Source organism: Lepisma saccharinum, chromosome 26 (genome assembly GCF_977018435.1).
Source record: "Lepisma saccharinum chromosome 26, izLepSacc3.1, whole genome shotgun sequence".
Taxonomy (NCBI): domain Eukaryota; kingdom Metazoa; phylum Arthropoda; class Insecta; order Zygentoma; family Lepismatidae; genus Lepisma; species Lepisma saccharinum.
In genome coordinates, this window is record NC_139254.1 from 13,335,590 (window position 1) to 13,469,307 (window position 133,718).

Genomic DNA, 133,718 nt, shown 5'->3' on the forward strand with positions numbered 1-133,718 from the left:
GCACAGTGCGAACCCTTTTGCACCGTACCTACCCACAGCGCTGGATCGGCAGAGAAGGCCCCATCCCCTGGCCCGCCCGTTCGCCTGACCTCACACCAATGGATTTATTTTTGTGGGGCCATGTGAAAACACTCGTCTACGAGACCCCGGTGCCTGACAAGGAAACATTGGTAGCGCGGATTCTTGCAGCATCGGCCGAGGTGTGTACCATGCCATGGATTTTTGATAGGGTTCGCCAGAATTTCCTGCGACGCTGCAATGCCTGCATTGAATGTGGTGGTCGTCAATTTGAGCAACTTTTGTAACAACGTCAGTCCGGGGTACGACTACGTACTACGTACTATTCCTATCTGTAAGTGCACCTTTGCGTGGCAATAAACCTCCTGTGCCCGCAGTTGCTGTGTTTGTCCTGCTGGCTCACGACCTCTGTGTGACATCCCCTCGGTGCTGCTACGGGGAATACCTCGTCCCGCATTTGTTGTCTAATTGACAGGTACCATTCCCCGTCCGGTCCTCTTTCTCTTTTGTTGCACCGTGCTTTGTTCTTGCTGCGGTGTCTCCCCACTGTGTTTGGGGACTCCCCACGCGCTGCATGTGTTTGTTTCCCGCTGTGCAAGTGTTACTTCATGCTTCATTGCTTCTTTTGTCCCTACCGTTGTCGATCGCTACCCTTTCCCTTCACTTGTCTTGCGGGACACTCCTATTTCCTTTGTGGAACCCCATGCGCATGCGTTGCGCAGCTGCCGCCTAGTGTTTTTTGGATGGGCGACTTTGGTGTTCCTTTTGACTTCGTTTGTTCCGCCTTTCTATCTTCACTGGTACTGGCTGTACAGAGGTGTGAAGTTCATTTTCACACGTTTTCGGCGTTGTCTAGCTCCTCACGGAGGCATCTCTCGGCAAAGTGGAAGGGGAACTTTCGTCTCTATTTCATGGGAGGTATATGTGTTTTCGTTTGTACTATACCTTTAGAATCACCCTGTATTTTATCCCTGTTTATTACCAATATTTACAAAATTCAAAAGAGCCGCACACACACACATACATGTGTAAAATGTTTATATTGTGTCACCAGTTTATCAGCATGTTATTTAACAAGTTTTTATTCTTCAAGTTTGTTCACTCACCCACATAAGGAATTGTGTCACTGTCATATCCATTTTCTGCTGCAACCACTGAATTAAAATGTTTCACTATTTTTTCCACAAGCATGTTCTCGCAAAAAACAAACACTTCTTTGGAAAGTCTTTTTCCGTCGATGTTTTGTATAGACAAAGGCTCAGGTTTTGTACATCCATGTAGATGGGAAAGCACAAACTTCTCCTTATTAAATGCATGGACAGGGGAAATATCTGTGCAACCGAAACATTGTTCGCGAAGGTCGAGAATGCAAGATTCCAGACAGTTTCCAAAATATGATTTCAGATACGGCGACACTGTTTCACACATAACTTTCGCATGCTCGATGCACACAAATATCTTCATAAAGTTCCGCCACGAACTTTCTGCGATGAACACTATCTCCAGGGAACCGTAAGCTGGTTTCTTCCTTATAATGATCTGACGGCGATTGTACAGTGTGGTTATCAGCAATTCATGTTGCTCACTTAGTGGGTAGGAAACACGAGGCTGCTCACCTGGAATAGCGATGTAATTGTCGATTACTGGAAACTATTCCTGAAGAGCGTGCCACTCCTGCAACTGTAGTTCAACACCGGCCGCCCCGTTTCTGTGTAGCCTGACCACAGGTTGGAAATCCAGATGAGAGGAAAGTCCGATTGAGATAACCTTTGTTTTCGAAGCATTCAAATAGTAGACGTGATCAAATAATATCGACTGGCGTATAAGACTAGTTACTTGTTTTTGTTCTTCAGGTAAATGCTGATCGCTCTCTTTCTGAAGAACCCCCTTGAAATTAGTGTACGGTTGAAATCTTTTTTTCAGCGGCATCGAAATAGAGGATTCCGTGACTAAGAACTGCGAGATACTGCATGTCGCAGCGTGCAGGTATACATTTGAAGAAATGCGTGGGTGTGTTTTTGAGACGCATGCGCGCGTAGCAAACCAAGCATGTGCTGGACAAAAAAGGTGGAGGGGGCGGGGCTTTACAAAGATCAATGGTGAGAGAAAAATCAGCAGAATATCAGAAACGTCATATTGAGGAAATATTGGATAACAAATATTAATTCATTTAATTAAAGCACCAACCGCATTGTCGATGTGAAATTAGGTTTATAGACAGGGGGCAAAATGGAAAATATCGACGATGTTCTAGTATTGGATTGTTTCTGTATTTCCATCGGTATAATCCTCCACCACATTTGAAGCATACTGTTTTATCCTCTTTTTGAATGTAAAATAATCCTGCTTCGGACAGAGCTTCTACAAACGGGAATTCTTTTGATTGCCAGTTTCTGAAAGAGGACAATCTAGCATTGAAAGATCCCATCTCTGGATATTGCGTCATTGTTCTGTAAAGACACAAAACAAGATAAATATTATAAGTAAGCTGTTGTAAACTGTAACGCTACAAAATTATTAATATACTATTAGGACTATATGTAACTTGTATAAAATTTCAAACAGTATTTACTGTCAATATTTTCTAGTATACGTACCGAGTATTATAAATTTAATTTACGAGTCAGCAAATAAGTTGTTATAATATTGTCGTTTTTTATCGGTACTGGGAATAAAATTTGAAATTTATGCATGGGTTTACCAGAGGCTCTGTGGAATAAATACAGAAAACAGTAATGCCCACAGTACACAGACCCGTAACTTTGTACCTGATGAGTGTTGTACGTATAGAATTTAGAGTTACTTTCCAAAAATCGCAAATGGTTATGCACATGTGGAGGTTTTCCGTAACTATCAAAAAATTCCCCCCGGGAGTTACTGTCTATGTAAATTGCTACCCAGTGCTTCCCGGGGCTATCTTTGGGATCTGTATTTACAATCAACGCTGCTGGTAGTTCCACATGTACAGGTAATTCATTAGCTGCGAAAACCCCAACATGATGATTGTCAAAGGCTCTATTTGATATTAACCCGTGAAGCAAATTTAAAGTCGACAGCATTGCTGGACACTAAATAGTAATATTGTGCAACTCACCTTTTTATACTTCAAAGTAGACGGTACACGTCACAGTAGATTCCAGAACCAATTTGATCTGGACCACCAAGCTGTTTATCGTTGTTGAAACAATGGAGAGCTATCTAACACAACGCTGATGCTCGGAATATGTAGGCGGGTTTTACAAACGCGCATGCGTACAGTGTTAATGCTACCTGGCATTTGTTGTGCTGTTGTAAAGTGAATTTTGTACTAAAAGAAAATTGTCTGTATGTGTCTGTGTGTGTGTGTGTGTGTGTATACAGACACACACACATATTTATTTATTGATGAAGTATAAATATATATATATATATATATATATATATATATATATAGTACAATACAATATAATATATATATATATATGTAATTTGAAGATACAACATATCAGTAAAATCTAACAACTAGAAAAATATTCATAACATTCGACTTTTATATTATATGTAATTTAAAACATTCTTCACAGTTTGAGAAATGGAGTGCTTGTGGAAACACCCGTTCTCTGCAATATTGGCTGGTTTATCAGGATGCGGAAAGACATATTTTGTGAAGCATTTTCTCCAGTGTTTACCCCAAATGGTAAATGTAAAATTCAACAATATTTTGGTGTGCTACGGGGAATGGGAATCTGCATAAAATGATTTCCCTGGTTGTGTACAATTTCGGGAAGGAATGCCTAATATTGACCAATTTGTGCCAAATTCTGGACCTCATCTTATTATTATCGATGATCAGATGAGGGAATGCGATCAAAGAGTCACAGATTTATTCACAAAAGGGTGTCATCATCGTGATATTAGTCTTTTCTTTATCACTCAAAATCTATTCCATCAGGGAAAAGGGAATAGGGATATATCTTTAAATAGTCATTATATTGTATGCTTCAAAAATCCAAGAGACAGAGCCCAAATTAATTATTTATCTAGACAAGTATAGCCGGAGAATCCAAATTTTATAAAAGATGCATATTACAATGCCACCACTGAACCCCATGGATATTTGCTGTTTGATCTGAAGCAGAACACTCCAGAAGAAGTACGTTTTCGGTCGCGGATATTTCCCGACGATGATATCAATTATGTATATATTCCTACAAAAAAAGCAAGCATAATCACTAGTCGGTTATTCTCTCATCATGGCTCCAAGAGTGAAACACGCTAAAGTGCTCCAAGTTTTGTCGGATGCTAAACCAGCTCTTCGCACAGCGATATTACAAGCTGCTGATTCTTCCTTAGTTAATTCAATCTGTGAGTGTTGTTACAATGTTCTAAAAGGGAATGTTCCTCTTTCAACACCTCAGAGAACAAGATTGAGCCGGTACAAGAAGGTGATACGTAATCTCTCTGCCAAAGGACACTCTACAAAGCAGAAGAAACAGATACTAGTGCAACACGGAGGATTTCTACCTGCGTTATTAGCCCCTTTAATAGGAGGTGTGTTATCAAGTTCATTTAAGTGAAAAAAAATCTGAACATGGAGCATGCCAAAAAAATGGTTATAATACCTCAAGAATTTATGGATAACATGAGACATCCTGTTATGTCTGCACCGTCTACATCCTTATCGCAATTGGATCAGGATATGCAAGTAATTTTGAATCTCAAAGGTCTTTCGGATGATGAAAAATGGAATTGTTACAGCATTGTGCTCCAAAAATTTCTGTCTATTACTCGAAAACAAAGAGAACCTGTGTCGCTACCGATTACAGAATCTACTGAGAAGTTGACTGATATGAAAGAAGAAATTCTAGCTGCTACACCTAGCATGTATCGTAGAAAAGCCGAACTGTTGTATGAACGTCTTTTACATAATAGTAATATTGATTGGGATAAATATGGGGCAGTTTTTATTAACAATAATAAAATTGAAGGCTCAAATATTGTCGATCTAGTATCGGATATAATTCGACAACGAAAAACAAGCAATCCTGTTGGGTGGCAACTGTTCAATAGAGCTCTGGCGTTATCTAATATTCCTCAAGAATATATTGGAAACCCCCGGAGACAGGAGTTTATTCAACAGATTGTTTTGGCAACCCCGGACGCCATGTTCCGCTGTCCGGAGCTAACCAAGAAGAGGCACAAGAATTAACAGAAGAAGAAGAAGAAGAAAAGGAACCAATTTCTTTTGTATCATCATTTCCAGGGCACAAACGTAAACGTACTGTTCCAGTTTGGTCAAGATACAAACCATGAGCGAAAAAATATTAGAGAATATCTGGTACAATCCATCTCATCCAGCATCCTTTTCTACAGCTTCAACACTATGGAAAGCTGTAAAAAAATCCATACCATTGTCAACAATTAAACATTGGTTGACAAAGCAAACTGCATACACTTTGCATAGACCTGTAAAGCGTCGATTTCCGAGAAACTTTTATTTTAGGCATAATATGACTTGAATAACATGCAGAGTTTGCGGAATCACAACAAAGGGTACAGATATATACTCACAGTTATCGATATTTTTAGCAGGCATGCTTGGGCTGTCCCTGTAAAAAAGAAAACTGGTGTATGTATAAAAAAGGCTATCCAGCAAATTTTCAAACAAAGCAAAAGAAAACCTTTGAAATTACAAACCGACAAAGGGCGTGAGTTTACCAACAGTATTGTGCAGGAATATCTCAAAAAACAAAATGTAATTTATTTTACAACAAAGAATCCTGATATTAAAGCTAGTATTGTTGAAAGATTCAACAGAACTTTAAAGGAACGCATGTGGAAGTATTTTACTAAGCAAAAAACCAGCTGTTATGTTAATGTACTCCCAAAGCTTTTGAAAGCTTATAATCATAAAATTCACTCGAGTATTAAAATGGCACCAGCAAATGTTACTCCTGAGAAGGTTTTGAAAGTATGGCACAATATGTATGACAATAAACTCAAATCTGATTCATCTCCACTATTGTCATTGAAGATGCCATTCAAAATAGGAGATACAGTGAGAATAACAAAAACCAAAAAACGCTTTGACAAAGGTTACATGGAAAATTGGACAAGAGAAATATTTGTGGTGGAACGTATTTTGAAAAGAAATCCTCAAGTGTATGAATTAAAAGATCTACAAGGACATAAAATCGATGGAACATTTTATACGGAAGAGTTGCAACTGGTCCGCTTACCGGATATGCATGAAATTGATAAAATCCTTGCGACCAAAGGTAAATGAGCCAGTAAAAAAAGTTGTTAGTTCATTGGAAAGGTTACTCCAGATTATTTGACAGTTGGATTAGCGCATCGTTTTTGGAGTCAAAAAAGAGAGAGAGAGAGGCATAAATTTTTGTAGGTATTCTCATCAGTGGTACAAATAACCTTCATAACACATCATGAGAAAAGCAAACGTTTTCTACCTTACTTTGCCTAGCAACAGTTCCATGAAATATTTCCCAAGTAATACTCTAACTAATTACACCACAAAGCTTCAGAACCGTGTGGAGTTGGACACCAACAAATGGGAGATGGCATTGGTAGAAGTGCATTATCCTTACTCAATACTAAACATTACAAAATTTAACAACTATATTCAATATAAATCTATGGATGATGTCAAATGGAACGAACTTCGAATATCCGAAGGCTATTACGCATCTATAAATAGCATTGTTGCAGAAATCAATAAATATTCTGAAACATTAAATTTTAGTCTCCGAAATCATCCTGCGTACAAACATGTGACTGTTGATATATCTACCAAGCAGAGAAACATAAATGTACGATTGTCACCTCAACTGGCACGGATATTAGGTTTTAAACCGACCGATGATCTATCAGATGTAAAAATTGGACGCTCGCCTCCAAATGTTGTGAGAGAGATTCCTTCCCAGATGTATATTTACACAGATATTGTGGAATCACATATGGTGGGAGATGCTATCGCCCCTCTATTACGTATTATAAACATTAATCCTATGGAACATACTTTTGGAAGTGATGGTGTGCAAATTTTCGATTCACCACGTTACATCCCAGTGCAGAAACATAATTTCGAACAAATAAAAATTGACTTAAGGGACAGCACTGGTGCACACATCCCATTCTCCTTCGGACTAGGGTGTTTGAAACTTCATTTTAGATGTTGTGGTGAAAAGCTCTGATTATGAATAACCCATATTTTCAATACTACCATCAACAAGATGGATCTGGTGTGGGTAACATATATTACGGTGCTGCCTATCAAAAAGGACATGGCATTGGAAGTTTTCTTGGAGGACTTTTTCGGTCAGCTTTGCCTCTTATCAAGAAAGGAGCGAAAGCTGTAGGGAAAGAAATGTTAAAAAACAGGGGTAAATGTGTTAGGTGATGTTGTAGACAAAACACCCCTAAAATAGTCACTACAATCCAGAATTTCGGATGCCAGATCAAATCTTAAAAGAAAAGCTGAGACAAAGCTAAAAGAAATGATTGGTTCAGGTTATCAGGGGCATAAACATTTCAAAAGGAATCACTCTGCTTCGGGACAGCGAACTGGAAGGACCGCTCAGAGAAAGAAGAGAGCCAGTGCCAATACAAACACCAAGAAAACAAGCAAACGCAACCGTAAGAAAATTCAAAAAACATCAGATATTTTTGATTAGATATGGTGCTAATTAGGGAGAAATCATGTGAGTGTTTTAAAAGTGAATTGGATATTTTCTCGGTAAAACCTACTCAGACAAGCATCTTAGAACACCACACCATCGGATACAAACCTGTTAGTTCTCTGGCAGATAATGCCCCCACCGAGTTTGTAATACCTGGACATGGTGATGATTATATGGATTTAGCACACACAATGTTGAATATAGATGCCAGAATTGTAAAAGCGAATGGTCACTTATTGCTACCCACAGATAAAACAATTGGGCCTGTCAATGATTTTCTCAATGCAATGTTCAGCGAAGTACAAATCTACTTAAATAACAAACTCATCTCGTTTCCATCTCACATGCACCCATACAGGTCTTATTTTGAAAAACCACTGAACTATGACATATCTGCAAAATCATCTCATCTCCAAAGTGCATTGTGGTACAAGGATACAGCAGGCGCTTTTGATAATGTTTCGGAAGACAACAAAGGCTTTACAAAACGTAACCAACTAACAAAACAGAGTAAAACATTTGATATGTTTGGTTACTTGCATTCTGATATTTTCAAGAGAAATTTTTGATCAATGGAGTGGAAATGCGAATAAAACTGATTCCTTCGAAAAACACTTTCTGCTTGATGGGATTAGATGACAGTGAAGGCAAAGTTGAAATTCTGGATGTTACACTATATGTGAGAAAAGTATCGGTCAGTTCATCCATCAAACTTAGTCACAATCGCATATTGCAAAAACATACAGCAAAATACCCTCTAACAAGAGTACAACTTAAAGCTGTAACTATTCCAAAAGATACTGTTTCAAAAACAATTGACAATGTGATACTTGGACGTCTTCCGAAACGATTAGTTGTGGGGTTTGTTACCAACGATGCATTCAACGGCACTCTGTCTACAAACCCATTCAATTTTCAACATTTCAATTACACCTTCTTTACTTTATATATTGATGGAGCCCAAATTCCCGGCAAACCACTTCAACCTGACTTTGAAAACAACAAGTACATAACAGCATATCACACATTATTCTCTGGAACAGGGATACACTATATGGATGAAGGAAACAATATATCGCGTGAGGAATACCCCCAGGGATACGCATTACTTGTTTTCGATATAACACCAGACGCAGCTGCAAGTGCCATATCCCACTGCAGTCTTCAACGGCAAGGGGCTGTTAGCTTGGAAATCCACTTCAAATCGGCTTTGGAATCTACTGTGACTTGTGTTATCTACTCTGAATTTGACGCTCTCATGGAAATTAATAATCAAAGAGATATTCATCTGGATTAATTGTATAACAAGGTGAGTTGCACAATATTACTATTTAGTGTCCAGCAATGCTGTCGACTTTAAATTTGCTTCACGGGTTAATATCAAATAGAGCCTTTGACAATCATCATGTTGGGGTTTTCGCAGCTAATGAATTACCTGTACATGTGGAACTACCAGCAGCGTTGATTGTAAATACAGATCCCAAAGATAGCCCCGGGAAGCACTGGGTAGCAATTTACATAGACAGTAACTCCCGGGGGGAATTTTTTGATAGTTACGGAAAACCTCCACATGTGCATAACCATTTGCGATTTTTGGAAAGTAACTCTAAATTCTATACGTACAACACTCATCAGGTACAAAGTTACGGGTCTGTGTACTGTGGGCATTACTGTTTTCTGTATTTATTCCACAGAGCCTCTGGTAAACCCATGCATAAATTTCAAATTTTATTCCCAGTACCGATAAAAAACGACAATATTATAACAACTTATTTGCTGACTCGTAAATTAAATTTATAATACTCGGTACGTATACTAGAAAATATTGACAGTAAATACTGTTTGAAATTTTATACAAGTTACATATAGTCCTAATAGTATATTAATAATTTTGTAGCGTTACAGTTTACAACAGCTTACTTATAATATTTATCTTGTTTTGTGTCTTTACAGAACAATGACGCAATATCCAGAGATGGGATCTTTCAATGCTAGATTGTCCTCTTTCAGAAACTGGCAATCAAAAGAATTCCCGTTTGTAGAAGCTCTGTCCGAAGCAGGATTATTTTACATTCAAAAAGAGGATAAAACAGTATGCTTCAAATGTGGTGGAGGATTATACCGATGGAAATACAGAAACAATCCAATACTAGAACATCGTCGATATTTTCCATTTTGCCCCCTGTCTATAAACCTAATTTCACATCGACAATGCGGTTGGTGCTTTAATTAAATGAATTAATATTTGTTATCCAATATTTCCTCAATATGACGTTTCTGATATTCTGCTGATTTTTCTCTCACCATTGATCTTTGTAAAGCCCCGCCCCCTCCACCTTTTTTGTCCAGCACATGCTTGGTTTGCTACGCGCGCATGCGTCTCAAAAACAAACCCACGCATTTCTTCAAATGTATACCTGCACGCTGCGACATGCAGTATCTCGCAGTTCTTAGTCATGGAATCCTCTATTTCGATGCCGCTGAAAAAAAGATTTCAACCGTACACTAATTTCAAGGGGGTTCTTCAGAAAGAGAGCGATCAGCATTTACCTGAAGAACAAAAACAAGTAACTAGTCTTATACGCCAGTCGATATTATTTGATCACGTCTACTATTTGAATGCTTCGAAAACAAAGGTTATCTCAATCGGACTTTCCTCTCATCTGGATTTCCAACCTGTGGTCAGGCTACACAGAAACGGGGCGGCCGGTGTTGAACTACAGTTGCAGGAGTGGCACGCTCTTCAGGAATAGTTTCCAGTAATCGACAATTACATCGCTATTCCAGGTGAGCAGCCTCGTGTTTCCTACCCACTAAGTGAGCAACATGAATTGCTGATAACCACACTGTACAATCGCCGTCAGATCATTATAAGGAAGAAACCTGCTTACGGTTCCCTGGAGATAGTGTTCATCGCAGAAAGTTCGTGGCGGAACTTTATGAAGATATTTGTGTGCATCGAGCATGCGAAAGTTATGTGTGAAACAGTGTCGCCGTATCTGAAATCATATTTTGGAAACTGTGTGGAATCTTGCATTCTCGACCTTCGCGAACAATGTTTCGGTTGCACAGATATTTCCCCTGTCCATGCATGTAATAAGGAGAAGTTTGTGCTTTCCCATCTACATCGATGTACAAAACCTGAGCCTTTGTCTATACAAAACATCGACGGAAAAAGACTTTCCAAAGAAGTGTTTGTTTTTTGCGAGAACATGCTTGTGGAAAAAATAGTGAAACATTTTAATTCAGTGGTTGCAGCAGAAAATGGATATGACAGTGACACAATTCCTTATGTGGGTGAGTGAACAAACTTGAAGAATAAAAACTTGTTAAATAACATGCTGATAAACTGGTGACACAATATAAACATTTTACATATGTATGTGTATGTGTGCGGCTCTTTTGAATTTTGTAAATATTGGTAATAAACAGGGATAAAATATATGTCTTGGCTTTTTTTTCACCTATCACCCCTTTAAAAATCCTCATGGTTTATATTTTTACTGGTAACAATCGTTAACAACAACATTAATAATTAACTATATAATGAAAAAGTGTGTATTGTGAACTTGTCGAAGATAAAGCATGAGAGCTTTTCTTCACACTGGTAAAAATCGGTGTTAATAACAACATTAATAATTAACTATATAATGAAAAAGTTTGTATTGTGGACTTGTCGGAGATAAAGCATGAGAGCTTTTCTTCACACTGGTAAGAATCTGTGTTAATAACAACATTAATAATTAACTATACAATAAAAAAAAATTGTGTATTGTGGACTTGTCGGAGATAAAGCATGAGAGCTTTTCTGCACAGCGCTGGACACGCAAAGGCAAGTATCTTTATTTTTATTCTATTTCTAACAGTGATTCGCTATTTTTTCTTGTCACTATAAAAAAAACTAATTCAATTTTTTTTATCACATCTGTCGCCATTTTGCTTGTTTTTTGTTTAATTCTTTTTTATGCATTGAGGTTAATCGAAACATAACTTTAGACTTTTACATGGAATTGAAACATAGAATGTTGCCTCCTTTGATTGAATCGAACCTGTGACTCCTCTTTGATCACAAAACAATAGTGACGGCCATTTTGCCAGGCCCGTAGCTAGGCAGGGGCCAGGGGGGGCTGAGCCCCCCCTGGCATTGTCGTCAGCCCCCCCTGGCGTTGTCGTCAGCCCCCTGGTATTAGGTAAAACTATTGCATAATTTGTTTGCCGTGACAAGTGAAAATGTAGAGTGTGGATATTATTTGCTCATAACTTGATAGAATGATAAATTCACAGTACATGAAGAGCAGCTATCACATTTGTTCATCTTGTTTATAAACCGAAGTTTAAGTAACGGGAAGTATTTAGAAGGTTCTCCAAATTTCTTCCACAGGGGATCTATGCACCTTCGCTCCCCCTCTTTCGGCTTTCCCTTGTAGCAGGTCCTTTCCATCTGCATCAAAGGTCATCGGCTCCCAAGTTTTGCGAAGGGAAGTTTTATTGCCCGGTCGGGGGTGGAATATAAGGGCTTGCCCATGCCCTGTCGGGGAAAAACATTGCCAAAGACACTTTGTAGAGTTCTTCATTCGTGTAAAGAAGGTTTCGCGTTTGCGCGGGTGTTATTGTGTTTCGTATCTTCGTAAAACTGATTCGTGTGATAGTGAGTGTTTTTAGTGACGAATAATATAACCATGTTTTGTCCTTGGTGTGTAGTGTTGTGATATTTTAACGATTCCCCAGCACCATGGATAAATTTATAATTCGTAAAAAACATCTGAATCTTTGACCACGGCGACCACCGTACCTACTCTCTCCCATCTACGGCTGCCTCCAATCAAGAGGATTTCTTGCCTACAGAAGTAAAGGACATTTCCAAACCAGGTGAGGAAATTAAACAGCTAAAACTCAAACATTACCCCCGAAATGCTGATGGACGGTGTTTTCAAAGTGACTGGTTTAAAAGGTTCAAATGGTTAGAGTATTCACAATTTCTAGATGCAGCATTCTGCTATGCTTGTAGACAATATCGGCCTTTCGGATGCAAAGAAGTGGCCTTTACATCTAAAGGTTTTAAGAACTGGAAGGCAGCTCTCGATAAAACCAAAGCAGGGCTAGTGAAACATGATGCGACACTTACACACATAGAAGCAATGTCAAGGTGGGCAGAAAAGCAAAACCGTTCGTTGGTGGGAAAATCTATTTCTACACTAGTCAATCAGAATGTTCTTGAAAAGAATCAATATTATATCAAGAGCATTTCTGAAGTTATTCAGTTCCTTCCAATAAACGAATTGCCTCTTAGGGGAACGTACCACTTAGAAGAACATGAGGAACAAAGCCTGTTTCGAAATCTTTTCGAGTTCACGCTTCGAAAAGATGAGAAACTGGCAGACTGTTTTAAGCAGGTGCCTAAAAACGCATCTTACTTGTCCCCTGAAATTCAAAATGACATTATTGAAATAATGGCTGACATCGTACGTGAAAACATTGTTAGTGACATTAACAGTGCAGATGTTCCTTTGTATACTTTGCTTGAAGACGGTACACGAGATAAAAACAACACAGAAAACGTAGCCATAGGAATCCGCTATGTAAAGAATGGGACAGTCATGGAATCAATTCTGTGCATAGAAACACTGTCAGCTTTTGATGCAGAGTCTTTTGCAGATCTAACACTAAATATTTTTCAGAAATATGGTTTGGATAGTGCGAAATTGCTCAGCCGGTGTTTTAACGGGGCTTCAGTTATGAGTGGGAAGAAAGGGGGTGTGCAAGCTTTAATCCAGCAACGGCTTGGGCGTCTAATTCCTTACGTTCATGGTTTTAACCATCGGTTACATCTGGTAATTGTTAAATGTGTGGATGAAATTTCTCCAATTAAACACTTTTTCGAACAGAGTTCCATGTTGCACAATTTTCTAAAAAAGGGAAAAGTTGCCATGTTATACGAGGGGAGAAGTCTTTCGCGACTTTTAGAACAACGTTGGTCAGGACATTTAAAAATGACGAGAACAATATTTGAAAACTACAGAGATATAATTCATGTTTTGCAGTTGGTGAAAAATGGAAATTTTAACGGGGATGACGTAGCAGCAAGTGTTGGTTTGCTTGTAGTCATTAGCAAACCTCAGTTTCGGTTTTGCTTAGTGTTCATGAAAAAGATCCTTGAAATATTAAGCCCAGTTGATAAAATGCTTCAAGCACGTAATGTTCATTTGGATGCTGGTAGAAAGATGATTGAAGCTGCCACAGAAACATTAAGGGGCATGCGTCAGGAAGATGTGTACGAAGGCATTCTGCAAGAAAGTAATGTACTGCTAGAAGAGGATGGAATTCATGACGAGATTGTTGAGCACCCCACAAGAAAGAGAAAACGAAATACACAGTTGCAAGACTTCGTTATCACTGACGTCCTAGGAGAGGAAAAGCTCACATCTCTCACACAAATATTCTACGAATGTTTAGATCTTGTGCTAACAGAAATAAATAGACGTTTTACCAATAACGACGACTTATTGGAGGCTATATCATCGGCTGAGTCCCTTCAATTTAGCAACATTGAATATTTATCAGCCTTTGGAATCACCATTCCGTCAAAAGAGGAACTAACTGTTGCCAATGCATATCTCAAGAAACTGGATTCCCCTGATACTTTTAAAGAACTGTACAAAACTAGAATGGCCTACGAAGACACTTATGCTCTACTTGCTGGCATAAGAACTTTTGCATGCAGTACAGCGTTGTGTGAATCCACTTTCTCTGTGTTAACCCGCATCAATAGCCCTCAGAGACTGTCAATGTGCAGCAAGCGCCTGGCAAATCTTGTTTTTCTGGCATTTGAGAAGAAACGAGCATCGAACATAGATATGTCGAGACTGCTTCACAGGTTCAACAACATGAAGAATCGCCGACTCCAACTTTTTTAAGGCAGAGGTATGTACTGTAGTCACTATTATTGAATATTGTGCATTTTTCATATGCTAACTAACTAACTAACTAACTCTCTAGCCTTCTTAAACCCGAAGGTTCATGGCTGTAGCAACACAGGCCTTCCATCTTTCCCTATCTTGAGCAAGTTCTACAGTATATACTCTTTTCCATCCCTACCCATTTCCTTTAAATCCATCTCAACGTTGTTCCTCCATCTTCGTCTTGGCCTTCCTACAGGTCTCTTACCATCAGGTTTCCCAACAAGAATCCTGTAAACTCCTCTTTCCTCTCCCATTCGTGCCACATGGCCTGCCCACCTAAGTCTTCTTGATTTAATTATTCTAATAATATCTGGACATGAATACAAATTATGTAGTTCTAAATTATGTAACCTTCTCCACTCACCTGTCTCCTCATCCCATTTAGGTCCAAAGATTTTCCTAAGGATCTTATTTTCAAATACTCTCAATTTATGTTCCTCTTTCAATGTAAGGGACCAAGTTTCACATCCATATAATACTACAGGCAAAATTACTGTTTTGTATATTTTAACTTTTAGTTTCTTAGATATTAAACGAGAAGACAAAAGTTTATGAAGAGAGAAGTAACATGCTTTTTTCATATGGGATACAAATATTTGTGTAATCAAAAGTGTATGAAGTGTTTTTAGTAAGGAATGAGGTCAGTAGCATTCAATTAACACTTCGAGAGATGACCGTGTTTTAGAAGATATTGAAGAAGAGGGTATTATTTGTATTATATTTCTATTTCTTTAATGCTTTATATTAACTTAATGACCCCCTGAACACACACAAAATAGCTTACCTTTATTTAATGTGAAACGTTTTTTTTAAAAAAAGTCACCTGATAAACCATGAGCCCCCCTGATAAACCCTGAGCCCCCCCTAGAGATCAATTCTAGCTACGGGCCTGCATCTTGCTCATTTTACCTACTCTTTATGCATTTAAGCTAATCGGTACTGGGGGCCCCACACGGCAAAACAACAGATTCTAATTTATGTTTATACATTAGCGGTAAAGTCTTTGCGTTGTAATCAAAAGGCATTTTGTTTTGATTTTTAATATCTGTTCCTGCATAAATACTAATGGGGACTCAACACACTTATTTTTCTTATTTTAAAAACAACATCATTATCAGCCAATTTGACATTGTGAATCGAACCCGGGGACCTTTTCATTACAGCATAAACATCCTATTTCCAATTAGTTCATTTTCTCTTTGTGCACAAAAAGCTAATCGGAACTTTTAAACAAATACAATTGAATATCCAATTTTCACCAACATTGGGAATCGAACCCTCAACCACTTGGTTAAAACATCTCGCGGCATAAAAAAACACACCCCGCGCCGCCCCGCGCCGCCGCCGCTAAACACAAAACGCGGCCGCCATATTGATTTTATTCAAATACTATTTATGCACAGATGGACTAATCGGGACCTATAATGGCGGGACAAAACAATTGGCCTCATTTAACTACCTAGAAAATCGAACCCGGCACCTCTTCATTACCAGGCGACAACATTAACCACTAACCCAAGGCCGCCATATTGATTTTATTCAAATACTATTTATGCACAGATGGACTAATCGGGACCTATAATGGCGGGACTAAACAATTGGCCTAATTTAACTACCTAGAGAATCGAACCCGCGACCTCTTCATTGCCAGGTGACAACATTAACCACTAACCCAACTCGATTTTCGAACTCAACCATTTTGTTGCCTTTATTTACACACAGGCTAATCGAGACCATTCAACATTGACATCGTCGCCTTGTAATCAAGGGGTCCCAGGTTCGATACTCGGTGGAGGCACATAGGGGTCCGAATCACCACTTTTCAACTGTAGCTCCAATCCTGATTAGTTTTGCCGTGCATAAAACGGACTTAAAAAACTAACTCAATCTATCAATCAATCAATATTGACTCTACCACGAATCGAACCCTCGACGCCTCTTATTTTACAGAGCAATAACCTTAGCCGCTAAGCTTTCGGGGTACAGCACCTTCGGCGCCATCTTTAAATCATTTCTTCATGTCTTTGCATCATACGCAATGGTTGCGCGCGCATTTCCTCCACACACACACACAAACATACGCACGTGTTAGGTTAGCATACATCAAGAAACAACGTGACAAATCCATTGACCCCCTCCCCCACCGCTTCCGATGTCTTCAACGTGATCAGACATGTTCTGCTGACTCAACAATAAAACAGCTCGTACCCCGCTACACCGGATGTAACATAACACCAGTCGCATGGAATTTTTGCTGACGCGTAGGAACGAAGTGCTGTCATTCTACTGATGCTATAATTGTAATTGTCTCTGGCAATGCACCATAATGTGCAAAAGTAAACTTGAATAGCACAGGAGTTTTTTTCACTTCACGAATTGAAGCCGCTTCATTTTCTGGAAGAGCATCGATCACCTCACTGATTTTTTGAAGGTTGTTAGCATAATATATAGCTGCTGATATCCAGGTTCCCCATCTTGTCAAGACTGGTTGCGAAGGAAAACTAAGCTCAGGCGTAACTTCCTGAAATTTTCGGGTTCGAGGAAGAGATTTCAGAAATATCTTCTTTGTGTTCGAAATCAACCTCTCCACTTCAGCAGTCAATCATGCACAAGGAAATGTTAACCGAAAGGCAATATCCTAACTCAGCATGAAATACTTTTTTCTCACACTTTTCTCCTTCAGCAATGTTGAAACATACGTGAGTTCAAAATTACTTAAATAAGGCGAAAATTATTCACGTAATAAACGGAAGAAAAATAAATGCCAACATTTTTTTTAAAAAAATGGACAAATTTCATTGAAAAAGGCAGAAAAAGGCATTATAATTAAAAATAGGCAGTGGGGTCCCAAATAGGCAAAATAGGCAAAATGAAAAGGCTTCTAAAACATTCGAAACAACATAAAAAACATATATCCGGAAAAATTTTATCAATATATGCAGTAAATAAAAGGAGGCATTTTGCCAAACTTCCGGGCTGTATTCATGAAATATCTTCTGTGATTTAGTCACTGACGGTGATTTTTTCTGATAAACGCAGATATGCGCGCGCATTCCACATTTCGAATCTAGTTTCCATTTGCTTCAGCATGAAGCTTTCCGAATTTCACCGAAATTGATGTCATTTTTGGTGTACCAGTCTGATGCACGCTGGTGAAATCTGGAAAGCGCGGTCAGTGTCAATTAATCCGTGCTTTACGGGCCTCACTTATCAGACAACATTTGATCAACCTTATGTACTGACGTCATGCTGACGTCACGGGATAAAGCTTTTTTTAATTTTAGGCTAAATGCCTACGTTGTTAGCTTAGGCAGGCTAGCTACGTATGCTCAAGGTAGCAAAACTGTTGTGCGACAAGACAGACCCGTGCTTTACTGTAGAAAGCAGTGGCGGAAAAAGGGGGCTATTACCCCAACTTTTCTCCCTGCAGTAGAGGTGTGTAGGATCCCAAAAAATCGGAACAGGGATCGGGAAAAAGAAATCCCGTCCCGATCCCGACTTCAGGAAATTACATCCCGATTTTTTGGGATCCCAAGCAGTCGGGAAATACCGAATGGTCATTTTTTTAAAAAAATCAATTCTCGACGTTCTGTGCATTGTAAATGTCTGGAACTTATCGGAAATTGTTAGTTTTTGTACCACAAGTGCAAAAACAACAATTAAGATGGAAATTACGTGTAGAATTCGAGATTTCAAGAGCTTTGGGAAATTTCCCGACTTGTCGGAAAATTGAGAATTTTCCCCGTCCCTAATGTCGGGATTTAAAGAATTTCCTGTCCCGACCCAAAAAATTCTGTCCCGCACAGTAGTTATTCACCCCCGTTCAGGTCGATAAATCAATTGATTGGAAAATATCGATCAAAGATCAATTGATGACCAAGCAGTGTGGGCAAGCAAGGGTGGGGTTTTTGAGTGATGACGTCATGAAATGGGTGTTGTTTATTTTGTGAGGTTGGATTTGATTGGTGTGACGTCATAAAATGGGTTGTGTTTATTTTGTGAGGAGTGTTTTGATTGGTTGTTGGGGGGAGGAGGAAAAGTCGGTGGCGGTTGGGGAATTGATAAGACGGTTTCCTGTTGTTAATGATGAGGTGACGGTTTTCTGGGAATGTTGATATGGGTTGGGGTTTCCTGTTGTTAATGAGGAAGTGACTACGGTTGGTTTTCTGGGAATGATGATATGGGTTTCCGTTTCGGTTGGAAAAAAGGGGCGTAAATGACTGTTGAAGTTGATAAGCGTCGACGGTTGAGAAGATAAAGGAGTTGGAAAGGAAATGTGTTGGGATGTTGAAGTGATATGGAGAGATTGTGGAACACGTGTTGGGACATGTCGGGTGTTTCTTGGAATGGGCGTGTAGAAGTTCGTGGGAACGTTGATAAGGTATGACTGTGTGCAGGATACGTTAGTAGGCGGCGGAATGGAGAGCGGGCAAAAAGGAAAAAAAGTTTCCGAGAGGCAGCATGTGAATAGAATAAAAAAAGTAGTGTTCTCGGAAGAGGTGGAGTTTCATAGTATACCGGGAAAAGAGGAGGACCGACGAGGCACGTGGGCGTTGGATGCCTTGCGCGAGAGAATGCGCAGAGAAAATCAAGGAATTTGAGGAGGGGTAGGTAGGTATATGAGAAGTTTTGCCGTGTTTCACTTACACAGTTCGGCAGACTGTAAGCTATCAGGTAGTAATCATCTGCGATTTTGCTGACACTTGTTCCTGGACGCCCTTGCTGACACTTGTTTCTGGACGAGCTAGGTATAAAATCAGTATTCCGAGGTGAGTACTAGGGGTTTCGTATCCTGGATGCTGTCATTTGTGGGTAGGATGATTGGAAAGTCATCCCCACCTGAACCGGTGACTGATGGTAGTCCGCTACCTACTTCTCAATGTTCACCAGAGCCGCCGATACGTCCAGGTGTGAGTACGGAAGAGAATACGGATGTGCCGAGCTGGATCAGTGAAGAAGAATTTCGTAAATCGTGGGAAGAAAGGAATGCGGCACATCATACATACGAGAAAGTAAAAAAACAGCGTAAGCGAAACTGTATCGACGGTGCTGGTGAACCTTTGAGAAAAAGGAAGCAGTCTGTGTTCAAGAATCTAACGTGCAATCCCTTATATGGACGTCCTCCAGGTGAGACGATGTGTCTGGCATATCCTGTTACGGTTTCTGGTCGAGGAAAAGTGAAGTCTGTAAATAACGGTTCAAAATTATTAATTTTCGATGCTCCTGTGAGGTACAGGGAGGCTCTATTGGTTACTTTTTATAATAAAGATTTACCATCGGAAACATATATGGAAATGGAAAGTGACGGTTTTCCGATCAACATGTATTTTTGCAAGAACCGTAGACATGGATTATGCGAGACACATTTTATTTATGAAAGAGCGCCGGTATATTGCCACCTACCATACGGTGTGTGGTCAAACCGTGTGGTAGATGAGATAGCTGCTCACGGGTACAATGCAGGACCTTTCGCCGTTTTGTCAGGAATTTCGTCATTTGACTGTATATGCCAAGAGAACGAATCGGAATTAAATTCGGAACATGTAAATATAGATTATCTACATGTTCCTCCAAAATGTGAGGTAAAAAAATATCTGATGATGGCGGATGAGAGACTGAATCGTGTTGTTTCAGGAATCGAATTGGTTCGATATGAGAATTTGGAAGAATTGTTAAATGACGAAATTCCGCGTCTCTATCGGGTAGGATGGCACAGCCTGTACATGATGGTAGATTATTGCGATGTTTCGACGTTGATGCAGATGTTTCGAAAACATTATCGAGAGTCTGTGTTAACGTTGAACGAAATTTTTAAATGGTTCAAGAGTGGCATACGTTTGGAAGACCCGACAGGCGTAGTGATGGGGGTGAAAGGTCGTGTTCTGGACCCTGAGGAGCTATCAGAGTACAGTGTTAATCCTGTAAGAAGGAGTGACCTAAGCAGAAAATATGATTTTCTTTCTAGCATCTTCAAGGTTGAAGATCAATTCAGTCGAAGTTTGAGTCCTCCGACACGTCGATTTCCGACCATCATAGAGGAGACGGATACTTCCGAAGCCGAAGAAAACTAGAGTGGTCTAAGGTAAGAAGAAAAAATATTACCTGTATTCTCTACATGTTATTTGCTTTATTCAGGAGAACGAGGGCGTCAAAAATCTTCGTCGTCGTCATCCTCCACCAAATCCACCACAGATGGAGAAGAAGACGGTGAATCCTCCTCCTCCTCCTGCTGAGGGATTTGTGGAGGAGACGGAACAGGCACTACCTTTTCGCCAGGAGGCGCAGGGTCAGCAACGTCGTCGTGCGGAGCGGCTCCAGGGATAGGAACGCCTGCCCCAGCAGCTACGATGATTTCGTGCTGGAAAAGTTGCCTAGGCAGGTCGCCGATTAGACGAGCACCGGCATCAAGAGTTGCTTGGTGAACTCTGAAAAATAATAATAACAGCGATTAGAAAAATGAAATATTATGAATTGAGATGTTTCTTGAACGACGAAGTCTGGAAAAATAGTCTGTTAAAAAATTATGAAATGGAAAAATATGAAAATAGATACCTGTTCCAATGCTCGTCGATCTGCTCGGCAGTTCTTCTCCTATCCTGGAGCATATCCGCACGGAATAGCTCGCCCTGCTGAAAGAGTTCGCGAAAAAGGTCCGCGAGCGCTTCAGCAGCAGCGACTATTCTGGTGCTCTGCTGAGTAGCAAACTCGTGCTGACGCCTGCTAATTGCCTCCTGGTTTTCGAGGTGTCGCAGCATGGTGGCACGTATGTCTGCGACGGCCTGTTCCATTTCGGTTCTTGTGACATGTCTCAGATAATTTCTTATGAAATTCATCCATTGTTGCTGAAAATAAAGATATTTCGATGTAAATTGTATAATACTGACGTGTGCATAAATAACAGTTTCTCTTTTATTTTCAGATGGCATTGTTACCTTTTGATTTCGACCTTTTGTATGCTGACCTTAAGAACGAGAATCAGAAGGGAGAAAGAAGAAGCCTATGGAATAAGAACCAGGCTAAGCAAGCGGAGAAACATATTGCGTGTTACGTCGACTTTTGCGATGAAAACAACTTAGCGGAAGATCTGTTAAAAAATCTGGAAGAAGTGTGCAAAGATATGGAAGTAAGAATCGAAAATCTGATAAAAATGTTTTCATGTATAATCGGGAAAAAAGAAAAATCTGCGGTATTCGGGGATTTCGTCGAAAATATAAAACGTGGGCAGTATGTACCTTCCCATCTATCTCTTCGAGTGTGCTTTGAATTGATGGAGTTATTTAAAGGTGTCAGACAGCAGAAAGAAGAGGAGAAAATTGGGGACGAGGAGAAAGGAATGAAGAAGAGAATGGTGGAGCTTTTGAAAAAGAGAAAATTGAACAGCTAGAACTAACATTACTAATACACTAACACACTGTTCAATTTTCTGCGGTTGCATTCGTAGAGATAGATGGGAAGTTTATTGATTTGTTGCAATACAATCATTCACCTGTAGAGTTTCATTATGTGTAAGAATTTCTGTGTATATATTTTGTAAACTGATGATCGGCACTATTGATTTGTTGCAACACTGATATTATATAATTACTCACCTGTAGAGTTTCATTATGTGTAAGAATTTCTGTGTATATATTTTGTAAACTGATGATCGACACCAATAAAGGTTGCGATGTATAAATATGAACTTATTATTTGACAAAATGAAATTAAAATAAGATACTTACATCGTCCCCGTTCTCCATTCTGGTCCTTCGTTAACAATTTCCAAGTGTGAAATGATCGTAAAGAAACATATGCAGCTGCCGCAAACACAGATTCCAGTATCATATCGCCTTTCAAGATAGTAAGTTAATTGCTGAATCTGGCTAATTGGTATATCTGGTAAACTTTGATTGCAGTATCATATCAAATTGGTGTCAACACTTGCGAGATGAACTCACTGCTGGCTAATCGGCATATCCGGTAAATTTGGATCGCAGTATCATATCAAGTTGGTGTCAACAGTTGCGAGATATCTAATAGCTGCATGTGGTTGATTGCTTGGCAGACTCTGATAGAAAAATAATAAGGGTCTAATTAAATATACAGCTCTCTGACAGCCCGGTCGAGAAGTGTTGAGATAAACTGTTCTAATATAAAGTTCCTTCTTTCTGTTTCCCAAAGTAATGTTATGAACCGATTGGCAGGAAAACTACAAATATGGATGTTATTAACTGAGGCAGGTGTCTCACATAATAAAGATGTATTTTATAATATTGGTTATATATGTTTTATAAAGGGTTATTGATTTGGTGTTATAAGTCCACTTTATGCACCGTAAGGCTAAACGGGATCGAACCTACAGTTTTAAAGTGGGATCCGAACTTCTATAAGCTTTCACAGGGAAATGCACAGCAAGGCTAATTGGGATCGGACCTACAGTTTTAAAGTTCCTTCTTTCTGTTTCCGAATGTAATGTTATGAACCAGTGTTGTAATATCGGTAGGAAAATTCTACAAATATGGATGTTATTAGTTGAGGCAGGTGTCTCCCATAATGAAGATGTATTTTATAATATCGGATATATATGTTTTATAATGGGGTTATTGATTTACTCTTATAAGTCCACTTTATGCACAGTAAGGCTAATCGGGATCGGACCTATAGTTTTAAAGGGGATCCGAACTTCTATAAGCTTTCACAGAGAATATATAAGTATAACATACATATATATAACTTAACCTTTGACCTTGACCTTTGACCTTGTCATTTGACCTTGACCTTTTACCTTGACCTTTGAAATTTGACCTTGACCTTTGAGCTTTGAGTTTGACCATCAAATATCTCGGCTCCTAATTGAGCTAGGAGGATGATTGATAGCTTGTTGGACTCGGAGTGAAGTCCTCTTTCCGGTGAACCAGGTTTCATTGTTCTAGGTCCAGCGGTTTCCTACTTTCTTTATTTTCAATCGTAGACCCCCTTCCGACCACTCTACTGAAAGGTCTCGACGTGCAGATTACGAATATATAATCAGATTCGCTCTTCGTCGATTAGGAGAGGAGCTAGAGCGATTTGAAAATTTCGATTTTTTTTTTTTTTGAAAACTTAAAATCACTGTATCTCGACTCCTAATTGAGCTAGGAGGATGGTTCAAACGTTATTTTTCTCAGAGAAACATGCTCTTTCAGATGAACCAGGTTTCATCCCCCTAGGTCTAGCGGTTTCCTAGTTTCTTTATTTCCGGTCGGAGACCTTTGATGTTACATTCACATGAAAGGTCTTGTCGTGCAGATTCGGAATCTGTAATCACTTTTTCTCTAGTTCAATTAGGAGCCGAGCTATTTCCTTATCTACGTACTTCTTCCTTTGTCGATAGATAAACATTTCAGACGTTCCTTCGTTAAGCATTTATCTACATCCTGTATCCCGCGTTTTCAGATAAACACAAAAACCGTTACATAGTGATATCAAAGAGGAAAACATGTGGTGAAGCCTGTTAACCATTTCCGGGATAATTACATAGGGTCAGTAGAACCGTTAGGATCGGAGATAACTGTTGCGTCATGCTTGCATATATAAAGAACGGCGTTCTCTCCACAAGACAGTCTTCGTGAAATAATCATTGTACGATCATGGACGTAAAGTTATCCGCTGACGATCTGTTAGTGCTATATCGTGTCGGATATTACACAACATCTGCACAATTACGGGAAGTGTTGGCGATCATTGCGCAGAAAATCATCGCGGGAGAAAGTATCTCTTTGGTCGAGGAGTATGACCACTTACTACGGACAGTGACAACATCCGCACCCGATCTTTCAGGAGGAGGATGGACAGGTATTCCCGAAGAGTCCCCAGCCCCCCGTCGACACCTGATTCTGTATCCCGAGTCACCAAGGAGACGCAGGCATCCGACACAGGAACTTCTACAAACGCTGCATCCAGATCACACACGGAGCCTTTGCCAGGACCGTCATGGAGACCGGACCCGCCAGCAGAACAGCCATCAAATGGGAAAGGTAAGAAAAGGAAACGTGCTTCAGTGTCTCGTGAACAGATAGGGAATATAACATTACATAACATTCAAGAACGTGAATATCCTAAATTCCGTTCCAAGGGACGACGTGTTGAATTCAGTTTCTCACACACACCAGAAAATGTCGATCCTCACACTTGGATTCGCGAAGGTGTTGAAAATCTTCTCACCTACGTTAAAAAAGACAGCAAGGATGAAGACAAAATAGGTTTAACTTTGTCTAACATATCTGACCCAACTGTGAAAGATATTTACATCGGGTGGCATAGATGTGATCAGTTGCATAGTGATATGGTGTGGAACATTATGTACAAAATACTACAAAGTGCGAAAACCTTCACTGCTACAGATCGCTTAATTTTACGAGCAGACCATGTCAATATACCTGTTGGAGGTGGGGGTAATCGAACATATTGTTTACCTAATTATATGTTAAGCACTCAAAAAAGAAGTATCGTCGGTGTGCCGAATAGAAAAAAACCACTCTGTTTAGCTGAAGCGCTGGTCATAGGGAAAGCCTATGCTGATAACGATCCTTCCTATACTCAATACAGAAGAAACAGAAATCTTCTCAAACCTGTTTTTGAAATTATGCGGAAAGCAGATGTAGATCTGACAGACAATACGTGTGCCGGAAGTGGAATTCCCGAACTGAGAAAATTTCAGCAAGTTCTCCCAGAATATAAAATTATTGTATACAACAATCTTCGTGACGTTAAAGATGTTTTGTTTGAAGGACTGGTTGAAAACGCTTCCAAATTTATATATCTTCTCTACGATAACCTGAGACAGCATTATGATGTGATAGTGAACCGTGTTGGAGCATTTGCGGCAAAACAAGAATGTCGCGGGTGTAACGAACTCATATTTCAGAAAGCTCATAACCATCTGTGTAAACAGTTATGTTCTATGTGCCGTTCAACTCCACGTGTGTGCCTGAACAGGGTGTTCGTAGAATATGTCAAACATGTAACAGAATTTACAAAAATGAGAACTGCTTCACAAATCATGTTTGCCCGACCCTGTGGCCGAGTGGTTAGCACATCGCGCTGCGACGCCAAGGGTCCCGGGTTCGAATCCCGGTCGGGCTTGGTTGTTTGTGAATGTCCATTCATCAATTTCATCATTTCATCACTCATCCCCATCTTCGCAAATTAGCCAAGAGGCACAAAACGCGAAGTAAAATAAACTAAATCAAATCAAAATCAAATCAAAACAAATCATGTTTCTACACCGTTCCGAAACGGTACTGTCTGCAGCGAAATCCAACAGTGTCCCCGATGTTTCAGAATTATTCTCACGAACAATAGATATGAGAAAGTACATAGATGCAACATGAAATATTGTACGGTATGTAATTGTGTGAAACCTGTAAATCATTTCTGTTACATGTCTATACCGAAACCTAAACAGAACTCAAAATTTCTATTTGTGTTTTACGACTTTGAATGCTACACTGACATTCCTTATCTTGAGAAAGAAAAAACTTTTCTTCACGTTCCGAATCTTATTGTGGTACAGACGGCCTGTCACGCATGTTTCAAAAAAGAGGATTTAACAGTTCCGTGTTCTGTTTGTTAAACAAGAGAGTTTATATTCTGGGATGACCATGTAGACACATTCCTGTCCTATTTGGAATTGCAGCATAAGTTTTCCGACATAACCATCTGTGCACATAATGCACGAGGTTACGATTGTACATTTTTATTACGGAGAATGTTGGAGAGAGAAATCAAATCTCGTGTCATCTTAGATGGTACCAAAATCATCAGCATGACATACCAAAATCTTCATTTTGTGGACAGCCTCAACTACGTTCAGACAAATCTTGCAGGCTTTTCGAAACTTTTCGGTTTGCCTGTTCAGAAAGGATATTATCCGCATTTGTGGAACACCTACAAGAACAGAAATTACATTGGACCGATGCCTCCTCCTTCTGCATACGGTTATGAATTCATGAAAACAGTTGAAGATCAACACCGTTTCATGTTTTGGTATGACGCCGAATGCATGCGAAACATACCTTTCAACAACAGAAACCAACTTCTCCAATACTGCATCAAGGATGTTACCCTGTTGAGACAAGGATGTCTGAAGCTGAGACAGAATTTCCTAGACATATGCAAAATAGACATTTTCAAGGACTGCCTCGCAATAGCATCTGCCTGTTCACTAATTTACAGACAGAAATTTATGCCTGCTAACACTATAGGAATAATTCCTAAAGGAGGTTACCATCATGCAGATCAGATGTCGAAGTTTGCATTGAAATGGCTAACCTACGTTGAAGAACAGAATGATGTAATACTTCTTCACGGCGGACGTACTCGTGAAAAATATGTCATAGGAGGACGTTACAGAGTGGACGGTTATCACGAGGAGACGAGGACAGTGTATGAGGCACTGGCCTGTTACTGGCACGGTTGTCAACGTTGCATAGCCGTTAACAGAGATATGTATCCGAAAGATGACGATGAAACCGATCAGGATAGTAACAGTCAGAAACACAGTGACATGTTGAACACTGCAGCCTTCAGATACGAGACAAGATGTCGTAAACTTGCGGCTTTACGTTCTGAAGGATACAATGTCGTCACTATGTGGGAATGCGATTTCAACAAAATATTGAAAGCAGATCCTGAATTGAATAGATATCTATCGACACATCCTATTGTCTGCTGCATTCCTTTAAATCCACGAGACGCCTTATATGGAGGAAGAGTTGAAACAGTCAGGACTTATTACAAGATCAAGGAAAACGAGAAATTGCAGTACAACGATTTTACAAGTTTGTACCCTTATGTGAACAAATACTGTGCCTATCCTGTCTGACATCCTACAATATTTCTAGGAAATTCTATTCCTCCGGTAAATGAGGTTTTGAACATGGAGGGACTCATCAAATGTACTATTCTGCCACCGAAAACCCTTTTACATCCTGTTTTACCTACAAAAATGCACGGAAAACTGATGTTTGTATTGTCCAAGGAATGTGCTTTTAGATTAAAATGTGAAGGTACAGTGGGATCTATGAGTATTACCGTGCAAATTGTCCATCAGCATGTTCGTGCACTTTATTTCACCCAATAAGAGCTTCAAGAAGTAAAAGAAGATTCAAAACAAGCTGTTGACAACTTCTGCACCAGCATACATAAAAATCCATCGCTTAAAAGCACATAGGATGCAAGAGAAAAATTAATGAAAATAGTCATGGGCATTTTGTACGATAATACTCATGGATCCCACTGTACATGCAGCCATTCCGATGATCAACGTGTACTTTCAGGAACTTGGGTCATAGCCGAGGTGCGTAAAGCTTGCAGTTTAGGCTACAAAGTGCTGTCAGTGTCGGAAGTGTGGAAGTATGAAACATCGATGTACGACCCTGTCACAAAGACTGGAGGACTTTTTTCTGGTTATGTCAACACCTTCTTGAAAATAAAACAGGAAGCGAGCGGGTGGCCTTCATGGTGTCAGAACGACGAGGATAAGCAGAAATACATACAGGAATATTTCGATAAGGAGGGTATTCTGTTGGAAGAAAACAGTATCGAAGTCAATCCCGGGAAACGTACTCTGGCTAAACTCTGCCTTAATTCTTTATGGGGCAAGTTCTACGACCCCGATGCCCTGCCAACGGGACAATCTTTCCCAGACAACCATCATCAAGGAATCGAAGGATTTCCTCGATAAAATGACTGACCCAAATATCATAATCGGAGGAGTCGTATTCATCAATCAGGACACCGTTTTAGTGAACTGGAAATATGTTGAAGAGGCAGTCAGTCAGAACAGGAAAGTAAACGTTCCTATCGCTGCCTTCACAACATGTCATGCTCGTCTGAAACTTTATGAACTTCTAGAAAAAATGGGTGACAGGGTATGTTATTGTGATACAGATTCAGTAATTTACATAGATAGTCCTGAAATGGAATACCATCCCCAGACAGGTGACGCACTAGGAGAACTCACCGATGAATTGGCAGATTTCGGCACCGATGCGGTTTGTGAACAGTTTGTTTCAACGGGACCGAAAAGTTACAGCATGAAAATAACAAAACCGTTCTCCGAAGCACAGCATATCTGTAAAGTGAAAGGGATTACATTGAATACCTCCACATCAGAATTGATTAATTTCGATACCATGTGCGACATGATAAACAATGAGAAACCTGAAGTTATGGTCGAAAATATTTTCAGAATCAGAAGAACAAAACAGTTCCAAGTCATCAGTACAAATGAAAAAAAGCTGTTTCAGCCAGTATTGTTGAAACGACAATTCGACCATGAACATTTATCGTTTCATTCGGATACTGTGCAGACTAAAATATGTCTGTAACGGTCCAGAGTTCGAACCCTTCGGGGCTGATATAAAACGTGTTTGCAGACTGACAGACCTTCATTTTTCTTCAGAATATGTAAGACGTTTCTTCAGCATGATTCCTAAACTTTCTCATCCTTTCACCATGATGGTTTGCGGAGCATCAGGAAGCGGAAAAACTACTTTTGTGACAAATATGGTCGATTCCATTGTTCATCTTGTAGAAGGATCCGTCAAGAAAATCATATGGTGTTACGATCAGGAGAACAGTATTCCACAAAGTCTTCGAGATGTGCAATATCATAAAGGTATCGTCGATTGGCAGTCGTGGAACGGAAAAACTCGTACACTCATAATCCTGGATGATCTTATGATGGTTGCACAAGGGGAAAAAGTCGCCGACCTTTTCACAAAAGGTAGCCATCACAAAAACATTTCGGTGGTGTTCATAACACAGAATCTTTTCCACCAAGGAAAAAATTGCAGGGACATTTCGTTGAACGTGAAGCACTTTGTTATTTTTAAAAATCCTCGAGATATGAACCAATTCACTGTTTTTGCACGACAACTTCATCCTCATCGCATGAAGGAACTCGAAAAAGTATATATAGATGCTACCACGCAACCTTACAGTTATTTGTATATCGATCTCTCACAGTCAACACCGGATCCTTTACGTTATCAAACAGACGTTTTCAACCAGAATTACTCAACTGTATATCTTCCTCAGGAATGTTTAAAACATCGAGATGAGGAAAACGAGGAAGACACGTACCAACTCACGTTCTAACAGGAATAGACATTCAACTTCTTTCAAGAAACATTCACCTTTCTTGCACGTGTTGAAAAATTCGCCGCCCAAAATCCGTAAATCATTATTGAAAAGTGCTCCGAAAAAAACGATACGTTTCATCAGCGAATGCTGCCTGAACGTTTTAAAAGGAAACGTGAAAATTAAACCGTCCGCAAAACGTTGTCTGACACCTTACAAGTCGGTCATACGCAATCTAGTGAAACCGAAAGTGAACATCGAGAAACGCAGAAAGCTTCTTGTTCAGAAAGGAGGATTTCTACCTTTACTTCTAGGCTCCTTGTTATCAGGTCTTCTCGGTACTCTCATTCCTCATTGAGAAATGACATCTTCTTACAAAAAAATGATCGTCCTTTCACCGGAACAGTTAGCACGTATTCGTGGTTCCGAATTGTCTGTGACTCAAAAATTATCCGTTCTAGATAAGAAGATGAATGATATTCTAAAAATGAAAAATATATCAGACGATCAAAAATGGCGTCTTTACAGAAAGGAACTGCACGAGTATTTATGGCTGAGTCGAAAATCCAAAGAACCATTACAGATTCCTATTGTTCAAGATAACGACGGTTCTTCTACTATTTCACCAGAATCGACGTATTTTCCTCAGAGTCTGGCAGGGACATTACCCCGTAATACACGTCATCAGTTACAGAATATCATCGATGAGTACCAATCCACGGCACAACATTTGATAGACGAACGTCAGGAAAAAACACTTCCGGATCCGAAAACATTGAACTTCTCATCGTCGCCAACGGAAAGCCCTGGACCGTCTCATCGACAGAAGAAGAAGAAGAAGAAAGTGACCGTCCGTGTTTCCAGGAAAACTACACCTTTTCTGAGAACACCTGACGCTTACAAACTGGTTCATCTGAGAAAAAGCCGTAGACAGAGAGATCGGTCATGGGAGTCTCTAAGTTGAAACACAATAAAATTCTCACCAAAATATATTACGATCCCCGACACCATGCTTCATTCTCATCTGTAGATCGTCTGTGGAAAGCGGTACGGGATAAAAATATATCCCGCGATACGGTGAAAAAATGGTTGATGCATCAGGAAACCTACACTCTCCACAAACCTGCGAGAAAAAGGTTTCCTCGAAATCATTACAATGTATGGAACATAGACATGCTTTGGGAAGCTGATCTCAACGACATGACATCGATACAAAAACATAACGACGGATACAAATATCTTCTGACAGTGATCGACGTATTTTCAAAATATGCCTTTGTATTACCGCTAAAAAATAAAACAAGCAATTCGGTAACCGAAGCTTTCAAAACTATTTTCGAAGAAAACAGACGGAAACCTGTTACACTACAGACCGACCAAGGAACGGAATTTACAAATTCTACATTCCAGAAATTTTAAAAAAATGAACATGTACAATTCTCGACAGCAACAAATTATCCTGTGAAAGCGAGTGTAGTGGAACGTTTCAACACAACATTAAAAGAACGGATGTGGAAATATTTCACCTCAAAACAGACAAGACGTTATGTAGATATTTTACCGCAACTTCTCGAAGGTTACAATACAGCAATCCACAGTTCCATAGGAATGGCCCCTCGAGATGTCAACGAAACAAACGTTTACATTGTGTGGAAACGTCTTAACAAACCTGACAAACATGTTTCACAACCGTCTTCAGATCTTAATGTAGGTGATATTCTACGAATTTCTGTCGTCAAAGGACATTTTGAGAAAGGATACGAACAAACGTGGTCACGAGAACTTTTCAAAATCCATTCCTTTGTTCAGCGAACACCTGTACCTGTATACATATTAGACGACTTAAATGAAGAACCTGTAAAAGGTACATTTTACAAACATGAACTGTAGAAAGTTTATTCGGATCCTGACGAAGAGTATAAAATTGATAAAATTTTGAACACCCGGGGAAAAGGAAAAAATTTGGAATACCTGGTTCGTTGGCTCGGATATCCGCCTAGTTTCGATTCATGGATCAAGGCATCTTCCGTAAAACAGTTATCGGGAAAATAATTTCCAAAACATATTTATATCAAAATATAACGGTACTGCGATCCAGTGAGTCTTCTGTGTTCGGCGAGAATGGATGATAATTTCTACGTTTACCTCCTATCATCTGCATCGGAGGAATATTTTCCAGACAACACACACCCATTTCACCGTAAAACTTGCTAGACGGATCGATCTGTCTCCAGAATTGTGGGAAGTCGGATTGGCAGAACTACATTATTCAACTCTATACGACAATGTTTTGGAAACTAATTCTGGAATGTTAACTCTTCCTGTTCGGACATATGCAAGTGCTGAGGACCTAGTCTCTACCATCATCGAATCTCTCCCCGACGACCTGGAAATAAGGAGATCCGTTCTCGAGAAATTCTGGCATTTTTTGACGGAACCGCAATGGGGAACATTTGGATCTACTACCTGTACGGATAACACACTCTATATTAACGAACAACCATTTTATTTTCCTGCAACAACATATACGATAGAGGATCTGATTTATTTCCTGAAAACAGACCCTGCTAATGTAGCTGTTCCTACTCATCTCAGGTTTTTCTTCAAACAGGCCGTGTACAAACATCTATCCGTGATAGGGGTTCCGAAGCCTGAACCTGACGATGCTCCAACAAATACCGTTACACCCATAGACGAAACTGATGACTATGCTAAATTTCGATATGACATATTGAAATCTATTTATTCTACGCACGCAATGTCCAATAGTGTTGTGGATAAAAACCCATATATATTTATTTACTCTGATGTGGTGAAACAACAATTGGTCGGGGGAGAAATGGTACGTCTCTTGCGTCTTACCCGAAAACAGTGTTCGGACACAAATACGTCTTGCACAGTACCCGTAGTCCATCAAACATTCGAGCCGATTCATTACGTTCCTCTGGATAAAGCCTCTTTCGAAACAATAGAAATTGCTTTGTACGATAGAAAAGGAAATTTCTTACCTTTGAGAACTGGGTCCGTACCCACAATCGCTGTTTTACATTTTCGTAGAAAAGCAAAGTCCTTTTAAAAAACAGTAGACAGCTATTTCTCTCAGTCTTTGTCGAAAAGCGAATGAATCACCATGAATTCGCAGACCGAATATTATAGTAACCAAATCCATGGAGGAATTGGGCCCATCTACCGTTCAACTAGAAATCAAAAAGGGAGAGGATTGGGGTCACTTTTCGCAGGACTGTTTAGAATGGTGAAACCTCTACTCTGGAGCGGTGCAAAGACGATCGGAAGAGAAGCTTTAAAAACAGGAGCTAACATTATCACCGACATTGCAACAACCCAACAAACTCCGAAAACTATTGTTCGTCAACGGGTACGTGAAGCAGGTCAAAATCTTCAAAGTAAAGCACAACGGAAAATCGACTCTCTGATAGGTTCCGGTATAAGAAGAAAACCTGCAACAAGAATTGCTCAGTTGATGTTAAAACGTTCAGTTACCCGTATTAGAACATCTACGATCCGTAAAAAACGAGCATCCAAAAAACGAAGGAAAACATCCGCAAAATCTAGGAGAACACGTAAAAGAAAAATCAAACAGAAGGTCTCAGGGAAAGATATTTTTGGATAATGATGGAGGATAACATGTGCATGATCTCGCAGTTCGACCTCTTCCGGAAAAAACCTATTCAGCAAAATGTGGAAAAAACGTACACAGCCACCTACAAACCTATCGCTTCCATCGATAATCAGAATATAATTCAGTTTGTCATACCGGGGGCAGGAACTGATTTTCTCGATCTTTCATCTGCCTATCTTCGTCTGCAAACGCAAATGGTTAAACAGGATGGAAGTCCCATGAGTGCTTCCGAAACCGAAAATGCCCTCACAAAAAACTGCGGGGTCGTGAATTATCTTCTCCATTCACTCTTTTCCCAATGTACAGTGACTTTCAACGGCATTGCTGTAACAACCGCCGATAACAATTACGCATATAAAGCGATCTTCGAAGCAGCTATCAATTACGGAAGCGATGCCGCAAACACGCATCTCACGAATGCCCTATGGTATTTGGACACACCTGAACATCAAGATGAAATCACTGCCGACAACACAGGTTTCACTACAAGAAAAAAAATTTCCAGTATGTTCCGACGACCGGAAATCCTACGGAAGTGACAGCCGTGGTCGACCTTATGGGAAAACTTCACATAGATTTCTTCCACCAGTCTAAATACCTGCTCAACGGTGTTGAAGTACGCATAGATCTAGCTAGATCACGTGACGCTTTTTACATCTGGGGAGACCAGACATCACCTACAGTCAGAATAAAAAATTTAAAGGCTGTTCTCGACATAAATCACATCATTCCTACTCCTACAACCAGTTTGGCCATAGACAGAGCACTCACTTACGCTCCTGCTCATTATCCGTTCACCAGAAGCGTCATCAAAGCTTATTCTTACGTCGCCGGAACGCAGCAGATTTCGATCGATAATGCTTTTCAAGGTCCTTTTCCGAATGTTGTTCTTTTTGCTATGGTATCCACCGCCAGCTTTCTCGGAGACAGTAAGAAAAATCCGTTCGACTTTAGAAGTTTTAACCTATCTTCTTTCCATCTTGTGAAAAATGGAGAACTCGTACCTTCCGAACCTTTACGAATCACCACAGGAGGAAACAGCGGATTGATAACACGTGCCTATCAAACTCTATTTTCCGGTACAGGCATTCACCACTCAAATTACGGACACCAGATCACACGGAAAATGTTCGAGAACGGATTCTTTTTTCTGATTTACGACATAACGCCAGACTCTTCAGGAAACGACACGCACACCAGTCTCCAGGAACAAGGCGTCATCGGAGCCGAGATGCAGTTTTCTCCTCAGCTGACGGAAAATATAACATGCCTTTTGTATGCTGAATTTGAATCTGCAGTAGATATACCTAAAGATAGAAGTGTCATCCTCCATCAGTGAGACCGAATTTTCCATAAAATATGTGTGCCTGTGTTTCTGACTCACAGTGTTACCGAAATAGCTCTTATGTAAACATTATACTGCTTGTGATGGAAAAAACCGCCAAAGTGATAACCCGTACTATTAAGCATAGTAGTGTTTCTTCGAAAGTGACAACTTCAAAACCTGTGAACATACAATTGTTTCCCGAACTACTTGACAACAGCCCTGGAAGCATAGAAATGACCAAAGACGGACACATTTTATACATTATTGAAAACATAAGCAGCATGAACACGTCGCAGATCAGACAGATTCTATCTCGTAACTGTTCCACCAGAAACATTTTTTACGGTGTTTACCCGAGAGATCTTTTACCTCGGACGTTTCCTAAGCCGGCCTTGATCATCGCAAACACTGACAAGTCCGACTCCCGGGGTACACACTGGGTGGCCTTCTATTTCGACAAAAATAATGTGGCCGAGTATTTCGATTCATACGGATTTCATCCTTTCTATCAAGAATTCGTAACTTTCCTGAATAGTCATTCCTCGGTCTGGACTTACAACAACATTCCCTTACAGGGGATATTGGCCACAACATGCGGTCATTACTGTTGTGTGTATGCTTATTACAAAGCACGTCACGTTACAATCAAGGATTTCATCCAGACATTTCCACCAGGTATCAGTAAAGATGGATATATCCTGCACCGTTTTCGTCAGATCTTCAAATGTTTACCCCATTCCAAGTGTCCCAGAGGGGAACAAACGTGTTGTTCTATCCACACGATCCAGGCTCGTGTCATGAAGAAATCTATTTAAAATGTGTGCTGCGTATCTTTCTCTCAGTGCCATCGAGACAGTTCTAGTGAACACACCATGGAACCTACTGCGGCTTCTATAATGGAGAAACACGACAAACTTGTGACACGCATGACCCATAAGGATGATGTTTCCAAACGTAATCCTCGAAAACGTGTGCAACCCATTAAATTAGAAACCGTTACTATCAAGAACGAGACGGCTGACGAGGGAATGGATGTGACTACGGACTGTGATTTCATAAAGAGACGTAGGGAAATTGGTTTTTCCACAGACAAAATCGAGTGTCCTAAACTACATGACGTAGATGCATGTTTAGATCTCTATCTTGCAAACACATATTTTCTGAACAAGGAAAAAAACAAGTACGTAACCATAGGATTCGAAAAGGAATCCCCTTTCAATTTAGTGTGGGAGTTTTCGCAACAGGGGAGATCACCCGTACGCATCGATTCTAAACAGATTAGAGAACTGTGTGCTTTAAAATCTGACTTACTGAATTACGTCGACACTGGTCGACGATTCAATTATTTGGTTACTGGAAATATCACCGTTAGTGGTGTAAATTTTTTCGGGAAACGTTGCATCTCGATGTATCAACATCATTCACCGGATGCTTTCATTTTCACAGCCTCTGAACTACATTTATTTATGTGTAATCTTTTCAGACCTCTGCAAAAATTAATGAACGATCGTTATCATAAATTACAACCCGAAATGGAGGCTTTTGTATATTGTATAAAAAAGAATATGGTTTCAGAAAAAAAAGAAGTACCCGATGTATTGAACTATTTTTATGTACTTTGGTACAACGAACTGATGATTGAAATATATCTTGAGAACAATCTTGGACACACATTGGTATTGTAAATAAAATCTGTTATATATTTGCTGTTGTAAACTATCCATTGTATTTCATATTGTAAATAAACCATTGTTAATATTATGTATTGTGTAAAATTACCATTATCGATATCCATATGTAAATATATTTTACATTGCAATCGAATCATTTTGTTAACCTATATCTACAATTATAAATAAAACATTTGTAAATGTTCCAAAAATCTTTTATTTCTCGTACTTATTACAATAGAAACTGTACATCTTCCAGACATTTTCAACTGCACAATTTTTTTCACGTTCTCACATTTACTATGTTCTCTGCATTTTCCTGCAGTCTTTTTCACACTATCCAACTTTGGACATTCAAGTTCTTCGATGTTGCGCACAGATATTTTACCCATACGTTTTTCTCCAAGTAATTTTTCCAACTATTTTATTTTCTCCATACCTTTGACGTACACTTCCTGATTCACAAGCATAAAATATAAAACGTCTCCTAATTTCTCATACGGTAGCCACCCATCTCCCCAGTTCAGACCGTGTTTGTTGGTACGAAGCCAGTAATTCACCCGGCGATACTTTTCACTCAACAAGTGAAAACCATATGGAGATTTCACTAAACAGTCAAATGCGCTGTCGAAAGGAAATTTTAAAATCCCCACTTCTTTCCACACAAATTCTCCTCCTGCTCCGCGAAGACCTTGAACGTCCAAAAAACAAGCTTCCATTTTGTTCAACAGGTGAAAACAGTTAAGGTATCTTCAATGCTGCCCCGGCATACGGCACACTTGTCCAATTGGGAAACACAGAATCCACAGGAAACAAAATGTCGACACGGAAGAATTACAACACTGCATGGATTCTCAAAACATATTTTGCACACTGTCACGGAATCCACACTAGGTTTATCAGATGTTTTCTCAACAGTCTCTATACTGTCACAATACTTGCAGCTCTTGGAGTTACGATGTAACGCCGCAACACTCTGTATGAAAGGACACTGGGGTATCAACATGTAATGTCCTAGAATAGGACAATCTTTGGATGTCCAATCGCAAAGTCCGTACGAACAATGAAAACATAATACCCTGTCGCTAAAGCCTGAATAGTAAAATCCTGCAGTCACTAATTCTTCCGGAGTCTGGCATAATCCTATAGGCCACTTTCTGTATGTTCTGTATCTCGAATTCACTGATAGGTAATCGATAACATACGGCTCGGTGCGAGTCCAGCAATCGTGGTAAGTAAACACTCTCATACGAGGTAAAAACGAATTAAATCGGGTTCTGTAGGTGACAGGGTCCTTGGCATCGGGTATGAAGGTTCAGCCAGAATATTCTCAAAATCAGATACTGTAGGTGACGGGGTCCTCGGTATCGGCGATAAAGGTTCAGCCAGAATATCCTCAGGATCGTCGGGGAACAGCCGTCTGCGAAAACCGAAACCTTCGGGAGGAACCACAGGGAAACAAGGATAACCTTCTAAGTTAAGTAACAATGGATGATCACAGCCAGAACACCACACGGAATTTCTGTCTGTCAACAAAGAAAGCCACTCTTTCACTCTCTTCTTCAAAGCTTCGCCCAACTCTTCCTTCCTGCGACGTAGTTCGCAGATACACCCGAAATCCTGTTCTCTCGTCACCTCTTCTTTTCCTCTCTTCTATCTCCTTCAAAGTCTCGCAGCGACGGTGAAGTCTTTTTCCTAAGCCGTTGACCACGTGACATCCACACCAGGGAGATTCAGGTATCGCTACATACATAAACGGGAAATAACTGAGCAACCGATCCAGGGCCGTTCGATCGCTGTCCAGAACGCCGCAAGACCGAACAAGTTCCCAGAACTCTTCGTAGCTGATCTCGTAGAAATTCACACCATTATCAGACAAACGTGTACCGCTTACATCCATCCTCACATGATACTATTATCCTCTTTCCTTTCTATTTATACCCTTTTCCCTCCTACGTCACCATTTCCGTTAAACAGACTTCAAACTACAAGGCTACGCCCAAAACATGTTCGGGCATGTTCACACAGAAAACCGTTACATCACCCAGAAATTGCAAATTCATCCAAACCTACGCCCAAAACATGTTCGGACATGTTCTATTCAGACAGAAAACCGTTACACCCATTTCCAGGAATCTCAGACTCATCAACGGTCTCAAACGGGAAACGCCCCCCAAAAATAGCCACCCATCTCATCAACAACCGGAAACCCATATCAATCACTCATTACCAACAGGAAACACTTCCCGCAATCTCAAACTTATCAAAGCCCTCAAACCGAAAACGCCCCCCCTTAATCAACTTCAGATCGGAAACACTTATCAAGCTCCTCATTAACAACAGGAAGTCCATATCATTAAGCCCCGCCCACTTTTTCCCAACAGCCAATCAAAACGCTCAAAACCCCCACCCTTGCTTGCCCACACTGCTTGGTCATCAATTGATCTTTGATCGATCTTTTCCAATCAATTGATTTATCGACCTCAACGGGGGTGAATTACTACTCGCACACCCCTACCCTGCAGTATGGTAAACCTTATCTACAAAGGGAAATAAACTCTCCTTGGCGCCACTGTACTCATAAAAATGAATATTTTTTCTTTAACGACCTTAACTATAATTTACTGGGAAAAGGTTGACTTTCTTTTGTTTAAAACATATTTTTTAAATTCATGTTTAAAACTATGTTTAAAACAAAAAAACATGTTTTAAACAAAAAAAACAGTTTGTTTTGTTCTTTTTTTTAAAAAAAATTGCCAACCCTGTTCATCTCGTAAGTGAAACTCCAGGACACTGCTGGCCGGAAGCTTGTTGGGGAGTAGGGGGTGCTGGACCCGACAAAGTTGTGTGTATGTAGTCACGAAGTTACGCTAGTATTGATACTTTTCTGTTCATCTTGTGTCATTGCGTTTTTTAAAAAAACAAATATATTTAAGATGACTCGAGGGGGGAAAAATAATTGATTTGACAGTCTCAATGCTACTTCCCCGATGGCGCAGTGGTAGCGTCGTCGCTTTTAATCAAGGTGTCCCAGGTTCGATACCCGGTAAAGGCACATAGTGGTTCGGATTCCACTTTAAACTGTAGGTCCAGTCCCAATTAGCCTTGCTGTGCATAAAGTGGACTTAAAACACCAAATCAACCAACCGACAGTCTCAATGCAGTTTCTTATCGCAGAAATTCCGAAACTATCTGGAAATTTCAGACATTAGGTCTGCAGTCCCATCTGGTGTGTGGAATTTCCTTCCCATCCATATCCCGTCCTACATCTCTAATTTAAGATAATAAAATAAGTCCGAAGAAATTTTCATGAACAAGCGGATAGAACAGGTAACTCCGGCAATTTTACTGAATCAAAGAGGGGTGGACTCCCCCTCATTAAATACGCCCTTGGTTGTACACATTATTTCCTTGTAATAATTATACATAAACTAAAGACCCCATCACACGGAACTGGATTCCCAGTAGGTATGCCCTAGTTGGCGCTCGACTGGCTACCAATTTGATAGTTTTCGCCTCACACGATACTTATCAATGTACTTGTCGATAAACTTTTGTTGCCATACGAGGGAAGTTGTAATGGCGGCCGCGTGAGATGTAAACAATGTATTACTTCACATTTCTAAAAACCGATAACTATTCAACCGAGACGAATAACGTTTCGTATAAAACGTTATTAGGTACAAAACAATGGCGCTACTTAAATACATACTTTACAACGTTTAATGTTCACGTATGGAAGAATATTTTAGTTGTTTCAAATTTAAACACCGTGCACTCAGCATAATAGATGGTGTAACTCAACGCGCCTTTCATGCTGTATACGTTATACATTGCTGGAGTAACACCCGGAAACCACAGACAAAAGCGCTCCTTTGCATACTCACAGATTATCTTCACATGACGAAACTTTGCTCTGATTGGCTGTTCCACAGAATCCAGTCGAGGAAAGCAAGTAGCAATTAGAACATGTCCTATTCCTTCAAACCAGTTAAGCAAGCAGTCAGCCAGGCGGCCATGATTGCTTCCTAGAAAGTTGGTTCAGCGCCGATTAGGGTATTCCTACTAGAAATCCAGTTCTGTGTGATAGGGGCTTAAGTATTAATAAGGTGTGTTGCAAAATGATAAGAACGAATCAAAAAGTAAGTGTGACACGTGTACTAAGTTACAGGTACAGACACACAGCACATTACAATGCTCACCTAATGTACAGAAACAGAAAACGTGTTGACCAGAAGTCATGTGCAGGCAAGGAGAAGGTACAGAGCAACGAACCTTAAAAGTGGCCATGTTTACTGTTGCAAAATGATAAGAACGGCATCCCAGACCTGCCTTAATAGTCAATACACGAACCATGGCAGTACACCATTTTGAAGACCCGATCACACATGCTGTCCACCAGCGTTTTCAATAGATTAGCATCAAGGGCATCCCATGCAGCAACGATAGCATTCCTCAGGTCATGAACGTTGTTGTACTGTGTTCCATTGACGTACACTGAACGGCACATGTAATGGTATAGTGGGGTTAAGCCACGATCGCGCGAGATGTTTATGAGGAAGCTGCTGGGCGGCGATCGCAACTTCAAGGTTAAAGTGAAAACCCGCACTATATATCACAAATACTATTTTTGTGTCGCCCTTCTCGCGCGAGAATGCAGGAGTCTACAAGCAAAGTCGACGAGAAGCGCGAGACAAAGCCCTGTAATAAATGTACACCCTATATATATATGTATATAACGCGCACACAATTTAAAGGGTCCGTCAACGAATAGCACTCTGTGCCTTCTCCGTTGAGTTCATTCACACTCTCAATTACTATATCATCCAATCTTGTTTTGTCTTGCACTCACGTAAATACAATATTACTCCAGAGTACCTTTCATACCAGTATATGGTTGCCAGGTGACGCGTATCTCATGCGCGTTTTTATTTACTGGCGCAGAATAGATTTCAAGTAAGGTAAATTACAATTTAGTATGTTCAATCATCAACAGCGTATTGCATTGCACAAATATCATGTATTTCATAAATAACAATCAACACGTAAAAATAGCCCAATACAAACAAACTCGACTTAAATCAAATACTAATTTCACAAGAGACGTGCGTCCACGTCAAAATTCAAAAAACACGTCCTGCGTGCGTAAGTTTAACTGACTTCAACCATTTACTCCAATAACAATACGTATTCAATTCTTATATTAATCATTCCCTCGACCCATTCAGACAAAGATTCAACAATTGACGATACACTGCAACTCATGCGTTTACTACAAACAAGTTTTCCTTTGCATCTCGCTGATTTACCTTTACATTAACAATTTTGCATTTAAACAATATTACCCCCAATTCTCCTGATTCTTAATGCTACCGTGAAAAAGGTGAGAAGGGACAAATGGAACAAACGTCCCGAATCAATTAATAAAGGGGGGAAACGAAGGTTCGTAAATTTTGCTTTTGCGACGAGGACTTCAACTCGACGCCTTTTTGACTACCAGGTCAAATCATCAAATGCCAGCCTAAGGAACGCATCACAAAATTAGCAACAACTGCTACACTCATTCGCTGCACAAAAGGTTCACTTGTTAGGGATGACTTACTAAAACCAGAATCTTAGCAACAAAAAATAGTTTTTTTTTTTTTTGAGCCAAATATCAAGTAGGAATTAATTTGTTCTGTTGCCGCTAATTTTGACGTATATTATCCTTCGTTAGTTCACTAGTCTTTCAAAGCGTCCAAAAGGTGGTACGCAACAAAGGGGGAAAAAGGGGGGAGAAACCAGGGTGCAACAAAAGTTTTACACGCTATGCTTATGCATGAATAAAGGGAATATGACGTGGAACTTCAGCACAAAGATGTTAAGTTCATTATCACAGCAGAGAGAATTTACGTACCTACGCCAAACAAACTTCGGCCTCAAAGTCCTTGTAATGCGGCTGCCCCTATTTATGCCCTTGTCCTCTATGATGCTGGCCCATTCCACAAAATGGCAAACTAGGAACTTTCCGTCCGTCAGGGCAGCTCGCTGGGCACGTCTCTCGCTGGCTATGTTGTGCGAAGGGAGTTGACCTTCTTCCAGTCGGTACAAAAGTCGTTGAAGCACTGCCGAGGTGTTTTACGACCTGCGCGCTTGTACCAAGTCTGCCGCAAGAGGCAGCACTGGTCACTGAGGCATCAAGGGCGAAAGACCTCTGATGGCGGAAAATTAAACTAATATTTAACTTGAAATTTTCCAATTATGTGACGTTTGATATATATGAATATAAAAACGTCACAAAATCCCCCAGACTCCCAAAAAAAAATACACTCCCCAAAATCAAAAAAAAAAACATATATATACTGAATAACCTGAACAACATATAAAAACATTGTTGCAATTAATACCAAGTTCTTTCAGGAAGGATCTAATCCCACTTAAGTGATCCACACTCAAATTCACACGCCTAAAACTTTTAGGTTACCAATTTTGAAAATAGTCACTCAAAGTTTCATAATGATGCATATAAGCACATTAAACATGATAAGACGCATGTCTACGACAGAAGGCACCTTACATCGTGTTTGCCTCCCGGTCAAACACCTAGATGTAACACTCTTCAGGATAAGGTTATCCCAGTGGAATAACCAGCACACATTGCCTCCTTTGCCGTAACCAAGGTAATCCGTACACTTGAAGATGGAAGGAAAAAAACTCGTAACCAGAACGATGGAGAAGGTTGGCAGTTCCATTAGTAGTTTCAGGTAGCACACACGTATCCTCGTAGAGCAAAAAAACATAGAAAGAAAAAGGAACGCAATCAAAAATCGAGATAAAGAATGAAAGAAGGAGAAGAAATAGGAAAGTTGAGGAGAAGGTTACTACTAGAAGGAACAAGGAGATAGCATTATTACAACAGTACGGAGAATTAGGAGTTACCATAGGTCATAGCAAAGTAAACAATTTTTTTTCAAGAGAGCATAACTTTCTCTCATACATAAAATACACACAAAATAATATTAACACTCTAAATTCAATATCAAAGGTGAAACAAGACACATAGATATATATATAGATCAGCAATATTACTAACCAAAAAGGTTATATACATATATATATAGATACACTTATATCCAGTAACACTTACCAGAAGGTACAAAAATAAATGTAATAGAATGAGCATAATTAAGCATAAGAGTCACTAACATGTGACTGGAGAGGACTAAAGTTGCAGAACTATGTCCGAAGTAGTCAAAGCCTCTATTTATCTGAAAAGGTAGTAAGACAGAATGTGGCACTAAACGATTCCAGATCATTAATGTGAACATGTGCCAGGGCAGTTTCTGCAGAAGGCCTTCCAACCAAATGTCTTTAAGAGGGGACAATGTATATTGTAAGGCCCATAACAAAATGGATTCGACTTCCATCAAATCCAAACAAATGATTTTATGTAAGGTAAACAAAAAGATAAACAAGTTATGTATATCTCGGCCATGCAATGTTGGCAAGTCCTTAAAAAGGAAATTGATGGCACTAATGCGCGCCAAATCTTGCACGGGGGTAGGAGGCTGGGGTAAAACCAAGCCACGTACAAAATCCAAAGTTGAGGGTGATGGTGGAGGTAAATGTGACGGCGTATATGGAAAAGGTATAGCAGATGTCATTTCGCTGAAAAAAGGTAAAAACCCAAGCACAAAACAACAATATAAAGATGTATGTGTACAAGGGGAAAATATAACCAATCTATCAAAATATAAATAAGGGGGGGGGGACCAGAGTGAGAAAAAAGGAAATGATTGATTGTTAAAAAAAGGAAAGTGAGGATACAAATACAAATGGGAGGAGAAAAGTAAAAAAAATATTCAATGTCCCACCAGAACAAGTTATAGCAAGGCTAATGGTCACACCCCAGATCAAAATGCCCAAAATGCACAGGTAGAAATTGTGTTGCACTATTAACCACTAGTTATTATATCACGTATGTCAAATGCTCTACTGGCAAATTTGTGGGTACCGGAGATCAAATGCTCCGCTGTCAAATTTGTACCACACCTAGTTACAATTTTCATAAAAAAAAATATTATCGCAAAACGGTAAATATGTTAAAGAAAAAAAAGGGTGAGTTGCAAAGAAAAAAAATCAATTTACTCAAAAGTTAGGGGGGGGACAATTGGGGGGGAAAAAATTTGGGAGGTAGTATGATAACAATAGTAATGTTGCTACACGGATCAAATGAAACTATGCTCTGGTACCAAATTTTGTAATGGTATAGTGGGGTTAAGCCACGATCGCGCGAGATGTTTATGAGGAAGCTGCTGGGCGGCGATCGCAACTTCAAGGTTTTCCATGGGGTTAATGTCAGGGGAAATCGCAGGCCAATCAATGACATGCACATTCCTGGCAAGAAACCAGAAGATAGTGGACTCAGCACTGTGTATAGTGGCGTTGTCTTGCTGAAAACGCCACTGATCGCCACCAATGCCATCGGCAAAAGGAAATAGATTATCTGTTAGGACGTTTTGGTAATCGAGCACATTCATACGGCCTGTTCCCATGATAACCAAACCCACGACACACCATTACAGACTGTCCTCCTTGTTGTCTCTTGGAGAAGATCTTTTCCTCTTTGCGGAGATTATGCCAATAGTATCTCCAACCATCGGGACCATCCAAATTGAATTTCTTTTCATCACTGAAAATTACCCGCCACCATTCCTCCTTCCACGACATATGCATCTTGGCGCGACGCTCCTTGTGTTGTGCTGTGAGTCGTGGCTGTCGTTTGGCCTTGCGATATCGGAGACAATTGCTGTGTTTCACAGCCCGTGATAGCGTTGATTGATGCACATGAATATGAGATTCACGAGCCAACTGTCTGAGGGTTGTTTCACCAGCAGCCAGCTTCCTCAGGACGTCACATTCCTGTCGGGGCGTCAATTTCCGCGACCTTCCCGGTGCTTTCTTCATTCCATGCCTGTCTCCAAGTTTTAGGAATTTGTTCACCACACAGGCGCTGCGACAAATTCGGCGTGCAATCTCATTCGAAGACACTCCCTCTTCCTTATATGCCAATATCTGCCACTTTTCACGTTCCGACAATCCTGCTCGACAGCCCATTCTGCACCTTCATCAATGCTGTCGTACTCCGCAACAGGGCATGGATACCTCGCGATCTGCACGCTAGCTGCAACAGCGCCCTCTGTAGCCACTGGCATCGACATCTACTGGGGTAACCGCACTCCGTTTTATCATTTTGCAACGCTCTTTTGACTTCGACCAAGCCTGCTGTTACACATACACGTCTCCCGGAACAGTACCACGTTTCTCATAATATGCTTTCCTCTCTCTGTCAGTTTGCATCACTTTCGTTTCCTGTTTCCTTTTCGTTCCCACGATATGTTCAAATTCCATACCGTTCTTATCATTTTGCAACGCACCTTATGTACTGTGCAACTGATGTAATCTTCTCAGTGTATTTTTTCTCTTAATTGCCCAAAAATATTTGATCATAACTTGCGCAACAGAAATGAAACACAAACTGAAATTGCTTTATGGAAAATAGGCTTTATAAATAAAGCCCGCATCACACGGAACTGGATATCCAGTAGGTATGCACTAGTTGGCGGATCACTTCACATTTTTAAAAGACGATAACTATTGAACCGAGAGGAATAACGTTTCGTATAAAACGTTATTAGGTACAAGACAATGGCGCTACTTAAATACATACTTTACAACGTTTACTGTACACGTATGGAAGATCATTTGAGTTGTTTCAAATGTAAACATCGTGCACTCAGCATAATAGATGGTGTGAAAGGTGTCAAAGTTTCAAATGGTGCGCGCGAAAGGCTTTGATCGACCGACTTCTATCGCTAATTTTATTTGTTTATCTAGGGAGATATGACCCTTAGAGTTACGTCGGTATGAACAACAACAGGAAAAATGTGCGTTACATCCTATTGATTCTCATCTTCCACAACCCTTACCAACCTTACCTGTCCTTTCTTCTTCTTCCTCTTCTTTGACTAATGTAAAGATCTCTGAAGATTTACCTTTTAAGATCGTCCCACAGCAAAATACTAACTTATCGCACATTGAACCTTCTCCTGTTGACATAGAACGACATTTGCCATCAGAGGTTACAACTATACCTCATATAGAACATCCTTTGACAATTATTGACAAGGTTATACCTATTATACATGCCACCTTGAATTCTACACCGAGTCGTCTTTTGGTCGACTCTGGCAGCTCTGTGTCATTAATTGCGAGGGGATTTTTAGCCACCTTACGTCCCATACCACCTACTCTTCAAGATAATGTTCGTACGTTGCAAACTGTTAATAATCAGTCTATCCACCTTAATTCACGCGTGATTTTGACGTTGAAATTACAGGGCTTGTCCTGGAAATGGACTTTTTGGATTTCCGAAACTTTACCGTTTCCCGTTATTCTTGGCTCTGATTTCTTTTCCCATTCAAAGGGTACTATTTCCTTTGACCATCTAGTGGTTTCATTTCCTTATTCTCCGGACTCCATTCCGTTCGCCTCTTCTGCACCTCCGACAAAGAAACAAGATCAGGTACGCCTAGTTGACAAAGTTGATTGCTCTCCAGCTAATAACTTGTCGACCAACATTACCAGTTTATTACGGGAATATGACGATGTTGTGACAGAACGTGTGGGTACTTGTACACTGGAACCTGTTTCAATTCCCTTAATCACTAATGTTCCTTTTCGCTCCAAACCATTCCAGTTAAACCCTACCCAAACAAACATTTTACGCCAACAAATCCAGGAGTTGTTGGACCAGGACATTATAGAGGAATGCGAATTTGGTTCTCTCTTGAGACTGAGGCGGCAGCGAAAAACGCAGGCCATAACCCTCAACAATTCGAGATTTGTAACTGTTGGTTGTAGCTTAACCTTAAGCGCGTACATTAAATTGATCCCGGACCTTTTCACGCTTGTAACCTGCTGGTTGCGTACGTGGAAAAAAGGGCAATATAGCCTCGTGGAAAGCGTGGAAAGGTCCGGGATCAATTTAATGTACGCGCTTAAGGTTAAGCTACAACCAACAGTTACAAATCTCGAATTGTTGAGGGTTATGGCCTGCGTTTTTCGCTGCCGCCTCAGTCTCAAGAGAGAACCAAATTATTATTATGTGAACTCAATGAAAAAGAAAGGGATTGTAATCCACTATTCACACAAACAAAAAAAAAAAGGAATTATATTTAAAATATGTGGTCACAAAATATCGTGGAAAATTTCACTCAGGTTTTGACCAATTTGTTAAAGGATCCTGCAACTCAGAAAATACGCACACTAATCAAATATAAATACATGTATAGAATCAACATCATTCCATAAACTTCATCACTTGTTTTCCTTACCAATAATAATTTTGTTCCTTCTCCTTTTTCTTTACGCGAAGTTTATAAACAAAAAAAAAAGGGGGAGGCACAGGATAGTATGCAAATTTCGAAGATTTTTTGAGTCACAAATTTATTATATTCAATCTTGAACAAGAACAATTAACTTCTCAAATAACAACAACATGAAGAATATTTTATCGTGTACAAACCTAGTTTATGTATCATTTAAGAATTCATCTCAATTGCAACTTTAACAATTCTTACTGTCATTCTACCATTCGTCATTTGACATGTCAGAAATATATATATATGCATATCACAAAATTTTAACGAAGTACTAGGACACGGACATGATTCCAATTGAACCCTTTTAATTACACATTTTAAAACCAAATATGCCAAGAAATTCAAACATTTACAATTTATCAATAAATGATCTAGTTTTGCCACATAGCGTTCCTTTTGACAATAAGTAATACTATTTTCCCTACTCCCATTTGATGCTCCCAGTATTTTAATTTTTACTTGTGCCAACCTCGTGTGATTATTATTTCAAACATTTAAGAAGTCGCAATGGTGCATGTCAAGAGTCTCGCGTACGCCTTGGTAAACTTTAATAATTACGCAAACGTCGCAAGTTCATTCGCATTATTATTGAAACGCAATCAATATGACTACTCGTTGCTGTTTAATTAGATAATGTACGTTAGTTGCAAATTAGAATAGCTACTGTTTCCGCCGCTCGCTCTTTTAGTCCTTTTTTTTTTACTCATTTAAACCTTTGACTCAATCACGTTAAAGATATGCCAATCTATCACAGTTCACGATCTTTAGGCTTCGCAGAAATAAAAGGGGGGGGAGACGACACTGTACGTACCTCCGTTAAACTGCACAAGGAGTTCCAGTCACCAATTCAACACTGCTAAGGACGGTTTGTCAAAAGAAGTCCTGCCTTCCTTCTCGTTCGGTCATCAGAACGTTGGCATAACGTCCAGAAACGTCCATCGACTCATCCTCAGTCACAATTTTGGATCCTGATTCGGGTTGTGAGAAAAATACCCAAATCTAACTGGACGCCGATAAAGTTCACGCATCCGTCAAATGCAACTTCCCATTTACGTGTATAAAGTTTGTCAGGGAGAAATGAGTTCTGCCTCGCGTTGAATCGTCCAAACTCGGAGAGAGAATATATCGTAGGTTGCGTGCAAAAGAAGTCAGAAAAGAGGTTAAGTCTCGCCCGCGAGGCAACTTGCACACTTAACCATGCAACACACTATGAAGCTGTCTCCCTCTCGTGACCCAAGTCACGTCGTTGTTTTCGCGAAGCTTGTGAAATCGGAACTGCTGTAGCCTTCTGCTCGAGAAGCGAGCGCCGAGCGAGAGGTCAGTGGAGACCTCTAGCGGGGACTATTATAATCAACCAAAAACAAACAAGACGCAAAGCGTACGAAGAAATGAGGAATTGTGATGCTTTTCCACGCGAAAATACAAAAGCGTAGGAAAAACGTCACAAACTCAACGCGCCTTTCATGCTGTATACGTTATACATTGCTGGAGTAACACCCGGAAACCACAGACAAAAACGCTCCTTTGCACACTCAGATTATCTTCACATGGCGAAACTTTGCTCTGATTGGCTGTTCCACAGAATCCAGTCGAGGAAAGCAAGTAGCAATTAGAACATGTCCTATTCCTTCAAACCAGTTAAGCAAGCAGTCAGCCAGGCGGCCATGATTGCTACCTAGAAAGTTAGTTAGTTAGGGCATTCCTACTAGAGTCGTTTTCACGTTCAGAAGACACAATGGGCTCTTATGGGCAATGCTTTTCTTATGGGAAATACGAGCGCGCTGTTGTGAAATTTCTGGATTTACAAATTTAGCTTAAGTAAAATCGGTACCTGCAGTTTTGCAGGAAATTTTGTAGAGAATACGATGGTGAAGACAAAAAACTGGTAACTTGCTTACATAATTTTAGATAAATTCAGAACTCAAATTTCCCGTGAAAACACAATTTTTACATTGTTTTCATTCCTAACGTTGAAACATGCCGTAAAATAGAAGCATTCATTATTAAAAAAATTGACACTGTTTTTTAATTGTCATAGGTGATGGTGGTACTCAGAATTTATCAATACTTTCAAGCATATTCGCATTACAAAATATTCAAATAAAGTATGTGGAGATTTTTTATATTCGTGCAGTAGAAAATGTCGTCGCTGGCTATTTTTTGTTCTGTAATTCCAAGTAAAAACTACCAGCGACAAAGTTGTGGAGAAAATAATGAAATTATTTTTTATAACCACTCAAAGGTTCCCAGAAATATTACTTCCATGCATTTGGAGTTTCTTTTTAACCCGAACCGCACGCGAAGTAAGGAGACGTTGTCTGGCCATCTTGAGCCGACTCACCGCAGCATTCCGGCTATCACCACCAAGTTTTCGAGTTGTTATTTTATTTCCATTCAGTAAAAATATGAACTTCATGCAGTTTGTTATAATAGAATTGAAATTACTTAAATTTAATAATTGACAATTATTTCCAATGCTGCTGTTGTGAGCAACATTAGTGCTGTCGCAGATACACGTTGTTTTCGTTTACATTACTGTCGACATTAATACTGAAATGAAGATCACCTTTCAGTTTCCAAGGTACACATAAATTCATAGACACCATATTAACCTTTGAAAGGCTTTCCAACACGTGACAAAATATGGGGCTTCAAGATAGAAATATGACATGCCTTGCTTGAGTCATTCACGTCTTATCAGTTCACGTGGGCCATAACTCATTTGTTTGTTTGGGTTGCAACTTGAATTTAACCCATGTGCCAGGTTCCCCTTACTTGAGTGAGAGATCTACTTTGGTCTGTTTAGACTTTTTCCCTCTCCCGAAAAAGTGTTTTCAGTTGTGTGAGCTCTCAGTGATTTTTACTTTTTTAAGTGATTTCTGAAGTGTCATATTCGTGCATTACACTCGCGTGTGTAGTGATCGCAATGGATCAAGTAAAAAGGGTAACTGTAACGTTCACAGTATAATATTAATATTAATAATTACATATAATTATCATTATATATACAAAATTAGGCAGTGTCTGCTGCCACGTTCTTTTTCTGCTGGAACCTCAAAAAAGATGCGCCTGGCAGTAGACTCGGTATTTGTTTTATCGTGATTTCATCATGCTATGTATGCAATTACGTCTGTAACACATACTGTAAAGTTGTAGCGATTACTTTCACAAAAATGTTTTAAGATTAGGTCCCTCAGCATTCTTCTAATAATAAACCTAATTGCTCTCGTAGTTAGGTTAAGTTCTATTAGCATTAAAATAATATCGCTAAATGCTTTCTAAAGAAAAAGGTTCTAAATTACCTGTAGGCTACATTCATTCCCACTAATCATAAACTTGCATTTCTCTCGTCTTAATCTGTTATTAAGATTTGTAACATCCTCTTAGCAGACGAATTACGTGGCAGCAGCAAATTTGATGCTTATTCTTACTGCTGACACGTGCGTGGTTGCAGACTCGGCCTACAAACTATGTAACACCTTCATTGTGAAGGAAGGTCATCATTTCCCGGCGACATGAGATAGCGCTGTATTGGCAACACTGTGCGGTTTCTCCATAAGCGCCGTTGTGTCTTCTGAACGTGAAAACGACTTTAGAAATCCAGTTCCATGTGATAGGGGCTTAAAGTGAAGAATGTGAAAATTCTTATTTTGCACTACATAGGTTACGGTAAATTTCGATAAATATTATAAGTTTAAAATATTTATATTTTTGAAAGTTTGGTCAGCAACCAATTTTACATGCAATATTTTTCGCATGACCTGAGAACACGCACGCAGCAGAACCCTTTCATTTATCTTGCACGTGAGCAGCAGGGATATTTAATTGAAGAATGATCATTACAAAGCATAGCTTTCCTTTCCCCTATCCCTCCTTCTTCCATTATTTAAATCTGTACAGATTTGTAAAACTGCTGGACATGTTCGCTCACCGTGGGATACCCGCAGTAAACTGGACGCTCGAAGCAGATGACAAACGAGCTCTCTCTAAGTCGTGACGTATTAACATGGCGGGGCGTGTTTTCAGCGCAACGCTAGTCTCGTTTCTGCCTTAAACTGGACGCAGAGAAACGCGTAAACTTGCAGGGGTCATTTTTCCAGGGTGTAGTTTTTAAAATTGTTGTAAAAAAATTGAGTGGAAATGTCCATTGAAGCCGCATATTTATTTATATCGTCATTATATTATAGAACGTTCCGCAGATAAAACGATTCGTTAATATTGCCAATAGTTCGACTAATTCTCTTATTCAAGAACGTTCCCTCTCGCGCTTTCCAGAGATTAAAAATTACAAGGAATCATCCTACTTGTGGCACTACCTTTGATGCGCTACGTTTGAAGTTCTTTCGATGTCTCAGCAGTAGCTGCCCGCTATTGCGGCGCAATTACTGCACATGCCATCATGCCAGATGTCAAGATTTGTGGTATGGCTTCATAACAAAAATGTAGTAACTGAACTTAATCATGTATCTTTTTTAGTTTGTTTTTTAAGTTGGGGGACCTGGCCCCCCTGAATTCTGCCTATGCTCTGGCTGGGTCGGCATTTTTTTCTGGTCCTCCACCACTCCTCTCTTTCCACGGTGTTCCAATCTTGTCCTCTTCTCCTAACACTCTCCACTATCTGTTCTTCCCACCAACATCTTGGTCTCCCCCTTGGCCTTATTCCCACTCCTTGTGCATTGTAAGCTCTTACATGTAGTCTTTCTGCATCCATCCTCTTCATGTGTCCGAACTATCTCATCTGTGCCTGATCTATCCTGTCCTGAAGCTTCACCACACCCACTGTCTGTCGGATCTTCTCATTCCTTATTCTGTCCCTTCTAGTCTTTCCCAATATACTCCTTAAACATTTCATCTCCACTGCCTGTATCTTTCCTTTGTCTCTCTCTGCCATTGTCAAAGTCTCTGCTCAGCATGTAGTGCATGTTATATATCACCTTGCATTTCATAGGTACATCCCTGTTCCATATTAATCTTCGAACACCTTGACATAGTCCACCAGCCATTTGTCCTCTTCTGTTTACCTCCTCATCTATTCTTCCACTTCTCTCAATTATGGTTCCTAGATATTTGAAGCTCTCCACCACTCTCAACTCTTCCATGTCAATTTTTATTCTTGGTTCATTTCTGGCTCTGTTTCTTGTTGTTATTAGCACCTCACTCTTTTCTGCACTGAATTTCATTCCTGCTCTTCTGATTTCCTCCATTCCAACTATCAAGCTGTCTCTGTACTTCTTCCCTGTTCCCCCCATATTACTAAGTCATCAGCAAACAACAGGGCCTTCATCTGTCCCTCTCCTATCTTCTTCCCCACCTCTTCGTTAATTGCATCCATTGTAATTATGAAGAGCAGTGTTTTAGTCCATTACTCATACTAAATCACTCCATTCTTTCCACTGGTGTCTTCACACAGCTCTGGTTGGCTTTGTATGTGCTCTGCACTCTGCACACCCTCTCTTCCTTGACTCCTCTCTCTCTTAAAGCTTTCCAAATCTTTGTTCTGTCCATGCTATCCTATGCCTTTTCTATATCTAGGAATGCCATAATCAAATCATTTCCATACTTGTAGTGCCTTTCCTGCATTTGCCTTATGGTGAATATCAGGTCTACTGTTGATCTGCCTCTTCTAAATTCATACTGTTCCTCTCTCATGTTCAGCTCTGTTACTTCTCATTATTTTCTCATACACCTTTGCTGAGTGGCACATAAGTGTTATTCCTCTGTAGTTTTTACATTCCTTTCTGTCACCCTTCTTATATGGAAACTATTAGTCCCTTTGTCCAATCTCTTGGCACTTCTCTCTCTTGCCACACTGTACAGCCAGTGCACACCAATCATTTCCACCGGCACTTCATCTACTACAGGTGCTCTACCTCTTTTTATTCTCTTCAGAGCTTCCTCCACTTCCTTCCATGCGAGATTCACTTTTTCATTCCTGTTTTCTTTTTCCTTCACTTCATGTTCATTTCCTTATTTCATGTTCAGCAATTTCTTGAAATGATTTCTCCACATTCTCCTTATTTCTTCATCCTCTTCTACGTTTCCCCTTTCATCCCTTAGCTTACAGCTGTCTCCTCCTCCTCTTACTAATCCATACAATACTTTCTTGTTCCCATCTACATCAAACTTGGATAATTCTAATTGTTCAGTAATTCAAACACAAGTTTATACCCTTGAAATTTCTGAGTTAATTTCTAAGTCTACTAATTGGGACTGGACCTACAGTTTCAGGTGGGATCCAAACCACCCAAGACCCCTCGATAACAAGTCAATGATGCAATCAGAGGCCCCCCTTGAAATTCCCATTTAAACCAATGTTAAAAATTCAATATGTAATTTGAATTTTCGAACCTTCTATTTGTATTATTTGAAAACAGCCGTAGCGAAGGAAAAGTCTTTGTTTGCTGGTAGGCAGCCTCTACCTTCTAAATAATGTAGGATTGCCTGCTACTTTCTTCATGCTTGAACCCCTACTAGTAAAGTATTTCTGAAAGTCTTCTTATCTGCCCTCAGTTGACATTTGTGATTAGTCAGAGTACGTTATTTGAAATGTCAAAGCATGGCGAGTTGAATCTCGTGCAAACATTGGCGATGACTTGTTTCACGCAATATATGAAATTGAAGATTCTGTTGAGTGTGTAAAAATAAAGAAACATAAACCACGAACATGTTTAAGTAAGAACAGGTAGCTAATGTTATTACACGTGTATATGATTTTGTGTGTTAATACAGTGTTTTCCATTTACTGGTAGCTTTATTACTATTGTGAGTTAAAAAAAGCTAAAGTGCTCCCCTGTGCTTAGCACCACGCCATGAAAGCGTATAGGGGGTGTGGGGGTAACGCCCCACACTTTCATGATCCGGTCGTGATTGGGGGTGATGTGATCAGCATCACACCCCTGACTGCCTTTACACCCCAGGTACCCATGTTATTCGACACTGGGTGGGCGCCGGGGCCACTTCCAACGTTAGAAAAGTTCCCGGATTTGAACCGGCCTGGGATCGAACCCGGGACCTTGAGCATGGTAGTCAGATGCGTTACCAACTGAGCCACCGCGGCCACCTATTGTGAGAGGAATTGTTTTAGCTTGCATAGGACCACGCACAAAATATGGTAATTTTTACAAAAAATGTTCATTATTTTTGTTTATATTGTAGTATAGTAGTTTTGTTTTTATGATTTTCTTTGGTAATGCAGGGCCTCCCCGATGGCGCAGTGGTAGCGTCGTCGCCTTGTAATCAAGGGGTCCCGGGTTCGATACCCGGTGGAGGCACAAGTGGTTCGGATCCCACTTTAAACTGTAGGTCCAGTCCCGATTAGCCTTACTGTGCATAAAGTGGACTTAAAGCACCAAATCAATCAATCAAATCAATCAATCTTTGGTAATGCAGGTTTTGTTAATTCAAATTTTGGATAATTCGTATCTTTTTGGTCCCCCCTTGCAGTTCAAATTAATTAATTATTATGTAATAACCACATTTCCACTTCTCAATAAAGGAAGAGCTAGATATAAAGCTTCACATTTTATCCTTTTCTTACACTAAACCCAAAACAGAAACCAGACGTTTGCGGATATTCGGGTAAAAGAAAGAATTAAAACAATAATTGCAAAAAGAAGACATTTATGCAGGAACAACTTACACAAAGAATTAAGATCTATTGCTTTCAGTTTGCAAGTTAAAACTATTGTGGAAAGGTATTTAAAATACCACAAACAACTTACATAAATCATACATTACATTAAATAAAACAATATCTTTTTTTATTCCTGCTTCTACATAATTACCTCAAGCTATCTTGCCAGAAACAACGTTCATTGACATAAGAACTTTAACATTAAGCAAGGCATTCACATTTTAAGAATTTCTCTGCTAATATATACAAATGTAAGTACTTTTCATTTCAATAAATAATGGTGCTATTTGTGTGCACATGATGAAATATACTTCAACAAAATTAAGTGGAATTGTAACAAACTCATATAAATAATCAAAAGCAGAATTAAGAACAGTATCACCACAAAGCTTCTACTCAAAGTAAAAATATACTATTTGAAAACTTTAAAATATATAGAACTGCATAGCCATAAACTATTCCATATTAGATGTATCTTATATATTAAAAAACATCTCATTTTTAAAATTGATCATGATGTTAAAATTGAGTTTACAAAATTACAAAGAACATTCTGTACTGTGTACTGTTAAAATTAATTATGTAAAACTGCATAATGTAACTGTAAACACATTTATTAAATTTTGGAACAATTTTCAACCTTAAAACATTGTACTTTTGTGTAGGCAGTGTTGTATGGATAATCAAGAAACACCAGAAGTTTATTACGATTTTGAGAAGTGCATTAATGGGTGTTATTCAGATTCAAATCTTGTCGGTAACACACAGTATTTTCAATGATACATGCGTTAACTACTCATGCAAAACAAATTTATTTCAATTTCATATTGTTTCACTGTTTCATTAAGATAGCTGAATGAAATTGGTGCAAGGACATTTGCAATACAATTCGGTGACAAGATCATATTTGCGTTTTGGTATTTTACGTTGCTCTTCTGACACTTTTTATTAATGACAACAATAAGGTTGAGTGACATTTAGATGTAATTGATGAAAGGGAGACATATGCCCAGGCTGGGTGTCGAACCCTAGAGCTCTGGTGGCGAGATTATGAATCAACCACTCAGCACCTTTGGTCACCGAGGCATCACACACAATATAAATTAAGAATAAGTAAACTAAGAATATTCATTTTATAATTATAATAATAATTAATGTTGGTAGATGATGTAAGTTATGTATCACACTAGTACTACAACTATAATGTATAAAAAACAGGTTCCTTGTAATGCTGCAAATCCCTATTCTATATATCTTCATATATATATTTCTAGATATCTATCAACGGAAAAGAAATTATATACAACACTGTAATATCAATCAGTGTACAAGATGAAACCCATTGGGCACTGCCACTACTATCCCAGAAATTGTACTATTCTTTTCTTTTTCTTTGTCAAAACTGTGTGGAGGAAGTATATGGTGATGAAGTCATAGCTCTTTAAATTTTCAGACTATATCATAAGTTATAGCAGAATATCTTAAAGCTAAGACTCCGATAAACTTACAACAAAGTTGCAATGTGTAATACTATATTTACTCAAGTACGACATGCACTATTTTTTCTTACTGAATAAATGGTAGAAAATGAGTGTGCAGAGATTACATGGATATAGAATGCCAGTTATCTTGTATCATGAAAAAAGTATGTAGATTGAGGGTCCGTCATGATTCATGTTGAAAAAAAAATTGGAATTGTGGTGCAGTTTGTAAGTTTGAGGAACTAATGGCCAGTAGACAGGTGACATATGTTTCTTAACAATGAACCAATCTCTAGCAATGTTCAATCTGCTGCTATGTCACACTCTGTATAAGACTGCATTTCATTGGCCAGTTTTCGTGTGTCATGCAACATATGTCACTTGTTACTTTGATCTGAAATCTACCCATGATACTGAAGGCAGGGAGGTTGGAAATGCTTCTTGAAAGACGTGTGACAATCAGGACTTTTTGTGGACATCATTTTATGGAACTAAAAGGTGAGAACATTATTGTATGTGCAAGGAGTCTGTATTTTCTGTAATAACATTCTTATCTTAACAAACAGGAGACATGTATGCATATTCCTTTTATTTCAAAATGCCATTCGACACCAGAAACTAAAAGTGAGGGTATAAATTAGTGTTGTGAGATGTGGCTATAAAATGTCTGCCTACAAGAGGATACAGGGCACTCAATTGGTAGTTATATTCTATTGATATAACTATTGTGAACAACTTAAAAGATCCTAATATTCAAATATCATTATTGAGACTAATGATAAACAGTTCAAGTCTAGAACCATACAACAATGAAATTCAGACTCCACAGGAGGATTTTGGAAAGGCTAGTTATAACGTAGTAAATGTACACAAGTATCAGAACAGACCCAAAATAAACTTGGGTATTTTGACATAAGATCGTGTCTTATATCTTCTACTAGAAAATACTTCCTGTTTATTATTTTGAAGCATAAACAATACATTCCGCATATCACAAACTTTTCTTGTTATCTTTCCACTTAATGCGAGCTTCGGTTAGTAATTCCAACTACATCTGATAAAATCTTGTAAGTCCACTGGGTCTGAAGTTGTGAATGACAAATTTGTGGTTTACGAAATGAGCCGTTTATACTTATAAACATTTCTTCCTTCTGGTGTTATGCAACAGTTTACTGGTAAGTTATTTTACATAGCTGAGAATAAAATTTAAGATGGTGGAACCTTGATTTTACGTTTCTCAGGGAACCAAGATTACCCGCAGCGCAACAGCTACTGAGGGCCAGGGCCTCACTCCCACATGCCGAAATGGAAGGACATCCAACCAGTTACGGGGCGATGAGATGAATAAACTTAAAACACAGCCAAATATAAAATCTGGGAAAATTGTATAAACATGTAGCTTTACTGGGGAAAGTAACATTGGGAATCCACTGTAATTCACCAGATATGAATCTCCCCCAGCTCAAATTTTTAGCTGTTGGAATGCTCCTGTGTTTAACATGGTGACGATGAGAAAAACGAGGGATGCTTTACTTACAACTATCTAGCTAGGGAGATATCACCCCTCAGCAACCCCTTCCCACTTCACACCACATACCACAGTATAATTTAGCAGTTTTACACTAGTATCACTCGAAGAGTATCAGAACCTTTGTACTAGCCTAAGGAAAAATGATGAACTGATACACACTACAATAAATTGAAATGTACTCTCTCTATATAAATCATTATACACACACCAACTTATTCTAAAATTCTGCTATTGTTCCATGCTAATAAAAACACTGGTAGCACATCACAATATGTTTATTGAGCAACTTAGGGAAAATACTTTCAAGACTAGGACAAATAGCAATTGTAATCACTTGCAACATGACTCCATTGATATTCACTTAATCTATAAAATGAACAGTTGCTTTCATGTTTAAAACATTTCTACTTAAAATTTATTACCAAAACAAGCATAGAAGTAGCACCAATGATTAGACAATTTATGACTGAAAGCAATTACACTCTGGAGTTATGCACCTAGGACCTCAAAACATACTATACATTTTATACAAATGGAAGAACAGTACTATGCAAATCTAGAATTGTAAAGTCTCCATTAGATATGAAGTAAAAACAATTGAAAAAGACAAACAAGACATATCCATCCATACTTATTGCATTTTTAATTTCAAATAAAGATGGCTCGTAAATATTATTGTTCTCAAAAGTTCGCACAATCACTGTTTGATATTACAAAATAATACAGTAAATGTTACTATTTAACAAGTGTTCTAATGTTTTCAAGTTTACACTACCACGGCAATGGACGTATGTCATCCATTTCTCAACTTGGCTGCTGAAAGGTGGTAGTGATGTATGAAATTTTGTTTTCAAATAAACATGTAGCAAGTTTCAACGAGGATGGTGGCAGTGGCCACTGAAATTAATAGAACGAAGAAGAAAAAACAGTTTTGCAGATAAAGTGAGTACTAGTTTCTCCGTATTTATATACTACCGCGTCTCTCTTTTCCCAATTATGAATAAACATGATATATTAAAGCAAATGTAACAGATATTGTTTCTGTTTTATCTTTTGAAAGCTTTCCACCGACTGAAATTTGATAATGACAAATGTATTAATCTCAAAAATATGCTTGTGGAGCTTGGCGTAGCCTGTTGTACCACAGAAGTTAATTTATACTTAAATAAACTGTGTGTAATTGAATGTAGAAGAGCCACGGACTTTCACACAAATTTACCATATTGAGAGTAAATATTAGCTGCAGATTAAATCACGTGTGCATATAAAATTGAATATGACAAACATATGATCAAGCAGCATTGAAACATTAGCCAAATCAAGTCTTTTGGCAAAAAAAAAGTTTTGTACTTTGCGTTCTTCAAATTGTTTTACTCCACGACCTCACATAATATACAAGTATTTGTATTTTCAATAAATAACATATATACTTATTTTTAAACTATTACCAAACCCTATTTCATGTCATGAATAAAACAAGCATTTAAATTTTATAAATAAAGTTTACATTATCAAAATCTATTAAAGAAACAAATATAAATGTATATCTATCACTAATTTTCTCAGAAAAATACACCATACTAAATAAAGATAACATCTTCAATTTATTTTATGCGTAAAATAATAATATATATGTTATGTCTAAAATTTTACTGAACACAGAACAATAAACTCTCCTTTACCCTGACACCTGGTACATCTTTGGAAGAATCAATTTACGCTAAATAAAATACTGATTTTGCTATTTGTCAAAATACTCTTAGGTAACAATTAAAATACCACTTAATAAGTACTTTCAAATATACTACTAAATTTAAAATAAAACAAATCAATATTTATGTGCACAATACTCTTACACAATATCACCCAAGAGTTTACCTTCTAAAGGCCGTGACATTTAACACTACCAGCATGCAAGGTAACTGCAATGAATTCAATAGAAAATTAACTATGAAAAAGGTATACTTAACTAGTATTAGAAAAAAGACTGTCGTCGATGAAAACAATTGACAAAAGTTCTCTAACAAACTTGTACCTATAAAAACTTGATAAACCTCCATAAGTACTGCATAAATTTCAAATACAAATCGAACTTTGCCGTAAAAAAAACACTAAACAAATAAAATCTTTATGAAAAGAGCTACAACTGTATGAGTATATGTCGTTAAATATTTTTAAAAATGCTCCAGTTGGTTAATATTTTTACTAGAACACTGACATGTTTGAATTTTGAACAGCAGTGTAAAAATTCATTAATATTAATTTAGAATCATATTATACTTGAGCTATGGAAATGTACTTTCAAGGAATAATTCACGCAATGGTCAAGCTTTGTACCATATTTTAGATCTAAATTGCCTAAGTTGCACATCTGCATTTGCTAAAAATTGTGCTATATCAGTAAGAATGAAATCGTATTTTGATGTCTCTTGCGAGAACACGTTACCCACTTGTATACTTTCAAGACAAATAGGTAGTATAGTCTGTACAATATGCCTGTTACAGCACTGTAACATTTATTGACAACAACTTTTCAGGTAATCAATGTACTGAAAGCGATATCATAGTAGTGTAACGTTATGTCTATATTGCAACTGTAGTCAACATTTAGTCCAATGAACATAGTCTTTAGTTAGGTTGCAAGATGCTAAGGTGGCTCTCATAAAGGTTAGATGCAAGGAACATATCTGTTTAAATGTGAATGTTATGAACATTTATATCTAAGAGAAAATGCAAGGTCGACTATGACTCAAGCCCAAGTCTCTTGCATACCATGCCATTGCATAAACCGAGCTACCAAGCAAATCCTGGTTTCATCGGAAGCAGAAATAAGAAATCAGACAAAACCAGTGTTAGCTACGTTGGTATAGCAATGGCACGGTATCTGACACCTCTGTGTTCAAGTTCTGGATTTGCTTTTACATTTAGTACACCTCCTGCGTGTGACAAAACATAATGTAAGATTGTTATGTGCTATGTTTTGAATTAAGTACATACAAAACAAAATCCAGTGGTTACAGTTAACACCACAGTACATGTACGAATGGTGCAAGGTCACTCAGATAAATCCATCACAATATGCTTCACTGGGACCAGAAAATAAAAATTTCCAAAGTGGGAAAATGCAAAATTGTGATTTCACTGTTACAAATTTCAAGTAGAATACAGAAATCCACAAATAGGTGTTCATGATGCATTCGTACATCAAAGAATATCTATGGAAAACTACACAATATCCAAATGAAATGCTAATTGCCATGGATCTGCTGCACACACAAGACGGTTCAGGATCTATATAAGATATGACATTGGAGTGCAAACTTCTAGGAATCCATAGAGAATGTTGTCCAAAGAAACAAGCAAGAGACAACAAAGGGGTAAGTCGTGGGAGTGAGACTACCATTTTGTTTAGAGGACGATCCATGTTTAGTAGACCAAAATGTGCTTATGATAATCACACTGTAGGAGCAGTTAGGTTTAAATGAAAAAGAGAGAGAGAGAGAGAGAGACATATATATAGATCTGGAGTTGTTGTTTATGAGTTCAGGCCAACATTATAAAAAAACATTCATGTTTTCCTTTCTAAAAGTGATTGTTTTTCTATAGTGGTTCTAGGTGATGACCATATGTGTTGTTCATGCTGAAATCATTGCATGTTGGTTTGGTATGTTAACACCACCTACAAACAATTTTTGTCGCTAAAACAAGGCAGGGTATGCTAGCTGTGTCACACTTATTCTGTCCAGTACAGGAACAAAGTACATGTAAAACAAACCATGTGACTTGGAGCAAGCATTTACTTTCCTATTGGTTCAATCTAAACTCAGGCTGTGTTCACAGATACATAGGTATAATTTGTGAAATAAGACCCCACAACTTCACTGTAGTACCCAATTTGAGCAGCATGATTGTTAACATACACACTACACGTGTGTTTCACGTACGTCGCAAACTGTGGCATTGTGGCTTCGAGCAGACATGCTTGAGGCCAATTCTTGTAAGTATACGGAATTCAAGCGAGCGGGCATGGATACTAACAGAGACATTCATGATTTTAAAGAAATGTGCAGTTCGTGCATATGTAAAGAATGCTATGTGGTGGATATTTCCTTGCAAATGACAAATAAAATTGGCCGCAAACATGACAGCTGTTCACATCGTGATGTCACATGAAACACACCTATATTTCCACATGAAATTCCTGCAAGCAGTTGACATCAGAATTAGCCAATAGGATTTCTCATGAGTCGCATGCATCTGTTTATATTGATTTAGACTTAGAGTTGAAAGAAAAATGTGCCTCCTGTGTAACATAGTTACCTTATAATCAAGGGGTCCAGGGTTTGATTCCCGGCAAGGAGAAATTGCACAGTGGTTGGATTCAACTTTCAACTATAGGTCCAGTCCCGATTCACCTATCCGAACAAAGAGTACTTAAACAGAAAGAGCCAGCTCCTAAACTGTTATGTACTTGCATCCTTAGTTTTAATGTAATTCTGAGCTATCTGAACCTTCAGTATGTTTTACCATAAGCACATTAGAGGATCACAGTAAAAATTGCACCCAATTGTTACTAAATGTTTACTCCAGTGACAAGCAAATGAGCTAGAACAACTAACAATCACTGATTCCATCAGATCATGTTCTGTTACCTTCAATAATTACACCAAAGCAAGACTCTAATATATTCTTGCTACAAGCCTATGTACACATGTGACCATATTTACACAATCTATTACTTTATACACACTATTCTGACACGAGGTGATTTTCTTTGCTATAAAAATATACAATCACATGTTTTGGAATGTTGGCTATACTTACTGTATTATAAATAGCTTATATCTACACCAACACTCAAGATCTTACATGGTGGGCTCCTAAAGCTAATGAAGAAATCAGTATCCTTGACTGTGCTGAAGTGAATAGGAATTTGACTAATTCAGCGGAATTCAAGGTCTAACCCCATTCTCAGCTCCGACGATTCGATGTGACTTGAATAACGAATGAAGAGGAACGTGCAGAAGCTCTACCAACTGTGGAAAGTTGGGTTCTGGAAAAAAAACAACATATAAAATGTTTTTTAAACACAAAAGCATGTACAGAATGTTTCACTCACTCTCAGCAGCTAATTTTCACTTATAAAAATAAAACTATTGGTCATAATGTAATGAAATTTGCTACGAACATACCTGCATATTTTTCAAAATTACCAAGATAACTGGACTCTGCAAAGGTATCTGTTTACATTTAAATAGTTATTGCAATTGTACACAAACCAATTTTGAAAAGAAAAGAAATCTTTGTACTGGCAAGACAAGGTGGGATAGCTTAGTAGTCCACCAGCATTAAATGTCAAAGAACCTGGTTTGATTCATGGATAAGAAAGCTACAATTCACTAGATATGTATCTTGTCACTTGTATCAAATGTTTCTTGCATATTTATAATTGAAAAAAAATCAAAGGTTGTTAATGACTTCAAGTAAAAGCGCAATAATTTCGGCAATAATAGGAATTGTAATCTATCATATATTCATGTGCTAAACTTGGCGTTTTGTTTAATACATGTTTTACTTCATAATTGAAATGATTAAAAAACCTCTTTAAAGGTCTACTTCATTACTGCAAGTCTTTATTTTAATGAGTTGAATCTCCTTCTGTGTAAACACCTGTATGGAAAGTTACAGCATAAGATTCATATTTAGTGCTCGTGCGACTTACTCACGTTGAAGAAGTTAGTATACAATAAAATGTAGACATTTAAAGGTATTTATGTTAGTGAGTATTGATTTTAACGAAAACTACCATTCAGGATTCCACTGATCCCTTCATCAGGTTACCAAACTAGGCCAGTGTAACTACACCTTAGCCGTGTCAGATATGACAAGGACTTGGGAATTTATAGTGGGTGAAAAGGAATAAAAAGGAACATATAGTCATTTGACCACATATGCATAAAACTGCCATGTTCCCATCTGTACAACACTGGTCTAAAAAGCCATTTGAGTACAAGGCTTAACACACAAACACGTTAAAAGACTTATTTAAAAGGCCGTGTGAACACAGGGCTTGACACGCGAACATGTTAAAAACCCCACTTAGATGCGCACGTTGGAAAGTTGTGCAACGAACTGGCATGGTCTCTCGTAGAATGCCGGAAGTCCATCGGTTGATGTCCCTACCCCCTACCTTTCCTCTTCTGTATTCGGTGAGCTACGTCATATCAAGTTCGAATTCTTTAATCTCTTAGGCTGCGCTAATCACGGTCGGAGTGGTAGTTATTGATCGGAACGAATACAGAAAGAAAATGAAAGAATGCTTCAGTAGCAACGATTTTGAGGTAGTGAGGGACAGTCCTATAGGCAAGATAAGAAGGGAAACCAAGAAAGGAATTGAAACCTGTATTACGCTAGCCAGAATTGAGAAAAAGAAATTGATCGAAGAATGTAAGAAAGCGGAGATACCGATTGCTTTTGGAATAACTAAAACCCATAAAGCAGACGTTCCATTAAGACCGATTATCTCCATGTATTCTCACCCAGCGTATAACTTGGCAAAAACTCTGGTAACCAAGATTAGATAAATAGGATGTAACACCGAATTTAGTGTTAATAATTTGCGGGAAGTAAAGGAAGCGATTGAAAAACTCGAAATTAATGAAGAAGATAAAATAATGAGCTTCGACGTCGTAAACCTTTACCCCAGTGTCCCTAGGGACAAGGCTGCCAATTCCGTATTTAGGTGGCTCAGGGGGAAAGGAGTCGAAACCATCGTGGCATGGGAGTACATGAGATGGTTCGATCTATGCACTAGGTACAACTATTTTAGTTTCAATAAAGGGGTATACAGACAGAAGGAGGGACTAGGAATGGGTAACCCAATTTCCGGGATAGCATCAGGGATCTCTATGCATTACCTTGAAAAAGTGTGGGGAAACATCAAATACTTCAGAAGATACGTTGATGATATCTTGGTAATCGGGAGGAATACAGACGTTCCAAAAATGCTTGAGTTGTTTGGAGAACAACATATTTCAATGGTGCGTTTTACTCACTATCAATTCAAATAAAAATATATTAATAACTTACGTGAGTGAGTAGGAATGTTTCAGAATGACGTTTTGGAAGTCTATACTACTTCTTTCATCAGGTAATAAAATAAAAAACTTTATGTGCCAAACATGGTACCGCGTTGTTAAATCTTAAGTTGAGGATTCAGGTTGAGGATAGAAAAGGTAAAAAACTTATGGTGACAGCATAAAAACTCCGATGGAAGTCTTTGCTGGTTAAAAATTCCCTATGTTAAAAACAAAAACCACAACTAAAACAAATAAAAATCGAAGACCAATTACAGTCCCCTAGTGACTTCCGTCAGTGTTGGGTAGAACACATGGACTGTGAGCGCTCCTATCTTGAATGGAAGGTGAAATTTCCCTCCAGCGTTCCCCTCTTACGATCGTATAAAGGGTGGGCCATATTGACGGGACGATTACATCCCTGAGATGGACACCACCTTGACGAGAACATGCTTTGCCTCTAACAGTCATGTTCAGCATAGTTTTGCACAGGATTTCGGCTGTGATGGCCGCTATCTCCCTTCGTATGTTGTCCTTCAGTTCATTGATGGTAGTGGGCCTTGTGGTGTACACCTTGTCCTTTAGGTAACCCCACAGGAAGTAGTCCAGTGAGTTAGATCCGGGGAACTGGATGGCCAATGGACATTACCAAATCTCGAGATGAGCCATCCCGGGAAGTGTCGTCGAAGGGTTGTCATTGACACTACTGCTGTATGACTAGTGGCACCATCCTGCTGCAGCCACATGTCCCTTAGGCCAAGCCGTCTCATTTCGGATATGAAGAATGTTTTCTTAGGCACTTAATTCTGCTGTCTTTCACGGCACTTCACATCCATGTTTTCACGCTACAATTTCAAAATTTGAATTATGTGAAGTCTTTCCAGAAATCTCAGGGAGGGCAAGTGCACCTCTTAAAGGACAAGGTATACACCAGAAGGCCCACTACCATCAATGAACTGAAGGACAACATCCGAAGGGAGATAGCGGCCATCCCAGCCGAAACCCTGCGCAAAACTATGCTGAACATGACTGTTAGAGCCAAACCATGTTCTCGTCAAGGTGGTGTCCATCTCAGGGATGTAATCTTCAAACACTGAACACAGTGCAAAACTCCCGTCCTTTGGCAGTGTTTTCCATATATTTGGTAATAAATGTTTCTTCCTACATGCTCCACATATGCATTTGAAATGTGTCCCATCAATATGGCCCACCTGTTACGTCACCATTCCAAGGTGAACTCTCTCTCTCTCTCTTCTTCGACGGCCTTCACAACCTCGGGAGTGACATGAAAACCCGTTTTAGTGTCGGTATTTACAGCTGATATCTTGGTAATCGGGAGGAATACAAACCTCACAAAAATGCTTGAGTTGTTGGTAGAACAAGAGGACCGAATTAAATTCACAAACTAAGAAATGGTTGGAAATGAAATGGGATTTTTGGATTTGAAGATCATTAAAACGGGAACAAAAATTAAGACAGGGGTATTCCATAAAATCTTAGCTGAGATATGTTTATCCACAATAAATCAGAGCATGCTAGAAGGATTAAAAATAACGTGTTCCTCAACTTTTTTATAAGGGGCATAAGATTGTGCAACCAAAAGGATGAAAAGAAAAAGGAAGAGGAATGGATTTATAAAGTGGAAAAAAAGAACGGATATAAGGAGAATGACTTAAATAAGATTCGCAGAGAAGCACATAAAATATGTGGAAAAGACAGGGAAAATAAAGATAAGGGTTGGAAGGGGGAGAGGAAAGAGAATGGAATTGATGGAGAAGAAAAGAAGTATAAGTACATAGGTATCCATTATTTCAACAGAGTATCCGAAAAGATAGAAAAAGTGGTCAAAAAATATGGTATCATATGTAGGATGATGGCTCCGTGCAACGTAGAGAAGTATTTCACGGAATATAAGAACGACGGTAAGGAAAAGGAGAATGAAGATGATAAAAAAGGGGTTTATAGCATCAAGTGTGTTTGTAATAAAGAATTCATAGGAGCATGAAAAACCGAAGGGGTGAACACGATAAAGATATTCAGGAAGAGATACCAAGAACTGGGTTATCGGAACATATAATTGAAGAACACAAAATTAAGAAACTAGAGATTGTCAGGATTGGTAACAAACTGATAAGTCGGAATGTTTACGAAGCGGCATCTATCTGCAAAGACAGGAGTAATAAGTTAAACAGAGAAGATGGGAATGCTGACGACCTGTGGATCAAGATGTTTAAGTGATGGGGATCACATAAAGAAAAGATCGGTTTCCGGGTCACTCCGACCGTGATTAGCGCAGCCTATGAGATTAAAGAATTCGAACTTTATATGAAGTAGCTCACCGAATACAGACGGGGAAAGGTAGGGAGCGGGGACATCAACCAAAGTACTTCCGGCATTCTACGAGAGTCCACGCCAGTTCGTTGCACAACTCTCCAACGTGCGCATCTAAGTGGGGCTGTGTTCACACGGGCTTTTTAGAAAAGTCTTTTATTGTGTTTGTTTGTTAAGCCTTGTGCTCAAATGGCTTTTAGACCAGTGTTGTACAGTTGGGAACATGGCAGCTTTATGCATATGGGGTCAGATGACTATATGTTCCTTTTTATTCCTTTCCACCCACTATAAATTCCCAAGTCCTTGTCATATCTGACACGGCTAAGGTGTAGTTACACTGGCCTAGTTTGGTAACCTGATGAAGGGATCAGTGGAATCCTGAAACGTAGTTTTCGTTAAAATCAATACTCACTAACGTAAGTACCTTTAAGTATCTACATTTTATTCTATACTAACTTACAGCATAAGACTATGACAAGACTACAAAAAACTCAAAAAAACTATTTAAGGCATAGTAGAGTTGCATAAAAATATCCCAAAATTTAAGAAACAAGTGTGTATATAAACATAAAATATGTACAATGCAAAACACACTGTGACAACTGATCAAACTCACACAAAGTGATGTTTTTCAGTAGAGAGAAGTGAATGCAGGAAAAAACAAATGCACAGTGTAACTACTATTTGTCTCTAGAGTTATACATAAAAGCCATGTACATCAAAAACAAAAACCCAGTTTATTGCATAATAGGGATCTAAAACCTACTTTCTTCTGTACCCGGTTAGATGCTACATCTGTGTATGGAATATGACAATGGATATAAGCTGAAACATCCAAGATTTCTGTTAATAATAAATTTCTCAAATCAACATTATTCAGAATATAAAAGAGACCCACATCGCGAGATTTCAAAGTGTGGCCATGTAAACCACACCAATGTACAATTTGGTAGAATTAGACACACATATTTGGGATCCCATGTTGTCAAATGGTTAGCACTCTCACCTTTTGTGCAAGTGGTCCAGGGTTCAATTCCAGGTGGGGCCAACAAAATTTTGGTTTGACATATCGATGTGACTTGATGCACTGACCATACATCAGCCACTGAAATAGCTGCTCTGGCTGGTCTTATCCCTTAGAGGGCTGTTGAGCATGTCATTTAGTTTTTAACATTTGCTTTCCCGATGATACCATACGGTATCATGGTGCTGATTATGAAATGAATGTGCTTTTTTGGACCTTCATACTCTTATGTTTGGGTGGAAACTCTGACACGGGTCTGTAGCAATCCTGGGAAATTCACATTGATGACCAACCTCCCTCCTCCTCCGCAACATATCCATGCCACATTTCCGAATAGATTTCACATTTTGGTTCATTATTCAACTTGTATGGCACCCAGGAACATGAAAAATGTTTCATTCTCTTTGGAAACGTCCACACTTTGAAAGGAATACTAAGGTTTGCGCCTTCTCCCCAAAATAGCGGGAGAAGAGGTGGCAATTTCCAGATTTTTTTTTCCATTGAAATTCAGGGGTCGCACACCTCGAAAAAAAAACTTCCTTGGTTTGGCATTCTGAATTGTACACGGTTCCATGCTCTGATGTTTTACCTGCAAAACAAAATTTATCTGAAGTAGATTGCTCCCATAGTGCCAGAGTTATAACAATTTTCCTCCAAAGAGTGCTCGAATTTAAAATTCCCACCGAGAAGCCCGGGCAAGAACGGGGGTATTTTCGTAAACCTGCTCGGGAGTCTAAAGGTTAAACACACATGTTTATGACAAATAAGTGGCATATAAAATAGCATCTCAGTGTTAAAATAATGAAATAAATCACAAATTTGTTTAAAAACTTCACTTATTGCAGAAAATATAAAATTCCATCCTTGTAGAACTCCTAACCTTCAACTATATGAAATGAAAAAACAAAACAAAAAAAACATATGGCATCGATTTCAAGGGATCTGGCATCTATCAAAGTGGTGCAGTTTTGGCGGAGATTGAGTGTGAACCTACCATCACACAGAAGCCGTAATGCTGCTATTTGTCACCTGATTGATTGATTTAGTGTTTTAAGTCCACTTTATGCACAGTAAGGCTAATTGGGACTGGACCTACAGTTTTAAAGTGGGATCCGAACCACTTGTGCCTCCACCGGGTATCGAATCTGGGACCCCTTGATTATTAGGCAACGACGCTACCACTGTGCCATCAGGAAGGCCATTTGTCACCTGAGAATTAATGGAAAATAACTACCTCAAAAACTAATTTCATGGTAGGAAACTATCTATGATTCCAATGGAGGTATATTTTCAGGTACATTTGAATTATAGGAAAATATTGAAAAGTACAAAAAATAATACCAATTTTGGAAAAAATAACATTGGAAAATCAAGAGTGCCTAGTAATTACCACACCTGTATAGAAAAGTTTTCTTACAATATACACTGTGTTTCAAAATGATCTGGATGATTTGAACTTTTTATATTTTATTCATAAATGGTCAAAATTAGATGCAATTTTACACATGTGTAATGTAACTGTCCAAGTTTAAGTGCCAGTAGTTATCGCGAAGTTAACTCACAAATGCTGAATGTTACTCTGCACACGTCAACATGATATTTGTTAGCTGCTTGCCCAATCCATCGATGCGATGTAACAATCTCTTGTTAAGGAACTCCCTTACATTAAGGTGGAAGTTGCATTGAGCTCCATCAAGCTGATAGATAAAATCTGCACTGTCATGTGTCAGCATGTTTAACAATGTTTCGCCAGTTACAACTGGTCAGCCTGACACCTGGCGGCAGAATTTAGAACCACTGGGACCATTCCAAAAAAGAACTTATGGATGTGTTCAAATGTACAGGTGAAGCACCTGATGGGAAAACCATTAACCTGCATATTATCTCCGGTAATTTCTTTGCAGTGTAATGATTGGTTTGGTCTCTGCATACCAGAATACAGATGGTGCACGCTGCTGCTGCGGAGTCGCTATTGTGCTTTATGCGATTGTGGCACTGCATAGTGAGAGAACGGTGAACTTCGAGGTCATGCAATAAAAATCTTTGAGTTTCTCTTTCGTCCAGTACCACTCGCATTCCATTATGTTTCATAACCTTTTAGCAATGATGTGGGAGGTTTGAACGGAACATGCTGTGTAGCTCAGACTGGACATTGTTGTGTTGGCAAATAAACTCTAAATTATGTGCTCAAAAGTTTAATTCACATTTTCCACTTCAGGTTTTGTATCACTTCATGACAAAATATGGTAAAATAATATGTAACGCATGCCTTATATTTCAACACTTATATCTCATGTCTCCTTAAAAATTTAAATATCCATGTATGAGGCGTATCCGGATAGTAAAGATACATCATGCATAAACTGGAGGGAGTGTTTTTTTTTGTTTTTTTTTTGTGAGAGAGAGAGAGAGAGAGAGAGAGAGAGAGAGAGAGAGAGAGAGAGAGAGAGAGAGAGAGAGAGAGAGAGTGAGTGAGTGAGTGAGTGAGTGAGTGAGTGAGTGAGTGAGTGAGTGAGTGAGTGAGTGAGTGAGTGAGTGAGTGAGTGAGTGAGTGTGTGAGTGAGAGAGAGAGAGAGAGAGTGTGTGTGTGTGTGTGTGTGTGTGTGTGTGTGTGTGTGTGTGTGTGTGTGTGTGTGTGTGTGTGTGTGTGTGTGTGTGTGTGTGTGTGTGTGTGTGTGTGTGTGTGTGTGTGTGTGTGTGTGTGTGTGTGTGTGTGTGTGTGTGTGTGTGTGTGTGTGTGTGTGTGTGTGTGTGTGTGTGTGTGTGTGTGTGTGTGTGTGTGTGTGTGTGTGTGTGTGTGTGTGTGTGTGTGTGTGTGTGTGTGTGTGTGTGTGTGTGTGTGTGTGTGTGTGTGTGTGTGTGTGTGTGTGTGTGTGTGTGTGTGTGTGTGTGTGTGTGTGTGTGTGTGTGTGTGTGTGTGTGTGTGTGTGTGTGTGTGTGTGTGTGTGTGTGTGTGTGTGTGTGTGTGTGTGTGTGTGTGTGTGTGTGTGTGTGTGTGTGTGTGTGTGTGTGTGTGTGTGTGTGTGTGTGTGTGTGTGTGTGTGTGTGTGTGTGTGTGTGTGTGTGTGTGTGTGTGTGTGTGTGTGTGTGTGTGTGTGTGTGTGTGTGTGTGTGTGTGTGTGTGTGGCTACACTAGCGTTGACCTTGAGCCTAACTCTTTATCCTCGCATTCATTCCGCACACCAAGTTTTGATCAAATAACACATGTCTAAAATGGTTGCTTCAAAAACTCTCCAAATGCAAGATTCATTCCATCATACAGTTTCTCAATTCAACACCCCTTCCCGAGTAGAAGTTCACAGACAATTGTTGCTACTTACGGAAACATTATGAATCAACAAAATGTGACATTGCTGTGAATTTTCGGGAGGCAGGATTGGTATTCATGATGAAGAAAGAGGTAGGCAGCCATCTTTGCTCTCGGACTACCTTCTACAAAATTTTTTTTACAATAATGCAAACTGTGGTTTTAAGTTACATATCAAGATTTTCCTCAAGCTACTAAGAAAAACCATGCAGAACTCACCATTTTCAGCATTTATGAGACCATGTCGAATAAGAAAATCAATTATGACAGGACAGCTGGTAGTTTTAAACTCAGGAGAAAACACCTTTTCTAATGTCTCCTGCAATAAAAAACACAAATAAAAATTAATGTGGCACTTCCAATGTAACAATTCCATTCTCATATTTTACTGATACTGATGGAGAGCGGATATCAATTTTACATCTGATAGCTGATCAATGACACACATTTTAAGAAAGACACTAATAGGCCCATTACTTTTTTTTAACTCTTTTGCTGCTGCAGTTGATTTTGTGGGTAACTAACGGAAAGTGACTGCAGTCGAACATGTTACCATCAAATGTCTAGCATTTCAACTTTTTTCCAAAGAAATAATTTGCTTTGGTTCTAAACAAATTAAAAACGTGTACCGCTGTGTGTATGGCAACAAGGATCATTTATCCATTCAGTGGGGTGCCCAGGATTTTCAGAAGGGAGTGGGGGGTACATATACTTACTTTAGTAGTCAGCAATCTTTTCCTACTTTTGTCGTTCTCTTTTTAGGAATACTGGATCAAAAGGAAAGGTTATGACACCTAACCCCCACCCTTGGGCATGCCACTGTATTCACTTAATTAATAATGAAAATCTAACACCAAAGTGGACTCCCCACTTGGGCCCTTTGTTCAAAGAGTGTGGTAGAATTTGTATCAGTACTTTAGTACTTTTTTACAAATTTATACAATTCTGAAATTTTCCCAAAATATTCGCAGTGAAAGCTACATCAGCTAGCCAAAATTGATTGAATGATTGATTGATTTGGTGTTTTAAGTCCACTTTATGCACAGTAAGGCTAATCGGGACTGGACCTACAGTTTAAAGTGGGATCCGACCCACTATTGCCTCCACCAGGTATCAAACCCGATGCTACCATTGCGCCATCGGGGAGGCCCCAGCTAGCCAAAATGTCACAGTTAATTTCATATTATAACTTAGATTAAATTTTAATATTCATAAAAAAATTACAAAATTACATTTTTTAAAAAAAATTTAATTCCAAATTTTGGGTACGTCAGCACTTAGGCTATTTTACACCCATCACATTATAGGGTCCAGCCCCTTACCATATCTAAAAGAGCATAATTGCAATGTTCTGACTTTCGTTAAAAGCTGAGGCTGTAAAGGGGCACTCAGCACACATAAGGACAACACAGAATTATAATGGCCATAGGGCCAGACGCCAGAGCCTTGTTAGTCTGCAAAATGCAGTCCAGGGTGTACTACGTGGAAGTGAGGTTGACAATTGGGTGTACTAAGTGGAAGGTCACCCCCTTACACCCCTACAAATTGACGAAATAGTGACCATGGTCATTATCTATTCATATAAGGAGCATATCAGTAAAATTATCAGCCAATATTGATGCTGTTTAATCTGTCACATCACTAATATTACCTCTTGTAATATCTACAGTGCACAGATAATATAAATATAACGAAATTAACATACAAGCTTGAATACACAAAAGCGAATTAATAACGTTATCTGCAAGTGACTGTAGCAGCAAGTCCCCAAGTGAATGGTTGCAAGAACCACTGACATTAATAGAGCCATTAAAATTAAGTCTTGCGGATCAAGTTAGTAATTCGTTTACAAGCATTATTCCCCAATGTTCTTACTGTATTTACACATGAATAATGCGTCTGCCTGTTTAATGCGCACCTTGGTTTTTGATAAGGAAAAACCACACACAATTATATCTTGTATATAATGTGCAGTTGGAAAAGGTCTAAAAAAAATCCGAGTTCATTCCCATGGCTGTTTTGGTTGGAGTTTTTCGGGTTTTCCCCCAAAGTGTTTCAAACCGATAACAATACATTACTTGGCTGCATTTTTCATATTCCACAGCTTTCATTTATCTCTCTACTGTAAAATGACACTCATATCTAAATTTAAAATACAATTTTTGACATGGAATTCATAGCAAGACAAAAATGCCGGCTTTTTTTGAATGGATGGTTCTATCCAAGCATAATCTTCATATTTAAGTGGGCTTATTAAATATATCTACATAGTATGACAGCAAACCAGTAAGTCGGTTCCACGATTTTTTTGCAGAGGATTGGATAATCACACCAAGGTGAAGTTTTGGGTACTGAAAATGTCATCCGACACGAGGTCATAATGATTGATTTTGTAATGTTCCTCGTCTCTGCCACAGATGGCAGCAGTGACAAACATGGCTACCTGCCTGACATGGTTGACGGTCGAGGAGCAGCGTTTCATGGTGCGTTTCTTCTGGGACGGTCGAGGAGCAGCGTTTCATGGTGCGTTTCTTCTGGCCTGAAGGCAAGACACAGACGGAGATTCACACGAGGATGAAGCTGGTATATGGAGACGATGTCCTGTGCCACAAAGCTATTTGGAATTGTTGTCAGCGGTTCAAGGCTGGTCGCACCAGTGTCACGGACGAGGAGCGGTGATGGTCACTGTCTTCTCAGATATGTTGGGAGTACTGCTGGTGGATTTCATGTCTGCTGGTGGAACAATCAACACAATGTCCTACACTGCCACACTTACCAAGCTATGTCGTGCCTTGCGTGACAAGCGACAGAGTGACCACATCAGTCTCCTTCACGACAACGCAAGGCCACACGTCGCCATGGTGGTCAAGGAAAACATCACTCGGTATGGCTGGGAAATCATGGAACATCTGCCATACAGTCCAGATCTGGCAGCCTCTGATTATCACCTCTTCGACCCTATGAAGAAGGCATTGTCTGCCAACACTTCTCGTCTGATCGTGAACTGCAACATGCTGTGCGGCAGTGGTTGCAGCAGCAGCTGACGACGTTCTATGCCACTGGCATATCCAAATTGGTGTCACGGTGGGAAAAATGAATTGCAGTCGGTGGTGGATATGTAGAAAAATAGTAATGAAGTACTACTCCTGCACACCTATTGTCGTCTTGTTTGACCAATAAATTGCTGTGAAAAAAAAATCGTGGAACAGACTTATTGATTTGCCCTCGTATATGAACAACCACATATTGTATGTATTGTGTAAATAGAAACTAATAGTAAACTAACATAATTTTGAATCTTTGAATTTGGCATAGGAACATCCAGAAACAGCGATTGACTGGGGGAGCAGGACAGTTTACTTTCTCTTAGTAGATAAGGGTTCACATAGTGTGGGGGTAAAAGTGGCAAAAAGTAGGGAACGTGCATACAAAGTAAAAAGAAAAAAGAAAGAAAGAAAATATTGCTACATCTTTCAACACACTTATCAAATATACCCTCAATGATCTTGAACTATATCTAAAATCAAACATCTAGTTTCAAAACCTCCTTACATTTGTATTTATAATAAAATATTTGTATTCTGGCTTTCAAGTGTATCATGTATTGATGTAATAGCTGCTAAAACTGGTCACGGAGCAAGCCTTGCATAGTGGTTCTTAACTGTTATGAGACCAGAGCGCTGTAAATTCATTTTATAAAGATGATGCCCTGCTCAAAAATTTTACCCCTTTCTATATTTTTTAACTTTGTAGATTAATATGCACCCTTGAAATTATGCCATATGGTACATATCTAGGCTTGTAAACATAAAATTGGGTCTCAAACAGTTGGCAATCACTGGATCAAATGAACTCCTGCAGCCTGGTGCTGGGCTAAGACACTGCACTAATACACAGTGGCCCAAAAACTGAGGCAGAAACTAAAATAGATTGGCCAAAAATGACCAAAAAAAAGTAAATTGTTTAAAAAAAATCTGGCTTTCAGTCAGTAAAATTTTGTTTCTTTGTCCACTTTATGCTGCTCATTGTGATTGTACCTACAGCTAAAAATGTGACTTGGGCCACTGTGCCTCCATTTTGGGATTGAACCTGGAACCGGGCAACATCACTTTATGCCATCAGGGATGCAATTTCTTTTTATATACAGCCTATAACATTCAATCAAAAATCCGACCATTTTCCAACAACAGCATTCACAATAATAAGTTACTTCGGGATCTAAATCTCCCTTGTAGAACCATACTGATCTTCATTATGTAATGGAGTATACGTACATGTAGTTCTGCATATGCATTATGAATAGTAAAGTTTTTAATTGTCCTGAAACATATAAATGTTTAATATCAATGTTTGCTTAATTTTTGATGACATCAATGACAAAAACACACGAAAGTTTTTTATAAGTTCATTTTATACTCTGATATGCTAATCAGGTATGGTCCTTCAGTTTTAAAATGGAATCCGAATCATTATGCCACATGTATCCACTGAGGATCACAACTGGTACCCCTTGATTACAAGATAAAATTCTTACCGCTATGCATTGGGTAGGTACATGCACAAACACACGTACAACAAAAACAAATTAATAACAAAAAAGTCAATCAATGGTTCTCTTCAAGATGAGTCCGTATGGAGAAAAAGTTACTAAGGTGTAAAAACGTTTTTGTATAAAACAAAGAAAAACATGCATAAAAGAAAGACATGATGTTGCTTGCAATAATTTTTATGTGGGTACTTATGGAATTGGCAAAAGAAGGATGATTTTTTTTTTTTTTTTTTTGCATTTTATGCATTAGTGACGATTTATGGAGTTACGAAACTCTTGACCTTGTCTGGGCAGGATCGCGTATTGTGTCTGAGCGTCAGAATTTCATACATGATACGGCTGGGAGTTTTTTGCCAAAACATATGGGGAGAAGCAGTGTGTGCCGTCACTGGAACAGCATCTCATTTCGTATATATTTCGATGTGGAAGTAAAGAAGAAGCTAGACAGGGGTGAGGAAAGCCGGGCACCCGAGAGCCTAACGACGAAAATTAGAAAACGAAGTAAAAGAGTGATGCCTTGTGAAAGAATTGAAGCGCTGTGATATATCGTACCTATTTGTATTTGGGTTATTTAGCATCCCTTTTCTGCTACTTTTGGCTAATCATGACGATAAGTGATGATGTGATGGAACTCATGAAGGCACACTCACAAGAAACAAATATCCATCAGATCTGTCAAAGAGCGTATTAGCAAGGCACCTCAAGTTCAACAAACACAGGATCCAAAAAGTTTCAGTTAGGCACACATCCTAATCGACACCAAAATCAAGGAGACGCATGCAATTATGCACTTTCCGCACGAGCTGAACATAGGCAGCGGTCAGGCTCATCATGTTCGGCTCCCACTATTACAACAGCTCAAACCCAATGTGCACAGCAGACGAAATGGATACACTAGCACACCTAGCGGTAGTCGAGGAAACAACAACAGGAACCAAAAGTCAACCTAACAGTAAAGCATCGAGTTCCCAAGCGGATGGTGGCAGAGGCCACCAAAATTAATAGAACATTTACAAGTAAGATTTGCGGATATATATTTAGTAACTCGCTTACGTCTTATATAGAAAGTATGTTGTTAGTCTTATAATTTTTTCTCCTGGTTGAACAAAAGCAAGGTAATAATCGGTTCCAACATTATTATGCCTTAGTTATATAAAGCAACAATATCTATGAATGCCTTGCAACTTGTAAGATCTAACAATGCTGCTCGGTCAATAATTACGAAATGTTTCTATGGATAAAATCACAAAATTTGACACTGAAAACGGAAAGAGTGGTTAGGCAGGAAGAAAGTTAAAACAGAAACAAAATGAAGGGCAAGTCACAAGAAGCCACAAAGGAAGCACCTTCCGAGACTCCTGCATTACCCAGCGTTGAGGAAGAGGATGAGTGTGGTAGCTAGTGCCTTTCTTCTGAAGGATCTCACACTACAGATTATGACGAGTCCTCAAGCTATGGCAACTATACTGATTCCATGTTGTCAGCGAGTGATTCAGAACTTTCCGATCATGGCCGTGCCACAGAGAAGCGACGTTCCGACTCCCCAGCTGTTCCAGAACGCGAGACCAAGAAGCGCCGAATCAAAGCAGACACTAAAAGCAATGTCGTCAAGCAAGGCCCGAATGCAAAGATGTCCAAAATGGTAATCTCCACTGTGAAGTCCATGCAGAAGGGGGAGTCTGGTGTCTCGTTCAAGGCTATGGGAACTTCGATCGTCAAGACTCACTACATGAACAAAGTAACCACTGAACTCCGTGACCAGATGAAGGAAGCTGTGAGGGCAGCCTTGGAGAACAACCAGTTGGTACAAACCAGCGGAAAAGGCTGCAATGGATCTTTCAAAATGGCACCAAAGAAAAAGTAAACAATCTGTATTTTCGCTGTCATCTTTGTCATAAGATCAGTGCCAAAAATCATCAAAGTTGAATAATTTGTCATAATAAGTAATTTCATTTATTTTTTTTTCCTTTTGACAAAGATATACCACAAACACACAAAAAAATTTAGACTAATTCTGCAAAACTTGATATTCTTCCGATCAATGTACGCTCTCATATCTATATATTGTGAACCATTCATTGTAATTCTTAATTTGTTTGCATCTTTGTTAAGATTGTTTATATATATATTATAAAATCCACAATTTGTTGAGCACGTTGATATAAATAAAATATATATTTACACTAATATGTATCTTATTGAATAGATCCATGTCAATATAGCAAAATGCACGTACAGGCACCCACTCTTCTGGGTTGTAATGGTTATGGACTTTCAATGGTATTGTTACAACCGTGACTGCATGTAAAATACAGAACCAATACATATTCACGAACCAAAGATCATAAAACGAAAAAGTCAGTTTAATTCTCGCTTAGCCTATAGGATATGCCTCAGCATATCATATGTGCACTGGCGGTGATGCGTGAATCAATTTCCAGCTAGAGCGTAGGCTGGCTCTGATTGGCTATTCATTTTAAGGCATTCTCGTGAACAACTACACAGTGAGATTGTTATCATGTTATCTTGTATGCTGGGTTTTGACGTTCAAGTTAATTGCAAGTGCATTCATCTTATCGAAACAAGTTTGCTCTGGAGCTACTTTTACATATTTCTTAGTTTTAAATTACAGCAAATGCTGTGACCACTGACAGAGTCATCTGTTGGGTTCAAATGCACAACCACGATTTTTTTTCTGGGGAGGCAAATACCAGGATAAACGTACCAATAATAATAATTATAATATTAATGATAATAGTGCCTTTATTATTATTAGCAGGAGCAGCAACAGCAGCAGCAGTAGTAGTAGTAGGATCATCAAAGACGTTATTATCCTCGTAAATCACACAAAAGTTGGTGCTAAAGCATTTGTGTTGTTTGATTTTTTCCACCTGTTCAAGCAGGTCCAGCACCTACCCAGTGTCGTATAAAGTGGGTACCTGGAGGGCATGGGGCATGGTGCTGATCACATCACCCCCATCTTTGGCCATGATGAAGAAAGTGTGGGGCCCTGACTCCACACCCCCTACATGCCTTCATGCATGGTGCAAAGCACAGGGGAGCAGTTTATTACTTATTATTACTTACTTTTTTTTAATACGAATGTACCTTATTTAAATACATTACATAATCAATTCATCCACATCATAACAAACCAACAGCAAAAATGATATAAATTGTCTCTCAAATGTGCAAGCTCATTTTCATCCAAACAATTGTTTATGCACTTAAGACAAAATTGTTTAGCAGCAACAATCTGAAGTACATACATAATTGGTCTTTTTTCTCCCTCTGATAATTTACAACGCACTATAGAAAAGAACCATATTGCCAGCGAAGTGATCAAGAAAATTTTTATATCCAAATTTGTGCAAACTGAAAACAATAAAGATTTAATAGGGTGCAAATAATTTCACAAGGCACCTAGGCACTCTCTCTTACAATTTCTTTCCTTTAAATCATTCCCCTCCCAGGGCCAACTCTGGCCATCTCCTAGCTACGGCTCTGAACTTGACGAGACTAAGAAAAGCAGATATTGCAAGCGAAGCGATCAAGAAAATTTTGCGAAATGTATTTTTATTTGCATAAAATTTGAAATTGAAGGAGGCAATTGCCGCTCTGTGCCCTCATGAAGGTGACTTGGCCATCTGGAAGAAAAAAATCCAAGAAATACGTGAAAACTAATTTCATCTTGAGTATCCTTTTGTCCTGCTATTCTGGCTTTTTTCTTCTTCAATGTTTGCCCCCCAAATTAACTTCCATCTAAAGTTTGGGGCGGCAATGCTCCCCTGCCACCCTGTGGTAGCGTCACTGACTGTAAGTGATCCAATCCAAAATCCACAACATAGAACAAATTAACAAAGTGACCTTTAAAAGCAACACCACAAGGCACTCACCTTTGCCGGCAACAACTCAAAACTCTCAACCTCACCATCACTATTGAAGGGCATGAAATCCAGTGGCAGCTCTAAGTCATACACAAACTCCGTGTTTGGGAAAAGACCACGTTCACTCTCAAAGAAAAATCTAAGAAAAGAAAAAACAGCATGATACAAATGACGCTTCATAGCAGATCAACAATAGAATACCTTTTAGTGGTTTTAATAATTAATGTTTTATCAGATACAACCAAATAATATTTATTCAGTAATACCTAGGGCCATGTATTTATGATCAAGATTTCTGTACAAAATCTTGGTACTTTTCAGAATCAAAAGTGGAATATAAAATGGCATTTCGGTGTTAAATGGTGAATATAACCTTTTTCATGATGAAAGTTCTGCAAATTACTCACAAGTTTAATATATATCTATATTATTAACTTACGTTTTTGCGAGTATCGAGGTAACTCCTGCGACGTTTCGGAATGCAACTGCTCCCTTCCTGAGGCTGCTCACGTTTAGGTTATGTATAATTCATAACCACGTTGAAATCTCCATAGGTACAGGATATAGGATTGGTAAAAGGTGTTTGGTTAAAAAACAATAGAAATCTAAAAGCCTTTACAAGTGCACGTCAAACTTCCATGCCGTTTTCCCAATTAGAAACTGCTCCTTGGAATGTTTAAATCCTTAAAACTGTGAATATCCACGGTCCGTGTGTGCTGCAATACTCCAATGTTTCCTCGTAGAGCACGAGGTTGGATGCTTCCCCTCTGTTCCCCCTCTCCTCCAAGGAAGAGGAAACATTGGAGTATTGCAGCACACGCCAACCGTGGATATTCAGTTTTAAAGTTTTAACATTCCAAGGAGCAGTTTCTAATTGGGAAAACGGCATGGTAATTTGACGTGCACCTGTAATGGGTTTTAGATTTTTATTGTTTTTTAACCACACACCTTTTACCAATCCTATATCCTGTACCTATGGAGAGTTCAACGTGGTTATGAATTATACATAATCTAAACGTGAGCAGCCTCAGGAAGGGAGCAGTTGCGTTACGAAGGGAGCAGTTGCGTTCCGAAACGTCGCAGGAGTTACCTCGATACTCGCAAAAATGTAAGTTAATAATAATAATAATAATAATAATAATAATATATATATATATGAATATAACCTTACATTTGATTTTAAACTACACTTATTACAGTAAATAAACATTTCCCTTCTAATATCACATTTATGTAGTTATCAGAGTATTAAGTAAAGGAGTACATTCTTGCTTCTCCAATATTTACAGAATTAATCAATTTTCCTTGATTTGCATAACTCACAGGGTAATTCAGACTTCAGAAAGTGTCACTTAGTAAATGAACTCTAAAATTTCATGTTTAAAAGTTTATTTTGCAGTTCACTTCGAATTATTTCATGACAAAATATGGTAGGAAAATGCAGCCCAAACTTTTCAAAATTGAACATTATGCACCCACCTCAAACCTTTCAAAATTGAACATCATGCACCTCGAGTAATACTAACAGATATTTTTTTGATAGTTTGGAAATATTGCAGGGTTCTCAAAAATGTCAGTCTTATTGTCCTGAAAATCATGCAAAATTAAAAGTTCTCACTTATTTTGCATCCATATTGTTTGAAAAATGGATTTTGTCATTAAATAACAGCAATTTTAATACTCCAATATAAATTTTGAATATTTTAAAGTTTAAACTCTGGTAAATTGATCAATATAATTGCAGTGGAACACTTAAATATTAATCAATATTGTGAACAATTTTTAATAATTACAATATTGGTAGGAATCTGTATGAATATCGGCACTGGTATTTTCTCAGCTTTAAAAACAAACAAAAAAAAACAGACACACACACAAAAAGAGAGATAGAGCAAAAGAGAGACAGACCGACATTCCTTCTCTCCATCTTTTTAATTCCTTTCTCTCTACTTTCTTTATAGACGGAGAGAGTCACCTCTTCTCTGTGTGTGTGTGTGTGTGTGTGTGTGTGTGTGGGTGTATGTGGTACCACACACAGAACTATAGAAACTCCATATTGTGGCTAACAGCAATAGTCCCCAATTTCATATGCAAGATAAACACAATCAGGGTATATCAATGTTATACATTAATAAACATTTGAAGGTTCCTGATCATTGCACATATTATTTTGGACACACTTCTAGACACTGCACGACTACTTACGAAACACTCCCTGCTGCTTTCACGTTCTTTATAAGATGTTCGGGTATTGAGGCCTCTTCTCCTGCTTCCTTTATGGCTGTTTCTAAGATCCCATACCCTACCGATAAGCCTCCTCCAACCTGGAAAAAATTCAAATTGCACTCTTCAAGACAGAGAAGTATTGGAAATAATAATAATAAAAAAAATACAGCACACATAATAACATATTAATATTGTTTCTTCTACGTATGTATTTCCGTGCATTGTAGAATTATTTATATTGCAGTCTACAGCTCTTTCATGGTATGGTGCTATATGCACGGGGAACTTTACCTATTCACACTGTTACAAGCACATACATAATATTTTGAGAGAACACACACTCCCTTAATGAAACAATTTATACTTTTGGTTTGATTTATGATACAGTTACCACAGGGTGGTCCAAATATCTTGTTACCCCCAAGTGATTGTCACAGTGGAACTAATTAAATCTGTTCTCTTGTGGAGACGATTTATTGTTTCACAAAAAGGGTGGAGTCATTCCTGACCTCTGGATTGGTTAGTTCCTAAGTTGTTCTGTAGGGGTAACAACACATTTGGACCACCCTGTACAATAGGATAAATTGAACAAAGAACAAAAAGAAGCAGTTATAAAATAAATCTCATCAATAGTGTTACATTGTTGGAATATAGGAACTTAACTATGAAAAAAGAAACCTGCTTTTTGTGATTATTTTGGATGGGCCGATATGAAATTCTGGCCGATACAGATATAAAATTTACAGATATAGATATTCTACTGATCAGATATAAAATTAGAAATGGTACTTGAAGAACCTGAAATGTTCATTGATCCCCTTAACAAATGGGTGTTTCCAGGTGACTGCAATGCAAAAAAGTTGAATATTTAGACAATTACTTCTTTATAAAGTAGGGCATTGAGATTATCCATAAAAATTACAAAATGGCAGAATTTTGCACTAAATTATAAGATATTTATCGATATATCGGATCGGTAAAATAGGTAATTTTACCAATAAACCGATATGCTTATATCGGCCGATACCGATAGAGTATCGATTAATCGGTCCCATCCCTATTTTATTGTGGCCGCGATGGCTCAGTTGGTAACGCGTCTGACTACCATGTTAAAGGTCCCGGGTTCGATCCCCGGCCAGTTCAAATCCGGGAACTTTTCTAACGATGGAAGCGGCCCCGGCACCCACCCAGCGTCTAATAACATGGGTACCTGGGGGAAACTCTGGGGGGTAAAGGCGGTCAGGGGCGTGATGCTGATCACATCACCCCCACTCACGACCGGATCAAGAAAGTGTGGGGCGTTACCCCACACCCCCTATACGCCTTCATGGCGTGGTGCTATGCACAGGGGACCACTTTACTTTTTTTTTTTTACTTTACATCCCTATTTTATTATCATTAATAATAATAATAAAGATTTTATCACTTGTTATTTATGGATCATAAATACCATCAGGCAATTCAAAATTCTATTCCTTTTTACAAATATTATTGATCTTTTAATTTAGATTAAGTGGTGGCTTACTCCACTTATGAAAAACAGAACTCCATAGTGAATCTCTATTGTCATTCTTGTTAGTAAATTTCTTCCAGTGAACAATACATGTTGAAAAACTGTTAAAATTATCAATTTTAATTTAGGTATGGTGAAGTTTTCAATGCTCATTGCACTGTAAAATGAAGGTACATATGTAGATATTCACGATCACAGACATTTTTGGAGGTGATGTGACAAGCACCATACTCCAGCCACCTTGCTCACTGATGCCAATTTATTAAAGGCTGAATGAGTCTCAGGGATTCTTTTATGGAGGGATGAGGTTGGAGAAATCCCAAACTTAGTTCATCACTAGGACGCGGAAGTTGAGGAAATATCCTTTTTTTTCCTAGTGTCCGAAGACGAGGCCCAACATAATATATGTTCATTTTGGGTCATTGTAGGCCAGGAAAGGGTGGGTTTTATGTCCTTTTTAGCCTTTTTTTTTTAGGTCTTAACATCTTTTTTTTTCTTGCAACTTCACCTTCTTTCGACTACGTTTTTACTGCCCATTCTCAATTCGAATCATCATCACCATCACCTCTTAAACATCCTTTCTGTAGTAAAGAAATAATAATAAATAAAAAAATATATATTTGAACCATTCCTGAAACGAGAGAAAAACCATTTTTGGACCACTGAAGCAGGTACGGTACAAGGTCTTTTAACCGTAACTTGTCTGGAAGGTCGCCCTTTAAGTGGCAACTTTCTCTTGTTTTGAAGCTTTCAGCATGGTGTATACGACCACATTCACTAAATATGTAATTAAAACTGAAGTTATTAATGAATTTGGATCACATTTATACGTCCTTTTTTCCGTTTTAAGGTCCTTTTTTTAATATTTTTAGGTCTTTTTATAGGTCTTTATTTTGACAATTTATAGCTCTTCAACTTCCAAGCCATATTCATCACCCAAGAATTAAGTGGGTCTTCCATGTGTCGGTCAGACATCCTAATGAAAACTAAGTCGGAATTAATTTCTTCATTTTCTTTTGTGAGGCGCAAGTTAGAAAATATCATAAATATTGACTTCAACAGTCTTGATTGCTATTCTTGAGAATGACATGTGATACATGTAGACACACTAAAAAGTTCAGATGGTTAACAGTTGTAAGATGAATGTGACAGATAGACAATCTGTAAAGATTTAGAAAGAAGAAAAAAGCATTGGCACTTAGGAGAACACAAAACCAACATTGTTCTTTGGCACATCTGTTCTCGGAGGCTTTACTAAAGGAAAACAAACTCAAGTGGGAAGTGAGCGTCACACTCCTGGCTATGGTCCAAAGGTCATTGGAAGCAGGAAGAGTTCCAAGTGATGCCACAACACATTCTTGGCAGGCTTTCTCCACCTCCATCCAACTCAAGCTCAATGACAACATTTTCCACTCCGCATGAGAAAAACTTGCTAAGACTTGTAGCAGAAAACTTATCCATCCCCAAATTATTTAATTCCAGCTGGTTCACAAATTTAATAATAATAGTAATAAAAACTTGTCATCGTATACTTGAATGTGTGCAATAATTGTACATTTATAATACACATAATAAAATTTGGATAACGGAATATGATTAACAAAGCCAGTGGCATGGCCAGGACTTTCAAAATGGGGAGTTATGTATACTTTTCTTTTATCAGTCAGCCATCTTTTTGACATCTTTACCTGCCTTTGATGGTTTTTTTTTTATGAATACTGGACCAAGGGGAGTTGTACCCCCCTTTTGGCCTCGCCACTGAATAAAACATTGATAACTGATGTTCCATGATGAACTTTAATGTTTCATTTAGTCTCTTAATAGATATAACCTGGGTCCTGTAATAGGATTTTGTCTTAGGAAATGAAACTTTGTTTAGACATTTACTACACAAAACCAGGATGACATCATTATCTTTTTTAATAAAATGGCAGGAATTTGCACTAAGTTTCACCATGTTTCCACTCATTTTAGCAAAACAAGTTCTCCAACTTTCCCATGTACTTTCAAATACATTTCCAGACAATCCTGCTATGCTCTTGTTTAGAGTGTACTTTGTTTTAGGAGTGAAAATATGAAAGCAATGACACTGGCTGGAAAAGCAACATATTTTTAATTATTTGTTTTCTAGCATGCAATGTCTAGTGCTTTAAATTATCCTTATTCTAACACAACATTTTGAGAGTTCACATGTTCTCTCGTCTCCAGCATAAATGTGCGCAGACCCTCTGATCAAAGGAGGCAAAAGCCTTGAAAGTTGAATCGGAGAAAGAAAAACCTAATTTCATCTCACTGCTTTATTATATCTATTGATACTAAACAGGGGCGAATATACAGTGCGTCCGGATCCACAAAAAATCACTGTATTAGAAGTGACATCTATGTTCTTTGCCCCTCCTTTATTTCCCCTCTCTGTGGTTCAGAGAATATTTTACATATAAACACGGTTTCGTACAGCAGATTCAAAACAACTACACATAATGTATTCATTTCCAACAGTGAAGGTCATAAGAGGGGCATGGGGGGAGGTTAACCTCTCACCTTTAGCCACTTTTTGCCCCCTCACTATGGTCTCTTAATGCTAAGCCTTTTATACAAAGAAAAAGTCAACTGTCCCTGACCCCTCCCTACTTTTCTCAACAAATTGCCACTAATGATTTCCAATGCATGGGCACGTTATTCTGCAAACACATAGAGGTAACACAACCAATGAATAAAGTGTGTGGGAGTGTTACTAACAAGAAATTTGCTAGAGAACGAAGTTGGATTGTTCAATTTCATAGGAAATAATGCACTTTCTTCTCCCCTCCATAGCTGCTTGGAACTTTTGTCGGCTTGGAAATACTTAATTTTTTAAAGAGTATAATATTTTTTAATAACAGTGATAAGATTCCTCTACACTAAATTTCTAAGTGGGAGTATTATGGGGGGGAGGGCAACTGCCCCTTTGCACAAGCTTATGGTTCCAGAAAAATGGGAACTTTTGAAAAACTCACCAGACACCAGATAATGTTACAACTTGCCATTTAAGATACAGTAATCCACAGTATCAATTTTTGAAAATTATGTCCTCGAGAAGAAGAACAGAGCACAGAGACTGTCAATTCAGAGTGGAATGTTGAGATGCTGAAAACTTTTGCTGCACCTGCATTTAATAGGTTCCCACAACTTCACAAACCTTGGTTTCAACAGGATGGTGCAACCGCACACTGCAAGGCAATCCATGACAACTGTGCGAGAATTGTTTGGTAATCACGTTATCTCTCGATTTGGTGACATTCCCTGGCCACCAAGATACCCGGTGTTCTTCCTCGTTAAAGTTTTTTTTGATTCAAAATTGATCACATAATAGTAACAATTATAACTATTATTATTATTGACCCACGTGGAAATCTACGTCAAATGAAGGAATAAATTATATGTTTAACAGAGTTAGTAAATAAGGAGGAAATTAAAAAAAAAGTAAGATTATTGACATTGAAATTAGCTACTTGGCGAAAACAAAACCGAATACAAACAAAAAAAATCATGATAATACAGTAAAACCTCATTAATCCAGACAGGCAAAATGAAAAAAAAAAGCAGAGTGCAAGGTTTTAAATGTGGCTGGAAGTCAACAAGAGAACTTCCCAAAGTAAAGGCAGTTAACCACTGATGAAATTCTTGTTTCCCGCAGACTTTGTACTGTACTGTATAGTGTATTTAAGCCTATGCCCTTTAAATACACCATAATAAACGTGTTTTGTTGCTATAAACTGAGTTTTAATGCACTTTCTACTGTTCTTTTAGGTTATTTCAGTTTTTTCGGCCAACTCATTCCCTCCCCCCCATTAAGAAGGTTTTACTGTATTTAAGATTAGGTTTGAACCAGCTGTGCTGTTATAATAGTTTTAATAGTTACATTATTTTCAAGCCAAACTGACATTTTAAATTATAGATCATTTTACTTGTTTATGCGTTGAAATAAAGTGGAATAATTTTCACATTTCAAAAAACTTGAGGCTTAAATATGAGCTCACAAAATTTTCTAATTTTAGCCTTCATCTAAAATTAATATACGCTCCAGTACATACCATATTGTCGAGTTTCCCAGGCCATGTTTGTTTAGTTGCTGAACGCCTCTGCAGCCATATGCACAATCCTTTATCAGGATGATTAACATATCCATTTATATCAACACCATATTGCCTGATACCAAAGAGACCTAAAAATAAAAACAAAGTGACAATGAATGATAAATTTCTCAATTACTGGCAAATGGTAGCGGTTCGAATGAGGAAATCAGAAGAGCAGGAACGAAATTCAGTGCAGGAAAGAGTGAGGTGCTAATAACAACAGGAAAAAGAGCCAGAAATGAACCAAGAATAAAGATGGACACGGAAGAGTTGAGGGTAGTGGAGAGCTTCAAATATATAGGAAGCATAATTGATTGATTAATTTAGTTTATTTTACTTCGTGTTTTGTGCCTCTTGCGAAGATGGGGATGAGTGATGAAATTGATGAATGGACATTCACAAACAACCAAGCTCGAGCGGGATTCTAACCCAGGACCCTTGGCGTCGCAGCACCACAGGATCCGGCTAGGAAGCATAATTGAGAGAAGTGGAAGAATAGATGAGGAGGTAAACAGAAGAGGACAAATGGGTGGTGGACTATATCAAAGCATTCGAAGATTAATATGGAACAGGGATGTACCTATGAAATACAAGAAGGTGATATATAACACGTACTATGTGCTAATAATTATGTATTGAGCAGAGACTTTGACAATGACAGAGAGACAAAAGAATGATGCAAGCAGTGGAGATGAAATTTTTAAGGAATATATTGGAGAAGACTAGAAGGAATAGAATAAGGAATGAGGAGATCCAACAGACAGTGGATGATGTGAAGCTTCAGGACAGGATAGATCAGGCACAGATGAGATGGTTCGGACACATTTAGAGGATGGATGCAGAAAGACTACCAGTAAGAGCTTACAATGCACAAGGAGTGGGAATAAGGCCAAGGGGGAGACCAAGTTATCTGTGGAAAGAGCAGATAGTGGAGAGTGTTAGGAGAAGAGGACAAGATAGGAACACAGTGGAAAGAGAGGAGTGGTGGAAGGTCAGGGGAAAATGGAGAGGCTTGACTTCTATGCTGACCCAGCCAAAGGCAGGAAACTGCAAAGAATGATGATGATGATAGTGGTTCAAATTGGTATTATCTCAGCCCTTCCTATGAGGTAGAAAATCGATGTAAAAATAATCACAATAAAATGGAAAGACTATTGTATGTCTGAAATTAGTAACATAAAATCCGCACCCTTCTTCATCAATATTCATAAATTCAAATGATAAACTTTGCAAGTTAAAAACACTGAAATCATGAATAAATACAGGAATTTCAAAGCTCTCATAATACTTACATCATGTCAATAAATTTCCAATATATATTGTGCTACATACATCATGCTACAACACCAGGGGTCGTGGGTTCGGAACCTGACCTGGGCATGGATGCTTGCATGAGTGTCCATCCATTAATTTCATCACTCATCCCCATCTTCGCAAATTAGCCAAAAGAGAAGTACGAGGGAATCAAATGAAAATCATAAAAGTGCAATAAAATTCCGAAAAGTTGTACGATTGATTTGCAAGATGGCAGAAGTTATCCTTGTGGTTGAAAGAATGACCAACAGGTGTCAACATGATGCTGCAACACTGAAAAAGGAAGCTGCGTCAGTGCAAATATGGCCACCCTATTGTTGATATGCACCACGTTAGAGCAGCGATCTGTGATGTGTTTTTTTGAGTACTGAAGATGCAGGATGAAAGCGCAGTATAGTGATTCGTGTGTGTCTCTGCACAACGTGTACAAGTGGTGTAGAAAGTTTAAAAGTGGCGTAACGTCTGTGTAGGATGCCCCACGACCGGGCCAAGCACACCGCATAGTGACAAACCACAAAATCGCCACAGTGGAAAAGCTTATGAAGGAAAACAGGTGTATTACTGTGAAGGAAATAGCAACCATTTTGGATATTAGTGTTGGTTCAGCACACAATATTGTTCATGATGTGCTACGATTCCATCAAGTGTCGACTGCTGAATTGAGAGACTGTCGCGTCGATGCCTGTGAGGAACTTGTGTTGTTCCCAGGTCGAAGGTGATGGATTTCTGGAAAGAATTGTTACAGGAGATGAAACCTGGGTGCACTATAAACAACCTGAAAAAGGATATGAAATTTGAATGTCCCACACACCCATCTTATTCACCAGACCTCGCCCCCAGTGACTATCATGTGTTCGGATGGGTCAAAGAGATGGGAGGCAAGCATTTCCGAAGCAATAAAGAGTTCACCATGGTGCATGAGTGGCTACAGTCACAACCAAAAAAATTCTTATCACGAGGTATCCATGCACTTCCGAAACGCTGGAATACGTACATTTCACGTCATGCGGACTACGTCGAAAAATGATGTATGTATAATTTTTCCCTATTTCTTCATTTGCCTCACAATAAATAATTAAGATTTTCACTTGAATCATGCTCGCAAAATAAAGCAAATCAATCAAGCAATATATATTGTGTCAAAGAGATATGCTTTCATTGACTTAACCTTTTGCATCCCGATCGAGATCCTACATGTAACACCTTGCATCTCAATCGATATCCTCTAGAATGCTTGTAGTTTTTACGTTATAATGTCGATATTTTTGGCTGGATTTTCGATTTTCATCTTTTACATTATGTTAATACACATATTAAACATTTATGACTCTTGCACGTCTTGGTGTCGAACAAAAAAGGTGGGAAAATGGCAGCTTTTTTTGTGCGGCTTCCTTACAAAGGAAAAGGAATTCCGACAAAGAAAGGCTGGATTTGTTAGCAATTCTTTTCTTCCACCACTGGAAACTTGATGGGTGAAAAGTTTGCTTCCTGATATCCAAGGAATTTTCCCCGTGTCACCACAAGGAGGGGGGGAGGGGTTGATGAAAACTGCGCTATTACAAAGACGAAAACAGGTCTTTGTTGCCAAGCACATGCATTTCAAGTTGCTCCAATGTGACCTGCATTGTCTAAAAATAGAAAGGTGCCACAGAAGCAAGTCTGTTTTAAACGCCTTCTTCCTCTTCAAGACTTTACATCCAAACGTGAGGCACTTGGGGTTCTGCCGTTGGTCGGTTATAAGTCTTTTGGAGACAAGTGGCGGGCCAGGCACCCGGCCTGCAGCTCCCCTAGCAGCAGCATAGCCCGGACCATCTGGGGCCAGAACACCATCTTCTACACACGCTAAGCGGTACAAGGTTCGTGGCTTCCGCCATTTCGTTAAAATGGTAAGAGAACAGCGACAATGTGCACTGTGCGGGGCACGAACCAAACACCGTGGCAGGTGCCGCTGTGTCTGAAGCCGTGTTTTATGGAGTACCATCAGTGAGAGCCATGGTTCCAGACCAAGCATGGGAGCTGTAGCAGCAGAGGAAAGTACAAAAGACAACATATTTGTACTTCTTTCCAATGACTTTTTGACCAAATGTGCACTTACGGATATTCTGAAAGTCAGTGGCACGCAGACATGTCGTCTTGGGGGTACAAGTCGTGTTCTATTGGTCATATGATAATAGTGCAATTATTTTCGCATTCCTAAAACTCTAGCGGTGAAACCCCATTTCTTTTTCCAAAAAAAATCTTGAATTTTCAGGTTCATCTTCTCCCCCTCCCTCCATATAAATTTTATATAGTTCGAATCTATGGTTCATTCTGAGTAAAACGATATATCATTTGTCTGTCTACGGCAATTAGCATCCGATCTACAGTCATTTTTATAAAACTCTGATGAAAATCAGCTCGGGCAGCAAGGGAGTTACATGTGAAAGAGGCTCGGGTGGCTAAAGGTTAAGTAGTGCAAAATATCTTTTTTTTATTTCTAATGAGGCTATTTATGCACATATAACAAATGTTCTCTTCAATCATTTTGTAAATAAAACTATATTTTGAGAAACAAAAATTTGCTGTCACTTGCTTCACTTATGATAGTATATTTTACCAATGCGCACATTACATGTAACAACAGCCAGCATCCATGCAGGAGTGGTTATCACAGCATCTTCACATGGCAGGAGTCCCAGTTTCAAATAATAGCCTGGCATGGATGTTCCTCGTTGAAAATCCCTTCATCAATTTAGTTATATCATCAATCATCCTCATTATGGCAACTAGCCAAAAGTGGCAGAAAAGCAACGCTAAAAAACAAACATAAATACAAATACTAAAAAAAAAAAAACATTTTCTCTTACGTATCAGATTCTTACTCTAGCTAATCACAAAAATTTTGAACATTATGTGGTAGTTGATACATGCTTGAAGTATCGAAGTGTCAAGAATATAACAAAATATACCACAGAATGAATACTAAGTTTATAATTAGTAAATCAAAGTCCATACATTGTATTTATATTCAAACATCGAAATATTACTCAAATTAGATATTACTAACTTACAGGTAGCAGACCTGTCCATTTTTAAAAGTGGTGTTTCAGGGAATGCTGCTCTCACTTCATAACACTGTCAAAACAAAAAGAAAATTATTTTAATAATTCACCTGATAATGAGCATTATATATCAAACTGGCTACTTAATATTTCGAAAAGATAATTCATGCAGAATTCCAGCATCAGCTGGTGAAGGCACATAAAGGATCGGATTCCAATTTATAAACTGAAGGTCCAGTCCCAGTTAACCTTTCAGTGCACAGAAACAATTGGTGCTGGGTGACCCTTCATACATCCACGAGAAGATTGTGAACGTTTGTCAATGTTTTTACCTCATGGAGATGCATTATAAGTGAGTAATTAGCAATTTTATGTCATGTGATTTATGACATCACGATGTGATTGTTTGACGTCAGCAGTCACCAGCATCTAATCACCTTTTCACACACACAAAAAAAATCAGATATAATCCCTCATTAGTAAACTCTTTGTGTACAGGACCAGAAAAGGTATTGAACCTGTGATGACCTAAATATAAGTAGGCTATGTCAAAAGAGCCAGCCATTTAAACTCATTCAATGCAACTATTATTTGATGCAAGAGTAATTCCTTGTCAAATCAACACAATTTTTACAGAAATCCTACTCCCCTACTTTGGTTCACCAATATCATTGTAGAATAAGAACTTCTTAAATCTTATTTTTAAATTTCACCTGGTTTCTTGAAGTTACAAATCCTTGAAATTGATAAATTTTACCCAAAAATGAGCAAACATTTATAAAATTAACATCTAAAAGATCATGCAATTAATGTTTCAAGACAAAACTCTGGTGATAAATTACAATATTATGAACAGTTTTAAAAATTGGCAAACAAAGAAAAAAATAGCTTTCTATTAATCAAAATCAACATTTTGATTTTGAAAATATTTTTTTATTACAAACCTTAATGTGTCGCATTCCATATGAAAGAAGAAGCTTCAAAATGAGACCTTTTAAGACTTAAATGTGTGAATATTAAGTATAATATTTTAATAATTTATGTTTTTTTGATTTTGGATAAAATTTGAAAAAATCAAGGGTTTGTAACTTCAAGATCAGTTGACGCATCAATGTAAGACATGTAGGTTTTCATTATATCAATGATGTCATTTGATATACTAAATTTCATCATAATCTGAAATAGTGTGTTGAGTTGGTATGGAATGACACACAGGCTAGATGTGAATGTGTGCGCTTCTGTGCAATGTATTTCATGAACAACAGTATTAAGGCACAATCACATGTTCATCACTTTTCTAGGGGGGGAAAAATACCCTGAAAATCATACCTCATCCCTCCATCCTTTTAAAGTAACAAAGGTGTCCTTATTGCGACATTTCCTAAGCACTTCATCAACTTGAGCACTTCTTTCCTTGTAGTCTCTAAATGCAGGGCTTAACTCCACTGAATCAGCATGCACCAAGAAAACCTCTGGATATTTCACAAGTTCATTAAACACATCAGGTCGAACAAGACCAACCTGGTATCCTTCAACTATAAAAGGACGACAATCCCCTTTGTGTAGACCTAAAAATGTATGAAATAATTACAACCACTTGAAAGAATACAAGTAACACTAACACAAATTTTGGTATAATTTAACAATACAGGGAATTTATCCAATTTGTTTGAAATTTGGGATACTTAGTAATTTTGGCCTCGTAATCACGAATCTGCACTTAAAATTTGGTGCTCACGTATAAATTTGGCTCTTATTTGGGGGCAGGTGAATCCGGCCAATTTCTAACATGCCTTTAACAGGGACTCTATAGAGAAAGCCAGGGAGCCCGAGCGGAGGTAGGGCCACGTTAGCGGTTGGGGGCGGTAGGTCAATTACCCCAGGGGCGGAGCCTGGAATCGGTGGGAAATTTGGAAATCGAGGGTGTAGAAATAAGAACTTAATTTAGATTATTTTGTTATTTCCACGTGTGAGCGCCAAATTTTAACTGCAGATTCATGATTAGGGGGCCAAAATTAGTGGGTCTGTCGAATTTCAATCAAAGCATCCAATTATTCACATCCAGTGAGTGATGACAGTCTTATAGGCCCAAGTTCCTTTTGTTTTATTGCGATTTCATCATGCTACAAATGCAATTTTAACATGGTTCGATTTCGATTTACTTTTCTTAACACAGTTTTAGCGATTACTTAAGATTTTGTTCAACAATGTTTTCATAGCCTAGTTAGGTTAGGCAGGCCAGATTTGGTTCTCTTAGCATTCACATGAAGTCCCTAAATGCATTCTACTAAGGTTCCAACTATGTAAAATGTCAATCATGTATTTCTAGCTGAACATTATTTTATCACTGACACTTTTACAGAGAGTTGGGTGATATAGGTAATATAACATCTTTTAACAATAATCTAAGTTATGAAATTATTGTTGACATTCTGTTGTAGATAATCACTGCGTTTGAATTTTCATTAATATACAGTTCGTATAGATTTTTACAATGATGTATTATGACAAGGGGAGAACTAATCACTGACGTTCCATTCAATCTTGTGGAACAGCTGTATACAGAAATTGTAATTCCTGTGTCTTCCCCAACAATTAATATGTTTACATTGCGGGAGCATCCTAGATGTAATTAATACTTATCATATCCAAAATATAAACGTTTATCTACCTACCAGACAAGTAAAAGCAGTTGAACTTCTGTGCCAGCTTCATAAGCCGAGACACCAAAATATCGTTACGAGACATATCCCCATTACCCGTCGGACAGTCAACTAACGTAGTACACAAATCTCATAAGTAGACGTCATCTGCAATGGAACACTTCAAATATTTCAATCACTATTATTGTCTTGTACTTTTAAAAGCTTCACAGAAGCTCGATCACATTCACTTATTGCATATCGTTGTAGGTCAATCACGTAAATGTTATATTTAAAGTAAACATAACCTATGACAACATAACACAGTTTACACTAAACACCTTCTCGCCTTGCTGATCTGCACACCAAATCAAATACTGAATTCCTTCTGAGAAAGGGGCTTGTGTGTTGGGTCTGTAATCCTCTGCGCAATATAAATTATATTTTTAAAGCACAAAAAAGTAAAATACATCGGATTACCCCGAAAGTACGATTTTCCTCCAGATTTCAACAAGGAATTTTCGGACCCTGCACCAGATGCCCCTACTTTCTACCTATTGCATAATGCACAACATTCAACGAACTTAACTTAATACCCTATTTTTAGCAGAGCGTGATCATACAAAGACTGTCTCGAAAGTTTCCCGAACCCGAGTTTTCCCATCTTGAACGTAGGGCTCCTCGGAATCAGTCAAGAAATTCCAAATGATCATGTCTAAAAGTGGTAAATTCTCGATATTTTCTGCAATCTAAGTGTGTGAAATTTCTTGAAAATATAAATTTTTATTCCAGATATGCCAAAAATAACAGCTTAAGAGGGAAGTAGTGTGTAGAATGAGAGATTTTCAGATTGTTCAGATACGGACTGGCGTTACTTTATGGTGCTCTCTGGCCACAGATTGTGGTGGTCAAATTTGTTTCGTAATTTCATCGCGTTGCAGGAATTGCTGAAGTCTATTTTCGTGCAATGAGTCAAGTTCGTTTTCGCACGAAATTTTCTGGCTTCGCCAACCATCGGATGAACAATTAACACCCATTGAAGGATAAAGAAAAGCAAGTAGTAAACTGTGGTAAAAACTGCAGCAACCGGCAAAAGCGGCGGCAAAAAGTATTCTGTGGGTTACTGTCACACACTCGCAAGCCGAAACCAGACGCCGCTGAAGTTACTCTGTTAATTGTCTATTTGATTTTGAAATATATTTCAGAAAGGATGGCTCCTACTTTGGCATACTGGGATATCCGTGGGGTTAGTATAATACATATTTATTCGTTGATCACATGAAGTGAAATTTTATTGTTCCTAAAAGTAGTTGAAATCATTGAAACGTGAAAGAGGTTACGAACACGTGCAAATTATGCATTTTACGTAAGGGCCTGGGTCATCCACAATATTTTTAGTGCTAAATGCTTGAGTTTGCGCCATTGGTATGTTTCATGGGATAACTTGCAACATTTACATGGGAATGCACTTCGTAATTGCTGTGTAAAAGAATGTGTACTGGCTATTTGTAGGTGTGGTCTGATGGTAGTAGTTCACTTTGACAATAGGCGCAGTATTAACTAGATACAAAGAAAATTCCGAACTTCACTCTTAGCAATAATTATTATTAATTTGTTGTATAACTCCTGCCAAGTTTTGTTTATATGATGCAATATAGCATGATTTTTTTTGTTTATTTTAGCTTGGTCAGCCAATACGTCTCCTGTTGACCTACACGGGTACAGAATTTGAAGATAAGAAGTATGTGTGTGGTCCAGCCCCAGATTATGACAAATCATGTTGGTTTAATGAGAAATTCAACCTAGGATTGAGTTTCCCAAATGTAAGTAGGCCTATATAAATCTTGATACATATGAGCACTTCACTACAGCACTGGCGGCTCGTGGTGATCCAAAGTGGAGGGGCGATAGCTCACAAATTTGCTCTATTGATTTGCTTTATTCAGGGTGGCGCCAGACCTGGAAAACCGGGAAAAGTCAGGGAATTTGAGGTGTCAAAAAAAGTCAGGGAATTTCGTCTTCATTGACTTCGAACACTCTTTTGACGAAAATTGTTATAACTTGGGCACTATGGGAGCAATCTACTTCGGATAACTTTTTGTTTTGCAGATAAAACATCATAGCCTGCAACCGTGTACAATTCAGAACGCCGAACCGAGGAAGGGAGGTTTGGGGGGGGGGGGGGTGCGACCCCCGAATTTCAATGGAAAAAACAAAAATCTGGAGTTTGCTACATTCTTTTCAAATATGGACATTTCTCAACAGATTGAAACATGTTTCACGTTCTTGGGTGCAATACAAGTTGAATAATAAGCCAAAATGTGAAACTGGTTTTTACGAAAAATAGGTAATTTGCATTTTTGGAGGAAAATTGTTATAACTTGGGCACTATGGGAGCAATCTACTTCGGATAAGTTTTGTTTTGCAGTTAAAACATCAGAGCATGCAACCGTGTACAATTCAGAACGCCGAACCGAGGAAATGGGGTTTGGGGGAGTGACTACCGAATTTCAATAAAAAAAAACAAGAATCTGGAGTTTGCCCCCTCTTCTCCCCCGATTTGGGAAGAAGGCGAGATCTTTAGTATTCTTATCAAAGAATGGACATTTCTCAAGAGAATGAAACATGTTTCATGTTCTTTGTGCCATACAAGTTAAATAATATGCCAAAATGTGATTTTTTTTATTATTTTTTTTTTTTGTTGCGAAAAATAGGTAATTTGCATGTTTGGAGGGAAATTGTTATAACTCAGCTACTATGGGAGCAATCTACTTCGGATAAGTTTTGGTTTGCAGCTAGAACATCATAGCATGCAACCGTGTACAATTCAGAAGACCGAACTGAGGAAGGGAGATTTGGGGGCGCGACCACCGAATTTTAATGAAAAAAAAATCCGGAGTTTACCTCCTCTTCTGCCGCTATTTTGGGGAGAAGGCGCAAACCTTAGTATTCTCTTCAAAGAATGGACATTTCCAAAGAGATTGAAACATGTTTCATGTTCCTGGGTGCCATACAAGTTGAATAATGAGCCAAAAAGTGAAACTCTGTTCGGAAATGTGGCATGGATATGTTGGTGAGAGGGGGGGGGAGGTAGGTTGGTGATCAATATCAATCCCAGGTTTGCTCCAGACCTGTCAAGAGTTTCCACCCAAACATAAGAGTATGAAGGTCCAAAAAGCACATTCATTTCGTAATCAGCACCATGATACTATATAGTATCATCGGGCCAGTACGACCTTACTCTGATGATACCCTGTGGTTAGTATCATCGGAGGAGTAAAGGTTAAGCCTCTAAATATTATGTGGAAAATGCATTGAATTATCATTTTTTTCTTGTCCGTATAGGAGTAGTAAGGGAACTTGTCAACAGATGGAGGGGATAAGAGCGGGTGGCGCCCTCCGATAGTTGTCGGACGTCATAGTAAGGCATTTTGTTGGCCAAACTAAAGGAAGATGGAAACAAATATGTTCCATTGATACATACGATTTTTGTCGAATATCGCCACCCGACAAAGTATCTCACTACAACATGAGACAGAAATTGCATGGACTGCAACATCGAACAAAAATCGCATGCATAAACAAGAAGAGCTTTAGACTGCAAATATGCTGCTGGAATTTTATTACTCTTCTGGCTCACTTCACCTTATTGAATATAGCAGTCCTTACGAAGGCTTTCTTTTATCATCCTTACGTATTACTGGTTTCGCACAAGTTAACATACGTTTACAATGACATTGCAATATTCTTAGATATCAAGAAGAATCCAACCAAACGGGATATATATTGAATACTATCACGAAAAAGTGAAACGTAAATCTGAATTGGTGAACGTAATAAAAATTGGCAAGTGCATGATCCGAACCTCAAATTTACTGCAACACTAGTATTGCAATGAAATTAACGCCACTCTCTGTCCTGTCTGTTTAATCTCGTGAGAGATGGTCTTAAATCTCTCACTGAGGGAAGTTAATGTCCAATATTATGAAATAAAATACTAATAATAAATACGTAAATATTTTAATATCATATTTACTCGAATCATTGTCATAAAAGAAAATCACTTCCTTCAAGAATTGACTTTTCTCTGCCAGCCCTGCTAAATTTTCACTTTCCATCTACTGATTTATACGAGGGGTGGCCAGAAAGTAATTTCCAATTAGTAGGTACATTGATTTTTCGCAAACGCCAAAACCATGAAAAATGGTAATTGCTGCGAAATTATGTTTAGGAATGTGCAGTGATGTCTGGACACATTTTTCGCCCATTCGAAATATCTAAATAATGCGAATTTGGCAAAAAATGCGAATTGTTGGCGTTTTCAGAAATGTCCTAAAACAACGAAAAATTCCATGAAATCCAACATCCTTGTCTTTTCTAGGCCATGTTTGTGTACATAGAACATGCAAGTTTCCAACCTTTTACTCAAGAGTAAACTATAGTTATACGTATGTGGAATAATTCCGACAGCCACATTAAATCATTTATTTCCAGCGATTTTTTCAACTTCTATCAAAACCATTTGCATCACAGAGCAAAGTGGCAGGGTTCTAACAGGAGATCGAGTGCATATCTACCGTCACATGGGAGCCACGTCTTCGTATTTGTCGCACGAGATATGTTTTGAATTACCAAGCTAAGTGCGCACCATCGGCATTTGTCGAGCGAGTAATAATGGAACTCAGTCGTTAGGGCATCTGACTACTATGTGAGAGACCCAGGTTCGATCCCCTGCGGGGAGAACCGGGATGTTTTCCACCTATTCAAACTGCTCCGGCGCCCACCCAGCATCATATGAAGCTGGTACCTTAAGGAAACTTTGAGGGATAAAGGTAGCCAGGAGTGTGGTGCTGATCACATCACCTCCACCTTCAGCCGTGATCAAGAAAGTGTGGGGCCCTAACTCCACACCAAAATTCCATTATCTAAAATCCTTACCTTAAAATTAATAAAGGGGTATGGAAAATAACTTTCCCAAAATAACTTTCAAGATATCAAACTCTCGCGAAGAGGCGTAAGCCATGTGGCTTACAATTTGAAACAGTACTTTAAAAACACCATGAATGTATAATTTCAGATATTTGCCAGAAAATGCGCTAAAATGAAAATATGAATTTTGGGAAAAATAACACAGTATAGTAAAAAATAAAAAGTAAGAAAATACACCAATTTGAAAAAAAAAAATAACAAAATATCAAGGTCCCTTCCGATTAGGCATAAATAAAACAAGAATATCAGTTGTAATTTATTGCATTAGTAAAAGTGAGTCCTAAACTAATTTTCGGCATAATCACCACCATTGTTCTGGCATGTGTCTTAGCATGGCACTAAATTTTGTATGCCCATGGTATATGTGTCAGACAGCAAAGACTGGAACTATCTCTACCGCAGTGTACAAGTAGCTGTCAAATCCTTGCCCTGCCAGAAACCTCTTCAGTTAAGCAAAGAGATGAAAGTCGGTACATTCAAGGCCAGGGCTGTACAGGGAGTGATCTAAGATCTCTCACCTGAAGTGATGCAAAGGGCCCGTGTGTACTCAGCTGTATGAGGTTGTGCACATTCGATTGGCCTTCTGTGAATTGTCTGCACCATCGTCTGACCATACTATCACTCACGACGTCCGGTCTGCACACCTGACACGATTGCTGGTGGTTCTGTGCCAAATTCTGAGCGTGCAATGTAGACTACATCGCAGTCGGTTTGAGACTGTATGACAGCTGCAATCTTTAACCTAGAACTTTCCTAAACCGGCTGCATTGTGACTGTACCATATTACAGATAAATGACACTTCTTCCTGCCCGCATGTGCATGTCGGTCTCCGGCCAGTAGTGCTGCTGCGTACATGCACCTTTGGAGCTTTTTTTTCAGGATGCCCCTCGTATATGAACTTTCAGAAGCTTTTATTATTAGAGTGTTCCTGTTTTAATGTGTTGGTTAGCTAAATCAAGTACCTATACAATGCAATTCTATAAATTCCTTGCGTTAAATTTCTAATACTTACATACCCTTTTCGTCAGCATTAATGGTATAACTGCATGTTGTCAGTTTCACAGCACTTCACTTGGATATACTGTACTGAAGCAGAAATCCCATCGATAATGTAAGGACATATGACACTTTCTTTTGTTTCACTTATATGCAAGAGTTAAGTTGTTTGCTTTACAGAGAAGAAGCATTGAAAAATGAGTCCGCACTCATGGTTCTTGCAAGCAGAGGGTTCCAAACCTCAGTGGAAATATCAACATATATTACCGAGAATGTATAAGGAGACTGATAAATTACAAATTGTATTTCTTAAGAGGCCATATCATGGGCAGCGGAAAAACAGACCTTCATTCAGAACACTTTTACTCGAAAACTATTTGAGGCATTTGAATGAGCTTTGTGGTGAATTGATCAGAAAGGATGAATCTTAACAGTGATTATCGAAATTTTTTTATCACTTCCATATTTTAATAGATATTAGCTGTCAAATATCTCAGTTTTTGTATCGGCGTATAGAGCCCGATTCTAAGTTACTGTAAAAATTAAACCTTGCAAGGCTTTCTTGCACCCTTCCTGAGTAAACTGATTTTTTTGTTTTTCAAATTGAGAGGCCCATTGTGACAATACGCCATTGCAAACATTGATATGCATTTTCAAACACCTTTGAGAATGGCTTTATTCGAGCCGTGGCGAGGCTGGCCATCGGCTGGCGAGGTTATTTTCAAATCCTACAAGTTCAGCCGTCTGCCGATAGATGACTCTGACCAGGTTTTACTACTGTGGGCGTGGCTTGGATTACTTCTTCTTCTACCCTTGGCATTGTCTTTTCCCTTGGGGGCGGCTTTTGACCATGCTACGACCATTTCGGAAAATCCAAAGTTGACTTCCGTCATCCGGCTGTTGTTTCATTGTGTTTTCATTTGTCTTATTACTATTTTCCAAAAGTATAAATACATTAATACAGAGACTGTCCCAATTGAATCTTACATAAATTATAGCAAAATTAAATTTGTTTTAAGTCAATTACATGCTCAAATAGGGTAATCGGGACTGGGCCTACAGGATAAAGTGGGATCCAGACCACTGTGTAGTTCTACCGGGGATCGAACGTGAGACCCCTTGAATACAAGTCGAGATAATTACTACTAATTCCATGGAAACTCAAGGACTTATTTGGGGAGGGGTCCGGAGCCCTCCCCAAGAAAGACTTACCAAGTGCAAAAATTAAATAATGAAAATATACTTGTGTAGCATTCATTTATTACATAATCGATGGTTATAAATTTCTTTGAACTGATTGATTGATTTGTTGTTTTTAAGTCCACTTTTTGCACAGAAAGTCTAATCGGGACTGGACTTACAGTTTAAGGTGAGATCCAAACCACTACTTGCCTCCACCGGGTATCCAACCCAGGACCCCTTGATTACAAGGCAACGACGATACCACTGCGCCATCGAGGAGGCCCACTCTTTGAACTTATTGGAATAAAGATTGGAATTAGGGGGCTTAGAAGGATTAGAAGGACAGTACCAAAGATTTATGCTTGCACGCTACTATTTATAACAATATGCATAAAATATTAATCAGGAACTTTACTTTTCGCTAACCGGATCTCTAACATTCTCTTTTATTCAATAAATATTCAATTCCTCATCAATTTGAAATGAATTTCTTTGCCACGGCACTTGTTTTTATGCAAATTATGCCGATCTTAACTACAGGTAAGCTAGATAATGAATACGTGCTGTTATTCGATCTTTTTACCTATTTATGTGATAATAATATAATTTTAACTTAAACATCATATTATTATTTTTCCTGACACACTTGGTTCGGTGTATTTCTAGATACATGCCTTGGGAGACCCTACAGAAATTACAGCGAGAGGAAGTCAGTCAGTCTGGTCCTCTTTCAAACTGTAAATCTTGTTCTTGTCCCGGGTTATGTAAACGCTCTCTCGTTTTCGTCTCGATCTCTGAATATAATTTCAATTATAGTCACATTAACTTCAACGCATTTTAAAAATACAATTTGTGTCTATACAAAGAACACGCTTGGGAAATACATTCACATTTAGAGAACACCGATATATTTCATAAAGAGGTAAGACAACTATGCTGAAGGTAGATATTTAAATTTTAAAAATAATTCACTGCACATTCAATTATACTATATATAATGTTATGTTATAATAATGGAACCTACATCTTGCAATTTTTTTAATTCTAGTTTCATTAATATTTTACTTTGGATATTATGTGAATACATTAATCGTGATGGAGGGAGAAAACACACCGGAACGACAAGTGACCGGCGACACGTGTCGCTTGAGAATTTCGCCAATCGAGCGTAGGCATGTGCGGCCTGCCATGTCGCTACGGTGTGAAACGTTGCTGCTGATTGGCTCGTTCCCAAGCGACATATGTTGCGTGTCGCTTCGGTGTGAGTTCTCCCTAAGAGGGCGAGTGACAATGAATTCAATTACATCTTCATAGCTTGTTCATGACTGAAATAAGCTTCTCGTGTCGCATGTCGCTCGGACTGGGACTTTCTCTCAATATCGTGTATCATGTCGACTCTGTTTGTTGTTCGTTCATGTTTTGCTTTAAACTGAATAGGCTCTTGTTGCTTGATGTGAATGTTCCGTGTCGCTTGGGAACGAGCCAGTCAACAGCAACGTTTCTCAATGTAGCTGCAGACCGAAGTGACATGGGACACATACGTCTAGAGAACAATCCAGTCAACAGCTACGTTTCACACAGCTGTAGAATAACATGTCACACAAGCCTGCGTTCAATTGGTGAAATCCTCAAGCGACACGGATATTTCACGCCGTCTGAAGCAAAATATTCACTGTGCATGCGCGAACAACAGGCCAGGGCGACACGATGGACGGTATGGAAAAGAACTCAGTCCTAGGGACACACAAGCAACAGACAACACAAGCTGAATGGTTGATTGCATTTATTACTGAGAGCCAGTTACCAAGAGACACGTGTCGCTTGTCGCGTGTTGCTTCGATAACAAATATCCCTAAAAGTAAGCAGCTTTTGATTTTATATTTTTTTCTTTCTTTCTCTTTCAATATTTTAATTATTTCACATTCATTTTTTTTGTAAACATGGTCAAGTGGAAGAAAAGGCTCCACAGCCTTAACTTCGCCATGTAAAAGAAGACAAAATAAATAAATATAAATACATTGTTTGAAAAGTAATAATAATTCAAAGGAATTTTAATGGTACACCTCTATGGTATGGCTAAATGATCGGGCAAGAAATTTTATGTTAATTGCGCAGTTCTTCCACATTTATGGTAAACACCAACAAATACTGCTGTTTCACTACATACCTGAACGTTATTTATCTACTTCATTATTTACAGATTATCATAATCGAAATTACAATCATAAAGATGAATCGTAAGTGTCAACTGTGAACCTGTGCGCCGTCATTTCACATAATCAGGCGAATTCCGTTCTACGAGGTTCACGAGTTGAAACCAGCCCCATAGATCAGTCGCTGGGCAGGATTGTCGTTTGGTGCCTCCCTTTCCCCCGCACTACTAAGAACCGACATTTTATGCGTGTCTTTCGATACTTTCTTCTTATGCAATGGTTTATGATATTTACATATTACAAATTGTGAAATGATGAAACAATTAAAACTCATTAAATAAAACAACAATAATATACTAGACCTTGGTGGCGTCCCTTCATCATCATCATCGCGATTAGCCAAAGTTGGCTAAAAAATGACGCTAAATAACAGAAATTGAATAAAATATATAAATAATACTTGTTAAATTTGAAGATCAGTAAAGCTGGCGAATGGCAAAACTGTCATAAAACTAACAACAATAACAGCGGCGCAGCGTAGCGACCATTTTATTTTCGGAAATGGTTTGCGTTCCTAGAAACTCCTCTATCCCTCTCCAGTAGTCGGGGTATCAACCCATCTCATGGTAGGTGTAAAGAAAATCCACCCACTGTTTATAAGTTAGACTGTAAATATTTATTTCCCACCAGAATACTTCCGATCGGCAGGAAATTTGAATTTGTTTTTAATATACGAAGATAAAAAGATACTGGTTCGTCTAGAGAACAATCCAATCAATGTTCGTCTAATATTACTAAGGTAGCCAAGCTAGGACTTAGGGCAGTGCAGGCAATCCTCAACATTTTATTCTTGGTATCCTGAGATCCAGGCCAACCCGATTAAACAAACACTTTAACTACCCCTACTTAAGTGGAATTTATACTCAAGCTCTCACCCTCGAACCCCTGTCCTTTAGTAATTTCAACATTCTGAAAATACACAGTTTCATTTCATGCAATGTACAATGAGAAAGGCATTCCTTTAAATTAACAGTTCCTGTCACGTTTCACACAGCTGTAGGATAACATGTCACACAAACCTGCGTTCAATCAAGCGACATGGATATTTCACGCCGTCTAAAGCAAAATATTCACTGTGCATGCGCGAACAACAGACAAGGGCGATAAGATGGATGGTATGAAAAATAACTCAGTCCTAGGGACACACAAGCAACAGACAACACAAGCTGAATGGTTGATTGTGTTTATTACTGAGAGCCAGTTACCAAGAGACACGTGTCGCTTGTCGCGTGTTGCTTCAATATCAAATATCCCTAAAAGTAAGCAGCTTTTGAAGCACAGTATGAATAGTTAGTAGGTAAAAAGCAGTGACAAAACATATGATTGATTGATTGATAGATGGATAGATAGATAGAAAAAATTGCCTATAAATCCGCACCCTAATCATAACTTATTAAACATATCAAAACATATTTTTCATTCATCAATGTTTTACGCTTACAATAACCTCTAATTATTACTAAATCAATTTTTGTATTTTCCATCTAATATCTTATTATATTTAGCTCTTGCCAGTAGGCACTTTATCTTCTTATGTATATATATATATATATATATATTGGCCTCCATCTCATCAGACTTATCATTCATTAATTTCCTCAACTATCTCATCCAACTCGTTTGTATTTCCACCCTTCTACATAGGAGTTGTAGCTTTCCTGGCGACGTCAATCGACGTTAGCTTCCATCGTATACATTGCTCTCATCTTCAGGGATGAGATGATGTTGCTATGTATGTGCTCAAAACGTTGGAAGATAACGCCGATTTAATCTGGCTGGTACACCTGTTCGAATCCTTCTACATGCTTAATTGAAACAACAATCTTTTGTAATCATTAAACAGGATGGAATAAATAGCGGGGAGGCATTTGTAATATTAATAATTTGAATTACATCCCCATTAAAAATTGAGCATCCTCGATGGCGCAGTGGTAGCGTCGTCGCCTTGTAATCAAGGGATCCCGGGTTCCATGCCTGGCCCAGTCCCGATTAGCCTTACTGTGCATAAAGTGGACTTAAAACACCAAATCAATAAATCATTAAGAATTCATTTTAAAATTTTATAATGAATTTCGGGTTAAAGATTCAATATACTAACCTCCATTATTAATTCAATGCCGAGAATTATAAAAATTTGGGGGTGGTGGGTGGGGGTTGTGTTTATATACACGAACGTTCGGGAGCCAATATAAGTTTACAACCTACAAATCGGGTTTTCTCTACCGATTCAATATCTCCAATGTTGTTTGTGTTGCACCTTATTCAAAATCGGTCATAATTTATTTCGGAAATTATTTTTGGGAGGATAAAGACAGTCGATAGGAGAGGTTGACTGCCGTTCGATTCCCGGAGGAGAGGGTGAGGAAAGTGGATTCTCCCACTGCATGGGCTGCATCTACGTACAAGGGACTGTACTATATAACTACGTGGGAGCATAGAGACGATTTGCATCGCGTCTATAAATAAGCGAGACTGTGAATATGCAAAGAGCCACCACCACCCGCCCACCAATACACCTTCAAAACACATTGCATAATGCAGGTGGGTGGCTTTACCAATTTCTTTCAAATACAAGTAGTTAATTATAGTAACAAAACATCTTTTTATACATAATTGGATTTTTCATAATTACAATAAAATAACAAAGCAACCAATTTTGTTGTAATTCTATAAAGAATAAGTTAACATAGGCCAGAATCGGTAAACTTCCCGTTCGGACAAATGTCGGAGTTGAAGTAGGGGTCTAGACAGGTAAAAAAACTGCTTACTGACACGTAATCTGACTTAAATTTGGCATAAAGCAGTCTATTTTCTAGTTTGAAGACCTTGTGACATTTGTCGAGCCGGGATGAAGTTCTTCATAACTAATGGGATAAAGAAAAAGGAAAATTTAATTCGTAACAGTACTAACGGACAAATTACGCCATTCGCAGGATGTAATTAATAAACACAATAACTCTAATTACATGATTATTAAAAAGCAAACATTTCTTTGTAAATAATAATGTAAAATGCCTGTTTTTGACCAATCTCTCTCCTGTTGTAGGTTTGTTATCCATGAAATATCAATCTGGATTTTTTTGTTTCACAGGTACCAGTCATAGAGTAATCTTTACGCTGTAAATATCAAGTTTTTTAGCTCCCCGATCGGAGACATCTGGGCTCAAAATTTTGAAAAAGAGAATCAAGAAACGATCAAAGAGCTATAACAGTAATTCAGCCGAAATACTCTGATATTACATAACTTCCCTAATAAAAATATCCTAAACTTTGAATTTTGGTCAAAATCAATATGTTGAAAAAATACGCGAAACATACAATGTAGCTTGAAATGTACTGAAAACAATGTTTTTTACCCAAGCTATCATTTTTCTTAGATGAGTTATCATAATTACCGCAACTGTCTACAAATGCCGCAAATCATAAGTCAAACAGGGCCGCAATTTTTAAACGAAGTCATATAAAGGAAAATACTACCCTTGCATAGGGGTTACAACAACAAAAATATAGGCTATATAAATAGAAAAAGTTGACCATTTTCTCAATTAATATCTTTTTGGACCACATGGTATTAAATGGCCATATTTTGCTTTATACCTAATATTAATTAAAATATGCAAGTTTGATTAAATTAGCGCATATATTGCGTATCAGTGAAAGTTTTATAAAAATAGATCAAATACATTCACAGAGTCGGTTTTATGCAAGGATAATGTTGGAAAATTTTCCGCTTGAAATCATTCACACTGAGAATCGAAACCTGGGTTTACTACGTGGCAGTCCGATGTCATATTTTATCTGCTTTTCTCATATATCAGTATTTACTCAGTTCCATATTTTTTAACATTCACATTCAGAACATAAACATCCATGTCTTACTCGTGATTCGAACCCGGGACCCCTACTGTCGTAGCGCGCTGTGCTAACTACCTCGCCCCGGAGGTCAAATAGTAGAATACTGGGACTCCTTATTCGTTGAAGAGAAGCTCTCACAATTATGTACGTTACAAGCCACATATTGTTGCTGCAGGACTCTATATTATCGTCTGGACTTTTGACACGAAATGGTAAGATCAGCTTTTGGCAATGAAGATGCCAATCGACCCGAACAGCAAAACCTAGGACATGTCTGAGGAAAGAATTGACAAGGGTTTTACGACCTGTCAATCACTAACTGCCCGCGTACCGGAGGAGGCGTGTTCTTGAGGGCCTCGCGAAGCGCTCCTGGACAAAACATCTGGTGGTGTAAACCCTGTGCGCGCTCTATCGGCAGAAGAAAGGCGAATTCGGAAAAGGCCTTTCCATGATATACAGTCTTAATCAATCACTCTTCACTCTTATCTCATTTAGTTGTAACTTTAAAAATAATCAAGTATTTTATTTTAAACTTACTGTGTATGACAAAATTCCATAATCCTTCCTTAGCTTGTGAATTGAAATAATTTTCCAAATTCACTATTTTGCAGTTTGAATTCAAATCATAGAGATTAGAGAAATGAAGTCAATTTAATAGAAGATAATATTGGTACTTAGCAAATCGATACGTGGATCTGTATGAGTTTATTATATCCATTTGCAAGAACATCGATTTAGTTTAGTTTGTAATTGTCAGGGAAAAATGTAAATTTTGTCCTGGAAAACCTGGAAAAGTCAGGGAATTTCATTTCTGCTTGTTTGTAGCCACCCTGTTTATTTTACTTCGCCTTTTGTGCCACATTTGGCTAATTTGCGAAGATGGGGATGAGTGATATGATGAAATTGATGAATGGACACTCACAAAATCCATGCCCAGGCCGGGATTCGAACATGGGATCCCTGGCGTCGTAGCGTGATGTGCTAACCACTCCACCACGGGGGGCCGGCACAAATTTGCTCTACTAGTAATGCGAGTTTAAATGATGAATTTCGTATAACAGCAAACGTGATAAGAAATTTATATGTTCGTGTTTACCGAATATCATGTTTTACACGTTTTAAATTAATAATTATTTAACAGTAATGCGAAGAAGATGGAAGAAGAAATATAATTCTAAGAGATTTAGTCGTTTAACAGAGGGAAAATTCCGAAGAAGGGATATAAATTTTTACACAACTTGATAAGCACAATGACGAATATTTACGTGAATTGATCGTGAAAATTTCTAGTAAAAAGTTACACAGAAAATGTCTCCTGTCAAACATGACTAATTGATATATGAAATACGGCGCCAAAATAAATATCTCACTGGAAAGGTGATATCTGCTTTACCAGAACTCTAAAGTAAAAACTTCAAACTTACCAGAAATCTTCAGACATGCTTGTAACTGAAATTCATCTTTCTGTCCTTCAACGCGAAATTTGCGAGTGAACTCACGACCTCCCTTCTTTGACACTTGTTCTAGATTCAAATTCGGACTAGATTTTTTTGTTTATTTTTTCATCCTGACTTCCAGACTGCTGGTAGAAAAACTTCGCACCAACAATTTCTCCTTACTGTTCATCGCGACAAATGCACAACTACCAAAAAAGCTTCACTTCACTTTTCCATGGAAAACGAAGTCGTTTTATTGCTTCGGGGTTGCCAGACAATTTTGCCAAATTTTAAGAAATTTGTAGTTTACAGGTTCCTGTAGCGACTCTTGGTGAGTTTAGATGACTAGTTTTTAATTTATTTAACATCCACCTTGAAAAGAAATTAGAGAACTTTGTCACATTATCAGGATTTTTTTTCAAACGTGCTAATCAAAACATGTATTTAAATCTACATGATGTACTCCACATCATTGTAATCCAAATGTACTTTTCACTAAATTCAGAAAAAATACAACGCATGTAGCTACATGATAATTTTGCGTGTAACAAGAATTTATAGCAGACTTCCGTGGCTAGCATACTGGATTACAAAGCCAGGGCTCCTGGGTTCGAATCCCGGCATGGGTATGTGTGTTCTTTGTGAGTGCCCCTCCATCAATTTCATTATACATCATCACTCATCCTCATCGTCGAGATTACCGAAAAGTTGCAAAAAGCGATGATAAATATAAAAAAATCATGCAAGAGTCTGTACTTTTTCAGTTACTGACATTTTCTTTCCTCGTTGGAAATTGCGTTATTTATTGCTCTACTCTTGTCATAAATGAATAAGATTATGGAATACAGAATAATTTTTTCCAACGGTTGGTAATTTTCTTTCTTACCTTAACTTCATTGCTTCTGGCAACTCTTCATTGTTTACCGTTCTCCGGAGAGAGGGCTAGTTTTGCCTAGGGGGTGGGTTTCGGGGGCTTTTGGAAGATGGGACAGTCGACGACGCAGGTGAGCTATTTACAGCTGCCATTCATGCAACGGTGAATGACCTTGTCCCTTCGGAAAGAATAGCATCTCGCCGATTTCCAAGTTGGTTCGACTCCGAAGTGCGCGCTGTACTGGCTAACAAGAATCGAGCCTGGCAAGTTTGGAAGGACTTCCCGAGTGAGCACACTTACAATACTTTCGCTGTTCTTCGAAGGCACTCAAAGTACCTACTCCGAAACAAATACAAAGAATACATAAACAGTATCAATGCAACAATCCAAAAAAATCCAAAGAACTTCTTCAGTCTAATAAACTCGAAGAAACAACAGCAGAATTCCTCTTGAAATTACACACAATAGTGAAAGTGCGAAAGGTGACCGAAGGGCTGAACTCTTAAATGCTTATTTCCACAGTAACTTCTGTCCGCCTGCCCCCCTTGCAACGTTGCCAAACGTAAGATCAGTCTGTTCTTCCTCTCTAACAAAGCTTGCCACTACAACCGATGAAGTAAAAAGTATATTGTCGTCTCTCCCAGCTCACCGTGCCCTAACGCCGGACAATATTACCACCATGTTCCTGACGAAAACTGGGGAATCCCTTTCTTATCCCCTCTGCATTCTTCTGAATAGATGTTTCTCGGAGGGCGTCTTTCCTCACGCTTGGAAGCAAGCTAACATCACTCCCATTCACAAAAATGGCAACAAAAACCTTGCTTCTTCCTATAGGCCAATCTCGTTACTCTCTCCTCTGTCCATCATTTGTGAAAAAATCATCAAAGACAGGCTATATAAATTTGTTTCTCCGTACCTTAGCTCAAATCAACATGGTTTTCTTTCTGGTAGTTCCTGTCTTACGAACCTGTCCGTTTTTCTATCACATGCTATGAAATGTATTTCAAACAATTCACAACTGGACGTTATATATTTTGATCTAGCCAAAGCTTTCGATACTGTCAGTCATCGTCTTTTGATTCATAAATTATGCAATAGATTCAACATTCATGGTAACTTTCTTAACTTGCTCACAGATTACCTTAGCGATCGCCAACAACGTGTAGTCCTTCCAGGAACTCTAACTTTCTTCCCGTCCTTTCTGGAGTACCACAGGGCAGTGTTCTAGGACCCCTCTTGTTCATATTATTCGTCGATGACCTTACCGACCATCTCACAGCCGCCTCTAGTAATTACCTTCTTTTCGCAGATGACTGTAAGATTTTCAGAGAAATCTCCACTTCCAACGATGCTCATCTTCTCCAGAATGACATAACAACGTTTTTTTCATGGTGCCTGACATGGAAACTTACTTTAAATCCTGAAAAATGTACTACTCTCACCATCTCTCTCAAAAAGAACCTGTTAAAGTCATTTTACTCCATCTTTGGCAATAACATCAAAGCAGTATCCACTCATAAAGACCTAGGCATTGTTTTCGACCAAAAACTCACATTTGAAGAACATATTACAGGCACGACAAAAAAGGCTATGCGTCTCTTAGGTTTACTGTATCGTTTCACCGAAATTAGTGACATCTCAGCCCTCACCTTGTACTTCAAATCATTCATCTCCCCAATAATAGAATACTGCTCTCCCGTCTGGTCCATGGCATGTCCCACTCAGCTCTCCAGAATTGATTCTGTTCTTAACTTTTTCCTGGCTATAGTTCGTTACAGGGTTCCCTCATTACGCAACTTTCCAACACCACATCTCCTGGCCTTTCTAAACCTACAGACTCCCTATCAGCGCCGTTTACTGAACGATTTTAGGTATCTTTACAAAATTGTCAATGGCAAAATCCGTTGCAACACGCTCCTCCAGGAATTCCACTTTTGAGTGCCTATGCGCTCAACACGCAACACAAATCTATTTTACACAAAAAAGCCTAGACTGGAAATTCAAAAAAGATCGCTCTTCCACAGACTTCCCACTCAATATAACGACCTCCCATCAAGTGCGGATGTATTTTCCACAGAATATGCCTTTCGGTCAACCATCAGAAGGTATGTTGCCAAATAATATTTAATTGTGCTATCTTGACTTATTTATATTAATATTTTGTCTAATTGTGCTATTTTTATTTTTGTTATTTTTTGTTATTTTCATTGTTACTGATTTCAGTGTAAAATGGCTACGTGCTGTATCTGGAATTTTCTCAATAAATAAATAAATAAATGCCTAGCGTACATTCCACTCCCCAGCCGAAACAAAACTCCCCTTCGTTCCCAAAACGTGGGGACTGTTGACCTTTGATGCAGATGTGGAGGGAATGGTAATTATGTGATATCGTCCGAACACCTCTCACTCGTTTATTTCATTAATTTTAGCATTGATACTTACCTATTCTGCATTGCGGAAGATTCTTTAAGGTGAAGTTATGCCTTTTTCCATAAAATAGTGTCAACTTTTCATGTTAAGTCATTATTTGTCTTCCTTGTTCCGCTTGGGTAACACAATATGGCGTGCACTAGTCATGGATCATTGCCCGTCGTGCTTGTGTTTTGTCGATTTGGAGTAGGTATGCAGTGTTTCAACTTCTTAACCGAAAAATACCTACTTTCGTGTTCATTATGTCATCATAAACCATTGACGGATAGCCCCAAAAAACCATTCACGATAACCCCACGGACCATTTCTGGCAAGAATAGGTTAGGTAAGCATAGTTAAAAAAAAATCTCTTTAAAAAAAAGGCACGTTTGGAAACACTGGTGAGACCACGTGACTTTCTACGCTCGCCCCATCTGTAGGTACATAATGAAAACAGCGGCATACTGTTGTCGCTTTACAGAAAATGCAAGTTCCTTACCTATAAAGTGATTATTTCTTGTTCTGCAGCATTCTATGGCGTAGTTTTCAGTTTCTGCGAAAGAAAATACCTCGAAGAACTTCAACAATGCTACAGAAACTGATTTCAGTAAGTAGTTTCTCCTGTAAATTTGAACAAATCCGTTCGGGCGATATATCTCATATTTAACGAGGGAATTTGTAATAATGAAGTCAGTCTCAGATTTCTGTATAAATTGGAGCTTGCAACAGGGGCAACGAAGGGACAAATAAAGAACCCCCACCCCTATGGAAGAACTTTCTAAAACCTATAGAATGTTCTAAATGCTTGTTGCTACTTAGACGACTTCTTATAAATAAGATAAACGAATGTAATAGCTGCTGTTCATGCTCTGTGAATTTATCCTTCACGAAAGTTAATGAGCAAAAAAATATCTGCTGTCTACATTTTCACTCCACTGCAAAAAAATTACATAAAATGGTTTTACTAATGTCAAGGGGGCTCAGCACCCCTGGCCGCTGCCTGGCTACGGGCTTGACCGCAACTTGTTTTGGCTTATACATTTCTGGTCAGTCTGCATCCATCCTCCCAATTTGATTAAACACCATGGAATCACCCTGTATAGTGAGGTTTTCAACTTATATTTCTAAGGATGAAGATGAGCTATCTTTTTCAACAAAGAAAATGTTTTGTAATTTATTGGGTTTTCTCTTTCTATTGAAGACAGTTGTTACCCACAATCCCTCTTCTGTAGGTTCTAAATTCAAGTCCCAGTCAAGAAGTGGATGCTACAGTTTTTTCTTCTTTCACATATTTTAGGATTTTATTGCTCGTTCTATGTATATTGATTTCTTAAGTTTATAATCAACAATTTGTTTCAGCTGCCATATTACATTGATGGGGATGTGAAGATCACACAAACCAATGCAATTCTTCGTCATATTGCTAGAAAGCATGATTTGTGTGGGAAAACAGAGCAAGAGAAGATCCGTGTTGATGTCATTGAGAACCAGATTGGAGACATTCGTACGGGATATGTCCAGGCATCATATAATCCAAAGTTTGTAAGTAGTTTGCCTTAATTAAAATTTTGAAGGTGTTGGTTAGTTTTCTCTCTATGCATCATTTTAGTATTTCCTAATTTGATACATGGTACTAATGTAAATTATTTGGAGTGATGTTAACTTTTTTTCTTTCTTTAACCCTAGAGAGCTAACGTATCGTAAAACCTACGATCCAAGATCACCATATTTCACCGTACACCCCTTAGTCAGTGGGCAATGGACTCGTCCACTCATTTCCGCTCATCATGTTGCTTTTAGTGTCAGTTTATGGGTCTCGGGTGTCAACCGGCTGCCGGTATAGTTGTTTTCAGAATGCGCTCGTACATTTTACGGCACGTTAGCTTCTCTGCCTGGATCTTTGCTGGAAACCTTTTTTTGCAAACTTTTAATTTTTTTTTATTATTGTGTGTAGTTTGTGAAGTTTTTAATGAGGGTTATGTTTTGATTGAATTAAAGTTCAAATTATTTATAAGCATCAAAAATGAATCCACAAAACCAGCCATGCACATTCTGCGGAATTTGGCCATCGGCAAGGAGGAGGATGACGTCATTGTACTGCTGCTGCTGCAACAAGCCGATCTGTGCAGAGCATCGGGGAAAATGCTGTGTGCACTGCACTGATGGTCTTTAAAACAGTTTTTTGTAACCAAAATGTTTGTCAATGTGAATTCTAACAAGTCATGTTTATTAAAGTTCAATTTATAAAAGCTATTGGTTGTCATAGTTTTTGTAACCCCCTCGTAAATTTTAAGATACGTTAGCTTTAACAAAACTTTTCATACATGTTAGCTTTCTAAGGTTAATAATACTCACCAACTCCCTCCCCTATAAAATTTCACCTTGTTTATTTTCAACCAACAGATTTCAATGTTTTGAGGTACTGTGAAGTCATTCTAACATGCAGAAACCACAAATAAACAAAATATGTATCCTCGAAATGTGACAGCAGCACATGAAATTCCTCGCAAACCCTGCCCCACTATTGCCACTTATTTGAACAAATTTTCGTCATACATGCAAGAAATCATCGAAATGTGTACAACGATAAAACATAATTACTATCACCATGGAAAGTTACCAATCAAGTTATCCGTGACTTCACATTTGAAGCAAGTGAAGAAAATTCACACAATGTGAAGCATTCATCTTCTCTTTAGAACACAATGATTGACAATGCAGTAACATCATCAAACATTCTTCATATTGTTTAATGTTTGTTTACAGATTTGTAATTTTTCAACTTCCAGTTCTAACCTACAGTCCCATGTTTTTGTGTTTGTGCAAATCTTCGGTGACAACTCAAATCTGCTGGATCTATATATGGACTGATACTTGCACCAAAGACGTGCACAAGAAAAAATTATCTAAGCAAACTAATATGTCTTCAGCAGTGGTTCTCAACCATTGTGACCCTGCTACCTGGTAGAGTGGTACCTGCTACCTGGTAGAGAGTATGTTTCTCAGAGGACCAAGACCAAGAAACTTAAAATGGAAAATTGAGGGAAATTTTATAACATTTTGCTATGTTGGACCATCAAGATTGAATGTATAATGCAGGAAACTAAAATTAGGTTTCCACTAAATTCATTTTTTATGCCAGATCTCAACAATTTTACTCTTAAATAACTTTCTAAAATTTTTAACTTTATACGTTAGGTAATATGTTCCCTGAAATTTAATGTCAAGAAATAAATTATGGCATGAACAGAGAAAGAGTGGCTGAATTATTAAATTTTGGTTATTTTTATTTCAGGATGATTTGAAGGAAGACTTGATTAAAAAGTTGGGTGGACAGCTGAAGGAACTGTCAGACTTCCTGGGTGACTACAAGTGGTTTGCTGGCGACAATGTAAGTATTTGCCTTTGATCTAATTGAATATGTTTTATGATTGGGGGGGGGGGGGGGCATGTTCAAATCCATGCCTTGAGTGTCCTATCATCATCGTCGCAGTTAGCCGAAAGTGGCAGAAAAGGGACTAAATAATAAGAAATTCAAATCAGTGTTGCCAATTCTTGTAAGGACACGTTAAAAAGGGGAGTGCTGGTCAGTGGATATTTTACTTTTCATTATATTTGTTCAGTACAGTAGTGGCAAGGGAAGAAGAGCAAATGTGAATATGGACACTGGCTGGCAGAGGGAAAGGATGAGTGAGCCTACAGAGCTGGCTGAAATGAAGGAGCATAATGTTGTTTTAAAGAGAATGAGGCAAAAGTTCCCATCTGGGATAGTATCCTGCATTGGGATACAAGAGGCAAACAGTGTGGTAAACCTTTTTTCTGACTTCACTTTAAGCTCTAATAGGCTAATTGGGACAGGACCTACAGTGGACAGTGTTGTCACAAAGAGGAACAGCAAAAAACAAAACTGTACAATAAAGAAAACTCTCAGAATATCAATGGGTGCAATTTGCCGTTACGCAAACTAGCAATAAAAACTTCAATTTGTCTTTCCAGTTATGTCAAATTCAAGAAAATAAATTCAGTAGTTTCAGAGATACATGTTCTTTGTCACTAAAAAATATGTGAACATTTGAAGCTCTTCCAAGAATTGAACTGGGTTTTTCTCTTTCTATGCCAGTGCTCTACCACTGATACCAAAACCAACTTCTGGCTTCACCCTCAAGGTCTGGAATCCCCCGGAAGACATATCTAGTACTAAAATTAAATAATGAAAAATATATTCATTTAACCTTTGTTGTATAAATTCCTCTGCACTTATTGAAGACAAGGATTATATTGGGATCATACGGCTTTAAAGGATGGGAAGGACAAACTTAAGGTGGGGGTCTGGACCCACCGAAACACTTACCCAGTACTAAAATTAAGTAATGAAAATATTAGCATTTGTTGCATAATCCATGGATATTAATTTCCGCTGAACTTTTAGAAGGCAAGGATTATATTGGGATCATACGGCTTTGAATGACATTACAAAGAAGATTTATGTACACTACTACTCAAAATAATATGCATAAAATATTAATCAGAAACTTACTTTTCTTCAACTACATGTAACATAATTTTTGTTATTCGATAAATATTCAATTATTTATCTATTTGACATTAGTTTCATTGCCAGGGCACTTGTTTTTATATAAATTATTCCGATCTTAACTACAGGTAAGCTACGTAATGAATATGTGATTATATCTATTCTTATAGTCTTTTTATGTATTCGTGTAATAATAATATAATAATTTATGTATTGTAATGTAAGTTACTAATTACAATAATTTGATTTAATATAAATATTTTAATTTAAACTTTATTATTATTCCTGAGACACTTGGTTCAGACACCCCCCCCTGAAACATATTTCTAGATACGTGCCTGTTCGCCCTATATTAACTCTGATGTTCGAGTAACTGAATTTTGGGTTATGCTGGAGAATGACATTGGCATGGGATGTCGAAAGAACCAAGTTTATTCCTTAGTTGAGCCCAGTTTTCCATACTTTCAAGATAATTTCCTTACGGGTGTTCATTTTGCGAGTCATAACATTGCATGTTCAAATGTGTGGTGTGCTCCTGGTATGTTGTGCATGAATAGTTCGGCATCTTGCTAGTCTGCCTCAATTTCTTGGGGTTATGGGAGATTAATTTCACAATGCTTGTACAGGATGTCTACCAGTCTGGAAATCCTGGAAAAGTTGGAGAAATGTACTGTTTGTGAAAAAAAAACATTTTGTAGTGGTGCACAAAAAGTAGGTTTTCGAACGGAGAAAAAAAGACCAAGCCAGACATTTTAAATTTTTCTTGTATGTATGTATTGCTTGCATTGTAGAGTTATATCTCTTGTTTTTGTTGTGACATTTCAGGAGAAGACATGCTCCCTTCATCAGACATTTATTTTTAGTTTGATGAAACATACCCTAAAACAATGGTCCAAAAATTTAAAAAAATAATCTGTTGTTCATTTCAATACATTTGGCACTGCATTGTTTAACTTGCATCTTCTCAAGGACTTGATTTTCTGAAGTTTTGAGCAATGGGCAACACTTCCGTATAGTGGAAACGGATTTCTTCATTTTTACAGAAGAAACTACTTTCGGAAATCACTTTCTGCATCATTGTTGAAGTTCCTCAATGTGTTTTCTTTCACCGTGTAATACTTTTTAGCGTGAAATCTTTTTTTTTTCTATAAAAATATATCTCCGACATGCAATTCCTCTTGCTTCCATTTGCTTCTATACATCAAGGATGATCCGTGCGTTTCATGACGTAACCCCCTGGCAATGTTTCCAAACATGCCTTTTTGCAAGATTTTTTTATTTTTCGAAAATTCAAACTATGCTTTCCTAACCTAATCTTACTGGAAATGGTTTGTGGGGCTAATGAGGTATTAGCATAATTTCAAATCTGGCCACGAAATTAGGTATTTTTCGGTGAAGAAGGATGGAAACACTGCATACACACACCAAATCTACAAAACACTGCCACGATGAACGAGTACGCTATTGCCACATTGTGTGTTACAGAACCGGAAAAGGGAAAAAACCGTGAGTACTCTTAAACTGAAAAAGTAGACATTATTTTCGTTAGAAATTCATTATTACACCTAAAGAAATGTTCTGCAATGTGGAATTGTAGTTAACAATGTTAAAAAGTGCGAAAGAAATTATTTCTAGGCGGAAGTAGAACCAAACAATGTAGTGCCTAATTTTTGAAGTGGATAGTGTTTTATGATATATTTCTTGTTAAAAAATTAACCATTGTTTTATGGTATCTTTAATCAAAGTAAAGGGAACATGTGTTCTGAAATGTCACAACCAAATAAATGTGTTTCTTATGCTTGTTACAACCGTAGACTACAAGAGAAATGATTAATTTTAATTTGGATAAAATATACTTGACTTTGGTTCAGTGGGATCCATAAGTAATGCTCAGCAAATTGTCCGTGGCTCTTATCGTTGGTTTTTATCATCCTACATATTTTTAAGGACTATATTTTATCATATACTGGTTCAGAGGTTGTAAGCAGATTGTTTGTTGTTTTGTGTTTGTTCTTGAAGCTCTCATTGCATAAAACAAAGGGAGTAAACATGGTGATGAACAATTTGCTTGGTAATACTTATGATCCCACTGCACACTGATTATTACTTTTAGTTACAGTAGAAATTGCATATTAAATCTAGGAAAACAGGTCATGTTTTGAATTATTTTTCATGTAGAAATCTATTGCAGGAAGTGGCTACTGGCATTTACCACTAGTTGCAATTTTTTGGTTGTTTGGTTATTAGGATTACTATGTATGTTACTAAATGTTACTATATGTATTATTTATGCTATTATTTTTATGTTAAAAGGAAAAAGTTTATCATTAATTAATAAATGTCTGGTAATATGTAAAAGCTCACCTCTGAAACCCCTATCCAGCAGTCAATTTATGTTCAGTTTCTTGCATTACTTTTAACTTTTGAAGTTAATATTCTAAAAATCTCGTTAAATGGGATTCTAAAGCTGGGTTTTAAGCTAAACTATAGTGACTTTTTAACGGTCTGCTCTAGCGGGGTTGCCCAAGCCTGACTATTCCGTGAGATTACTTATCCCTCCTCCATTGCCACTCCCACCTATCACATCCAACTCAAACAACCTAATCTTTCCAAATAAGTTCCCTCTCATAACCTTCATAACTTTTTTACATAAATCTAGAAATACATGGATTGACTTGGTCTGGAAAATTTTGGATTTTTGTCCTAGAAAAATCTGGGATAGTCTGAATTTTGTCTACAATATTATAGATCAGATTTTTTTTTTTTTCTGGGATATCATTAGGTTCATCTTGGCATGGACCAAACTGCTGCCTTGTTCTGGGGCTGCTCATTTGGCTTTGCCATACTCACAGCTAACCACAATATGTGGAAGAACAACAATATATTCTTTACGCATACACGTTTACTTTCAGATAACATACATAGACTTCGTGGTGTATGATTTGCTGGATCAGTTCAAGGTACTGAATGCCGAGATCGTGGAAAAGCACCAGAACCTCAAGGACTTCACCAGCAGGGTTGAGTCTCTGGACAAGATTGCCGAGTACATTAAGTCTGACAAATTCATCAAGAGACCTTTCAACAACAGAATGGCCAAATTTGGAAACGAATAAATGTTCCTGGAAATTTGATGCTGCAGATGTTTGTTTTGATCCAGTGATTGTTCAAAAAGAAAATTGATGTTCCAGTTAATCACATTATCTAAAGGTTGCTAAATAGTTCAAGTTTTATGAGCAGCATTTGTAATAAAGTATCGGTGCATGTTCATACGTCACTATATTATCCAGAAGTAGCTTTGCTTTTAAAGAAAGTGCATTTATATTGTTCCTATGTGCTGTTGTGAAATGTTGCATTTTTCTTTATTTAAAAAAATGCTGAATTCAAGTGTATTTTGTATTGGAAATTCATTATTCCTTTTTTAAGCTTCTGCATTTGCTTTACTTTTGAGGGAGTTACAAAATACTAGAACTATTTTGTTCATGACTGATTAATCAGTGGTTCCTTCTTCCAAACTCTTGTAATTGAAAAATGATGAATATATATTTCTAAGTTCGTATGAGAATGGTTTCATTTATTCTGTACCTTTAAACTGGTGATTTTTTCATCAGATTCATTGGCATACCTGTATTCTAAGAATTTGACCTGGTTTACCGCAACAATTCTCATCCGTGAAGCAACAGCTAACCCCGGACAGTGGGAGGTCGTCTGCTGGCATTTAGACCCACAGTTGTATGCTGACCTTGGTGCCCCCCCCCCCCCCCATAACTGGTGTCCAGTTTGCACTTTTTTTTTACACTTTTTTGTGAAGTGTTTTAGATTGTTTTAGTTTACGTATTACTGGTGTTTTTCTGTTGTCTAATAATGCTACGTAATGCATACAATTTAAAACAATGCATTTTTATGTACGACTCTTATGTCATTACAAATTCTTGTAGGGAAGTCTGAAGACGGGCAGCTAAATTCCCGGATGTTCCTGTTCCACACAGACAATGTTCGAGAAGTTATGAGCAAATTTAGGGAAACAGGGTCTGTTCTTGATAAGAAGCGAAGGGGAAACTGCTTGTGCTTACTGGGGAGAATCTAGGCAAGGACTGAGCATGATTGGAACACACTTTAATTTTAACACTTTGCGGAAGACACTGCCATGAAAAACACTATATATTTGATGCAATGGAAGTAAAACAGAAGTTGGACAACTTCAAATTTTCTGGCAATTCTCTACATATGAATAAAGTGGTTTTAACCGTGGGTAAAGCTTAAGTTCTACAGTTTCTGAATATGGTAACAGTATTCCATTCAAGATGGTGACACTAATGTGCAATGCGGTTGAAATAGGCTCATCACAAAATGTAGGGATGTTCTGATTTTTATGGTACAGATGGGATCAAATGAAATGTACTTCCCTTTTCCTACCAACTCAGGAGCGAGTTGGAAACTCTTCATTGCTCCTGTATAGATAAGAAAGTGGGGGAGGGCAGTAGCAGACAAGGCCAGCACGCAAACTTGTTTCCAGCAAACTTTCTGTTGGAGTCTTGGCAGTTTGTGGAAGGATTTTGTGTTCCTACCTCTCTTTCTCTTTGGATTGAAGAACAGGGTGCAACGATTATGCGATGAAATACGGTAATATATAACGATAAAGCTTTATTTGAAGATGATGATAATAATAATAATAACCTGTGCCGCAACAGTCCGCGAGGGCCCGGTCCTGCCTACCGACTGCCGGCCTCACTTCCACCTGCCGAGGTGGGAATAATGGTGTGACATATGGTCAGCAAGACAAGCCTTCAGTCTTTGTAGGTTTCCGTGGCCGCGTCACGCTACTCATTTGTAGCTCCCCAATTTCCTCACGACGGTGGATGAGTAGTTGTATTGATGATATTATAAGGACAACAAATGATGAGCCCCCCTCAAGCAGATTTGGCTACACTTAAAACAAGCTCAGCATGCCCATATGAGCTTTTTGCTCAAGTGTAGCACCCTGTCTAATCCAAGATTTTTGTAAAAATGCCCTCGGGAATTTCCCGAAGCTACAGTGTACAAATGATGAGCCCCCTCAGATTGATTTGTCCATACAAAAGTTGCATCAGCCAGATTTTTGTCCATAAGCTTGTTAAAAATATGCCTTTTTTTGATTTTGTTTTGGATACACTTGAAATTAAGCCAAGATCCTCATAAAACCTACACCACCTACACATATTTACTTCCGGTTTAAGTTCAATTGGATACCAGGTTCAATTTGTTTATCTAATATTAAAACAACGTAATATGCAGAGATTTTCTAGAATTGCTCTGTAACTCTCTCATTTCTTACATCATAAACATATGATTTTTCCCCTATAAGAATAACACTACATATGGTGTCATTGGGGAGTGTATTATGGAATTCACAGATAATTTTAATAAAAACTCTCGGGAAATTCCCGTGAAAAATTGACTCCTCGGGAATTTCCCGTAAAAAAGCCCTCGGGAATTTCCCGTTTTTTTCTTCTCGGACGGGCTTAGGGTATATAAAGAGATTTTGCATTGCATATCAGCCAGTATTGTGAGAGTGGCTGAGGAGTACAGATGTGTTGTTACAGTGCTTTTCATACTACAGGCCTGTTTGGTTTAATATATAACATTTCTTATTATTCAATTTCAGATATATTGAACAAAAGGGCTTATATTTTGTATAAAAAAATCTGATATTTGTTACATCCAGCTTGTTTGTTGTAATCCACTTACATTTAGAGTCAGGCTTATATCTGTCCCAGCCTGTTATACAAAAATCAATACATAACACTCAGTGCTAGGTCATTGCCATTCTAGACATGCATGTCTGTGCAGGTATTTGTGCTAGGTCAGTGTAGATCAATATTTATTCTCTTTTTCCACTTGTAGGCTATTAGCTTTACAACCTGTCATAATAGGCATAGAGTTTTGATTTAAAACCCAAAAAATTTTATATAATAAACCGAGGATAAAAATTAATAATATTAACATATTAAATATACACAAGAAATATACAAAGCACACAGCTGAACAAAACTTATAAATATATATATATATTAAGTACAAAATTTTGAATTGAACCCCAGGAAATCTTATATAATAAACCAACAACAAAAATGCCAAATCAAAAATATTGCAATCAGTGTAATAAGAATATATCCAGCCCCAATTGGGCCAGACACCAAAAGAATTGTGACCCAGACAAATGCAGAACTCCCACTAAAATATGTCCTAAATGCCATAAAATATTTAGCAAGGCATATTTCAATAGACATGTGGGCTCTTGTTCTGTACAGTCATCAATATTGCCCCCACAACCATCTACATCTGGTCTGAAAAGAAAGCATGAAGCACCTGTTAATGCTAGAGCAGCAAAACAGCCACGCTATGCATCACTTATCCATAGCAGTTTTAATGGCCAATTAAGAGATCACTGTTTTGTATCAGAGCCAAGATGTGGTATTAAGAATTTTTTGAACAGTGTAAATCCTGATGTGCAGGCAATTCTAAATGCACAAAATGGCTCTTATAAGCTGTCCCTCAAATTGTTTACACAATATAAGAAACCAAATGGCACAAAATTTACACAGCCCCACATAACAGAAACTGTACCGGTATATTCAAATACAAATTTAGACAAAATAATAAGCAGTTTGATAGATCAATTGAATATTAAACACACTGAATTTGCAGCAAAAGAGTCTGGATGGAGCCTATGCGGTTCTCCACACAAGTTTTATATTAATATTTCTGAATTCAACCCATTACAAGGTTCCACATATCTGCCATTACCTGCCAATATTAAAAACAAAAGAGCCGTGGTTAACAGAAAATACCGACCAGAAATGCTTTTTGTGGTGTATTTTAGCTGCTTTGTTCCCAGTTTTAAGGCATCCTGAGAGAATAAGTTATTATAAACAGCATGAACACAATTTCGATGATGCAATGAAGGGCTTAGAATATCCAATGTCTGTTCAGAATATTGATAAATTTGAAAAAAAGGCCCGGGATATCAATGGTAAACAATTATCTATTAATGTATTTATTTGTTCCACTGGTCGTGGCAATTGCTTGATAGCACCTCTCAGAATCAGTACACTTGATGATGATTCTGCTGTTCCGATTGATCTGCTCTTAATTGAAGGGGATGGCACATATCATTACACTCTGATACACAGTCTTGAAGCTTTAGTCAGAAAACAACAAGGCAAATCCAATAGAATATTCAAGTTGTGCCGAAGATGTTTAACTGTATTTGATGGTCAAAAAATGGTGAATGGGGTTCGGGAAGTGAATGCAGAAATTGCTAAAAACAAGTTAATTGAACATTTAAAATACTGTGGCAACTATAAACCTGTTCATATGGTGATGCCAATGCCAAGTGAAAATGCAAAATTCAAAAAGTTTGAAGCCTTGTTGGAACTCCCAGCATATATAGTCTGTGATTTTGAATCAAATCTCAAACCTCTTGCATTCTGTCCTGATGAACCTTCAATTACACCATACCAGTTACATGAACCTTCTAGTTTTTATTATGTTGTTGTACAGGATGGTGTTGTTAGTAAAGAAGATTTATACATGGGACCAGATGCCATCAAAAAATTTGCACATAGAATAGAAAATGAGTGCCATGACATAGCATCTAATATCTTATTAAAATCAAAACTCATGTTGCCTTTAACAGAGAAACAGATTGAGGATTTCAACAATGCAGAAAAATGCCCGGTATGTGATTCTGAATTTTCAGATATAAATATCAAGGTGAAACACCATTCTCATACAGATGGTAAATTCTTAATGGCCCTGTGTAATAGCTGTAATATTAAGATCCAGAGACCAAAATTTGTCCCTATATTTTGCCATGGTGCATCCAATTATGATTTTCATCATTTGATCAGGTACGAGGGGTTTGACAAGCAGAATTTAAATATTTTAGCTGAAAATGATGAAAAATATATAGCTATTAGCAAAATAATTAAAGTTAATGGTGTTCCTATTCACATAAGATTTCTTGATTCTTACAGAATTTTATCGGCTAGCCTGGCTACACTGGCTACTCAATTATCTGATGATCAATTCAAAATCACATGTACCATGTTTCCAAATCAGGACCTGAACTTAATTAGGCGGAAGGGTGTATATCCATATGATTATGTTACAGATTTTTCTAAATTTGATGAGTGTTCTCTGCCACCACAACATGAGTTTTACAGCAAAATCAGAGCATCTGGAATCACTGATGAAGATTATCACCATGCCCAGTTGATGTGGAACAATTTAAAATGCCAGACATTTGGTGATTATCACATGGCATATTTAAAACTTGATGTCACTGTCTTAGCTGATATACTTCAGGCATTCAGAAAATCTTCCATGCAAAATTATAAGCTGGATCCAATATATTTTTACAGTGCCCCAGGCCTAGCATGGCCTGCAATGTTTTTAAACACTAAAATGCAATTGGATCTGATCCAGGATCAAGATATGTACCTGTTTATGGAGCAATGTATAAGAGGAGGCATGGTGCAATGCTCTCAGAGATATGCCAGAGCAAATAACAAATATATTCCTGATTATGATCCAGCACTGCCATCAAATTATATACTGTATGTAGATGCCAACAGCCTCTATGGTTATGCTATGATGGATAAACTGCCATATGCAGGGCTTGAGTGGGTTGACGATTTCAATATTGAAGATCTTAAGGATTTTGATGACAGTGACTATGGCCTATTCTTAGAGGTTGATCTGACAATTCCAGATAATTTACACAACAAATTTTCTGATCTGCCCCCAATTCCTGAGGTTGAGTGTTCACCTGGCTCTAAACAGAAGAAATTGATGATGACACTGGAGCCAAAACAGGGTTATGTCATATATTACAAAAACCTCCAGTTCCTGATGCATCATGGTGTTCAAGTGACCAAAATTGGCAAAGTTTTGAGGTTCAGGCACTCAAGATGGTTGAAGCCATATATTGATACAAACACAGAGCTTCGAACATCTGCAATGAGCCAATTTGATAAAACTTTGTTTAAATTGATGGTCAATTCAGTGTATGGCAAAACAATTGAAAATGTCAGAAAACATACCGATGTTAAAATAATTACTGACCCCAGCCTGAGCAAAAAATTGATTGCAAAGCCTAATTTCAATTATAGAAGAATTTATGATGAAAATATGGCACTCTTCAACATGAAAAAAACAAAAATTAAGTTTGATAAGCCTATTTATGTAGGGGCTGTGATATTGGAATTGGCCAAATTACACATGTTAAAATTGTATTATGATGTGTTGAAGCCTTTTTATAAGGATCGTGTAAAATTGATGTACATGGACACAGATAGTTTTGTTCTTGATATTCAGACAGAAGATGTTTATCAAGATATGTCACAGCCTGAATTGCTTGAATATTTTGATAGCAGTGAACATACAAGGATTCAACCCCACAACAAAAAGGTGCCTGGCAAGTTAAAAGATGAGACACTTGGTGATGTTATTGTGGCATTTGCTGGGTTAAGGGCCAAGATGTACAGTTTTGAAACATGTTGTGGTGTTGTTGCCAAAAAAGCCAAGGGCATTGGCAGAGTAACTGTAGACCAAGAGCTTGAATTTAAACATTATCTCAAATCATGTAGCACAATCAGAACATCAGAAAATAGAATTCAGAGTGTGGATCACTTATTGACTAGCAATATTGTAAGAAAAGTGGCTCTGGACCCACATGATGATAAGAGATGCATTTTATCATGTGGCATACATACTCTACCATGGGGTCATTGTGACTTGAAAAATGGGAATCAATGCCCAATTACAGAGCATGATTTGAAATAAATAAACATGCCTATGAACTTATTTGGGTTCAAAAAACAGGCTATTATGGACCTGCCAACACCACAAGCCTCTCCTGATATAATATCTAAACTGAGTGCTTTGTTAATTATTCATCTGAACAGCATACTTACAGATGTTGATGATGAAACAGGTAAAATATTGTACATATTTAACAATAATTTAAACCATTACCAATTACCTGTAGGTGGTCAATTACAATTTATTACAACCCCTGAGGGTGATGTCAAAATTTCAGTAGGGAGAAATATTTATAGAATTAAGCACTCAAACATGATTTCTGGCACTGTTTATACTGTTTCTGCTGGTGACTGCTTATATATTGAGGTCCCGGGATCATATGACAAGCTTATACCTTTTTTTATAGAATTAAGAATTAGATATTCAATAATAAATAACCACTAAAACAAAAATGCCTAATGATATATTTGGCCATACAAGACATGAAGATCACAGTGATGAGATTCTGATGCTTGATGTCAGAGTCAAGAAATTAAGAAGTGATTTACAAGCTTTACAAACCACACTCAATGCCAGTCTTCAATTAGAAATTACAAATTTACAATCACAATGCATGGACCCTCTTCTTAAAATTGATACTGAACTCAAATTGTTGCTTCAGAAATATACTGATTTGGCCACATTGGATAATTTTCAAAGTTTAGAAGAAGCTGTAGCAGCTCTTCAAGTCAAATTTAAGACCCAGGCCACCAACTCTGAGCAATTGAAACAACAATTGGAAGAGCAAATAAATAATGTCCAGGCACAGCTCCAAACAATTGTCAAAAGCATAAAATCACAAGAAGATTTTGATCTAGTGATTTCCACTCTAAAGGAACAGATTCAGTCACTCCAGATACCTAATCTGGACCCCTTGAACAATGCCATAGCCGAGGTTAAAGAAAAAATTGAGACACTTGAAAATTTTATGAACAACTTGCCATCTTCTGATGCTTTGAGTGCAATAACTCGGAGTGTTGCCAATATTAAGCTGCAACTTGAAACATGAAGATTTTGGAAAAATTCAAAGTACCATAACCCATCTTGAAGGTACAATAGCAGCAGTGCAAAGTGATTTGGCAAATGTACAAGAAACTCTAGAATCCCGCTTGCCTGGGATTGTAGATACCCTTGTTAGTGTCCAGCAACAGATCACAAAGCTTGAAAACCTCAAAACTGAATCTGAGCTATCTCATTTTCATCACTTGATTGATGATATCCAAACAAAGCTTGAAATTTTACAACAATCAACACCCACTCAGGCAGATATAGCCCTGCTCCAAGATGCTATGCATGGTGTGGTTGATGCTTCTGAATTAAATGATGTGAAATTGGCACTTGAATCTTTGCAAAATACTGTATCAAATCTGCCTACATCACAGGAACTTAAAAATATTAAGAGAGCTGTGAATCGCATATTGAAATCAGAAGATATCAAGAATATCCAAACAGAGATCAAACAACTCACTCAGACAGTGGCCACTCTACCAACTAATCAACATATTAATGAACTGCATGCCCTGTTTGAGGATATCAGAAGACAAGTCCATGATCTTACTGCTCAAAATTCAAAATTGGCAGTTGTTGAAAATTTACAGCAAATTGTAGCTAATATCAAGCAACAGCTAGGGACCACGGAATCCAATCAAGCAAATGCTTTGTCTGTTTTTGCCACCCAGCTTCAAGAAATTGTGCAACAATACAAGAAACTTGTTGTGGACATAAAAATCAAGCCAGGCCATGATGATGTTGTTAGGACTATCAATGAGCACCTTGAATCTGTAACAAGTAGATTGCTCACAGCAGAAAAAGAAATAACAGGCATAATCAAGAATCCTAAACATACAGTAATTCTTGAATTGTACAGCATCCCCAACAAAGAATATGATTCACCATTTACACCAGGAGGCAAAATATATATGCTGTCCCCTGCACAATTTTATTACCAGTTTTTTGTTGGGGGCACACTGAGACCAATCAAGATCAAATATTGGCTTCAACCACAGGCACACCACTACCCTACCTTATCAATAACAAATGCTGATAATAAACCAAAAATCACCAGTGTAGAATTGGAGGATTTTACAGACCCCAATACATTAGAAACAGCCTATGCTGAAGATGATGGCTCTCTGGAATTTTATATACAAATAGGAGACAAATTATATTTAGAAAATCCTGTAGTATCAGCTGCTGAACACCCTATAGTTGCAATATTCTTGTTTTCATATTATGTCTAGACAAATTATTGTTGATGAATTACACAGACAAGCCAGACATAATTTTAAGAGACTGCCAGTAGTCACAAAAGGCATAGATGATTTATGGCAGAGCGACTTGATTGACATGGCAAGTGGACAGCTGAAAAACTTAGAGACAAAATCAACAAGGGCTACAAGTATCTACTCACTGTAATAGACACATTTTCAAAATTTGCCTGGGCTGTGCCACTCAAATCCAAGACTGGAAAATGTGTTACAGAAGCCATCAGAACAATCATCAATCAGAGTGGAAGATCACCACGCTATTTGCAAACAGATAATGGCAAAGAATTTTATAATTCAGTGTTTCAACAATTTATTAAAAGCCAGTCAATACAACATTTTTCGAGTTACAGTGATCTCAAGGCCTCAATTGTAGAGAGATTCAACAAAACCCTAAAAAATCTTATGTATAAACAATTTACACTTCAAGGTAATTATAAATGGTTCAGTATTCTTCCAGAACTTCTACATAAATATAACAACTCGGTCCATTCCACAATCAACATGAAACCCTCTGAAGTAACTTCATCTGATGAGCAAAAATTGATCAGTACTGTTTATTATCCTAGATACCAGCCAACAACAAGAAAAGCCAAATACAAGATAGGTGATCAAGTAAGAATCAGCAAATATAAGCACTTATTCAAAAGAGGTTTTACAAGAAACTGGAGCACTGAATTATTTACAGTGGTTCAAGTTAAACCTGGGACCCTTAACACATATATAATAAAAGACCACCGAGGAGAAATTCTCAAAGGCAGGTTTTATGAAGAAGAGCTCAGCAAAACTAAACAGCCTGACACATATCTCATAGAAAAAATCATCCGCAGAAAAGGCAACAAGTTATTTGTCAAATGGCTAGGACTTTCAGAACACAGCTGGATCGAGGCAAACAAAGTGATAATATGAACACCTGGGATGTTATAAAGAGGCTGCCAGAACCTGAACAGCAGAATAAGAGAAATGGCAAGTTGCTGCCTGATAATATTAGATGTCTTATTGTTGGGCCATCGGCTTGTGGTAAAACTACACTAATGATTGATAATTTTTTATTGGCACCCAACTGGTTAGACTGGAAAAACAGGCACTTGTATGTCTTCTCTAAGAGCTTGGAACAATTAAAATATCAGCAGCTGATGAAGCTATATGATGGACTGGATATTGCCACTTTTGAACCAGATGTTAAGCCACTCCATGAATGTCTCGATAATTCTGTTGTTGTGTTTGATGACATTATACTGGATAATCAAAACAAGATTAGAAATTTCTTTACACAGGGCCGATACAAAAACATTGATTGCTTCTACCTGGCACAGACTTTTTCTAAAATACCGAAGCAGCTGATCCGAGACAACAGCAATTTTATATGTGTGTTTCATCAAGATCATACCAACCTCAAACACATACATGATGAATATGTAGGTGGGGACTTGAGCTACAATGATTTTTCCAAGATTTGCAGTAGGTGCTGGAACCAGGATAGTTATGGGTTTGTCACAATTGATATGACAAGAAAACCCAATAGTGGCAAATACAGAAATAAAATCAACAATTTTCTAGACATTGAAACATAAATAAATAACCATGAAAAGGCCAATTATTGACGATCTTAAATTAAGAGATTATCTTGTAAAAAGATTTAAGGGATGGAAATCAGAGAACCGAGGTTTTTATGAGCAACACAAGCGCACAGAACAGCCTATTATTGATGCTATTGGTGAATTAGGTAAAAATATCAAAACTGTTACAGAGCAAAATCAAAATTTGATCACAGAGCTTGTACCTGTAGCTGCAAGAAACATATTAGATTATCCATTCACCCCACTTTCCAGTATTCATACACCTAGTCCTGTTGGTCCTAGAAGAATTGAAGCTAGTCTGGATCCTATTGAATTGGGTCTTCTTGCTCAAAAATATTTAAGCACACCTAAAGACAACAAAGATGAGGTTTTTGGCTTATATGCTGACACAGAGCGTGATGGTAGCATCATACATAGAATTGGCAATTTCAGAGTAACATTTATGGGAGATGATCTGATTGTTTATTCAGAATCTCGTCTCGGAGAAAAAGGTGCTTTTGTTAAGTATCCCGGAACACCTGGATTGTGGGAACTGATGACTAGGAAAAGGCCTGGCAGCTATACAGATCAAGATTATGAGCATTACAAAGAAATATTAATAAAATCAGATGCTCTATACCAGAACAATGATCCCACACAAAAAAGAGTCAAGTCTAGCAGTGGAGCAAAATACAACAATTTAATCAAGCCCATATGGTCACAAATCAAGACAGGTAGTGGGATCAAACAATACAACACCCTGCCCAAAGAATTTGTGTGGGTTGATGATGTCAGGAAACTTGTAGATAGGTTATTGGTGATAGCTGGGGAGGAAAATGCTGGCAACCACAATTTTTACAATGAAAAGGTTGGAATTATGGACATGATAAGCACAAAATTGTCTAATTTTATAGTGAATGACACTAAGGGGATTGGATATCTTATAAAAATTATTAATACTCTACCACCTAAATTTTGGAATATTTCTGAGGGTCGGGGGCTTGTTAATGATATTATAAACAAGCTGTCATTTGAACTACACCTTCCAGGCTATCAGTATTGTGGTCCAGGCACAAAATTGGACCATAGATTAAACAGAGGTGATCCTGGTGTTAATCCCCTAGATGCTGCTTGTAGAGACCATGACATAGCATACAACACACATTCTGATCTTGGCAAGAGACATGTTGCAGACAAGAAATTAGAAGAGGCTGCATTTGGTAGATTTGTAAGCAAAGATGCTTCTTTAAGTGAAAAAATAGCAGCATTGGGGACCACCATAGCTATGAACACCAAACAAAAACTGGGGTGGGGGTTGTGAATATGTATATAATAAACCTACAATGAAGGCCAAGGGTGTTATGTATCAAATACCTTATGCAGGTCTTAAATCTCTTAAAACTATTGATAGCCTTTTGACCAAAAAGCAGCGCAAGAAAAAAAATTCTTGTATTGCAAAAGGCCATGGTATGAAATTGTTACTTAGTACCCCCCAATTAAAAAAATTACAGCAATCAAGAAAAAAATCACATGTGGGTGGCTTCATATTTACTATCCCGGCCATCTTAGCTGCTCTCGGGGCTGTTGGGAGCTTGGCTGGGGGATCAGCTGCCATAGCAAAAACAGTAATAGATGCCAAGAAGAATAGGGCAGAATTAGATGAAATGAAGCGCCATAACCTGGCCATGGAGAAACAAGGCAAAGGTGTTAAGAGAGCCATGAATAAGTTTAAAAAAAACAAGAGCCGCTTACAAACCAAGATATTGAAGCTTTAATCAAGCCACTGGGCATCAAAAATTTTAGAGGTGTGTACATGTCTGATTCTTTACCAGAACAACCACTCAACAAAGAGTGTGGCATTGTTAATTTGGATAAGTACAAAAATCAGGGCACTCACTGGATCTGTTATCTTAAATATTTAAAAAATGAGGCATTTGTGTTTGATTCATTTGGAAGTGTTCCACCTGAAAATTTAATAAAATATCTAAATTCAGCTAATCTTTATTACAATAATGCCCGTGTTCAAAATTTCAAAGATGTTAATTGTGGACATTTGTGTTTATCTGTTCTTAGAT

General features: G+C 38.2%; 2 protein-coding genes across 2 annotated transcripts; one reads left to right on the plus strand and one right to left on the minus strand.

Annotated features, from left to right (window-relative positions):
• Positions 1-57,562: 57,562 nt before the first annotated feature.
• On the minus strand, positions 57,563-95,923 carry LOC145979748 (uncharacterized). Its single transcript, XM_083112733.1, has 8 exons — positions 95,522-95,923; positions 94,176-94,414; positions 92,856-92,919; positions 88,450-88,580; positions 82,843-82,961; positions 80,647-80,776; positions 72,421-72,520; positions 57,563-63,516 (listed from the first exon to the last, which is right to left on the minus strand). The coding sequence occupies exons 1-8, from the start codon at positions 95,592-95,594 to the stop codon at positions 63,416-63,418; spliced, it is 957 nt and encodes a 318-aa protein (XP_082968859.1). The 5' UTR covers positions 95,595-95,923; the 3' UTR covers positions 57,563-63,415.
• A 665-nt stretch (positions 95,924-96,588) lies between these two features.
• On the plus strand, positions 96,589-121,533 carry LOC145979831 (glutathione S-transferase Mu 3-like). Its single transcript, XM_083112857.1, has 5 exons — positions 96,589-96,734; positions 97,171-97,311; positions 114,803-114,985; positions 116,739-116,834; positions 120,890-121,533. Exons 1-5 carry the CDS (start codon positions 96,699-96,701, stop codon positions 121,088-121,090), a joined length of 657 nt encoding a protein of 218 aa, XP_082968983.1. The 5' UTR covers positions 96,589-96,698; the 3' UTR covers positions 121,091-121,533.
• The last annotated feature ends 12,185 nt before the right edge of the window (positions 121,534-133,718 follow it).

Coding starts and splice junctions, on each gene's coding strand:
- LOC145979748 (XM_083112733.1), bottom strand. CDS start 95,594: ATGTCTCGTAACGATATTTTGGTGTCTCGGCTTATGAAGCTGGCACAG. Junction 82,962..88,449: donor CTGGGAAACTCGACAATATG/GTATGTACTGGA, acceptor AATTTTTTCCAG/GTTGGAGGAGGCTTATCGGT. Junction 80,777..82,842: donor AAAGCAGCAGGGAGTGTTTC/GTAAGTAGTCGT, acceptor TTCTTTTCTTAG/ATTTTTCTTTGAGAGTGAAC.
- LOC145979831 (XM_083112857.1), top strand. CDS start 96,699: ATGGCTCCTACTTTGGCATACTGGGATATCCGTGGG. Junction 114,986..116,738: donor CATCATATAATCCAAAGTTT/GTAAGTAGTTTG, acceptor TTTTTATTTCAG/GATGATTTGAAGGAAGACTT. Junction 116,835..120,889: donor AGTGGTTTGCTGGCGACAAT/GTAAGTATTTGC, acceptor GTTTACTTTCAG/ATAACATACATAGACTTCGT.